This window comes from Leucoraja erinacea, chromosome 9, assembly GCF_028641065.1.
Source record: "Leucoraja erinacea ecotype New England chromosome 9, Leri_hhj_1, whole genome shotgun sequence".
Taxonomy (NCBI): Eukaryota; Metazoa; Chordata; class Chondrichthyes; order Rajiformes; family Rajidae; genus Leucoraja; species Leucoraja erinaceus.
Window position 1 is genome coordinate 7,167,181 of NC_073385.1, and position 144,179 is coordinate 7,311,359.

Genomic DNA, 144,179 nt, shown 5'->3' on the forward strand with positions numbered 1-144,179 from the left:
TGCTGACGGCCTTTCTGAGGCACCGTGTGTGGTAGATGCCCTCCAAGGCTGGTAGCTGTGTCCCAATGATCTGCAGTTCCTTCCTATACCTTAAATATTAATTTGCTTTCTTTGCTTTACTGCATTAAATCCAGAGTGTGTAACGTGCACAGTGAATAGGCCAGGACACGGCACTGGAATACTGTTGAAAATAGTAACAGGTAGAAATGACTGACTTACTCCAGCACTTTGTGCCTGTCCACAGTGTTTGGAGAAGTTAAGGCACAAAATGCTGGAGTATCTCAGTGGGACAGTGAGCATCTTTTGGAGAGAAGGAATGGGTGACAGAAAATAGGTGCAGGAGGAGGCCATTCGGCCCTTCGAGCCAGCACCGCCATTCATTGCGATCATGGCTGATCATCCCCAATCAATAGCCCGTGCCTGCCTTCTCCCCGTATTATAGAAACATATAGAAAATAGGTGCAGGAGTAGGCCATTCGGCCCTTCGAGCCTGCACCGCCATTCAATATGATCATGGCTGATCATCCAACTCAGTATCCCGTACCTGCCTTCTCTCCATACCCTCTGATCCCTTTAGCCACAAGGGCCACATCTAACTCCCTCTTAAATATAGCCAATGAACTGGCCTCAACTAATCTCTGTGGCAGAGAGTTCCACAGATTCGCCGCTCTCTGTGTGAAAAATGTTTTTCTCATCTCAGTCCAATGTGGTCCTCGGCGTGGGGGAGATTGACAGCGGCGGTTGGCCCCGCCCCTTGGTTACGTGTTGAGAAAGAGGTCTGTTCGGGGCCAATAGCAGGCGCTGTCACTGCGGCGAATGAGGAGCGCGGATGGTGGTTGGTTGTTGGGTGAGGGTCAGAGTCAGAGTCAGTGCGCGCGCCAAGTTTGGACCGAGTCGAGTGGAGGTGAGAGCGGCGGGGGGCGGGCACCGACCGGGCGGGCAACAGGCGGGGACCGAGCGGGCAACAGCGGCCCACAGGCGGGGACCGAGCGGGCAACAGCGGCCCACAGGCGGGGACCGAGCGGGCAACAGCGGCCCACAGGCGGGGACCGAGCGGGCAGTGGCGGCCCACAGGCGGGGACCGAGCGGGCAACAGCGGCCCACAGGCGGGGACCGAGCGGGCAACAGCGGCCCACAGGCGGGGACCGAGCGGGCAACAGCGGCCCACAGGCGGGGACCGAGCGGGCAACAGCGGCCCACAGGCGGGGACCGAGCGGGCAACAGCGGCCCACAGGCGGAGCAGGGAACGAGCTGGGCGGCCGGCCGGCAGGGAGGGAGGTGTCTCTGCGCCGCACACAGTAAACAACTTCGTCGCCGGCGCTCGGTGAGCGGGCAGCGGTTGTCAGACGGGTTCCCCGGGGTGGTGGGAGGGGCTGGACTGAATTGGGGCGAATTGGGGCGAGGGGGTTGGGTGGGGTGAGGGGGGGGGTGGTGTGTGAGGGGGGGGGGCGGAAGACTGGTGTTGGGTTTGGAGGGGTGGTGTGAGTGGGGTGTTGGAGTTTAAGGGGTGAGGTGGGGCGCGGGGGAGAACGGGGTTGTGAGGGTCGGGGGGGGGGTGGGGCAGGAGGGAGGACTGGTGTTGGGTTTGGAGGGTGTGTGGGGATAGGAGGGGTGGGGTGTTGAGTGGCTGAACAGTTAAGATAAGGCCAGGGGTGATATTGAGTTGATTGGAGGTGGCCAGGGCTGTGCAGCGGGATGGGTGTCATGGTGATTGAAGGGGCATGGACTGGCAGTAAAGTAAGATGTGGCTTTCATTGCAGGGTCTGGGGAGAATGCAGGGTACTGTCTGGCAGGAGGGGGTGAGGTGTTATGGATAGTTGTTGTGGAGGGTGTAGAGACACAACTAAGAGGGGTCGAGGGCTAATTTGGAGAGTGGCGATTGCATTGCTAGGGAAAAAGCATAATTTTGATGGATACATAGTTCTAGGGAGAAATGGGGGGTTTATATTGGAGGAATTGGGGCTTTTTATTGGGGACATGAAGGTTTATATTGGGGAAGTTTATATCTGGGAATAAACGCATAAGTAATAGGAGCAGAATTAGGCCATTCGGCCCCATCAAGTCTACTATGCCATTCAATCAGGACTTGGTTTCTTGGTCCTCCAAAATATTCCAATGGAATTTAAACTGGAGGTGGTGAAGGGAGGGCTTAAGCCAGAAAGGATTATTGGGGAGAAAGAGCTACATTAAATTTAGTTGCATCTGGTTGGATAACTATAGTTGGGTGGAGATTATTCCGTGCTTTAATTGTGCGGAGGAAGAACGAATTGCTGTATATATCTGTCTTTGTAGCTGGGATCACAAATTGGATCGAATGCCCTCGTCTGCTCCTAATTGGTTTGGGTTTGGTGTAGGTCTTGTAGTCAATGTCGAGCTGACCATTTAACGTTTTGTAAAAACAGGTCACGTCAGGACTGATCTATCTCTCCCTCCCAACTGCATTCTCCTGCCTTCAAGTTCAAGTGAGTTTATTGTCATGTGTCCCTGTATAGGCCAATGAAATTCTTGCTTTGCTTAAGCACTCAGAAAATAGTAGGCATTTACTACAAAACAGATAAATGTGTCCATATACCATGATATAAATATACACACACATGAATAAATAAACTGGTAAAGTGCAAATAACAGAAAGTGGTTATTAATAATCAGAGTTTTGTCCAAGCCAGGTTTAATAGCCTGATGGCTGTGGGGAAGTAGCTATTCCTGAACCTGGTTGTTGCAGTCTTCAGGCTCCTGTACCTTCTACCTGAAGGTAGCAGGGAGATGAGTGTGTGGCCAGGATGATGTGGGTCTTTGATGATACTGCCAGCCTTTTTGAGGCAGCGACTGCGATAAATCCCCTCGATGGAAGGAAGGTCAGAGGCGATGATGGACTGGGCAGTGTTTACTACTTTTTGTAGTCTGTTCCTCTCCAGGGCACTCAAATTGCCGAACCAAGCCACGATGCAACCGGTCAGTATGCTCTCGACTGTGCACCTGTAGAAGTTAGAGAGAGTCTTCCTTGACAATCCAACTCTCCGTAATCTTCTCAGGAAGTAGAGGCGCTGATGAGCTTTTTTGATAATTGCGTTAGTGTTCTCGGACCAGGAAAGATCTTCAGAGATGTGCACGCCCAGGAATTTGAAGTTCTTGACCCTTTCAACCATCGACCCGTTGATATAAATGGGGCTGTGGGTCCCCCTCCTACTCCTTCCAAAGTCCACAATCAGTTCCTTGGTTTGCTGGTGTTGAGGGCCAGGTTATTGCACTGGCACCATATGGGCAGTTGCTCGATCTCTCTTCTGTATTCTGACTCATCCCCATCAGTGATACGTCCCACAATAGTGGTGTCGTCAGCAAACTTGATGATGGAGTTCGCACTGTGGTTCGCTACGCAGTCATGGGTATAGAGTGAGTACAGCAGGGGGCTGAGCACGCAGCCTTGAGGTGCTCCCGTGCTGATTGTTATCGAGGCTGACACATTTCCACCAATACGAACAGACTGGTCTGTGGATGAGGAAGTCGAGGATCCAGTTGCAGAGGGATGCGCAGAGACGCAGTGCTGCGTGTTTGGTAACCAGTTTGGAGGGAATGATTGTGTTAAATGCCGAGCTGTAATCAATGAATAACAGCCTGACATATGAGTTTTGTTGTCCAAGTGGTCCAGTGCGGAGTGGAGGGCCAGTGAGATCGCATCCACCGTTGATCTGTTGTGGCGGTACGCGAACTACAGTGGGTCCAGGTTTTTGTCGAGGTAGGAGTTAATTTGCTTCATGATCAACCTCTCAAAGCACTTCATCACCACCGGCGTTAGTGCCACTGGTCGATAGTCATTGAGGCACGTCACCTTACTCTTCTTGGGCACCGGTATAATTGATGCCCTTTTAAAGCAGGTGGGGACCTCAGAAGTGAGAGGTTGAAAATGTCCATAAAAACCTCCGCCAGTTGGTCCGCACAGGTTTTTAGAACACGACCGGGTATACCATCAGGACCAGGTGCTTTTCGGGGGTTCACCCCTCTGAAGGATTTCCTGACATCGGCCTCTGTGACTGAGACTGAAATGCCATCTCAGCGAATGGGGGATCGGGAAGGCACATCAGCATTCTCCCTGTCAAAGCGTGCGTAAAACGCATTGAGCTCGTCAGGGAGTGATGTTACACCGATATTCGAGCTGCCTCCTGGTTTTGCCTTGTAGGAGGTGATTGCATTCAGGCCCTGCCACAGCTGCCGAACATGTGTCTCGTCCTCCAGTTTGGAGCAGAAGTCCCTTTTGGCCTTTTTGATGGCCTTACCAAGGTCGTATCTAGTCTTCATGTAGGCCACTGTATCATTGGAGGTGAATGCCCTGTGTCTGGACTTCAGGAGAGTGCGGATCTCAAAGTTCATCCAAAGTTTCTGATTGGGAAACACTCGGAAGGTTTTTGTAGGGATGCAGTCCACACATTTCTTTATGAAGTCTGTAACGACTGTGGCATATTCGTTCTCCTTCTCCCTTCTCCCCATAACCCCTGAAACATGTAATAATCAAGAATCTATCTATCTATCTCTGCTTTAAAAATATCCATTTAATTGACCTCCACAGCCTTCAGTGGCAAAGAATGCTACCCTCTGACTAAATAAATTCCTTCTCATCTTTCATAAAGGAATGTCCTTTAATTCTGAGGCTATGACCTCTAGTCCTAGACCCTCCCACTGGTGGAAACATCCTCTCCATATACACTCTATCCAAGCCTTTCACATTTCAATGAGGACCCCCCCCCATTCTTCTAAACTCCAGTGAGTACAGGCCCACTGCTGTCAAATGCTCATCATATGTTAACCGACTCATTCCTGTAACCCTCCTCTGAACCCTCTCCAGGGCCAGTACACCCTTACTCAGATATGGTACCAAAAATTGCTCTCAATACTCCAAATCCTGCCTGCCCAGTGCCTTATAGAGCCTCAGCATTACATCCCTGTTTTTGTAATCTAGCCCTCTTGAAATAAATGCTAGCATTGTGTTTGCTTTCTTCACTACTGATTCTACTTGCAAGAATATGTTGTTGGGAATCCTGCAGTCCCAGTCCTTTGATTTCTGATTTCTGGATTCTCTCCCCATTTAGAAAATAGTCTACGCCTTTATTCTTACTAACAAAATGCATGACTTCACACTTTGCTACACTATATTTTATCTGCCACTTCTCTGCCCACTCTCCCAACCTGTCCACGTCCTGCAGAGTCCCTGCTTTCTCTGCACTACCTGCTCTTCCAACTATTTTTGTATCATCTGCAAACTTGGCCACAAAGCCTTCACTCTCCTCATCCAAATCATATACTAGCAGCCCCGGCAGTAACCCCTGCGGAACTTCACTAGTCACTGGCAGCCAATCAGAAAAAGCCCCCTTTATTGCCAATCTTTGCCTTCTGCCATCCAGCTAACCTGCTATCCATGCTAGTATATGCCCATTAATATCATGGGCTCTCATCTCCCTTAGCAGCCTCACTTGTGGCACCTTATCAAAGGCTTTCTGAAAACATCAATAAAACAACACCCACTGACTCTGTCTGAAAAAAGGGTCTCGGACTGAAACGTCACCCATTCCTTCTCTCAAGAGATGTTGCCTGTCCCGCTGATTTACTCCAGCATTTTGTGTCTATCCACTGACTCTCCTTTGTCCTACTATTTTCGTCAGAATCGCTGTAAAGTAAAGAAGTTCTTCTGCAGTTATATAGGGCTCTGGTGAGACCACATCTGCAGTATTGTGTGCAGTTTTGGTCTCCTAATTTGAGGAAGGACATCCTTGTGATTGAGGCAGTGCAGCGTAGGTTCACGAGATTGATCCCTGGGATGGCGGGACTGTCATATGAGGAAAGATTGAAAAGACTGGGCTTGTATTCACTGGAGTTTAGAAGGATGAGGGGGATCTTATAGAAACTTATAAAAGGACTGGACAAGCTAGATGCAGGAATAATGTTCCCAATGTATATTGGGATGAGGATAGGTGATTGTGATATTTGTTATACTGATTGTATTGGGAAGGGTGATTATAGAGTGATGGGTTGTAAATATGACTAAGATACTGCATAGTATATGCGGGTTTTTTTTTTGTATGGCTTTGTAAATATTTGATTAGTGTTCAAATGTAAATAATTTGGTGTACATATAGTGGCTGGTGTACGTATAGCTGCTAAATTTGTATAAGATAATTACAAGCAGTTGAATAAAGGGTGGTAATCTTTGGCTTCTTCCTGCTCCTTTTCGGACACATATGATTCATTTATTTATAGATCATGTTTATGACACTTTATAAATATTTTTGTTTTGTTTTTTGTCTGCTGTTTCACGTTTGCTTTTTATTCTTTTATTCGGTTCGAAGTAAATAATAAAATAAATAAATAAATGTGGGGCAAGTCCAGAACCAGGGGCCACAGTCTTAGAATAAAGGGGCAGTCACTTAAGACTGAGGTGAGAAAAAACTTTTTCACCCAGAGAGTTGTGAATTTATGGAATTCCCTGCCACAGAGGGCAGTGGAGGCCAAGTCACTGGATGGATTTAAGAGAGAGTTAGATAGAGCTCTAGGGGCTAGTGGAGGCAAGGGATATGGGGAGAAGGCAGGCACGGGTTATTGATAGGGGTCGATCAGCCATGATCACAATGAATGGCGGTGCTGGCTCGAAGGGCCGAATGGCCTCCTCCTGCACCTATTTTCTATGTTTCTATGAAATAAAAACAGGTTGATGGAAACTCTTAATAAATGAGGCAGCTTCTGCCTAAAGAGAAACAAAGTAAATGACAATATTTAAAAGGCATTTGGGCAGGCACTTGGGAGAGAAAAGGAGCAGAGATGTACAGACTAATGGGATTCATGCAGATGGGCATGGTCAGCACAGAGGAATTGAGCCGAAGAGCATGTTTTTGTGCTTTTTCACCTGCCCTTTGACTCTTCTTCAGAGCTGGGAAAAGTTAGAAAAAACTCGTGTGCTGCAGAGAAAGTGCAGGGTTGGGCAGGCAAAATGGAAGTCCAGTGTTGGGCAGCTTGGTGCCATAGCTGTTAGAATTGCTGACTCGCAGTGCCAGAGACCTGTGTTCGATCCTGACCATGGGTGCTGACTGCGGAGTTTGCGCATTCTCCCTCTGACTGCGTCTGATTCCTCCCACATCCCAAAGATGTGTGGGTTTGTAAGTTACAAGGATTCTAAGATTCCCCTAACCTTTTCACCAACTTCTACTGATGAACTGTGGAAAGCATCACTGCTTGGTTTGGGAACAGCTCCATCCAAAACTGCAAGAAATTGCAGCGAATTGTGGACACAGCCTAGACCATTACACAAACAAACCTTCCTTCCATGAACTCAATTTATACCTCGCTCTGCCTCGGCAAGACCAGCAGCATAATCAAGGACGAGTCGGACCCTGGCCCTTCCCTCTTCTCCCATCGGGCCAAAGATATACATGTGTGAAAACACACACCTCCAGATTCAGGATCTGTTTCTTATCAGGCAACTAAACCATCTTTCCACAACTAGAGAATTGTCCTGAACAATTGTCTACTTCATTGGTGACTTTCGGACTATCTTTGATCGGACTTTATTGCCTTTAACTTGCACTAGACATTATTTCCGTATCATGTATCTGTACACTGTGAATGGCTCGATTGTAATCATGTATTGTCTTTCCACTGACTGGTTAGGATGCAACAAAAGCTTTTCACTGTACCTTGGTACACGTAGCACTAAATTAAACTAACTAAACTAAAAGTGTGAATGGGTGATTGATGGTAAATATGAAGGTAGTCAAAAATGCTGGAGAAACACAGTGGGTGAGGCAGCATCTAAGGAATGAAGGAATAGGTGACGTTTCAGGCCGAGACCCTTCTTCAGATGGTAAACATGAACTCGTTTGGCTGAAGGGCCTGTTTCAATGCTGTATTTCTAAACTAAACATGAAAGGCAAGATATTTAATGACAGCTAGACGCAAAATGCTGGAGTAACTCAGTGGGTGGCAGCATCTCTGGAGAAAAGGAATGGGCAACGTTTCGGGTCGAGACCCATCAGACTGATGTCAGGGGTGGGGGCAAGACAAAGATAGATTGTAGTGGGAGAACTGGGAAGGGGATGGAGAGAGAAAGCAAGGGCTATCTGGTTAGAGATGTCAATGTTCATACCACTGGGGTGTAAACTACCCAAGCAAAATATGAGGTGCTTATCCAATTTGCGCTGGGCCTCACTCTGACAATGGAGGAGGCCCAGGACAAAAAGGTCAGATTGGGAATGGGAGGGGGAGTTGAAGTGCTGAGCCATCGGGAGATCAGGTATGTTAAGACGGACTGAGCGGAGGTGTTCAGTGAAACGATCGCTGAGCCTGCGCCTGGTCTCGTAGATGTAGAGAGGTTGACACCTCGAACAGCAGATACAATAGATAAGGTTGGAGGAGGTGCAAGTGAACCTCTGCCTCGCCTGAAAGGACTGTTTGGATCGTTGGATGGAGTTGAGGGGGGAGGTAAAGGGACTTGTTGCATCTACTGTGGTTGCAGGGGAAATTACCTGGGGAAGGGGTGGGAAGTGACGAGTTGACCAGGGAGTTTTGGAAAGAACGGTCTCTACGGAAATCATAAAAGGGGTGGAGAAAGGGACGATGTGGCCAGTAATGGGATCCCGTTGTAGGTGGCGGAAATGTTGGAGGATTATATGCTGTATGCGATGGCTATGGGGTGGAATGTGAGGACAAGGGGAACTCTGTCCTTGTTACGAATGGGGGGAGGGTGAGTCAGAGCAGAGCTGTGGGATATCGAAGAGACCCTAGTGAGAGACTCATCTATAATGGAAGAGAGAAACCCCTGTTTCCTAAAGAATGAGCCCTGGTATGGAACACCTCATCCTGGGTGCAGGTAATAATAATACACTTTATTGTCATTGTAAATCATTCAACAAAATTTCAGGCACACTGCCCGAGTGGAGCTCCTACGTAACTGATAGATAATAACGACAATGGAAAATAAAAAACGATGTTGCATAGACGGAGGAATTGGGAGTAGGGGATAGTGTTTACAGGAAGCAGGGTGGGAAGAAGTGTCGTCAAGATAGTTATGGGAATCAGTAGGTTTGCAGTAGATGTCGGTCTGTTTCCTGTGATGGAGACGGTGAGATCTAGAAATGGTAGGGAGATGTCCAAGTGAATTTGAGTGTAGGATGGAAATCGGTGGTGAAGTTGATCAAGTCAGTGAGTTCTGCAGGTGTCCAAGAGGTGGCACCAATGCCGTCGTCAATGTAGCGGAGGTAGAGTTTGGGGATAGGGCCAGTGTATGCCTGGAACAGGGATTGTTCGACGTACCCTACAAATAGGCAAGCATAGCTAGGGCCCATGCGAGTGCCCATAGCTACGCCTTGGACTTGGAGGAAGTGAGAGTCAAAGGAGAGTTGTTGAGGGGAAGGACCAGCTCTGCTAGGCAGAGGAGAGTATTGATAGAGGGAAATTGGCTGGTTCTGCAGTTGAGGAAGAAACAGAGGGCTTTCAGACCCTATTGGTGGGGGATGGAGGTGTAGAGTGACTGGACATCCATAGTAAAGATGAGGGCGTGGGGGCCTGTTATGCAACACCTGTCCCTTTACCTCCTCCCCCCTCGATGCAGCACCTGTCCCTTTACCTCCCCCCTCAATTAAACACCTGTCCCTTTACCTCCCCCCTCGATGCAACACCTGTCTCTTTACCACCTCCCTCAAATGCAACACCTGTCCCTTTACCCCCCCCCCCCCCCCTCCCCCCCTCGACTCCATCCAAGGACACAAACAGTCTTTCCAGGTGAGGCAGAGGTTCACTTGCACCTCCTCCACCTCATCTACTGTATCCGCTGTTGCAGGTGTCAACTTCTCTACATCGGCGAGACCAAGCGCAGGCTCGGCGATCGATTCGCCGATTCCGGCTCAGTCCCTTTACCTACCTGATCTCCCAATGGCTCAGCACTTCAATTGCCCTTCCCATTCCCAATCTGACCTTTCTGTCCTGGGCCTCCCCCATTGTCAGAGTGAGGCCCAGCACAAATTGGAGGAACAGCACCTCATATTTAGCTTGGGTAGTTTACACCCCAGCGGCATGAACATTGACCTCTAACTTCAGATAGCCCTTGCTTTCTCTCTCTCTCTCTCTCCGCTTCCCAGTTCTCCCACTCGTCTTACTGTCTCCGACTGCATCTTTGTCCCGCCCTCTCCCATGACATCAGTCTGAAGAAGGGTCTCGACCCGAAATGTCGCCCATTCCTTCTCTCCAGAGATGCTGCCTCACCTGCTGAGTTACTCCAACATTTTGTGTCTACCTTCGATTTAATCTAGCAACTGCAGGTTCTTTTTTGGACATTTAATGACAATTGATGTCAAAGTGAATGACAAAAGTTCAGCGAATTAAAGTAACCGATAACTGGAACCTCTGGGTTATGCTTATGGACTGAATGGTGCTGTTCAAAGCAGATTCAGACTTCCAAAAAATAAGATTTGGAGAGCTGGCCAGGGAATTGGAAGAAAGCAGATACGTGGAAGAAATTGCATAACTCTCTCAGAGAGTAACAAAATAAGTTGAATGGTCTTGTATATGTGTTGAAAATTTTGATTCCAGAGTCGGCCTCTACGAGAGCTGAAATACCAATTGATCTAGATTACTGGTAAATATGGTATGTGCTTTCTTCCCATAATTCATTATAAAAAATCCACTTTAAAATTTTGGATTGTTTCTCCCAAGTTCATTGATTTTCCAGAATGAGCTTTGACTTTACCTCCGAGTTCATTGACTTTCCAGCAACAGCAAATTCTGTTAAAATGCTATTATAGCTGCAATTGCACCATTGGTGAAAAATTTGTGATTTTTGAAGACGTGTCACATCATAAACACTGCCATGTCATCACTTTTGTGATGTCATTACACAGCGGTGAGCTAGTCAAGGTGAAATTTGGCCCAAATATGTTGAACAAAGCTCTAATGCAATTGTTGGAGTTGTGATGACATTCAAAGCCGATGTAACTAGATGATTTCTGTTAATGATCTGTCTTCCTAGCTGGGGGTTACATGATATTACAAGGCTGAAGAAGAATTTTAATCTATGTAACTTCATGAATTATGACAGTTGAAGTAGTGATCTTGGTGCTCAGATTTTGAGTTTACTCATGTAACTTTGTTGTTCTTCTGTATATGCCATTGACCAATTTTCAAGGCAATGTCCCAAATTACTAAAAGGCAGGTGTTGTTGACATCCATTGTTAGGAGGTGAGCTGAAAGAAATAAGAATTTAGAGAGAAATAAGATCAAATGTGATCTTATTAAATGGTGAAGCAGATTTGAGGGACCAAGTGCCTGCTTCTGCTTCTCACTGAAATAATCTAGTTGATGTAATTCTTCTGTTATCATTCACCTTTTTTTAATGCTATCTGAGAACTGTTGTACGCATGCACTCTTGTCATTAACAAGAGAGAAACAAATATTTTGATAATGTGCAACTTAAAAACGACTTGCATTTTTCTGGTGCCATCTGTGTCTGATTTAGGATACCCTAAAGTCCCGTGTAACCCGTAAAATAATTTCAAGTGTTGTCAATGTTGCAATGTGAGATATTATTTGCGAACAAGCCATCACAAATAACGTTGTATTTACATGGTACATGTAACTCCCCCTGCATTTTGTTTTGGAGGAAGACTTGAACTCGCAACCTCCAATACCAAAATGAAAAATGCTGCCTCTGAGATGTGTCGTTCACTTGAGATGCAAATAGGAAGGTAGATGTAAACCTTTGAGAAATTGCGCAGGGAAAACTTGAGCTTCTGGAAGGATGAGATGTGCAAGGAATGATGAATTATTTATTTTGAATAGCTTATAAAATTCCAAAGGAATTCAGTTTGAAGTAGATTGTGTGCAGAATTTGCAGAAATGCATGGAATTTACTTAATATGCATACAATATATTATGTTCAGGAAAAGAGCAGCAATGGGAGACTTGTTGAAGAAATGGGGCTAAACATCAACATGTTTTTATTTTATCCTGTTTTAAATGAGATGAGAGTACACAGTGCAGATGTGGTCAAGCTGTATATAGATGGTGATAAAAATTAAACGTTATTTTCAGAAAATTTTGCAAGTGAAATAATAAGGTGGTAACAAATACTATAATATAGGATGCATAATATTAGTATACTAAATAGATAGTGTTGTTGTTTAGTTTAACTTATGATTGACTCCAAAACATTAATCTCGTAGATGTACAGGAAATGACTTGGATACTTCTTGATTCACAAATTTGGACAACATTCCAGAGAATTGGATGGAGGAAATTGAGTTATATCTTCATAAAAGTATGGATCTGAGGCTATTGTTTTGAATGTTGATCAAATATTTGGAAATAAGGCAATAAAAGTACACATCTTGACTGGCAAGTTAATTGTGTGTTTTGGGAGTGGGTAATGTTTGTTAAATGCATTGGTCTATAAGGAGCTGATGGTGTTTTTGGAGGATATGTAAAGTTGTCCAGTTTTGACTAAAACATGAGGTCCATGATTAGAAAAGTTAAGAGACAAAATGCTGGAGTAATTCAGCGGGTGAGATAGCATCTCTGGAGAGAAGGAATGGGTGACATTTTGGGTCCTCTTTCGACCCTTCTTCAAGTTAAATTGGATTGGAAAATGGTTGGTTGGAAGAGACAAACTTTGCAATATCCGGACAAGTATCTGTTTGACAGTTAGCTATGAGCTATGTGCCACGAGACTGTCAGAGTTGAGCTGCTTCTAAATGAATTAAAATCTTTGTAAATTAATCTGAATTCTGTCTAAAATCTTAGAATTTTAGACTTGTTGCAAAATGTTAATTCAAAAGGCCTTGATGATTTTAAGCTGTGTTTAGAAATGATTAATACTGAAACTAAAGGTTTTTCTTTTGGCATAATATATGTGGATCATCTAAAGGTACATAGTAATCTTGGCCATAATGTCTTTAGCCAAGAGTTAATGAAGAGGTATGGACATGTATTCCAGGCTATTACATTCCAGCAGTGGCATTTTGGATAAAATCCAGGAGGGGCTTACGGGGCAATGTTTATCCTACAATTTGTATGCCATAAATATATTTGGCGACATCAACGCGCAGAAACTTGGCATTAACGTTCCAAGTCTTCGATCTGAAATGTTAACTGTGCCTCTTTCCCCAGTTGTTGCCCGACCACCCACATTTTCTGTTTCATTTCAGATTTCCAGCATGTGCAGTTGTTTTTATTTTCTAACACCATAGGTTGCCTAGTCAATTTTCTTTTTGAGGTATTAGCGCGTGTAAATTGGTTTATATTTTAGCAGGGAGTATACCTCCAAGATAATTTTTGGTTGTGGGGTCCTCTGAAATGACAAAGCAACATAAATGCAAATTATTTCCTTGGTGTTTTATTGATGATGGATTCCCCTTACAGTGCCTTAAATGTATTTGTTTTTCTTTGGTTTGCATTAGGACGAAGTGGAGACCATCGGCTCTCAAGGTAGGCAAAATTGGCAAGAAATATGACCTGAGATGCTAATGTGGTACCTGTTAACAATCGACCTAACATTAAAGGAGGTGCTTTGGGCCCAGAAATAATTTGTAGTTAAGAAAAAAATCTGCAGAAACCCGTTTTACCATTCTTAAAATATATTGCTGAAAAACTTATGTTTGTGGATTTTTCAGTGATATCTCTTTGAATGGAGTCATAGTGGTACAGCATAGAGACAGGCTATATGGCCTAAGTTGCCCACACTGGCCAACATGTCCCAGCTACATGTCCCACCTGACTGCGTTTGACACATATCCCTCCAAACCTGTCCTATCACATGCACCTGCCTTAACTGTTTCTTAAACGTTGCGATGGTCCCTGCTTCATCTACCTCCTCTAGTAGCTTGTTCTATACACCCACCACCCTACGTGTGAAAATGTTGCCTCTCTGATTCGTGTTCCATTTTTCCCCCTTCACCTTAAACCTACGTCCTCTGGCCTTTGATTCACCTACTCTGGGAAGGAGACTGTGCCCCTCCCCGATCTATTCCTCATGATTTTAACTGGCATCTCCAATTATCCTATGAATTACAATATATCAATTATTTTCTGTGTTGAAGCTGTGGGAGAATGTGTCCATCCCAGATGGTGTATTTTTTAAACTTATAGATGGCTCCCAAACGTGTTGTAAATGTCCGGGTAAGAGCTGCACCCAAGCGGAAGATGGCAGAGGAACTCAAACCAGGAGAAGTGATGTCTGACACTGGAAAAAAGCAATGGAAAATTGGGAAGCCGATTGGGAAAGGTGGATTTGGCCTCTTGTATCTGGGTAAGTTCATGTGCAATGGTCTATAACGAATGATCCAATTACAGAAAATTACTGTTATGAGAGCATGAAAACTATAGAAGACCATGTTTGCCATTGATCAGGAGTAGCAGCTAAGGAATTATGGCTAAGTGACATTCCAAAAGACTAGGGTGAAATAATACATTTATATTTTTTAAAGCCGACTTTGTCCTGCATTTGGCTTAGTAGTAGATGCCAGGCAAGTCCTGGATTCAATTACTATGTAATTACTTAACCCATGGGTATGGGATGAATTTAGCATGTTAATATGGTGATTTGTGAATGTATACAATTGAGATTGGGGCATATTTTAAGAGGTGTAGTGAATGTTTCTTTTGTTCAATGTTGAGGTAAGGTTTCGTTTAGTTTATTGTCATGTGCACTGAGGTACAGTGAAAAGCTTTTGCATGCTAACCAGTCAATGGAAAGATGATACATGATTACAGTCGAGCCATCCACAGTGTACAAATACATGATAACTGAAATAATGTGAATAATGTTTAGTACAAGGTAAAGTCTGTTAAAAAATAATCGGAGGGTCTCCAATGAGGTAGATAATAGCTTAATAGACACAATGCTGATGTAACCTTTTGAAGAAGGGTCTCGACCTGAAACATCACCTATTCCTTCTATCCAGAGATGCTGCCTCTTCCGCTGAATTACTCCAGCATTTTGTGTCGATCTTCGGTGTAAACCAGCATCTACTGTTCCATCCTACAGATAATAGCTTGGCACTGCTCTGTAGTTGTTGGTAAGATGGCTCAGTTGCCTGATAACAACTTGGAAGAAACTGCCCTATGAATCTGGACGCGTGCGTTTTCACACTTCTGTACTGCTTGCCCGATGGGAGAGGGGAGAAGAGTGGGTGTCCAGGATGTGACTCGTCCTTGATTTTGCTGCTTGATTTTCTTCTCTTTTTTTTTTTTGCCTTGTTGGATGGAGCTTTTCCCAAACCATGCTGTGATGTACCCTGATTTAACATGGATTGACAATTGGGATTGTTAAAATTTCCAGTTGGCAAGTACATATTTTGTATGGGACACTAGAGAACTGTTGAAACTATAGCTCGAGTCTGCATCTTTGGAAATGAAAATACTATACATTGTATGTTGTCAAACCGATTCATGATAGGATTGATAAACCTGTTGGGAGCTCACGGGTCAATTTTTGTTTTTGGTAAGGTTTGCAAGACTTGAAACAATGTATATACGATATATTTAAATGTCAGTTTAGATTAAACATGATTAACCTGAGCCCTTCATAAACATCATTTGAATAGAATTTTGTTCACTTATAACGTGTCTGTAATATTAGGTGATAAAGGGTCCCAAACTGATATAACATATATCCATTTTCTCCAGAGATAGATACAGGATGCTGGAGTAACTCAGCGGGGCAGGCAGCATCTTTGGAAAGAAGGAATGGGTTCTCTACTGACTCCTGTTATTCAAATTAATTCAAATCAAATTCCAGAGATGCTATCTGAATCGCTGAGTTACTCCAACACTTTGTATTTTTTTTTATATTAATTTGAGCTGTGATTTGCGGGACAAATTTGAAGTGCAACCAGCTATACTGTAATGCATAAAGATGGACCACAATATCGCATTTTCTAAACTGTTACGTGTGTTTATATTTGTATTTTTATGAATTGCTTTCTGTATATTGCTTCCATGCAATTTCCAACGTTCATTGGCTAGCCAATTGCGATCATTGTTGTTACATTGATATTCTGAATGCATTCATTAATGGTTTGTGCTTTATATTTACACTTTTGTGCACACATTCTATTGTAAATTGCATAATATGTACTTGTATTAATTCAGTTCATTTGAATAACAGATGAGTCAGTATTATAGAGGGTGCTCTTTAGAGACAGCATGTTTAGAATAATTTATGTTGAATCATCAACATGTGACCAAATGTAAATTTCTGGCATAAATAAGAGTATTGTAGGTCAAAAGACCTGATAATCCACTCAGCAAAATTAGTTTATTTTTCCATAGAATTCCATTTGTGTTCCCTATGTGAACATGAGTATAAATAAGATGTATAATTGTGTCAAAAAGAGGAAGTGCTCTTTCTTTTCCAGCTGCTGTAGAGATATTCTAGTGTTGGTTTATTATTGTTATGTGTATCGAGATAGTGGAAAAGCTGTACAGCAAGTCATATACAAGTGCATAAGGTAGTGCAAAGAGGAAAATACCAGAATGCAGAATACAGTGTTAGTTTTAGACGGCCGGGACAAACTCCCCGGGGACAATGAGCGGAGCGCCATACCCTAATTCTGCCGAGGACGATGACAAATCCTTCTTCGGGGCAGTCTCCGAATTCCCAACAGGTCCCATGGCAACTCGCACATTCACTCGAGGGTGCCAGTGAGGTGAATCTTCAGGACGTCCTTCAGACGGCGATAGAACCGCTCCACCAGCCCATTCGACTGGGGATGGTATGCTGTCGAATGGTGCAGCTGCGTCCCCAGAAGTGAACTGGGCACTCCGGTCAGAAGTGATATCCAGTGGAACCCCAAAGCGGGCAATCTAATTAGCCACGAGGGCATGACTGGGCGGAAATGTCCATTAGCGGGATGCACTCCGGCCACCTCATGAAATGGTCCACCATTGTAAGCAGGGACGGTGATGTCCACATGCACGTGGTGGAACCGCCGTCGTGGCACTACGTAGGCCTCAAGGAGCTGCTGCTCCGGATCGTCGGGCCGAGCCGCATGGAGCGAGCGGCATGGGTCCTCGACATGCGCGGGCTCAGCGAACGGAAGCCCTCAGATGTCCCAAAGACAGCTATCATCACCCCGTTCGGGCCTTTTCGAGTTCCTACGGATGCCCTTTGGCCTTAAGAACGCCGCGCAGGCCTTCCAGTGCCTGATGGACACCGTGGGGCGCAGGCTCATTTCCTTTTCATCTATTTGGATGACATCCTTGTGGCGAGTCGCTCAAGGCAGGAGCATTGCGCCAACCTACGTTTATTGTGCCAGCGCCTCAGTGAGCACGGCCTGGTTATTAACCCTACCAAATGCCAGTTCGGCGTCCGGGCCATCGACTTTCTTGGCCACTGGGTGACACGGCACAGACCAGTGCCTCTACCGCACAGTGTTGAAGCAATCCACCAGTTTCCGCGGCCTTCCACAGTGCGGGGCCTCCAGCAATTCGTGGGTATTGTGACGTTCTACCACCGTTTCTTGCCGGCGGCAGCTAAAATAATGCGGCCACTCTTCCAGTTGTTGATTGGTAAGCGGCGGGAGGTACAATGGGACACTGCCGCGGCGTTTGAAGTGGTGGAGGAAGCCTTGGTTCGGGCGACAATGCTTGTACATCCTCGGGCCAACGCCCCCACAGCCTTTACCATGGATGGCTCGGTCTGCGGTGTTCTAGAATAGTCATTCAACGGCCAATGGCAGTCTCACCTTTTTTAGCTGCCAGCTGAAACCTGCTGAACAACGTTAGAGTGCTTTTGACCTGGAGTTGCTTGCCTTTCGCCTCGCGATGCGGCACTTGGAAGGCCCGGTCTTCGTACCATTCACGGACCATAAGCCCCTCACCTTTGCATTCCCCAAGGTCTTGGATTCTTGGTCCACCTGCCAGCAGCGCCAGCTGGCGGTTTGTCCTGGTAAGGCACGACCCGACCGGCCGTTTCCTGGTCACCACGTAGTGGTAACGGGTCTCGTTGACTTTTGCACTGCGGATGTGAAACTGACTCTGCCTGTTGGAACCATACCTGTGGGTGCTAGGTCCAGAACATAGGAAGCTTCAGGGAGACAGTGTTTTTTCTCCTCCAGAATTATACTTCTGCCAGGGTCACCAATGTAGCGGGGACTCGCAGGAGTCCAGCCAAGAATTAGACAGGACACATGGTTGCGTGATCAAATGGTATTTAATATGTTAACAGTGCTGCTCCCTACTCCTCTCTGAGCACAGATGTTGCCCGACCTTAAATACCCCCAAGGATAAACCCCTTGGCCTGCGCCTCCCGCACCGAGACACCTAACTCCTCCCTCCAGAGCCGAGGGTTCGCTCTGCCCGTGGCTTACAACCAGGAGCTGACGCACCTTTTTAATTTTGCTGAAACTGACGGAGATGTTATTGTCTTATCAAGTTCCTATGCTCGCTATCTCTACCAGTAGACTTGGATTTGCGAAATCCTATGCACCCTAATTATTATGGTCAGGCAAATGTCTTATTAACAGAAAATCACCGTGTATAGTGACCGGAAGTGGTGGCGCTGCCTTGCAGCTGCGGCTCGCCTGCAGTCCGTTTGTGTGTTCTTTTTTTGTTTTCTTTTGTCCCGTTGTTACAGTTTATTTTGGTTTATTTAGTTGTGGAGGGGGTGGGTGTAACATGTTTTTTTACTTTTCCTTCGGGGGGGGTGGGGAGGGGGATGCGACCTTTCTTGCCGTATCCCCCGTCTCCGTGTCTATCTGCGCTGAGGCCTATAGCCGAGCTGGCGGCCTCCAACTGGGAATGACCTCGAGGCTCCGGAGACAGAGCCAGGACTTGCCAACACGAGGCTCGTCAACAGGCGCTGTGGTTGCGGGGCAACCCAACTTCCGACCCGACTTTGGAGCCTCGGAGGCTCGGCCGCGGGCCAGTAGACAACATCGTCGGGAGCTCGCTGGTCACAGGTTGGTGACCTGTTTTTCCGGAGCTCCCGCAACCACAGCTGCGTCCGATGGACTGGAGAACGCAGCTTCGACAGCCCCGGGGGCCGCGGAGTTTGAACCGGCCCGTTAGCGGAGTTCGTATTCAGCCGCGGGACTGCTCACCATCACCCAGCGGGGTCACAACATCGGAGGTCTGGATTGCCTCAGCGCAGAGGGAGGAGAGCAAGGAGGGAAGAGACAAGGACTTTGGAACTTTAAACTGTGTTGAGTGTTTGTTTTGTTATTTATTCTATATTATGACTGCAGGCTAAACCATTTTGTTGCACTGAAAAGTGCAATGACAATAAAATTGAATCCAATCCAAAATAAGCATTTTGTTGCCATAGCATAGTTCTTGGGGATACATCCCAATTATCTGACATCAATTAACCTGGCCAGGAGGATGCTAAAGACAAAATGTTATGCACTTTTTCCCCAATGTCACCATGGTATCATGCTACTGGTGAACTTTGTGCAATAAAAGCTGCAAGCTATTTAATTTCCATAGTTGTCCTAGTTTAGAACTTCCAACCTCCAAGATTTTTGCTTGAATGTTAGATTCTCAAATCTACTGCAGAGGATTAATAATGCCAGTCCAATTTTAGGCATATGACCTTGAGCCAACTGGATCTAAATCGTAACACGAAACTACAAACGCTGGAATCTTGAGCAAAACACACAATTCTGCAAGAACTCGCTGAGTTCCTCCATATGCTGCCCGACTGACCCGCTAGGTTCCTCCAGCACTTTGTTTTGTTCAATCTATATCCTGTTTCATTTCCCCAAAAAATTGATCATTGTGGTCCTAATGATAAATGGCAGTTCTCTTGCTTGCTTTAATGGGTGTTGACAACTGTATAAAGCTGATACTGGAATTGACTGAAATTAGATTTGTATTTTGATTTTTGTCTTTTAGCTGATGAAAATTCAACCAAGGCAGTTGGGAATAATGCTTCATATGTCATTAAAGTGGTAAGTATAAGTAAATTTGGATCTTTTAATGTTAAATTATTTTATCTGAATTGAGTTGAAATGCATTGATAATGCTAATTTCTGGCACATTTCCTTGAGTGTTATAGTTGCTAACCAGTAGAATACAGCCTGTTTAAGTTATCTGGATGGCAAATGGTACTGGAAATTTTCATTAACTGACTACTTTCATATCTGTTTTGCGTTGGGTTGCCTGAAAATTGACTAAGTTGTAAATTATCCGTGGTGTACGGGGTGATTGCTAGTTGGCGGAGACTCTGCGGGCCAAAGGGCCTGTTTCCACACTCGAATGTCGAATGTCTAAAAGTAAATAATCCCAGAAAAGCTTCAATGTCTGCATTGAGGTAGTTGTCTCGGCAAGGGTAAAAATACCCTAATTGGAGTTATTTACAGGCCCCCAAACAGAAGCCAGGATATAGGGTACAAGTTACATCAGGAGATACAATCAGCATGTTAGAAAGACGATGTCACGGTGATCATAGGAGATTTCAATATGCAGGTAGACTGGGAAAATCAGGTTGGTACTGGATCCCAAGAAAGAGAATTTGTAGAGTACCTCTGAGATGGTTTCTTAGAGCAACTTATAGTGGAGCCCACCAGGGAAGAGGCAATTCTGGATTTAGTGTTGTGTAATGAACCTGATTTGATAAGGGAACTCGAGGTAAAGGAACCACTAAGATGTGGCGACCACAATATGATAAGATTTAACCTGCAATTTGAGAGGGATAAGATGAAATTGGGTATGTTGGTATTGCAGCTGTGCGAAGGGGACTACAGTGACATGAGGGAGGAGCTGGCCAAAGTTGATTGGAAAGGGTTCCGAGCAGGAATGACGGTGGAACAGCAACGGCAGGAATTTCTGGGAATAATTCAGAAGATGCAGGATCTTTTCATTTAAAAGAGGAAGAATGGTTCAATGGGGAGAATGAGGTGATCGTGGCTGAAAAGGAAAGCCAAGGACAGTATAAAACTAAAAGAAAAAGCATGTGACATGGCAAAGATTAATGGGAAGCCATACGATTAGGAAGCTTTTAAAGAACAGTAGAAGGTAATTAAAAAGGCAATACGAGAAAAAGGATGAAATACAAAGGTAAGCTAGCTAATAATATAAAAGTAGATAGCAAGAGTTTCTTTAGGACAAAGGACATTTATTGTCATGTACACCCATTGGTGTAGTGAAATTTGAGTTGCCATTTGCTGCACACCAATAAAAATAAGACGCAACATTAAAGAAGAATTTAACGCCAAACATAAAAACATCCCCCCACTATGGTCCCCACTGGGAGGGAAGGCACAAAGTCCAGTCCTCTTCGCCTTGTTCGCCCATGGTCGGGCCTGTTAAGGCCTCTGCAGTCGCCGCAACGGCGGCCCAATGTTACAAGCCCTCTCGCCGGTTGATGGAGCTCCGGCGTCGGAAGAACACTTCTCAGCGGCTTGGGAACAGCCGAGTGTACCCGAGACCGGGACTCCCGAAATTCACAGGCCGAAGCTCCGACACTGGCGATCTCGGCGAGAGATCCCAGCTCCTGGTGTTTGAAAGCCTGCGCCGCCGCGGTTGGACGCTCCGCAGACCCCACAGCTACGCGATGTTGGAGACGACGGTCGCAGCTTCAGTGCTGCGCCGCCGTCGGAGCTGAAGTTCTGGCCAGTCCCGGTAGGAAATGGCGCTCTAGTCCTGTTGGTAGGCCGCGAGGAAGGGGCGAAGATGCAGCTCGGAGGAAAAACCGCATCTCCGACCAGGTAGGGACTGAGAAAAAAAAGTTTTCCCCCCCCCCCCCCCCCCCCCCCCCCCACACCACACAAAAAAAGACTAGAAAACCTCCAAAATAACACTTTAACACATGCTAAAAATTAAAAAAGGGTGTAAAGTATTGACAGCTGCAGGCTGGGCAGCCATACTCAACGGCGCCCCCACGAGTTATATCAAGAGTAAGAAAGAGGCAGGAGTGGAAGTATAAGCATTGGAAAATGATGCAGGAGAAGTGATAGTGGGAATAAAGAAATGGCAGAGGACTTGAATAACTTTTTTGCATCAGTCTTCACAGTGGAAGACACCAGCAACGTGCCTGAAATTCAAGAGAGTAATGGGCCTGTCTCACGGTGCGAGTCCACCCACGGGTGATCCCGAGTTTAAAACAAATCAAACTCGTGGTAATCACGTGGAATTAACGTAGCGGGAACGTCGGAACTCGTAACGCTAACAGCAGGTACTCGGCAAACTTGTTAACTCATGGGGGAGGAAGGAAGACCAAATATATGAAACCCCAAAAACGGACAGCAGAGATGTCTTTGCTATACCGCTACAATAATCGGACTATTGGTACACTGCTGTTTCCTTGACTACGGTCATGAGAAACTACTCTTGTACATTTAATATACCGATTATGTCTGGCAGTGAATCTCACTCTGAAATCCGTCGACGAGACATGAAAAGCTGGAGTAGCTCAGCAGGTCAGACAGCATCTCTGGAGAAATGGACTAGGCGACTGCAGACTGCAGTCTGAAGAAGGTTCTCGACCCGAAATCTCGCCCATTCCTTTTCTCCAGAGATGCTGCCTGTCCCGCTCGGTTACGCCAGCTTTTTGAGCTTATCTTCGGTTTAAACCAGCATATGCAGTTCTTTCCTGCACCTCTCAAATCTGTGCCATTATTCAGTACTACAATTTTTGTTTTATGTTACTAATTCTGGGTAATATCGCCCCGTTCGTTGGTCATACTCCTCTATGCCACTCCTGGTGCTTTAAGTGCATTTGTTAATTCTTTTACCCCCGGGAGGAAAAAAATCAAATCCAGGAGTTCATCTGGAGCAGTTCTCGGATATAACAGCGAATGAAGAGAAATTGGCGGGTTATTTAGAAATTAATCCTTAAAGAGAGCGTAACTCGTTGGATAAATGAGATTGTCACTAGGCAGCATCTTCCCCGTCCCCCCCTCCCCGTCCCCGTCCCGTCCCGACCCTCTGGGAAACTGAAGGGAGCGACAAGCCACGGATACAAATAATGTCATACACAAGAAAGGACAGATGCTGGTTGACAAAAAGTGAACACACAGTGCTGGAGTAACACAAAGTCACAGCAGAATTTTTGAAACGTCATCCCGTCACCCATTCCTTCTCTCCAGAGATGCTGCCTATCCCGCTGAGTTAAAGAGTGCTCGCGGTAGACTCACGAGTCGCTACGGTTAACTCACTGGCTACTACGTTCTTACAACGAGTTTAAAAGCTTAAAAATTTTACTTCAAGAGTAAATTTGACTCGTGGAAATCTTTCATCAGGTTGAAAGATTTTCACGAGTTAACAAGTTTCCCGAGTACCTGCCGTTAGCGTTACGAGTTCCGACGTTCCCGCTACGTTAATTCTACATGATTACCACGAGTTTGATTTGTTTTAAACTCTGGATCACTCGTGGGTGGACTCTCACCGTGAGACAGGGGTTTTAGAGGGTAGAAGCTAGTGGAGTGGCTATGACTAAGGGAGAAGGTGCTTGGGAAGCTGAAAGGGCTGGATGTGACCTGCACCATAGGGTTCTGAAAGAGGTGGCTTTTGAGATTGTGAAGGCATTATTAGTGATATTTCAAGAATTACTGGAGTCAGGGATGGTTCCATACGATTGGAAAATTGCCAATATTACCCCACTGTACAAGAAGGGAGCATAGCAGAATATTGGAAACTATAGGCCGGTTAGTCTGACTTCAGTGATTGGTAAGATTTTAACATCCATTATGAAGGATGAGGTTACGGGGTACTTAGAGGTTCATGGTTTAAAAAAAAGGCCGATGTTAGCATAGTTTTGTGAAGGGGAAATCTTGCCTGACAAATCTACGGGAATTCTTTGAAGAAGTAGATAGCAGGACAGACAAAGGAGAGTGGATGCTGTTTACCTAGATTTTCAGAATGCATAGAAACATAGAAAATAGGTGCTTTGAGCCAGCACCACCATTCAATATGATCATGGCTGATCATCCAGAATCAGCATCCCATTGCTGCTTTCTCACAATATCCATTTATTCCATTAGCCATAAGAGCTATGTCAAGTCAAGTCAAGTTTATTTGTCACATACACATACGAGATGTGCAGTGAAATGAAAGTGGCAATGCTCGCGGACTTTTGTGCAAAAGACAAACAACAAAACAACCAAACAAATTATAAACACAATCATAACACACATATTCTTTTACATAATAAATAATGGAAGGAAAAACGTTCTGTAGAGTTAGTCCCTGGTGAGATAGGCGTTTACAGTCCGAATTGCCTCTGGGAAGAAACTCCTTCTCAACCTCTCCGTTCTCACCGCATGGCAACGGAAGCCTGACCGTAGCAGCTGGAACAGTCCGTTGCAGGGGTGGAAGGGGTCTCCCATGATTTTGTTTGCTCGGGAGTTGCACCTCCTGTTGTATAGTTCCTGCAGGGGGGTGAGTGAAGTTCCCATAGTGCGTTCGGCCGAACGCACTACTCTCTGCAGAGCCTTCTTGTCCTTGGCAGAGCAATTCCCAAACCAGATGGTAATGTTCCCGGACAAGATGCTTTCCACCGCCACTGCGTAGAAGCACTGGAGGATCCTTGGAGACACTCTGAATTTCCTCAATTGCCTGAGGTGGTAAAGGCGCTGCCTTGCCTTACTCACTAGTGCTGCGGCGTGTGATGCCCATGTCATATCCTCAGAGATGTGGACTCCCAGATATTTAAAACAGTTCACCCTATCCACAGGATCCCCATTTATCCTCAATGGAGTGTAGTCCATTATCCAACTCTCTTGACTATATCAAAGAGATAAAGCCTTTGATAAAGTGCCACGTGAGGCTGCTAAGGAAGATGAGAGCCCACGGTATCAAAGGGCAGATACCAGCATGAATGGCAGGTTGGCTATATGGCAGAAGGCAAATGTGGCAATATAGGAGGCCTTTTCTGGTTGGCTGCTAGTGACATGGAGTTCCTTAGAGGTCGGTGCTGGGGCCACTACTCTTCACGTTGTATATTAATGATATGGATGAGGGGATTGAAGGCTTTGGGCCCATGTTTGTAGATTATATAAAAATAGGTGGAGGGGCAGGTAGTGACATGTGACACGTGTTGTGAGGTGTACATGATGATGCGCAAATGACGCCCAAGTGGGACAGGCCCTTAAGGAAGGCAAACACAATGCTCGCATTTATTTCAAGAGGGCTAGAATACAAAAACAGGGATGTAATGCTGAGGCTATAAGGGTATAATATATGAATAGTTTTGGGCACCATATCTGACGAAGGATGCGCTGGCTCTGGATTGGGTCCAGAGGAGGTTTACAAGAATGATCCCAGGAATGAGTGGGTTAATATATGATGAGCGTTTGACAGTACTGGGCCTGTACTCGCTGGAGTTTAGAAGGATGAGGGTACACCACATTGAAACTTATCAAATAGTGAAGCTTGGATCGAGTGGATGTGGAGAGGATGTTTCCACTAGTGGGGGGTGTAGGACTAGAGGTCATAGCCTCTTTAGCCATTAAAAGCCAGTCCTTTAGGAAGTAGATGAGGAATTTCTTTAGTCAGAGGGTGGTGAATCTGTGGAATTATTTGCCGCAGAAGGCTGAGGCAGCTGATATTTTTAGGCAGAGATAGATAGATTCTTGATTGGTACAGGTATCCAGGGTTATGGGGAGAAAGCATGAGAATGGGGTTAGGAGGGGAGAGAGATCAGCCATGATTGAACGGCAGCGTAGACTTGATTGGCTGAATGGCCTAATTCTGCTCCTATCACTTATGACCTTATTATAATCTGAAACACTGACTGAAAAAGATTGTCCATTCCAGTTGTGGCCTGAGCAGCGATTTAATTGAGGCCCAGCTATGTGATATCTGCTCATCGATTTGATCATGTGATAGCCGAGCACACGCATAAATATGAGTTTTCAGCAGACCTTGTGTCCCCTGTAATTGACAATTTTACTGCAGATAGAATAGTTTGCCATTGGCTCTTCAACCATAAAAGTGAACATCAAGAACAGTGTGTTTACCTCTCAATCTTGCCAGCAGCCTCTGATCCTATTCTCCATGGAGAATGCAGACTTTAAAGTCAAAGCAGAGCCTGTTCGTTTAAATGCGCATTTGATCTCTTGAGGCAATCATTGGCACTGCTGGTGTCTCACTTTCTCAGCTTCAGTGGTTTATAGGAATTAGTTATGCCTTTAAGAATCTGATTAGGATTATTAATAGATTTAATAGTGGGTAGGAGAACTGAAGTGGTTATCTAAACAATTATAGTTGAGTGTTCTCCTGCATGTTAATATTACCTTTCACACTTTATATGCTGTAACTATTTTTCATTGGGGGAGAAAAAGGCAATTGCTAATTTGATTCAATTAAGCTTCTCTTGGGCATTACTGATAACATCTGGATTGATTTCTAACGTGCTGAAATAGCAGTTAAGACAGTTTTGATGAACAATGCTGCTTCATAACTTTGGCCTGTTTCATTAGTCGTGTCTGGAAAAGACAGTGAATAAAGATACTGAAAAGACAGTGAATAAAGGGGACCGAAGTGGCGGCGCTGCCTGGCAGCTGTGGCTCGCCTGCAGTCCGTCTCTTTTTTCTTTTTTGTTGTTTTCTTTTGTCTGTTTTAGTTAAAGTTAGTTAAATTTAGTTTATTAAGTTGTGTATGTGTGGGGGGATGGGAGAAACAGGGTTTTAGTCTCCTCCTTCGGGGGGGATGCGACTTTTTCTTGTTGTGTCCCCCGTCTCCATCTGCACTGAGGCCTAATGGCGGAGCTGGCGGCCTCGGGACAGGGACGGCGTTCCGGCAACGGCCCGACTTGGAGCTGTTTTGGCGTTCCGGCAGCGGACCCGACTTCGGAGGTTCGGCCGTGGGCCCAGTGGACGGTAGCATCTGGAGATCGCAGGTCACAGGTTGGTGACCTGTTTTTCCGGACCTCCTGCAACAACATCTTCGTCCGCTGGACTGGAGGTCGGCAGCTTCGACCACCCTAGGCCGCGGAGTTTGAACCGGCCCGTTCGCGGAGCACGGTTGAGCCGCGGGACTTACTTACCATCACCCGGTAGGCGCAGCGCAGAGGGAGAACAAGGAGGGAAGAGACAGAGACTTTAAGACTTTTGCCTTCCATCACAGTGAGGAGGTGCCTGGTGAACTCACTGTGGTGGATGTTAAATTTGTGTTTATTGTGTGTTTTTGTTATTTTTATTATATGTATGACTGCAAGGCAACAAAATTTCGTTCAGACAGAAAGGTCTGAATGACAATAAAGGATACTTTGACTTTGAAAAGTTATAATGGAGCATCTCACAGCTGATGTGTCAAATCATAACCAAAATATTTTGTAAAATGTTCTTGTTTAATTAAACCTGAAACCTTATGGGTTGGAAAACTGGTTGATCAAGGGCAATGACTAAATTAACACTTCAACGGAATATCAGTTTGCTAAGCTTTGTGCAACTTAACTGATTCTTTAACATCAAGCAAAGTGCTTTTTCTTCATTGTGAATATGTTACAGGAAATCTGCAGTACAGTTGTATTACAGGCTTGGAATTCACTTTTTCCTTTGTACATCTCCACTGAACAAGCTTGGGCATATATAAGCATTTAATGAGATCTCCTGCACTGAGTTGGTTCACTGTCCTTCCACCTTTTGGATCCAGAGTTAGAATTCATTCTGACACGAGGATGAGGTTGTTTCTAACACAGTAAAATGAGCTTGGCTCGTGTGATTCTGACCTTGGTAATTTTGAGTCCCCGACCTAAAAATGGACTTGAAGTAAAATATATACAGATGGGCTGCCAGGTGGATGGATGGTTGTTAATTTGGCAGTAACAGAGTAGAGATATTGGGATGGATCTTGATGTTTTGTGTTATATTATTTATTGCTCAAAACTTTAATATGTTGGTTACATGATTGATTAATTAATATATTGCATATATATCTTAAGCTAAATCTTTAATTCAATTATTTAGTTAATATCTGTTAAGTTCTGCCATCGTGTAAATGGATTTATTCTTTATAAATGTTTGTTCTATTCTATTGTAATGACATCGGAGCCATTTCAAAAGGAGTCGCGCATGGCTTCACCAGTTCAACCCCTTGTATTTCTTGAGTATTAAATCGTAATTAATACCTTGAATCTTGCCACCTCCATGAACCACTGATACTCACGTACTAGTCATTTTGTATTATCGTCCAGGCGAATTGCTGTATGTGGATTAACCTTGTAGAAAAATTTGGTGTCTCAATTAAAGAAGCCATCGCTTTTTTCTTTCTCTAGGAGCCCAGTGACAATGGACCATTGTTTTCAGAGCTCAAGTTCTACATGAGAGCAGCAAAACCAGAGCTAAGTGAGTTAATTACATGGTGTGTGTAAAATCAAAGATGGGATGCCTGCCATTTCTGAAATGTTTCTAAGCAAAATTTGACACCAAGCCAGGCAAGGAACAATTGATCAGTGATTGGTCAGAAGTAGATCTAAAGGACTGTCTTTAATAATGACAAATATGCAGAAGCACACAGTTTTAGAGAGGGCATTCCAGAACTTCAGCCCTTTGGCAGCTGAAGGCATAATCATAGTGTTGGAACGAATTAACTCTGGGACTTGAAGCTCAAATTTGAGGATTGCATAGACTTTGATGAATGGTGCAACTGAAGGTGTTTTCAGAATTGAACAAAGGCAAGGCCAAGCAATGACGTAAAAAGGATGAGAATTTAAAAATTGAGATGCTCTTTACCAAGTGCAACTGCAGATGGTCATGAGATGGTACAAAATATGTCACCAAGTTATGTCTGGAAAAAGGGTCCCGACCCGAAACATAGAAAATAGGTGCAGGAGTAGGCCATTCGAGCCTGCACCGCCATTCAATATGATCATGGTTGTTCATCCAACTCGGTATCCTGTACCTGCCTTCTCTCCATACCCCCGATCCCTTTTGGCACAAGGGCCACATCTACACTGCATTGAGAAAGTATTCAGACCCCTTCACTTTTTCCACATTTTGCTACATTACAGCCTTATTCTAAAATTGGTTACAGTCATTTTTTTTAAATCATCAATCTACGCACAATACCTCATAATATAAAAGCGAAAACAGGTGTTTAGTGATTATTGCAAAATAATTAAAAATAAATAACTGAAATATCACATTTACATAAGTATTCAGACCCTTTGCTGTGACTCTCAAAATTGCGCTTTGGTGCATCGTGTTTCCATTGATTATCCTTGAGATGTTTCTACCATTTGATAGGAGTCTACAAGTGGTAAATTAAATTGATTATACATGATCTGGAAAGGCACACACCTGTCTATATAAGGTCCCACAGTTGACAGTGCATGTCAGAGCAAAAAACAAGCCATGAAGACGAAGGAATTGTCTGTAGACCTCCGAGACAGGATTGTGTTGAGACACAGATCTGGGGAAGGGTATAAAACATTTTTTGGAGCATTGCAGGTCCCAAAGAGCACAGTGGCCTCCGTCATTCTTAAATAAAACTTTGAAACCACCAGGACTCTTCATAGAGCCTGGCCAAACTGAGCAATCGGGGGTGAAGGGCCTTAGAAACATAGAAATTAGGTGCAGGAGTAGGCCATTCGGCCCTTCGAGCCTGCACAAGGATAGAGACTTACTAACATATTCAGGGAGGTGACCAGAGTTCCTCTGTGGAGATGGGAGAAACTTCCAGAAGGACAACTATATCTACAGCACTCCACCAATCAGGCCTTTATTGTAGAGTGGCCAGACAGAAGCCACTCCTCAGTTAAAGGCACATGACAGCCCGCTTGGAGTTTGCCAAAAGGCACCTAAACAAAATTCCCTGGCCTGATGAAACCAAGTGTCACGTCTGGAGGAAAACAGGCACCGCTCATCACCTGGCCAATACCATATCTCTGGTGAAGCATGGTGGTGGCAGCATCATGCTGTAGGGATGTTTTTCAGTGGTAGGAACTGGGAGACCGGTCAGGATCGAGGTAAAGATGAACGGAGTAAAGTATAATAATAATAATAATAATTTTATTTATAGAGCACTTTAAAAACAAACATAGCTGCAACAAAGTGCTGTACATCACTAATCATTGACAAAAAAAAGTTAATACATGTGCACAACCTTTTATCCGGAGTTCCGGAAACCGAAAAACTCCGAAAACCGGCCATTTTTTCCAGGATGTCGTCTGCACACCAAAGCTCGCGTTTGGCACCAAACTTGACCTGAAACGACCCACGGTCAACCTAGGTATGTACTATTGTAGCGGCTGCCTCCTCCCCGGAGATCGGGGAGACACTTAAACATCAGTAATTATTGCTTAAATGTTAGTCAGTTAGTTTGGAGGGCTTTTATGTGAAAGGGGGGGGAGGGGGGTGGTGAAGGGGTAAACTTTAATTCTTAGTCCCCTACCTGGTCGGAGAGGCGGGGGAGCGGTCAATGCCTTACCGGGTCGCCGTGCAGTAAGCTCCGCAGCGCTGTGGCCGACAACTCGCAGCTGGGGCTGCGGGCGGGCGGTGCCGGTTGTAGCTCCGACCCTGGCAACTCTACCCCTGGCTGCGCGGCGCTCCAAATCCACCGCCGCCCGCGGCCAGACGCCCGCCCGCAGCCCCAGCTCCGCGAATGTTGGGAGTCGGCGGCGTCGCAGTGCTGGGATACCAGCGGGGAGCGGGCAATGCCTTACCGGATCGCCGTGCGGTAAGCTCCGGAGCGCTGTGGCCGCCGACTCCCAACATTCGCGGAGCTGGGGCTGCGGGCGTCCGGCCGCGGGCGGCGCAGGATTTGGAGCACCTTGCAGCCAGGGGTAGAGTTGCCGGGGTCGGAGCTCCAACCGGCGCTGCCCGCGGCCGGACGGAGCCCCCAGCTCCGCGATGTTGGGAGTCGGCGACCAGGTAGGGGACTAAGAATTAAAGTTTCCCCCTTCGCCCACCCCCCCCACATAAAATCCCTCCAAACTAACTGACTAACATTTATGCAATGATTTACAATGATTCCCCGGTCTCCGGGGAGGAGGCAGCCGCTCCAGACTTTTCAAGCCGCTCGTGCTACCTACCTAATTTACGCTAAAAATCTTCCATTCGGAAATCCGAAAAAGCCCGAAATCCGACAAGTGTCTGGTCCCAAGGCTTTCGGATAAAAGGTTGTGCACCTGTACACACCAAAAATAACAATCAAAAGAAATAGTAGGAAAAGACATGTAAAATAAAGAAACATCAAAAACACCAAAAACAGAAGCAAAGTCTCAGGCATGGTCAAAAGCCAGGGAGTACAAATGTGTTTTAACACTGGATTTGAAGATGGACAGTGAGGGGGCCTGTCTGATGTGCAACGGCAGGGTGTTCCAGAGTGCCGGAGCAGCAACAGAGAAGGCTCTATCCCCTCTGAGCCTCCGACTAGACCTCGGTACCTCCAGGAGCAGCTGACCTGAGGGACCGGGCAGGAGCGTATGGGTGGAGCAGCTCAGAGAGGTAAGGTGGGGCGAGCCCATTCAGAGGTTTAAAAACAAATAACAGTATCTTAAAATGAACTCGAAAGTGCACCGGGAGCCAGTGTAGGGAGGCCAGAATTGGCGATATGTGCTCCCTCTTTCGAGTCCCTGTTAAAAGGCGAGCAGCAGCATTCTGAACCAACTGGAGACGAGCCAGTGAAGAACGAGCAACTCCAAAATAGAGCGCGTTACAGCAATCCAACCTAGATGTAATAAAGGCATGGATTACTGTTTCAAAATGCTGCCGCTCGAGAATGGGCTTCACCTTCGCCAGCTTCCTTAGGTGAAATAAACTGAACCACCGCGCATATTTGGCGATCTAATTTAAAGTCACTGTCCATCCTAAAACCCAGGTTCACAACTGTTGGCTTCACGTACCTTGACAATGGACCTAAATCAACAAATGGAGGTTCACGGCAGCCATTGGGATCAAATAAAATCACCTCTGTCTTCTTTTCATTAAATCCATGAAAGTTTAGGGCCAACCAGGACTTAATGTCATCAAGACAAGACAGAAGGGATTTTACAGAAAAGGCGTCTTCCCCCCTCAGCGGCAAATAAAGCTGGGTATCATCTGCATAACAGTGGAAAGAGATGCCATGCTTTCTAAGGATGGAACCCAGAGGAAGTATGTACAGCGAGAAAAGGAGGGGCCCTAGAATCGAACCCTGTGGAACCCCATATGACAGGGGAGCGGAAGAGGACTCAAACCCAGCAAGGCTAACACATGGTTCTGCCCGCCAGATAGGACCTGAACCATCCCAGGGCACTGCCGCAGATGCCCACTAACTGCTGTAGCCGAGATAATAAGATATTATGGTCCACCGTATCAAAGACGGCAGACAAGTCCAGCAGGACAAGAACCACACAATCCCCAGAATCATTAGCCAGGAGGATGACGTTAAAAACCCTTAGCAATGCTGACTCCGTGCTGTGCATGGTTTTAAATCCAGCCTGGAAGATCTCCCGAATATCATGCTCCTCCAGGAATAGTTTCAGCTGAGCATAAACAACTCTCTCCAGTAATTTAGAAATAAAAGGCAATTTCGAGATGGGTCTAAAATTGGCCAGAACAGATTGATCCAGGCCAGGTTTCTTAAGTAGTGGTTGCACTACCGCATGTTTAAAACTCACGGGGACAACCCCAGAACACAAGCTGCTGTTAATAATGGTAAGAACCGACTGCCCTATACTAGGGAAAACCTCCTTAAAAAGATGTGGATGGACCGCATCACAAGGAGAACCCGATGGCTTAATATGGGAAACCACATCCTTTAAATACGATATAGTCACAGGCTCAAACTTGTCGAATACCACCAGGCAAGGGACCGAAACAGAAGGGTCAGGGGCAGGTGCTGAAATATTAGCCCTTAAGGAAACAACCTTATCATCAAAAAAGTGATGGAGAGATTCTTGATGAAAAACTGCTCCAGAGCGTTCAGGACCTCGGACTGGGGCAGACGTTCACCTTCCAACAGGACAATGACCTAAAGCTCACGTCCAAGACAACGCAGGAGTGACTTTGTGACAAGTCTGAGATTGTCCGTAAGTGGCCCGGCTAGAGCCTGGACTTGAACCCGATCGAACATCTCTGGAGGGACCTGAAAATAGCTGCGCATCAACACTCCCCATCCAACCTGACAGAGCTTGAGAGGATCTGCAGAGAAGAATGGGATAAATTACCCAAATACAGGTGTGCCAATCTTGTAGTGTGATACCCAAGAAGACTTGAGGTTGTAATCACTGCCAAAGGTGCCTCAATAAAGTACTGAGTAAAGGGTCTGAATACTTATGTAAATGTGATATTTCAGTTATTTATTTTTAATTATTTTGCAAAAATTTCTAAACACCTGTTTTCACTTATTTTATTGTGGGCTATTGTGTGTAGATTGCTGATAAAAAAAAAATGAATTTAATCCATTTTCGAATAAGGCTGTAACGTAACAATATGTGGAAAAAGTGAAGGGGTCTGAATACTTTCTGAATGCACTGTAACTCCCTCTTAAATATAGCCAATGAACTGGCCTCAACTACCTTCTGTGGCAGAGAGTTCCAGAGATTCACCACTCTCTGTGTAAAAAATGTTTTTCTCATCTCGGTCCTAGAGGATTTCCCCTTTATCCTTAAACTGTGACCCCTTGTCCTGGACTTTCCCAACATTGGGAACAATCTTCCTGCATCTAGCCTATCCAACCCTCTAGGAATTTTGTATGTTTCTACAAAATCCCCCCTCAATCTTCTAAATTCTAGCGAGTACAAGCCGAGTTTCTCCAGTCTTTCTTCAAATGAAAGTCCTGACATCCCAGGAATCAGTCTGGTGAACCTTCTCTGTACTCCCTCTATGGCAAGAATGTCTTTCCTCAGATTTGGAGATCAAAACTGTACACAATACTCCAGTTGTGGTCTCACCAATACTCTACAACTGCAGTAGAACCTCCCTGCTCCTATACTCAAATGTCGCCTATCCATGTCCTCCAGAGACTCCAGAGCCAGCATCTATAGTTCCTTCTTTCTTCACTAAGTGATCTTCCTTGCTCATTCAGACTTTGGACCTCAGTTCCTCATTTTTTCATAATTTCACCTCTATCCAGCTAGACCTCTTGTTTTAGCTGTGTACCGCCTTGCAGCTCTTTTCTAGTTTTTTGCTCATCATAACTCATTCACTGCATAATGATTGCAGCTCCTGTTTTGTTCAATCAAGCCACAGCACCCTGCTTTCATGTTAGTCTTCAATAAATCATTACTCTCACCTTGATCACTCCAACTGATCATCAGTTGCTTGAGTTCAAGCAATGTGAATTTGAATGGATATAGCAGGAACTGAGTTTGACCAGTTCTGGCTGTGCCGTTAAGCATTTTTGTGTGGGAAGAAGAATCTTTGATCAGAACCATTAGTTCTGTTTCTCTTCCCAGGAGTGTGGCCTGACCTGCTGAGTTCTCCAGCACTTTGTTATTATTTTAGATTTTCAGCCTATCTCCTTTCAGAAGGTACGTTGTCTTAATCTGAGGCTGTGCCCTCTGCTCCTCCATTCTCCCATTAGTGGAACCATCTTCTCCACATCCACTCTATCCAGACCTTTCAATATTTGCTACGTTTGAATGAGGCCCACCCCCCACCTCATCCTTCTAAACTCTAACAGATCTATTAAACACTCATCATATGTTAACCCAACCATCCCATGGGTAATTCTCACAAACCTCATCTGGACCATCTCCAACGCTGATACATTCCCACCCCCCCCCCCCCCCCCCCCCCCCCCACACCCCCCCCCCTTTTAGATAAAAGCACAACAGTATTCAGTATCCTCCAGTTTTCCTGTATCTATGTGATGGCAAATTAAATTATAAATCTCAGCCTACGTATTGGTCATCTCCTTACTTCCTCTAACATCCTAGGATGTACCTGGTCAGGCCCTGGAAATTCACCCCCTTTAAAACGCTTAAAGACCTCCAGCATTTCCTTTGTGATGTTGGTTATGCTCAAGGATATCACTGTTCTTTCTCCTCAGTTTGAGTTTTCACATCCTCCACGGGAAGTAGCATCGAAAAGTAGCATGTCAATTTCCACATACTTCACAACAGCAGGCTCCTGAACATGGCCTTTAATCCTTCAATACCCTTAAATTGTCAGATTGCTTGTCTGGATCAGCAGAAACTTGCTGCAAGTATTTTTTTTGATTCTTCTCACAAATGTCATATCATTACCACTGACACCATTTTGTCTTGCAACTGTAGGAGGCTGAACCGGATTATTTTGGACTACTTCACCAAGGCATCACTAATAATGCTTATTTCTACTTCAATATATTTGCTCATCCCCTTACTCTGTCAGGGCCCAAATGCTGCTGAAAGCCTTATCCACAGCCAAGGGTTTCGAACACTGTTAGGGACAGGCTCTCACATTCTGCCCTCAAACTAGTGTATCCAAAACTCTGGTGCCCAAGTCAGAAACCAATTAGTGAACAAATCTGTTTGATTATGGTCAATTGAATGATTAAAGCTATGGGCCAGATGATATTTGTTTGTAAATACACCCATCTCATACAGTTTAATACTTAACTATGTTTGTTGGGGGCATCGCTCATGTTCCGCACGAATAAATCAATTCCCCAAAATAATTATTTGAAACTTACAGTATGAGTCCTTTAGGAGGCAGCATAGAATGTGCAACAATTTTTCGTGATATGATAGTTAATTCTGCAGCAGTTAAGATTTTTTGACATGTGTCCTTGTGCCTGGATAATTGATATCAGACTGCTATTTTTTTTAATTTCTTCAGTGCAAAAGAGGGATTTTGAGTAAAATTCTACTTTTGCTCCCATTTATTCCATTTGTATTCATTTCCACGCAAATTAGTCTGAAAGTGACACTGACTGAAATTACACATTAAAATAGTGGGCAGAAAATGCTAAGAAACAAGAACAGAGTACGTCTTTAGACTGAGAAAAAGTAAATAGAAGGTGGAAACTGTATTCTTCACCATGGTTTTGTATAAATATTTTAGACATGTTTGATGTAGCTTGTGAACCGGAGTGCCCAATAATTAAATCAATTTGAATATGATTAAATAATCAATAGGGAATAATAAGTGCTTTCTGTGTGAAGTTTGCGTGTTCTTGCTGTGATCATGTGGGTTTCGTATGGGTGCTCCGGTTTCCTGCCGCATCACAAAGATGTGCAGGTTTGTTGGCTTAATTGACCCCTAAATCGCACTGTGTAAATGGGTGTGAAAATGGGATAACGCAGTACTAGTATGAATGAGTAATTGATGGTTGGCATGGGCTGCAGATCTTGTTTGCTGTGTGTCTTCCAATCAAAGTTTGGAGTAGCTTGACTTGTGAACCTGACCAAAAAAATGAGTGGCAATTAATTAAATCAATTTGTTTTTGATTAAGTAATCAATAGGAAACAACATGGGCTTTCACAAATTGTCATTTTTTCATGGGTTAGTTATAGATGAAGATTTGACTCTCACTGATGAAGTAGAAATTTGTCCATCTTGCGCATGACCTGCAGATAAAAAACATGAAATGCTTTGTCTGGGGAGGGGGTTATGTTTATTTATTAACTCAAAATTGGATGAAAAATAGCTACTTCAAAGATATTTTCAACTTCCAAAGTGATGGCAGCAAATTGTTTTATCCAAACGCACATGAAAGATGGAATTTCAATCAATGACATTGCAATGTAATATAAACAATGCTTGGAGTATGAGATCGGGAAGCTTCTATGAGAAACAATTAATGTCTTTGGTTGATCAAACTCAAACTGATGACCTTTTCTTAGAGCCAGGAGAAGTTAGAAATCACACGTTTTAACATAGAAAAGGGAGAGGGTAGAGAGGATGTCATTTCCCAGCACTCGCTCTTATCCTCTCATACCACCTAATACTTGCCTTCCACCATGCACGCTTTCGCATTCAATGAATAATGCGAAACTATTTTCCCTTTTTGTGTTATCATTCTGAAAGAACCACTCCCTTCATTACACACTGGTTTGATCTTCAGCACCCACTTCCCTCGCTCAGCTTCCAGTCATATGAAATTCTGCACCCTACTCTCACCCTGCCCTTTAACACGGGTCCGACTAATGCATAGGTAAGTACGTCTTATCTTCCTTCTAAGCACATTTACCGCTTTTTGGATTTGCTGCATCTTTTCATATCTTCCATAGTTCCAGCTTTGTTTATCTCTATTCTTTATACTATTTACTTCTATATATACATATACAGTGGCTTGCAAAAGTATTCATACCCCTTGAACTTTTCCACATTTTGTCACGTTACAACCGCAAACGTAAATGTATTTTATTGGGATTTTATGTGATAGACCAACACAAAGTAGCGCATAATTGTGGAATGGAAGGAAAACGATACATGGTTTTCAATTTTTTTTACAAATAAATAACTGAAAAGTGTGGCGTGCAAAAGTATTCAGACCCCTTTACTCTGATACCCCTAAATAAAGTCCACTTGTGTGTAATCTAATCTCAGTATAAATACAGCTGTTCTGTGAAGGCCTCAGAGGTTTGTTAGAGAACATTAGTGAACAAACAGCACCATGAAGCCCAAGGAACACACCAGACAGGTCAGGGATAAAGTTGTGGAAAAGTTTAAAGCAGGGTTAGGTTATAAAAAAATATCCCAAGCTTTGAACATCTCACGGAGCACTGCTCAATCCATCATCTGAAAATGGAAAGAGTATGGCACAACTGCAAACCTACAAAGACATGGCCGTCCACCTAAACTGACAGGCCGGGCAAGGAGAGCATTGATCAGAGAAGCAGCCAAGAGGCCCATGGTAACTCTGGAGGATCTGCAGAGATCCATGGCTCAGGTGGATCTGTCCACAGGACAACTATTAGTCGTGCACTCCACAAATCGGGCCTTTATGGAAGAGTGGCAAGAAGAAAGCCATTGTTGGAAAAAAAGCCATAAGACGTCCCGTTTGCAGTTTGCCACAAGCCATGTGGGGGACACAGCAAACATGTGGAGGAAGGTGCTCTGGTCAGATGAGACCAAAATTGAAGTTTTTAGCCTAAATGCAAAACGCTATGTTTGGCGGAAAACTAACACTGCACATCACCCTGAACACACCATCCCCACTGTGAAACATGGTGGTGGCAGCATCATGCGGTGGGGATGCTTTTCTTCAACAGGGACAGGGAAGCTGGTCAGAGTTGATGGGAAGATGGATGGAGCCAAATACAGGGCAATCTTGGAAGAAAACCTGTTAGAGTCTGCAAAAGACGAGACTGGGGCGGAGGTTCGCCTTCCAGCAGGACAACGACCCTAAACATACAGGCAGAGCTACAATGGAATGGTTTAGATCAAAGCGTATTCATGTGTTAGAATGGCCCAGTCAAAGTCCAGACCTAAATACAAATTGAGAATCTCTGGCAAGACTTGAAAATTGCTGTTCACAGACGCTCTCCATCCAATCTGACTGAGCTTGAGCTATTTTGCAAAGAAGGATGGGCAAAAATTTCAGTCTCTAGATGTGCAAAGCTGGTAGAGACATACCCCAAAATACTTGTAGCTGTAATTGCAGCAAAAGGTGGTTCTACAAAGTATTGACTCATGGGCTGAATACTTTTGCACGCCACACTTTTCAGTTTTTTATTTGTAAAAAAATTTGAAAACCATGTTTCGTTTTCCTTCCACTTCACAATTATTGCACCACTTTGTGTTGGTCTATCACATAAAATCCCAATAAAATACATTTACATTTGTGGTTGTAACGTGACAAAATGTGGAAATGTTCAAGGGGTATGAAAACTTTTGCAAGCCACTATACATCTCTTCCAGGCAGATCAGCTGCAGTTTACAAGACTCTCTTCCCCTTCTAAGCTGGCACTACAATCTGCTTCATCATTTAACCTTAGTGGTTCATTCCATCACTGACATTTTTTTTGTTCTCTCCATCCCTTTCCCTTCTTTGGAACTTCAAACTTGATTCTTTCTAACTTTTCACAATTTTGAGGAAGTTTTAATTATTACCTGAAATTTCATATGTCCATGGGTATTGTCTCTCACCTGGTCATCTTTTTGCTTAATAGATCTAAGTTTCTTTTTTTTCCTACAGTTCAAAGCTGGGTGACGTCACGGAGGTTGAATTATCTTGGTGTACCCAAGTATTGGGGGTCAGGACTATATGATAAAAGCGGCAAAAGGTATATCTGTTCATTATACATGTGAACATCATTCTAGTTTGAAGCCAGATGTGGAAATATATATTTATCTGCACGAAAGGCAAAAATATTTGAGCAGTATTGAGACTCCCAGCTCGTCATACGGGGGAAAGGAGGTCTGATTGGAATATCGGATTTTCTACAATCTTTTTTTTTTTTTTTTCAAAATCAAAACTGCATATGCAGAAATCCGAAACAAAAGCAAAACGTGCTGAAAATATTCAACCTGTGGAAAGGGAAATGGCCAACTTTTATGGTTGGAGATCCTTCGTCAGAACGGAAAAGGAGACCGAAGAGCTTGTAGATTTGCAGGAATGGTGGCGGTGGGATTTTGTTTCATTGGGTTTTTTAAATGGCTGCCCAAGGGGATAAGCTGTTCTGCAAAGTCCTGTGTTCAGATAATTTAATTTGATCCAACTTTAGTATAAACTCAGCTTGATTATCCATCAATTGATAGAACACAGGACTTTGCAGAACAGCTTATCCCCTTGGGCAGCCATTTAAAAAAACCCAATGAAACATCCCACTTCACCACCATTCCTGCAAATCTACAAACCTGAAACAATTGACTCGGTTTCTCTTCCCACTTGGTTCTTGGGTCCTCCAAAATATTCCAACTGGAATTTAAACTGGAGGTGGTGAAGGGAGGGATTAAGCCAGAAAGGGTATAAAGAACACACACTATAGAATTTAACATAAAACATCCCCACATAGCAGAATCAAAGTTTCCCACTGTGGGAAGGCACCAAAGTCAGTCTCTTCCTCCACTGTTCCTCGTGGTCAGGGCCTCCCCAAGCCCTCCGCAGTTGCAGCTATGGGCGGCCCGATGTCCAGGACCGCTCGCCGGGGTGTTGTAAGTCCGATGTCGGGGCTGCGGGACGTCCTCAGCGGCGTGGACACCAGAGTCGGCCCCCTCCTACCGGAGTCGGCGGCTTCCAAAGTCCGTAGGCCGCGCCGGTTGGAGACTGCTGCTGGCGGCCCTCTGCAAGTTGCCCCAGGACTCCACGATGTTGTTCAGCGCCGCCCGCGTTGGAAGCTCTCCGCACCAGAACTCCACGATGTTGGAGCAGCGGCCCAACGCTCCGGAGCTCCAAACGGCGACCCAGGTAGGCATCGCCCCCTCCTTGTTGACTCCAGCGCTGTGCCGCCGCTGTAGCAGCCCCGGTCCGGTTCCCGGTCCCCGGCAGGAAAGGCTGCACCGATCCAGCTGGTAGGCCGCGAGGTGGGAGGCGAGGACGCGACTCGGAGAAATAGTCGCGTCCCCGCCCGGAAGAGACTGGGAAACGGTTTCCCCCTTACCCTGCCCCCCCTCCCCCACATAGAAAAGTTAGTTTCCCCCAAAACAAACTTTAGACTAACTAAAAATTAAAAAAAGATTGAAGGGACAGACAGGCTGTAGGTAGAGGCTGCTGCAGTGCAGCGCCCCCTTTGAAGGACTGATGCAGCTTGCCCTGCTGAGTATTTCCAGCATTTTCTATTTCTGTTTTCGTGTGTTATTATTTTTCCCGCTATATGAATGTCAATGTTTAGTGCTGCTATTGTTTTTAAATGATGTATTTTTTAACAAACATTTCTGCAGAAAAGATCATGTCGGTCAATTTATTTACAGAGTGATTTTGATAACGTTCTACTTAAATGTATCAGATTAAGTGACTGAACTAAGATTTAAAACAAAATATCCTGAAGATATTGTAAATGTTTGTATTGAACTGGATACCTTACTAAAAGTTGACTGTCAGTCTGATTTGGGAATTAGTGCAAGCCATCAAATTCAGGTTGGTTGCAAAGCTACCCCTGTTAAATGGGCAAGACCAAATGGCCAAGTTCTGTATTGAGTGAGTATTGATGCTGGGGGGAAAAAAACACTGTTCTCAACCTGTTTCATCGTCCTTCTAAATTTGTTTATGACCTTTAAGTGAATTAATTCAAAAAATCCAAAGATTTCTATTCAAATGTTAGGTGAACCTGAGATGCATGAAAAAAAGCCCAGTATTTTTCTTATCGAGTCATTCATCGACACAACAGCATTAACATACAAAAATGTTATAGGTCATAATGGGTCTTTTGAGATATTAGTGTTTATAAGGGGTATTGTACTTGAAGAAACAAATATGTGGGGGGGGGGGGGGGGGGAGGAGAGTATGGAGCTTATTTTCTCACTCAACATTGTTTTTGTTCTTGTGTTTTTGTTCTTGCTGGCTGGATTGTACAGAGCAAAAGCATTAAAGTGCACATTGTCAGATTTTATTAAAGGGTATTTTTATACATTTTGGTTTCACCATGTAGAAATTACAGCTGTGTTTATACATACCCCCCCCCCCCCCCCCCCCCCCCCATTTCAGGGAACCATAATGTTTGGGACACATGGCTTCACAGGTGTTTGTAATTGCTCAGGTGTGTTAAAATTGCCTCAATGCAGGTGTAAGAGAGCTCTCAGCGCCTAGTCTTTCCTCAAGTCTTTCCATCACCCATGGAAACCTTTCCATCACCTTTGGAAACTTTTATTGCTGTCCAACAGATCAGAAACACTCGTCAGGAGTCAGGCGTGGAGTCAATGACCACTGTCTGCAGAAGACTTCATGAACAGAAATACAGAGGCTACACTGCAAGATGCAAACCACTGGTTAGCTGCAAAAGTAGGATGGCCAGGTTACAGTTAAGAAGTATATAAGAAGTACTTAAAAGAGCTACCATTGTTTTGGAAAAAGGTCTTGTGGACCCATGAGATGAAGATTAACTTATATCAGAGTGATGGCTAGAGCAAAGTATGGAGGAGAGAAGGAACTGCTAGATCCAAAGCATACCACCTCATCTGTGAAACACAGTGGTGGGGGTGTTATGGCCTGAGCATGTATGGCTGCTGAAGGTACTGGCTCACTTGTCTTCATTGATGATACAACTGCTGATGGTAGTAACGTAATGAATTCTGAAATGTATAGACACATCCTATCGGCTCAGGTTCAAACAAATGCCTCAAAACACATTCGCCGGCGGTTCATCCTACAGCAAGATAATGATCCTAAACATACTGCTAAAGCAACAAAGGAGTTTTTCAAAGCTAAAATTGGTCAATTCTTGTGGCCATGTCAATCACCTGATCTGAACCCAATTGAGCATGCCTTTTATATGCTGAAGAGAAAACTGAAGGGGACTAGCCCCCAAAACAAGCATAAACTAAAATGGCTGCAATACAGGCCTGGCAGAGCATCAGCAGAGAAGACACCCAGCAACTGGTGATGTCCATGAATCACAGACTTCAAGCAGTCATTGCATGCAAAGGATATGCAACAAAATACTAAACATGATTACTTTCATTTACATGACATTGCTGTCCCAAACATCATCATGGTGCCTTGAAATGGGGGGGGGGGGGACTTTGTGTAAACACAGCTGTAATTTCTACATGGTGAAACCAAAATGTATAAAAATGGCCTTTATTAAAATTTGTCAAAGTGTACTTTAACCACATATGATTTTTTTCTATTACAAATTTCAAATTGAGGATTGCAGAGACCAATAAATAAATGATGGGTCTTTGCCCAAACATTATGGAGGGCGCACTGTATTCAACATTGTGAATCTGTGTTTTTTTCTGATTCTCTTAGTTCGACCGGATTTTCAAATTTGACATACTAGTCAATCAGCTTATGCCTAATGTTGGATATGGTGCTGCTCCTAGATACCTTTATCTGTTCTTCAGATTTAGTTGCAGCATATTTGCAGTGTCCAATAAGTGAGCTCAGTTTATAGATTATCATTTTTGCAACTGGTAGCTCTGCACTGGACCTCCAAGTTTTAAATCCAAGTGTGGAAAACCTGCATGTAGACCTCAGGCAAATGTAGCAAATAGTATGACAGTGAGAATTTGTTATAATCTGACAATGAAAAGTAATTTATTTGTTAGATGTAATGCAACCATACCCTCACCATTCTGTGCGAATTGCTTTCATGGAATATCAAGGACAAGAAATGTTGAAGCACTAAATGTTTTTTTTCTACATTCTTCAGTTATAGGTTTATGGTTATGGATCGATTTGGATCTGACCTTCAGAAAATATTTGAACAAAATCATAAGATTTTCCCTCAGAAATTTGTGTTCCAGCTAGGTCTACGATTGGTAAGTTTCTGCCTTTATCTAGAAAATAACAATTTTGGTGACATGTTTTCACTACATCTTGTTATTTTTGCAACACGTTACAGCTGCCACATGGTTGCTGGAGAAGAGTATGAATTTCAGATCCCAGATCTCTGCCACTGTTTCTCAGAATTGCACGACTGACTTGGAGTGGAAAGAAATGCCTTCCTTAGGAAGCTGAGATCTCTTGCAACTTCTGTAGAGGCAAGGTCAAAAGATTAAGGAGGTTAAGAATGTGTTCTGATTTATTTCTGTAGCTATGCCGAGTTTCACCCTCCTGATTTAATACTATTTCATGCCTGCACTGTGCTGATCTGTACCTCTTCAGCAAAATGATGCTACAGTAGCATGTCCATTTCAAACTGGTATATAACACATCATACTCATTAGGAGTGTATACAGCATGTATTTCATCAATACGTTTAGAAAATGGTACATTGGTGTTTTATTTATCCATTGTAATTGTATGTTTCGTGCCGTTCGATTTTGGATGTTTTTAAACTATCCGTCTTTTGACTGGAGAGCTACTAAATAATGAAAACTGAGCATTCAAATCGTTCTGTCTGAGTTGAATGCTATGAAGCCTCTTGGCCACATATGAATCATTGCAATACCGAACATCAAACAACGTTCTAAATTAAAATCTAATTTGCTGTAATTAAATTTGCATAACAGCATTCCCTGCAAGCTAAGTTGCCGACGATAGTTTAAAATTAATTTTGTCTAATTAAAGACATCTTGTACTTTAATATGTGCAATGGCAAAAAAATAAACTTTTACTGGAGCTTCATGGGCTGGGTAGACAGGGTTCAAACACCACTTGTGGCTCCTGGGCTTTAGCTTGGATACCCCAGGCTTGGTGAATTGATTTGGATGAATTGTTATTCAGACTATTAATGGATTTGTAACAATCTAAATTATTATAAACTTGAATAGAGTAATTAGCCATTCATATCATTGTCTTTTCAGTCTGGTATTGTTTCTGATTCTCACTAACTAACCCCCTGGGGTTTAGCAGATTGAATGTGGATGAAGACAATGATGGGTGCTGAAATTGCTTTCAGTCTTTTTAAGAAAGTTGTTATAATTAATAAGATTTTAAATTTTCAATGTTGATGTTACGAATCTTGATCTACCTCATGTTTTGTTCTAAACAGGGTGATGACTTGTGCTGCAGCTTTGTGCTCAACGTTTTTAAAGTTGTCACTTGTGTATTTTCTGATGAAAGAAGAAAGGGTCTTGAGTTTTAGATTCTAAATTTTGGGTGTCAGTTCTTCTTTTGTGTCCTTATGCTATATAGTGGCTCGCCACTGCTGTACACATCGTTGTGCTATTGGAGTGTTAAGTGCAAGGTCTGCAGTAGTACATGGATTATCCAGCAATGGGCATTGCAGTAGGTGTTGCATTGTCTGGGTCTGTGTGCCACAGTCACAGGTTGTTGTACCCTCGATATAGCCCCATTTGTGCATTGTCACCCTTGACGGCCCGACCCCGGTTCGCAGTCGGTTGAGACATCTCCAGTTCAGCCAGTGTTCATCAGCAACTACTGCTGGGATGCCCATCTTGGTGGAAATAGGGACAGTGGCTAGTCTGTTATTCCACATCTGGAGGCGAGCTTCAGTTGGTGTTGTTTCTAACGGGTGACGCTGGATAGGAAGCTTTTACGGGATTTTAACCGCCTAGGAGGAGGCACATGGTTGTGTCTGTCGTCTGTCAGGTGTTTCGGAAGCTCTGTCCTACTTAGAAACATAGAAAATAGGTGCAGGAGTAGGCCATTCGGCCCTTCGAGCCTGCACCACCATTCGATATGATCATGGCTGATCATCCAACTCAGTATCCCATCCCTGCCTTCTCTCCATACCTCCTGATCCCTTTAGCCACAAGGGCCACATCTAACTCTTAAATATAGCCAATGAACTGGCCCTCAACTACCTTCTGTGGCAGCGAATTCCACAGATTCACCACTCTCTGTGTAAAAAATGATTGTCTCATCTCGGTTCTAAAAGACTTCCCTCTTATCCTTAAACTGTGACCCCTAGTTCTGGACTTTCCCAACATCGGGAATAATCTTCCTGCATCTAGCCTGTCCAACCCCTTAAGAATTTGGTAAGTTTCTATAAGATCCCCCCTCAATCTTCTGAATTCCAGCATGCACAAGCCGAGTCTATCCAGTCTTTCTTCATATGAAAGCCCTGCCATCCCAGGAATCAGTCTGGTGAACTTTCTCTGTACTCCCTCTATGGCAAGAATGTCTTTCCTCAGATTAGGAGACCAAAACTGAAGGCAACTGTACTTGCAACAGCTCTCCTGATGTCTGGGGGAGCGATGCCAGCTAGTAGGTAGACGTTATTTTTATCCTTAGATCGGAGACAACCAGTGATGCTACGGCAGCTAGCATTCAAGGATGAGTCGATCTACATTGCATGTGTAGATCTCTCCCAAGCAGGGCAGGTGTATTCTGCAGCAGAGAAGCAGAGTGCTGCAGTTGAAGTGAGGCAATGAAAGTTGGGTATTAATATTTTTTGACAAAAAGGGAAGCGGCGGGGAAAAAGAGAATAGCTCATTTAAATGGTTAATAGTTTGCAATCACTTGTTTGTAAAATAATATAGATAGAACTTGGGTCACTTTTCAGTGGAAATTTATTTTGTTGAATTGGAATAAATACTTGTGCATTGGCCGAGTCTTATTTTAACAGGTTCCATCTGGCATGCTTGGTTTATACTTTAAAAGTAACAATTTAAAATAATAAAGGCCTATCAAAATCAAATATAATTTTATCACCTAAAACATTAAAAAATATGTCGTTTTTGAGGAACTACTTGAGGGAATAGATGCTTTTGAAGAGGAAGGAAGATATTCAGTAGAACTGAATTCATTTTTGAAGTATTTGGAAGCCGCTAAAAAAAATGAACACTAGCTGATAATGACCCTCATAATTAAATATTTCTTTGAGTATTGCCTCAAGTGTATTCGGTTGTAGCTCAGATTTGATAAATAGGAAAATAATGTTTGCAAATCCCAGCTTCTTCCCAAGGTGAAAAGCTTATCTTGCAAGCAAAAGTGGAAGAGCTGGGCATTACAGCGATGTGATGAAAGCAAGACGGGGTCTATCACCAAAGTGTGGTTCTTGCCATTCTGATATTCTAATACTATTTATCTCTAATTTGTCGTGGTTTTCTTGGTATCCAGATGTCACAGATTCTTAGTTTTCTTTTAAAGCACTATTGCCTATTGATCAAATGTACATTGTTGACTCCAGTGTTTGGTGCTTTCATTGTGCAAATTTAAATTGTTACACATGGATAAAAGTGTCTTGAACCATATGCTTTTTGTCATCATTATTATGTTGAACCGGAATGTGCAGAGTACATAGGACACTGAAATGGAAACTTGGCCCGCCTGTATAATATTATTAACGCAATGCATGCATTTGGAATTAAAATTAGATGATGTTGAAATAGGAATTACATTTCTTTATTTGTGTATCTCTGCATTTGTGGGTTGTGCAAAAACATTTCACTGTGCTGTGCATACATGCCAATAAAGAGCCATTGAATCATATTGAGAATAACAATGGAGTTGGAGACATCTAATCTAATATGCACCTGAAAAGTAACTTGAATAAATCATATGGATCAGAATTCCTTCAGCCATAACCTTGTTGCTGATGAAATTAATGCTTGAGCAATATTCAATCAAAGTAAAATATACTTCATAATTCATCAGGAAAAAGTTGAAGGATATTAGCAGAGTGTTGCAGATGACCAATGGCACGGGGGGAGGTACATCATTTTGAAAGTAATAAAGTATAAAAATGAACTGGCCTGTTTGAGTGAATTCCCAACAGACAAATTGTTGTAAAATTCAAATGCCTGTTTTTAAAAGCCTTTTTATTGAAGGGGGAAGATTCTTTATCTGATGAGAAAGTTGGGAAAACTACTTAATTGTTCTCTGTTTTGAGGGTGTATTTTTCCTTGTCATGGTAACTATGCCACTTGGGGAAGGCAGAAATTTCGATCAACATGTTTTTTCAGAGAGCTTAAACATTAAATATCCTTTCCAGGGACAATATTCTACTGAGTATTAACACCAGTTGGCATAACTATGGTCATATCAGATTGTGAACTTGAGGGAATTAGGAAAAAAGATTTAGTATTTCAGTCTCTGTTCTGGTTTAGTTTATTTCGGCAAGTGGCAGGGAGTTTGAGCTGGGTGTAGTTTGTAGAGTCACCCAAATATAAATTAAATAATTTAGAACTGAGAGCCTTATTTACAGCCTTTTGAGCTTGTGTTCTGTTTTTATTGCAATTGTGTAATTTTTTAAAAAGCAAGATTTCATTTTTATAATTTGGAAGAAATGTTTTTTTTCATACATGCAATTGTTGGAGTTCATTAGAAAGTTAATTATAATAGATTAATTCAATAGGCAACCTGCCTTACAGCACCAGACACCTGGGTTTGATTCCGGCTACAGGTGCTGTCAGTGCAAAGTTCGTACGTTCTCCCCCTGACCTGTGTGGGTTTTCCCCAGGAGCTCCGGCTTTCTCCCACACTCCAAAGACGTACAGATTTGTAGGCTGATTGGCTTGGTACAATTGTAAATTGTCCCTTGTGTGTATAGTATTAGTGTGCAGGGGACCGCTGGTCGGTGCAGACTTGGTGGGGCCGAAGGACCAGTTTCCACGCTATCATTACGTTAAGTGTTTTACAGCTTGGAATAGTGCGTGAATTAAATTAAATATACATTCAGTGCCCTCCGTAATGTTTGGGATCAAGACCCATCATTCATTTATTTGCCTCTGTACTACACAATTTGAGATTTGTACTAGAAAAAAATCACATGTGGTTAAAGTGCACATTGTCAGATTTTATTAAGAGTTATTTTTATACATTTTGGTTCCACCATATAGGAATTACAGCTGTGTTTATACATAGTCCTCCCATTTCAGGGCCATACTGTTTGGGACACATGGATTCATAGGTGTTTTTAATTGCTCAGGTGTGTTTAAATGCCTCCTTAATGCAAGTGTAAGAGCGCTCTCAGCACATAGTCTTTCCATCACCTATGGAAACTCTGTTTATCAGCATGAAGACCAAAGTTGTGCCAATGAAAGTCAAGGAAGCCATTATGAGACTGAGAAACAAGAATAAAACTGTTAGCGACATCAGCCAAACCTTAGGCTTACCAAAATCAACTGTTTGGAACATCATTAAGAAGAAAGAGAGCACTGGTGAGTTTGCTAATCTCAAAGGACTGGCAGGCCAAGGAAGACCTCTACAGCTGATGATAGAAGAACTCTCTCTGTAATAAAGAAAAATCCCCAAACACCTGTCTGACAGATCAGAAACGCTCTTCAGGAGGAGTCGGGTGTGGATTTGTCAATGACCACTGTCCCCAGAAGACTTCATGAACAGAAATGCAGAAGCTACACTGCAAGGTGCAAACCACTGGTTAGCCGCAAAAATAGGATGGCCAGGTTACAGTTTGCCAAGAAGTACTTAAAAGAGCAACCACAGTTCTGGAAAAAGATCTTGTGGACAGATGAGACGAAGATTAAATTATATCAGAGTGATGACAAGAGCAAAGTATGGAGGAGAGAAGGGACTGCCCAAGATCCAAAGCATACCACCTCATCTGTGAAACACGGTGGTGGGGGTGTTATGGCGTGTTCATGTATGACTCCTGAAGGTACTGGCTCACTTATCTTCATTGAAGATACAACTGCTGATGGTAGTAGCATAATGAATTCTGAAGTGTATAGACACATCCTGTCTGCTCAAGTTCCATCAAATACCTCAAAACGTAATGGCAGGCGGTTCATTCTACAACAAGATAATAATAATAATAATAATAATAAGCCTTTATTATCATTGTACTTAGAAATACAACGGAATTAGGAGATACTCCTGTCAGTGCAATCAAAACAAGTCCAAACAAGACGAAAACACATTCATTCACATTCACAAGCGTTATTTAACTGATAACTGATAATAGTAGATAAATTATTATTATCACACCTTGGTAGAACATTGCACTGTGACAATATTACATTTAAAATTTAATAAATACTTTAAGAATTAAAAAATGATCCCAAACATACTGCTAAAGCAACAAAGGAGTTTTCAATGCTAGAAAATTGTCAATTCTTGATTGGCCTTGTCAATCACCCGACCTGAACCTAATTGAGCATGCCTTTTATAAGCGAAAGAGAAAACTGAAGGGGACTAGCCCCCAAAACAAGCATAAGCTAAAGATGGCTGCAATACAGGCCTGGCAGAGCACCACCAGAGAAGACACCCAGCAACTGGTGATGTCCATGCATCACAGACTTCAAGCAGTCATTGCAAGCAAAGGATATGCAACAAAATACTAAACATAACTACTTTCATTTACATAACATTACTGTGTCCCAAACATTACGCTGCCCTGAAATGGGGGGACTATATAAATACTGCTGTGATTTCTACATGGTGAAACCAAAATGGCCTTTATTAAAATCTGACAATGTGGCACTTTAACCACATGTGAATTTTTTTTTTGTTTTTCTTTTCTTTTTTTTTCCTATTACAAATCTCAAATTGTGTAGTACAGAGGTAAATAAATAAATGATGGGTCTGTGTCCCAAACATTATGGAGGGCACTGTATATGTTGATGAATGCCGTTTCATTAATGAAACTATGTTGCGTTGGAACACTTGTTGCAAAATGATCCAAATCTTGACCCCTTATCAAATTAGCTTAACTTGCAATTGATTTATTTTGATAGATTGATATTCTAGAATACATCCATGAACACGAGTATGTGCACGGAGACATCAAAGCTTCCAATCTGCTCCTCAGTTACAAGAATCCTAACGAGGTTATTTTACTTTTACATTTTAATTGAAGCAATCGTAAATATCTTGTACATAACTCAAAGATGCTGGTATAGATCAATAAGCTTGTTTCTTCAACTTGTAGTCAATCACTAATGTCCTGTCTGTTTTCACTTTTTGTCACTTGATTGCAATTGTTCAGAAAACATGGATCTCCGCATTGTAAAACACCCAGAGAATAGTAACATCCTCCTTGCATAATTCCAAAGATTTTCAGACTTTGGAAAGAAGAAATCTCTGCTAATCTCAGCCTTACATTTTGTAACCAAAGTGGCTTTCCTCTGTTGCTTTTTCTTTTCTATCTGCAAAGGGCCACGTGTTGAAACTAAGTGCATTGAACTTTAATCAAATGGATTCATGTTTATGTGCGAAAGTGGATCCTAACCATTGGATACCTTGCCCATTAATCTCAAGTGACTTTTTTTTTTACTAATGCCGCACAAAATAGACCTCCCTTGTTATTAAGGGCAGCTGGTCTCCACTCTAATTCATTTAAAATCGGTCATTCTTGCATCTTGGACAGAAGTGTTACACTCTGTAGAAGCCAAGTGAGTGCAAGCTTTTTTCTTTATTGTTCACAGCAAAGTTCTAATTGGGTATGGCTTCTAAAAGCGCACCAACTGGAAATACTGCTGTGTTTTTAGACAATAGACAATAGGTGCAGGAGTAGGCCATTCGGCCCTTCGATCCATTCAATGTTAATTTTGACGTGGTGTGGTTTGGAATGTACTGAGTGCATTCAAAAGGGAATTGAACAATTAATAGGAGGAATATTTAGATCCATGGGGTGAGGATGGAGAGTTTGCTCTTGCAGCTAAATTGCTAGCCCAGGCTCATCAAATTGAAGTATTTCTTTTGTATTCATGTTGAATCAGTCCATTGTTTTCTCCAGAGCATGGTGGAGCTGTGACATACAGGAAGGCGGGCATTAAGGGCATGTTATCCATTAAATTATATATTTGCTAATATAATAGATTAATTTGTTATGAGCCTAGTTGAATTTTACATTATATTTTTACATTTTTTAATTTCCTAGGTATATTTGGTAGATTATGGCCTTGCTTATAGATATTGTCCAGAAGGAGTACATAAAGAATACAAGGAAGACCCAAAACGTTGCCATGATGGTACACTTGAGTTTACCAGTATTGATGCACATAAAGGTGCAGGTAAGTGGGGACAAGTGCAGATTTAATTCATCTCGGTGGCTTTTCATTCTCTTTTCTGCTAAGTTCTGTTTTACGCACAAATCATTTAAGTTGTTTAAGTATGGAAGTTGTTGACCATCTTCCACATCCAAACCTTCTCACAAAGACTATTTCATTCTTGACATTAGTGACAGTTTCCTGAAAGTAAAGGGCCAATTTTAACATCCTGATTTTCCTGTGGCTTTTGATTCTGTGGCACTTTCAGCTTGAATTATCTGCAGTAATTTGAATCCAAAATTGAAGGCTGAGTATTCATTATAGAATGTGAAAAATAATGAGTAATAATTAATACATATCAGTTGAGCAAAGATGCCTTCCATGGTACCTGTACTACAATTTGTACTTTGGGCGGAAAGCAGGGTGTGACATTATTCATCTTCAGTTTGGCTGCTAGAGGCAGGTATGAAACCGTTGCACTCCTGATGCCCACCTTCAATGCCATCCTTGCTTAGTCTATCTTGACTATCATGTAGTTGCTGTTGCTAGTTCCCCTTTTGCAGCGCATGCAGATCCCAACGGATTCTAATTATGGAAAGCCGGGTGACTGTCAGCTGCCTGGACAATTGTTCTTAAATCTGTTCTGTCAAATATTAATGATCCTCTGCTTCTAGCTACAGTGTAATCAAAGATTGATTACTTTTTTTAAATTCATGCATGATTTGACACACTAGCAGTGTCTTATAATCTATTCTGCTATGCAGCATGCTTTTAATATAAAATTTCAGCAAAATAGGTAAGTTAGCAAATAAGTGACGTGCCATATCTTACCATTTTGTTCTACCGCTTGGCAGACTCTGGCATGATCTTTCCATGTCTCCATACAGTACTTTGGATCTTGTATTTCTTTGGACTGCCCACACAACTCCCAAGAATGGCAACTGTGCCAATTGGAGATCAGGATGCCTCTCAAAGTGAGGTGTCATTCAATTTCATTCCAATGATAGTTATTTTTTGACACGTGAAATTTCTAAAGAGCATCATAGAACATAGTACAGAACAAGAACAGGCCTTTCGACCCACAATGTCTGTGCCGAACATGATCTCGAGACCGACTTATCTGCCAGCACATATCTATATGCCTACCTAAAAGTCTCTTAAATGCCATTATCCTATCTGCCTCCAGCACCACCAGTGGTGCATTCCAGCCACTCACCGCCCTCTATAAAAACAACCTGTCCCTTGCATCTCCATTAGACCTCCCAAAGTGCAACACCTCACACTTGCTCAGATTAAACTCCATCCTACATTACTCCACCCATTTTTGTATCGAAATCCTGTTGCAGACTTTGATATCCTTTGTCGCAGTCTGACCTAAGCAATCTTGGTTTCATCTGCAAACTTGCTAACCAATCAATATATGTTTACATGCTCGTCATTTATATATATTACAAACGGGTCCCAGCACAGATTTCTGCATAATTCCACTGGTCACTGACCGCCTGCCTGAATATTGTCCGTCCACTATAAGCCTGTCGTCTATCAGTCAGCCACTTCTGAATTCATATGAGCTAATCACTTAATTTTTAATCTTCTGGATCAGTGTAGAAACAGGCCCTTCAGCCCAACTTGCCCACACCGGCCACATGCCCAATCTACACTTGTCCCACCTGCCTTTGTTTTGCCCATATCCCTCTCAACCAGTTCTGTCCATGTACCTGTCTAAATGTTTCTTAAACTTTGCTGTAGTCCCTGCCTCAACTACCTCGTTCCACCCACCCACCACCCTTTGTGTGCAAAAGTTACCCCTCTGGTTCCTATTAAATCTTTCCCCCTCTCCTTAAACCTATGTCCTTTGGTTCATGATTCCCCTACTCTGGGCAAGAGACTCTGCATCTACCTGATCCATTCCTCTAATGATTTTTTACATGTCTATAAGATTGCCCCTCATCCTTCCAAGCTCCAAGTAAGAGTCCTAGCCTGCTCAGCCTCCCTATAGCTCAGTCCCTCTAGTCCTGGCAAAATCCTCAAATTGTCTCTGCACCCTTTCTAGTGACAGTTCCAGTTGGAGCAGCAAAGTTTAGAGGAGATGTGTGAGACAAGTTTTTTTGTACAGATGATGGTGAGTTCCTGAAATGTGCTGCCAGGAGTGGTGGTGGAGGCAGATACGATGGCGGCATTTATGAGACCTTTGGATAGGCACATGGATATGCTGGAGGTAGAGGGATGTGTATTGTGTTCAGGCAAATTAGAGTTGTTTGTGGCATCATAATTGGCACGGACATTGGGTCGAAGGACATGTTCTTGTGCTGTACTGTTCTATGTTCAATGCTTCCATACTGCTCTGGGTAGAGAATTCCAGATTTACAGACTTCTGAGAAGAAATTCCTAAAGGAAAGCTTGGCTGGAATTGGGAAAAGAGAGCTTAACAAGGTCATCACAGCTTGTGGAAATAGGACCACTGTGATCCACAGGTAGACAAAAATGCTGGAGAAACTCAGCGGGTGAGGCAGCATCTATGGAGCGAAGGAATAGGTGACGTTTCGGGTCGAGACTCTTCCACGGAATAAGGGAACCCACTAAGATGAACAGAGGCGTTACAGTGGGGGACCATGGATTAGGATGAGTGAAGATTGTGAAGGAGGGTTAGAGGGAAAGGACCCTGGCACGATAGTGTGTCTTTATAATCAGAAATGCACATGACCATGTGTGGTTTGAAGTCCATGCAATAGATCCTGGGCATCATTGTAATTGGGCCAAATCATTGTGGTGTCAAGCTGATAGCTGGTGTGCAGCAGCCTCCATTGCTACAATAATTTGTGCCCTTCTCCAGAATTAGTGTGAAAGCAAGTTGTTCATGATCGTGCAGATCTATCAAAAGAGTATTAAAAAGTGTACATAGATGACTGCATATTGCTCAGTAAAATTGAGATTTTAAAGAGCTCATGTATTTCTGAAAGTTGGCCAGGTGCTGCTCCCAACAAGTGTGGTGACTGACCATAATTATTTTTATTCTCTTGCACTAATTCTCATAAACTTTAATCAGCAGTCCTCATCCTGACACGGGTATGGAAACAATGTCCAAGTTTCTGGGTTTTGATCTTTATTATAATAGGAACCATCTCTGAATTGTGATGTCACATAACAGCACCACCACATTGGTAATGTGATTGGCATTTGGTGTGTACTTGAGATATTATTTTACAAGGCACACAAGTTGCATGAATCTAATGCTACATTCACCAAAGCGCACACATTTTCACATGATTAAATTAATCAAAAGAGTAATTTTCCAGTCCATACAAAGACATGATTAATTTGTTCTGTTTTAGTATAAACTAAAAGTTACACTTTAATGTTAAGGACTTCAGTAATGATGCCACCCCATGGTCAAATGAAATGGTGACGATCATTGTCTGGGCATGCATAGGAAAAATAGTAGAGGTCCGTGTACCTGTTACCTTTTTGCAGTCAATGTCTTTAGCTGTAGAAAAGTGACAACACATGATGTAGGGGAGGAAGATACCCTTGTAATTGGAATAAATTTATGAAGTTTGTAGATGATTCAAAGTGCCGATGCATTTGTTCTTTTTGATTTACGCGAGTTAGGTTATTAATCTTTCTCACCTTTCCATTCAACGCACTGAATGATTTAAATATTTGTGCACTCTTTAGTTATGAACCTTCGTCCCTTTCTTAAAGCTGGATTTGCAACAGCCATAAAGCAGCTTCATCAAAATTGATTCAATCTTTAAGGTTTGAAAGCAGAAATCGAGGGATCATATTTGAGAACACTAAATGATGCATTCCATGATAACCTTGGAAGTATTTGTCATTCTGTTGAGGTCTATATCTAATTTATCTGGCACTTTGATAAATTATTTAGTCTAGTTGCAAAGCCACACCAGAAAGTAGGGCAGATCTTTATTTACTTGACAAACTTAGTAAAATATTTTATTTTCATCTAGCATTCCCTCTTGCTGAATTATTTTCAATTTAGTGGCATTTTTCTTTAAGTGTGCAAATGACTCTTTTTGCTTTTGGAGACTTGTCTAGCTGTGAACATGATGAAAAGTGTTAGGAAAGAGTCCTAACTGCAACATCCTGTTAATTCCAAAAATGGCTGCAATCTGTTCTCTAGTTTTGACTTATTCTGGTCTGGACAAGACTTTTTTTGGCAGCTTCTCCTGGACAAAACACAAATGTAATAGCCACATTGCTCTTTATACACCAGCTTCAGATTCACTGAAGATGGTAGAGGCGTTTACTTTATATGGGTTTGTTTAATAATTTTGTCCTTGATATCTGACCCCTTCAAATTTACCATTTTCACCCCTTCAAATTTACCAACATGACACATTCTTTTCAATATAATATGTTTTTTTCTTTTTTTTACTTCATGAAAATATGTGTATTATTTTTGGTGAGCAAGATTGAATATTGATATATCTTTAGAACTATTTTTTATGGATTACATGTATACTAAGAATGAATAGGAAATATTAAAATTGATTGCTTGGACCAGGTGTGCATTTATTTAGAGTTGACTACGAGAATAATTTGTAACATGCAGAATGAATTTTATACTGAGACTAAATGTCACGAATGAATATAGTCAGCTGCTAGAACGACCTTGTACCAGAGGCTGAGTGACCCTTAACTAACGTAATTTATTTCTCGATAAACTCATTCACATGATATTCTGCTTATTAATAATTGGCCCATTGCTACAGTGTGGTTTCAGTTTTAACATTATCATGCAAGGTTTGATTCCAGTCATTAGTGAGCAAGTTAACTAAACACTTTATCACATTAAACTATAACCTTTAGTTTATGCGGAAAAGGAACAAATTACCCATGTCTTTATATGGACTGGAAAATTACTCTTTTGGCCATTTTAATCATGTGAAGATGTGTGTGCTTTGGTTAATGCTACATTAGATTCATGCAACTTGTGTGTCTTGTAAAATAATATTTCAAGTAGACTCAAAATCCTAATCACATTACTAATAAGTGTTGCTAAGTGTTATTATTTTTAGAATTGTATCTATTCAAAATTTAGTCTGATTTCCTATTCGGTTAGAAGTGCCACTGCATTCTTCCAAAGAGTTAAAACTTCTGTATCTCCAGTTATCTACTGATTAATTTAAAGGACAATTTCATACTTTTAAATTGACCCATTGGCCTTTTGGGTATTGAAGCTGATTATGAAGTACTATAGATTACTATAATAGAAATTTAAATCACTTTTAGAAGAAAAATGATCGTGGTGAAATTGATTTCAGTCGTTTAGATTATTTCTAAAATGGTCTTCAGTAAGGATCTCGGCTGTGATAAAACTTAAAAAAATCCCATTCCTTTAATTTGAACTTTCCATCAGACTAGTTTTATGGCAACCAAGTGAACTCCTCAAGTAGTTAACCTCTTTCTTCCCAGCTGGTTAGCTTGGACTGAGCATTTTTACCCAGAGTCGTAGATCCACTGATAGAAAAGATTGGGAGGGATGTGGGCCCAACGTGGACAAATGGGACGAGCTTAGATGGGGCATCTTGTTTGGCATGGACAAGATGAGCTGAAGGGCCTGTTTCTGTGCTGTATGACTCGGAGTGCATAGTATTAATTTTAGTAGGTCCACCACTTGCTCAACTGGAAAGTAGCCCTCGCTATTTAATTCACATTGTCTTCTACAACATAATCTCTGGAATTATTTGTCCCAGGGAGTTGAGAAGGTCAAATTATTTGAACACCAAGTCCAAACAGAGGGATGTAAGGATCCAATCAGACATGGTCGTCTTAATTGGCAGAGCAAGTTACATGCAGTATTCTTCCTTTTTTAATGTTCTAAATTGTGCACAAGTTGGCTGGTTACATTTGTGATTGATTCAAAATTTGTACAAAGTCAAAGTTGGTTCTTGCACATCAAAAGTTCAAGGAACTGCAGGTACTGGAAATCTGAAATAAAAACGGAATAGTCCGTGGGCCAGAGGGGCCTACCATACACCTCCCCTATGATCCTATTTCTTGGGTTGTCATTTTGTTCATTGGTATTTCTTCTGTCAGAAAAATGATGTTCCCACCAAAACTCATTTGGACTATGTTTGTTAACCCCTTATTTCAATCTATGTCAAAATTGTGTTTTTTTCACACTTTGCCCTCTTTCTTGTGGCCCTCTTCCATCATCCTATGTCAACCGGAAAGCAAATCCAGATTTCCGTGTGCAGCACTGGAAGCATGATGATGATGATGGGGATGAAGCATTCAAACAGTGTACAAGAAAATATTTGGCATGGGTGCTTTCCCGGAGAGCGAGTAAACATAGAAACCAGGTGCAGGAGGAGGCCATTCGGACCTTCGAGCCAGCTCCGCCATTCATTGTGATCATGGCTGATCGTCCCCAATCAATAACCCGTGCCTGCCTTCTCCCCATATCCCTTGATTCCACTGGCCCCTCGAGCTCTATCGAGGGGCTAATGATTTGGCCTCCACTGCCCTCTGTGGCAGGGAATTCCACAAATTTACAACTCTCTGGGGGAAATTTTTTTTCTCACCTCAGTCCTAAATGGCCTCCCCTTTATTCTCAGACTGTGGCCCCTGGTTCTGCACTCGCCCCAACATTGGGAACATTTTTCCTGCATCTAGCTTGTCCGGTCCTTATAGAATTTTATATGTCTCTATAAGATACCCCCTCATCCTTCTAAACTCCAGTGAATACAAGCCTAGTCTTTTCAATCTTTCCTCATATGACAGTCCCGCCACCCCAGGGATCAATCCCATGAACCTACGCTGCACTGCCTCAATCACAAGGATGTCCTTCCTCAAATTAGGAGACCAAAACTGTACACAATACTCCAGATGTGGTCTCACCAGAGCCCTATACAACTGCAGAAGAACCTCTTTACTCCGATACTGAAATCCTTGTTATGAAGGGCAACATTCCATTAGCTTTCTTCACTGCCTGTTTTACCTGTTGTAAAGAAGTCTCAACAACACATTGTCTTAACTGTAGCTTTTACCTAACCTAAACCCATAATTGCTATAATAGCTGTACGTTGTCTGCCACCAAAGTGGATACCCTAGAGATATTAGACCCCAGGCAACGAGGGAACATGCAATTCCAGGTCACCCCTAATCCTAACAGTCTTCACAGGTGGTGAGGCCACCATGTTAAAGTCATCCGCAACTAGCTAGTGTTGCTCCTTCCCTCTTCCAAATCATTATAACAGTGACAGTTGCGACCACGTCTCATGCGCTACTTGCGGCACTCTACAATGCCATTCCAGAGCTAAACAAAATCCCCGTTCACTCAGGCTCTTGACTTCCTGCCTGACCAATTTGCTATCCACGTCAACACTCTACCCCCAATGCCATGTGCTCTAATTTTAGTCACCAGTCTCCTGTGAGGGACCTTATCAAAGGTTTTCTGAAAGTCTAGATACAATACATCCACTGGCTCCCCTTTGTTCATATTACTTGTCACATCCTCAAAAAATTCCAGAACATTAGTCAAGCATGATTTTGCTTTCATAAATCCATGCTGACTTGGACTAATCCTTTTGCTGCTATCCAAATGCCCCATTATTACCTATTTAACAATTGACTCCAGCATCTGAACAGCGAGGTCAGGCTACTGCTGAAAGCACGGGACACCGCTTTCAGGTCAGGCCCGTCAAACGGGCCCATCAGCGACTGCACTTCCTGAGGAAACTAAAACAGGCCTCACTCCCCACCAACATCCTCAGGACTTTCTACAGGGGCACGGTGGAGTCTGTACTCACGTGGGAGCGCTTCTGCGAGTCATGCTTTGGTGGTACTGCACCTGGCAGTAGCAGGCTCGAGAACAGAGGGAAGGGATTGCAGCAAGGGTAGGGGGGGGAGCAGAGAGGATTATTGGCGTTGTGCCCTCGAACCAGGGCAGGGTCGCGGGAGCCGCTGTCTGAGATTAAGTAGGGCCACAGGAAGTTGACTTGGACAAACTGCAAACCCCCTCCACGCACACCTGGATCTCTTGCTGCACGCTTGCAGGCACTCAGGAGCTGCTGGTAAAAGTTTCAAAGCCACTGACTACGAGGCTGCTAAACAGCTTCCTACCACAGGCTGCCGGCTCGGATTGGAGGCGAGCAGGGGAGCCTCACGTGTCACTTGACGACGCTGCGGCTGGCACGGACACTTTAGGAACTGGCACTGGCCACTTTGGTCGGCCCCAAACATTTTTGGAATGAGTCGTTTAGGACCAACATTGTGTTTTCCCACCTGATTCGAAACTATTTATTCTGTTCCATCCGTCCAGGGGAGATTTTTTTTAGTGTTATTATGTGTGAAGTGGCTAAATTTGTTGTGTGGGCTCCGCTATTCACTGGCAAACGTCTTTTCATTTTGCACTGTACTTGTTGCTTGGCCATGACTGGGCCAGTTGATTGCCCTGATTGATTGATGCAGAGTGGCCTACGGCCCCAGGCTAACCTGAAGAGGGGCAGACTGAAATAAGCACCTCCATGACTCAGGATTGAGGAGCACTTCTTAACAACACGCCGTCCAGGACGAGCTCATCGCGACGCAGGAAGTATGGGATCCACTGGCCATCAAGGAGGAGCGGCCCTCAACACCACCCACCACATGATGATGTCCTCCAGTTGAGCAGGGTAATCATCTTCTTGGCCGTCGTGGGGACGAGGGACTGCATCAAGGCTGTGCTACCTGCCGAGCACAACCCCTCATTAAGCACCCCATTACAACGTACGACGTGGTACTGAGTGGCGGGCAGAGGCGTAAAGCTGCTCAGCCTGACGGCAGCGTGTAGAGCGCATCCAGAGACCTGTTCTGCGCATTCTGACTGACATCTTCTCTCTGTTGGTTGCCGGAGCAATTGTCCCAAGGATATCACGAGTCACCTGCTCGGGGTGTCAGGGCAAAACAAGGCGGCAGCGCCGAGCCCAGGTGCCTCAACGCGCCCAGTTGTAGTTAGTGACGGACTCGTCAGCGCTTCGAGAGGCCAAACATTTGGCACACGCTCAAAAAAGCTGCCTACCCCCCACACTGGATCCCTATCAGTTTGCCTACCGCAAGAACAGGAGTACGGAGGATGCCATCTCAACAGCAGCATTCACAAACGACTCGGACCGTTCCTCGACAACAGGGACACTTACGTAAGAAGTTGAGCTGTTCATCGATGCACGCGTCTCAGCAGTGGCACACCATGGGCGACCATCACAAATGCTGATCACCACGTCGGAGTACATCCCTGGGCATCGACCCCCCCCAAATACAAGCGGGTACGGGCTTTTCTAACGGCAACGAGACCCCATGTCTGTGAGGAAGACAAGCACAGGGTCTTCAAAACTAAAAGAACACCGGCGTTCAAACAGGGAGGCGCTGGGTCCCACCTCTACTCCCTCTTCACCTATGAGTCTCACACCAACACATGGTCTAACTGTAGCTTTTCATCAAGTGTTCAGATGATACAACGGTGATTGGCTGTACATGGTCAACAATGATGCTAGAGAGAGGCCTACAGGGAGGAGGTCCAGCACTTAGCAGCATGGTGCGCTGACAACAACCTGGCCCTTAACTCCAAGAAGACCAAGGAGCTCATTGTAGACTTCAGGAAGTAAAGAGCACGGCACGCACAGCTATCTCCACATGTAACGGGACGGAGGTGGAACGGTGTTTCTACACTTCAGGTTCCTGGGAGTCAACATCTCCGATGACCTCTACCCTTGGATAATAATCTACCTCTGTTTTTGATCAACCAAAGGCTCATACCCTCCCATCTATCTTATGAGGAGACTGCAGAAGGTGCAATGCATCTCCCAGATCACTCAAACTGTCCACCGCTGCACCTGCAAGAGCATCCTTACCAATTGCATCACAGTATGGTATCCGCAAACTGCTAGTGTCTCCGATTCCCTCTCCAAGGCATTGCAGATATATGGTGAAAAAGTTGCCCCCAACATCCTGGTTCCTTGCTCCATTGAGTCTGTCCACTGCTGCCTTCTGCGGAGGGCGCTCAGCATCACCAAGGACTGCTCTGTCCCCAACCATGGACTTTTTACCCTCCTACCATCCGGGAGGCGCTACAGGTCTCTCCGTTGCCGAACCAGCAGTCAACAGTCTCCTTCCGGGCGGCTATCAAGGTTTACTGAAACAACTAGTACCTCGGTGACTGCCAATCACCTCCCCTTTGACACTTTTACTTTATTTCCTCAAAAATTTGCTATGAACGCTTTCCAGGGAGATGCTAATTGCTTTCATTGTCTCCATGCTGACACTGACAATGACAATTAAAATTGAATCCAAATCTGAATCTGAATCTGATCTGAATCTGAATCTGATCTTCCCACCACCGAAGTCGGGCTAACTGGTCTGTAATCCCCTGTTTTCTCTCTCGCTCCTTTCTTGAAAAGTGGGATAACATTATCTATCCTCCAATCCACAGGAACTAATCCTGAATCTATTGAACATTGGAAAATGATCACCAATGCGTCCACTATTTCTAGAGCCACCTCTCTGAGGACCCTGGGATGCAGTCCATCAGGTCCATGGGATTTATCATCCTTCAGTCCCAATTAGACTACCCAATATTATTTCTCGCCTAATAAAAATTTATTTCAGTTCCTCTACCCCCTTAGATCCTCTGTCCTCCAGTACTTCTGGGAGATTGTTTGTGTCTTCCTTAGTGAAGACAGATCCGAAGTACCTGTTCAATTCTACTGCCATTTCCTTGTTCCCCATAATAATTTCACCCGTGTCTGCCTTCAAGGGACCCACATTTGTCTTTGCTATTCTTTTTCCCTTAACATATCTAAGAAGCTTTTACTGTCCTTCTTTATATTCCTGGCCAGCTTCTCCTCGTACTTCATCTTTTCAGCTCGTCTTGCCCGTTTTGTTTCCTTCTGTTGTCCTGTGAAAGTTTCCCAATCCTCTGGCTTCCAGCTACTCTTTGCTGTGTTATACATCTTTTATATTAGTTTTATTCTATCCCTAACTTCTCTTGTCAGCCACAGTTGTCCCCCTTAGAATCTTTCTTTTTGGAATGAAATGATCCTGCGTCTTCTGGATTATGCCCAGAAATTCCTGCCATTGCTGTTCCACCGTCAATCCTGCTAGGATCCCTTTCCAATCTACCTTGGCCAGATCCTCCCTCATGCCTTTATAGTCCCCTTTGTTCAACTGCATCGCTGACATTTCCGCAGCGGTTCCTTTACCTCTAGTTCTCTTATCAAATCTGGTTTATTGGACAACACTAAATCCAGAATTGCCTTTTCTCTGGTCAGCTCTATTATAAGCTGCTCTAAGAATCCATCTCGGAGGCACTCTACAAACGCTTTCTTGGGGTCCTGAACCAACCTGATTTTCCCAGTCTACCAGCATATTGAAATCCCCCATCACCACAGTGGCATTACCTTTATTACATGCCAATTTTAACTCCTGTTGCAACTTACACCCTACATCTGGGCTATTATTTGGGGGTCTGTAGATAACACTAATTAGTGTCTTCTTGCCTTTGAAATTCCTCAACTCAAACCACATTGACTCTACCTCGTCAGTCCCTATGTTTTCCCTCGCGATGGACTGAATTCCATCCCTCCCCTCCTCTGCCCACCTGCCTGTCCTTTCTATAGGATGTATAACCCTGAATATTAAGCTCTCAGGCCCGATCCTCCTGCAGCCACGTCTCAGTAATCCCCACAATGTCATATCTACCAACCTCTAACAGCCTCAAGGTAGTGAGTAGTGAGAAAGGTCAAGAGCTTCCAGCTTGGGCTGGATTTGTCTCAGCAACAGGTGAGGTGCCTTCAAAGGGTGACCACAATTGACTACTATCCTGTGATCAATCATCCAATCATGGAATTTAGTACAGTTCAAGAGTGTTTACGAGCTTCTGAAGAAGCAAGTCATGAGGTTGGCCAAGAATATGTCATTACAACATTCGACTTGGTTGTCTGCATGAAGGCATCCTCTCGTGTGGAGTCATCCTGCAAAGTACAAGAAGCACATTGTGTTGATTGGCACATTTCATGTCATTTGTGCAAACTTCAAAATGCTTGGAAAGAAAATGGAAGGATCCGGACTTCAGGATGTTCTCCTGGAATCGGGACTCATGTCTACTGGTTCTATGGAAGGTGTTATGACAGGAAAGAACTACGACAGACGTCTGCACTGCCACAAGATTTGGAGAGGCTCCTTCTTGATGTATTCCTGTCAATGGCTAGAAAAGATGCAGTGCTGTCCGGTATACCAGAGGAATCAAAGGGCATCTTTCAAGAGCTAATCCGATCGTCAACAAAGCAAGCACTTGCTCAATTCATGGCCAATGCAGATCCCAACACATTGATGCAGTCGTATGAGAACTTCAAAGCTGATGTTTGAAAAGGATCTCTCGGGAAGACTGCACAATTTTGGTTGTTGAACATGGATTCTGTGTGGATTGCTCTCTCATTGATTAGGCATGTGAAAGAGAACAACTTTCCCTTGTACTTGCACTGCCTGTTTCTTATGCCCGATCTCTTCTTCACCTTTGGTGGTCACAATTACTCCCACTATCTGACCTACCTTGCTGTGTTCTTGGCAAACATCGAAGAATCACATCCCGGTGCCCTGGCTTTCCTCGAAAGAGGTGGCATCAGTGTCGCTAGGTCGTCCATACCAGTAAACCAATGTGCTGTTGACAAATCTATTGAGGAGACGATCATGAAGCATGGCAAATCTCGAGGTGGTAGCAGTAGTGTTGGGCTCTTTGGCATCTTGCAGAATCACAGTACTTATCAGAGATGGGTTCGAATTTCAACAGAAAGGGCACACTTTCTGCAACTCTCAGCCTCGCAGACATGACTTCTGCTACCAATCACGGAAGCAAACACAGAGATCAACAACCAACTGAGATAAAGGAAAAGTGAAGCATGTGTAACGAAAGCCCTTGATGCTGTAAAGAGCTTCCTGAATCCTTTTGACCTGGGTTGTATGTCATTCTTTCTGGTGCACGTGTTCCGGCTGAAGTCGAGAAAGATGTCATACAGGTATTTACCACAGGGAAAGAACAGAAAGAAAAGCTCATCAGAGAGCGACGAGAAAAATACAGCATTCTCTGAACCCATCAAGAATCTGAAACTCAAAACCATGGCAGAAACAAAGAAAAGAGTGAAGTTGAAAACATCTGAACGAGGAGATATTGCTTTTCAACTGATGGTCAAAGCACAAAGTTCTGGCAGTCAACTCAATCTATGGGAGATTATGAAGTACTCTCTGACCCCTGTACCCTACTCCATTGGTACATCGGACAACTTATTTGCAAAGACTGATCAATCCAAAGGCCTACACTACCTATTGAAAGATGTAGACAACTCACAACTCCTGCCAGTAACAAGACATTGATAGTGGAAGATGGAAATGCTGCATTCTACTATCTCAAAGAGATTCCTGCAAACTTCAAAGAGATTGGCATCAAAATCTTCAATGCATTGTCATCTAATGATGTAGTCTTCAGTACCGATATGTACAAACCAGATTCAGTGAAGACAAGTGAACGGACACGACGTGGGTGTGCGGAGAAGAGAATAATCGAAGGAGGAAAGACAAAAAAACCAAGAGATTGGAAGCAGTTCTTGACCAATGATGAGAACAAGAAACAGCTCATTGAACTTCTTCTTAATGTGTGGAGAGAGCATGACATGGCAAAGAGGCTACATGGATGGAAGGTGGTCTTCATTAAGGAAGGAGAGACCGCACTTCTTACTTCTCAGAATGGGAAAGAGACACTGCAGTCTGAGATTCAGTCCCTGAAGTCAAACAAAGAAGAAACAGACTCGCGAGTCATCCTATAGAGCAACTATGGCAAAGAGCAAGTATATGACCACGTACAAGTCAAAAGCCCAGACAGCGATATCTTTTTCATATTGCTTCACAATGCAAACAGCATTCAAGACACCACAGTTCTTTGACACAGGGAGAGGCAACAGGCAAAGGCTAATAGATGTCACTCATTTTGCAAAGCAGTCCTCAGAATACTGCTCAGCATTACTTGGACTGCACGCGGTCTCAGGCTTTGACTCAACAAGTGCCTTCAAAGGAATCGGCAAAGTCAAGCCAATCAAACTGATGCAACAGCGTAACAAATTTGTGAAACCACTGAGAGCTTGGTGATTTTCATAGAGTTGAAAATGATATGGTCCTAATTTAGTGGATTTTTTAAATGTATCTTTAATAAGAAACACTCAATTGCAAGTACCAAATTCACAGACCCCAAGAAAGAGGGCAAATTGTGAAAAAAAACAGTTTTGACATATATTGAAATAAGGGTTAAAAAAAACATAGTCCAAATGTTTTTTTCTAGGGAACATCATTTTTCAAACAGAAGAAATACCAATGAACAAAATGACACCCAAGAAGCAGGATCATAGGGGAGGTGCACGGTAGGCCCCTCTGGCCCACGGACTATAATGCTAGAAACACAAGGAACTACAGATTTTGGAATTGTGTGTAGAAGCAGTGCTAGAGTAACTAAGCAGGCTAGGCGTCATCTATAGAACATGGATAAGCAAAATTTCATGGAAGACATGGATAGCCCAGAAAAGTCCTGACCTGAAACCTCAATAATCCATGTCTTATCAATGATGCTGCGTGACCTGCTGAGTTTCTACAGCACTTTGTGCCTAATGCCCGAAATAATCGGGAAGCCAAATTGTGTTGTGGAACAAGAAACACTTAACATTTTGCATTGAAAATCCCTGGGTTTTAGGCTGTGCCTCTGTTCAATATCCTTGATTCGTGCATGTGGTTTCATTTAATGGTCTCTCCAACAAGGTAATATCAAAGCTTTTAATGGTAATATGTTTTTTTTTTAAAGGCATAATTATCAAGATCAATAGTTTGGGAAAAATATGTAGGCTTTAAGGAACATGCAATAGGCAGAGTTTTGATTAGGCAGTTAGTTTAGAGCCAAGCTATCTTTGTAATCCAGTACTCCGATGGGAGGAATACTAGTTTGAATCTGCATATTTTGAACCAAATTTAAATGTTAGTTTATTATAGTCTAAGTTCTAGGACTATTTAAAAAAAAAAGAAATCATCGTCCTGAATTCTGAGTACACCTTGAGCTGTGTGGACTCATCCAGATTGCAAACTCAATGTGCCTGCTGCCTTTTCACATGTGGTAAAATAACACGGTGCCTGTGGGAGGCGGTCCTGGGTGTTATATGAATTTCTATGTTCGGCCACAGATGTATTGAAACTTACCCCATTCATTTAGTAGCAGCTCTTGGTAGCCCTGCAAAAACCCAGTTCTCTCTTGGCATCATGTTTTAATCATATTTCAACTTTTAATTTGTATCATTGGCCCCTGGTGGCATGGAGGTAAAATCAGAAGCATTTTGTGAGTTCTGTGTTTCACAAAATAGACTTTGTTATTGAATTAATTGTCATTAGATGTGTTGGTTTTTATTAATTGAAGTTCCTGTCTGGAACATTTAGTGCAGCGCAGCACATAGTTACCATTTTTTTAATACTTTGAAATTATATATGTGACATTAAAATATAAAATTATATGTAACAGACCTTGAAACACCTTGTTTGTTTGGCACCCTGCATCTTTCTGCCCAAATTTGATCGTCTTTCAAGAAATATAAGTTACCGTAGTTTACCCTTCCACCCTATCTTTTATACCTGACCTCCAATTAACATAGTGACACAATTTAAGCTAATAATGTACCATCATTGATGTGACTGATTTATAGAAGTCAGTTACTGGTCTGCATCATGTTTTGGCCAAAGACATTCCACACATTCTTTAGGAGTTGATCGTTTTGTAAATTGATTGTTTTAATTGAATTATTTGGCTTCTTTATATTTGAAGAAATGCCACTGTCATTGTAATAAATGAAATAACATTTGGCAATTTTGAAGTTGCCTGTATTTCTTGTATCTGGGTTTTTACCCTATTACTTCAGTTATAAACTATATTTTAATCCAATTAAAATTGTCCCTCCCCTCAGCTCCTTCCCGACGCGGTGACCTGGAAATCCTGGGATATTGCATGTTACAGTGGCTTAGTGGGCGATTGCCCTGGGACGACAATCTAAAGGATGCAAACTATGTCAGAGATGAAAAACTGAAGTAAGAAAATGGATACATGCCATCTTAAGCTTCATTGCATAGTCTGGCTGAAACTCTGCCCTGTCCCTCACCTTTTCAATGCTAATGGAACTGCTGTCTACTAACTGGCCTGAATCAAGCTATCTGATCATTGTTATGGTCTGTTTACCCATGTCTCATTTTGAATAATGCCAGGCCATTAGTGGGTAAATTTGATGTTTTAACATTTTCAATATATTTCACATCTAACAGACAACCTTGCCCTCTATTGAAAGAGCATTAGCCTAAATAATGTACTCGAGTTCCTTATGTGACAAATTTACATATTCCTGATTTAGAAATGAAATTCAGATTCAGACCCAAGTCGGGTAAGCATGCTAGTCATATTGTTTTAATGTAAAATATTCTAGCAAAATAGTATATATGCAGTTTTGCTGCCTCCTTGAAGCAGTTCATAAATTCACATGCTAGCGAGGATACGAATTGGAAGGATAGATCGTAAATACATGGTTAAAGGAATGATACAAACGAGGGGGATTTAGATTTTCTTGATAATTTGAGTTATTTGTGTGGAATATGTGACCTGTACATGTTGAACGCACTGCACCTGAACCAGAACTGATTCAATATCCTTGGGTTTTTTGGAGCCAAAGTGTCCATGACAACAAGTGGAGATCTTCATATGAAGCCAAGTGGATTAATTAAAAGACAAACAAAAGTAGATAGCAGCCAAAAATTGTGGAGCCGGCATGTGTAATATTTGCAAAAAATACTTTTACACTGCAGTTGTATGTGTAACAAAGCATCCTTGAACCATTGGAGTCTACTTAAACTCCAAAATGCCAGTGGGAGATGAGGAACTATCCATGCACGATAACACGACTGAGCCATGCATAGGGTAGATAGCTGGAGTAACTCAGCAGGATAGGCAGCATCCCCGGAGAGAAGGAATGGGTGATGTTTCAGGTTGAGACCGTTCTTCACGTCACCCATTCCTTCTCTCCAAAGGTGAAACCAGCATCTGCAGTTCTTTACACATTTCTCCTGTTAGATGTCGATGACCAGAAGGCACACATTTAAGGCAATGGGTCAGAGTTTTGAATGTAATCTGAGGAAGGTTTTTTTCACCCAAAGGTCTAAATAATGAATACTTTGCCTGAGGGGGTGATGGAGGAAAAGATCCTCACAGCATTTAAATGATCACTTTAATTGCCATGGCACCCAAAGCTGTTGTGTTAACACTCTAGAATGTAATGGGAGAAATGAGGACCAGCATTTGCACAAATGGGCCAACTGTTCCGTTTTGCACTACTTTTCTCTTAGTTTGAAAATGGAGACATTTTATGTTTGTGTGATTCTGGATCCAAATGTTTGGAAGGGAATGTTTGCTCAGTTATTGATTGCAAGGAGCCATTGTTATTGTGGTTGAGACTGAAAATGTATTAGGGTACAGAAGGTTGCTCCTTGAAATAAAAATGCAAGACTTGGTGATGGATTGGGAAAGTGCTCTTGATTTTGGTTTATAAAATCCCAGATATTGCCCGAGTATGGTTTGACAAATGTTGCAGGTGTAACGACTTGGGTTTCTTGCGAGACTGAGATAGAAGGTGGAAAGTACATGAGTTGCACCTCACCTCAATATGACCATTATTGTTGCAGGTTGGGGAAGATTTAAACTGGCTTGACTAGTTAAGGAAGTAGAGTATACGTTCATTATGGAGAAGAGTACAGATAGAAATGAAAGATGGACGATTAGAGAGTTTGGAAGACTAAGCTGCCAAAAGTTTGGAAAATAGACACGTATGAGTCATTCTGCTTCATGGTATGTACCTAAATGCAAGAAGGTTGAGGTGGAAGCATTGTTTATGAAGGGTCAGGATCAGTAACTTAGCATTACTATTGTATTGTATTGTATATCTTTATTGTCATTTCAGGGATCACGAACAAGAAAGATGGAATAAGAAATACAGCTGTGTAAAGGGGTGATGTTAGAAGGATCATCCACCAATGAAACCATATGGCTTTAACTAAATAACATAAACAGGCCATCTCATTGTTCATGGATAGATGTGAACCAGTCAGTGTCATGAATCTGGGCTTTCACTAGACTTCAAGTACTTGCGCAAGAGGTTATTTTTATGCAATTAAAATGTAATGAAGGCTATAACATGAGATGGAAGTAGCATGCAGTCACAGAGAGCACTGGCTGGAAAGCAGGAAACTGCCAAATGTTTACACCCTTTTTGTTTTTGATTTCAGATTTCCAACATTGCAATATTTTTCATTTGTCACCACCCACCAAATTTGTTTACTGAACATGAATGGCAAGACATATGGAAAATATCCTACATCTAAATGGTGTATATGCTTTCAGAAATATTATTTAAAATAGAGATCTTCCATGTATTTGAGTTCCCAAATTGATACTTTGCATTTGACCTTTGTTCTCTGCAGAATGACAGCAATTTTAAATCTTTCTGGATCTGTTTTATGTGTTGCAGATTCAGACAAAACCTTCCAAGCTTGATGGAGCAATGTTTCCCTAGCAAAAGTAAATCAGGTGGGTAATTCTAAATTACAACGTGTGATTTCCTATTTGTTTCTTGCAAACAGATAAAAAAAGATTGGGGAAATGGATAAGGAGATGATGATTGGCTCAATTTAATTAAACTCCCAATTTAATTTATGTCTTAAAGTTGATTCCAGAACTATCTTTTTGCAATTTAGCAAATTGTTGCATTTGGGTAAGGGTTGATGCTCAATGTAAATAGTAAAAACTTTTTAGGAGTGGTGCAGCTGATAGTGCTGCTGCATTACCGCCAGAGACCTGGGTTCGATCCCCACCTTGGGAGCTGTCTGTTTGGAGTATCCTCGGATGCTCCAGTTTCCTCCTGTAGGGAGTGGATGAGAAAGTGGTACAACATAGAACTAATATGACCAGGTAATCAATGGTTAATGTGGATCTGGTCGGCTGAGAAGGCTGTATCTCCAAATTAAACTCGAGTGCTATATATATTGTAGTTACTGAACATCTTTATCACTTTTTCTACATATTAGAATACAACTATATCTTAGTTTTCCACATTGTGTTGGGCCAAGGGAATGAAAAACAACACACTTTCATATCTTGATCTAGGTTGAATTGTGACCTTTGTTGTTGCACTTGTGTTACATCTATCTCTCGCTCTCTCCCTCTCTTGGTTCTATACGTTGCTATTTTTGTACCTATATTTGCGCAAAAACGCTACACGATAGCGTTACAATTTTTTGGCCCACCTCACCATTGTCCTGTGATGTAAATGAATCGAGTTTCCTTCGCATTGATGGTATATATTACAAGTCATTGACATTTTAAACTTTACAAAAAACACTTTTTTAAAAAAAAACAAAAAAAAAAAAAAAACCTCTCTTCCACTTGCCCTATCTGTCAACATTCCACCTCACAATGACGTCACAATGGAATTCCAAATTTCATTTACATTAAAAAAACATTTGCGATTTTCATTGTGGGGAGTTGGGATAGGGGGCAGGTTTCATTTAAAACAAAACATCGCAATTTTCATTGTGGGGAGGGTGGGATAGGGTTGAGGTTTAATAAAAAAAAAAAACACAATTTTCATTGTGGGGGGTGGGATAGCGGGGAGGTGAGTAGGGGGATAGAGGGAGAGGAAGGGTGTAGGGAGGGAGGGGTAAGTGGGGGAGATGAGTCGGGGGGGGGAATAGAGGGGGGATTGGTGAAGGTAGGGAGTGGGGGATAGAGGGAGAGGAGGGCAGTGGGAGGTGAGGAGGGAGAGAGTATGGGATAGAGAGGGAGGAGGGCAGTGTGGAGGAGGTGAGGAGGGAGGGAGAGGTGAGATAGGGGCTGGGGAGGAGGAGGATTGAGGGAGAGAACGAATTATGGAGGGAGGGAGTGATTGAGGGTAGGGGGGAGAGGGGATAGAAGAGGGAGGGTGAAGAGGAAGGGAGGGAGTGCTGGGGATAAGGGGGAATGGAGGAGGATAGGGGTAGGAAGAGGGATGGCAGGGAAATGGAGGAGGGGAGGGAGGGGGTGACGGGAGGAAGCAGAGGAGGGTTGGAGAGTAGGAAGAGGGAGGATAATGGAGGAGGGGAATAGGGGACTGAAGAGGGAGAGTGAGATGCGTTCACATTGATCGTATATTTTACGTTATTGCCATTTTAAACTTTAAAACGTCTGGGCATTTAGTGGTTAAGGGTGAGTGGTGGAATATTGCATTGGAGGAACGGATCCAATGGGTCCGCTCTTGGTCTAGTTTAACTATAAATCTCGGAAGGCTTAATATTTCTGATAATTTTCAATGGCTGCCCTGCAGTAGCAGGTTAGATGGCACTGCATCCACTCAGTCATTGGTATCTTTGCACGTGCCATATGGAAGCGGCCTACAGAAGGGAAAAAAATTAATTTAGTATTCATATATTCAGATTGCATAATTGTTTCTGTTATAAAATGGACTACAGTGACTGGTGGAGGGCAAGTTTGAGAGGAGACCTTCACTGGTTTCCATTAATACAGACTGAGGGGGAAAGATACATTCTCCGAATCCATTTTTTTTTGTCTTTGACCACTGTTGCCAGGAAACTTTTGTACATAGAAAATGCTGGATGGTACGAAAGAAACAAAGTTGGCACAGCAGCCCAATGATTTTTTAATCACAACTGACATTTTTCTGGCATTTCTTTATTACAGTTGAGTTAACAAAATATTTTGAAGATGTCATATCGCTTGGTTACAAAGATAGACCTCGGTATCAGAGGCTAAGAGAAATCTTCAAGCAAGCACTTAAATCGATTGGCTGTGTAGATGATGGTATTCTGGTTTTGGGACCATCATTCAATGGTGACGCTCCAACAACATCCAAGGCACAGGTACAATTTAATTTCTCGCCCTAACTTCCATTTCCCAACCTGATATAGGAAAGAAATATGTAAAGAATGATTGCGGGAAATCAGATTTTTTTTTTTGTAATGTAGATTATGGGAAGCAATAATAGAAGCTTTTTAAAATGATGAAAGTAAAGGAAAGGGGAGATGAGATTGTTTCCAGCAGTGGTGAGGTTAGGATTATAGCACCATGTACAAGAATGTAAAAGGTATATCCAGTATTTTAATTAATTCCCTCTGTTTGTTATTGAAGAAAAAAACTTTCTCAGCAAATGAGTGAGTGGGGTGATTTAGTAGAAACAACGAGCTGCAGTAGCTGGTTAATACACAAATGAACATAGTGCTGGGGAAACTTAACCGGTCAGGCAGCATTTAAAGGTGGATCTTGACCAGAAACGTTACCTGTTCATGTTCTTCAGAAAACTGCGTGACCTGAGCTACTCCAGCACTTTGTGTACTTTTAGGATCTTTTAGTGGTTTTTCTAACTTTTTGACTGTTTGTAATTGTCTTCCATTTATCCATAGTGTTTTTGAAACCATTTTATTTTCTCCCATTTTGCAATACTGAGATATTGTTTGGCTTTAAGTTGATCCAATCCATTGAAAACAATTTGAAGGCAACATGGAATGGTGGCCTCTGATTACTTTGCTTTTGGAGTTCACCTGTAATGACAACTAATTCTCCAACTGGGATTTCCAGAATAAATACCTCATCAAAAGACCAAGTTCCAGCTTTTTACAGTGGAAATGAATCAAATTGATCCTTCTGTTATCTTGGCGAAAGAGCTCTTCTTTTGGCCATTGTAAACAAATTAGACATTGTATACTAAAAGAGAAGTAAAACTGTCAGCAAAAAGCAGTGTATTTTTTTTTTATCAACTTGTTAGTGATTTGAAATCTTGTATTATTGTTCAGCCAGGTCACTTTCAGTGACACCACAGATGGTGTGTTGATGTTAAACGGGGCATTGTCAGTTGCAGAAATGATACAGTTAAAGTGCATGTTGAAGAAGAATTTCTCGTATATCTTTATGGCCCTTGTCCACACAGGTCTATATGGTCGTTCCACTTCCCCATTCTTTTCCCATACACCTGAAAATTATTTACCTGCAGAAAAAAATAGCCTCGGTTGACTGTTTCCACCATCCTTGTAAATAAAAAAATGATAAAGTTGTATTTTATTTATAAAGATTATAACAATTCACTGCAAATTCAGAAGAGTATTTCCTCACGTTCTGTTTATATATATTCCGTGTAAACTCTTCTAAATAGTAAAATGTCAAGATGAGTCATCAGTTCTAAAGACCTGTGAACCTTTCCATCAATATTAAAATCAGCCAGCCCAATTTTGTCTGCCTGTGAAATGGACATTAAAAACTCCCATCACATTATTTCGGAAAGAAGCCCTGTTAAAAAGATTATCTGGTCATTATCACTTTGATGTTTCTGGAAAACTTACCACTTTTGACTATTCTCAAGTGGAGTTAACAATCTGCAACCTGTTTTATAAACATCTGAAGTCTCCTTTATCAGCCAATTTAAAAAAAAAAAATGGTTTTAGTCCCACACAACTAGTGCAAAAGAAAATCAACTTAAGTGTCTTTTTCTGAAATATTTCCAGTGACTTCTGCTGAAACGTACATTGGATGGTGTGTCATTGGTATGTTTGACCTGTCTTCTGCTTATAACTAATCTGTCAACACTCACTATCTTGGATCAAACTGATAGATGACCATTTGGGTGAGGTGCAGAGAGCTGTTGACACTTCACAACAATGTCACTGGTTTCAGGAGAATGAAGGGAGCATAACTGAAGAAAACTATTAAGATAAAATGAGACTTTTCAAAGTGGTGTGAAATCCTGATTAAAGGTTTACCTCTTGAGATTGTAGTTTTGAATCCAGGACTGGATTATGACAGTAATTGTTCTGAAGTAGAACAGAGCGATCGATTAAATAGTGCTTTGAAATTTTTATAACTCTGACCTGCTACCTCATGATTTAGACATATGATAATGTCAGCACTTGAATGCTACTCATCAGTGCTGCAGACAGGCAGGGGAGGGTGTATCTCATGCACTTAATCAGTGTAGTTTACATATGGAACTTGCCGCTTAGGATCTGCCCTGTGCCAGCTGAGGGTTATGTGCCCACTGCAGTTATTGTGTGTAATTATCAAACCAATCTGTTCAGCGCAGCAGGGTTTAGATGGTAATGATGAAGGAAAAAGATGCACACTACTCATTGGTAGCTGAGAATTGTAGCTGTTGATTTATTACTGTGCATCCAAAAGAAAACTCTTAGCAACCTGCTGTTACGTTTTCAATGTAAAACAAGCCATTGCTGCGATGAGCCATTGTGGCCTGTTGATTACATCTAGCAGCTATTGGCCAAGGTGGTTGTGTACAAAGCAGTGCCATAAGCCTTCAGGGTGGTGGGGGTGGGGGGGGGGGGGGGGGGGGGGGGGGGGGGGATAGGCCAGGTTTCACTAATGGCCGCACATCTTATTTTTCCCCAGAGCACTTGGAAAGTGTGTTGCGTCATTAGAAATGAAACGTGGTATTAAGCAGCAATCAGCATGCAAAAATAAATGCGGTGATTAGACCCTAAGCCAATTGTTGCTAATCATTTTCAAAAAATTGTTCCGAGTTATTATGAAATAAAATATACAGCATGCCCTGAAGAGTATCCAAGGTTTCAAATGAGAACTGAGAAATCTCAAAAATTGGTTGAAACAAGGAGGAAAATTAGCAGTATCCTTGTCTTGGGCCAGATAATACCAACGGTGTTCTGCATTGATTCCTTGACTAAGCTTGCCATTTGGCTATGACAAAACAATTAGCTCAACAAAGATCTGCCATAGGATTTCACTAACTGCAGTTTAAATCTCAATTTTATCCCCTCTATTGTCTGCTTATCTAGGCTGCTGTCCAAAGCTGTTAAAGTAAATATGTTTAAAGTCGTGGATTTGTACTTGTATCTGCTTCTATAGTGCAATTATTCTAATGCCTAAGAAGATTTTATTCGTGGAAACATTTCGAATGTGCATTCGTATGTTTATTATTTTATAATAAGGGTTTGTCAGCAAATTAAACTCTAGTCTGGGCTGTTTCTACAAGCATTGACGTAGCTTTACATGTGAATTTTGCATATTATGGTTCCTATGGTATTTATCTTTTAAAATGAGCTGTAATTATTATCTTGTAGGCAGTTACTAAATATTTGTTGATTACTTGGACTTCATTGCTGAACATTTTGGCTTGAAGTAAATTATAAAAGCTGTATGAATTTAGATTTTATATAAATTATATTCTGTATCTCCGAGACGCATTCATTATGTTAGTTTTCCAGCAGTGGTGATTAAATCACATTTTGATGATATACTTGAGGCTGGATTATTCTGAATGTAGTACCATTAAATATACAAAATAGCATGAAGTGTTTCACAGAGGTGCATTACATAAAAATTGACATTGAATGAGTTGAAAAAAAGGCAAGACTAGGCAGTGGCTTGGTTGATTTGATGTTCTAAGGTTTGTATTGGGTGGGAAAGGGTGCAGAAAAGATTCACCAGGAAAGGTTGGCTGGACATGTGGACTTGAGTGATAGGGATAGGCTGGGTGTTTTTCATTTGGAACGTAAAAAGCTGAGGGGCAAATTTATTGAAGTACACAAAATCATGAGGTCATTGATAATGTGAATGTTCCTCGGGGTTTATTTTCCCTCCCTAGATTAAAAGATTCTAAGACTTGAGGGACAAGTTTACGGTGAGAGGCGAGAGATTAGGAGGGACCTTTTCACTCTAAGGATAGTCTAGATCTGGAATGAGCTGCCAATGGAAGCTACAGAAGTGGATACAATTACAACTTTTAAAAGACATGTGGTTTTGAAGAGTTCAGCGAGCTACGGGCCAAATGCAGGCAAATGGGATCATCTCAGAATGACAACTTGGTCGGCATTGATAAATTGGGCTGTAGGGCCTGTTTCCATGCTGTGTAACTAACTGTCGAATATTTCGAATTGCCCTTGTGAAGAAGGAAATGCAGAAGCCAATTTGTTTTTTTTTGTCTCAAAACACCAAAAATGAGTCCATGATCTTACTAAAACAAAGTAACTGGTTTTATAAATCTAAAATCAAGAATTTACTGGAAAGAGACATCGGGTCATACGGATTAAGGCTTTATTTGGTATTCTTTCATCAGATTGTTTATCAGAATACAAGTAGACAATTCAAGTTCTTGAAAGTGCCTGTTGCTGTTTAAGGCTTTGGGCTGTGTTTTATCCTTAGTTTCCACTGCTTCAAGGAGATTCCAGCACCAGTAACATCATCACCTCCCCTTTCAGCTACTCAGAGACAATTCCTTGTGATTCCCTGAGGTGCTCTGCTATATTCAGACTCTTGAACAAACCTCTCATACTAGGGATAAATTCCTAATCTTCTAATCTACCCATTGTGATTTGCAGTTTCTCTGAGGTGCTAACCTGCACTTTGTGTATTTTTTCTTTTATGTACTTGTATGGCATAACTCTGGGTAGCACATAAAACAAACCTGTATTTCAGTACACACAATACCTAGGGATGAACTGCAATGACAAACAAACATATATGTTGCTGGATCAGTGCACAACCTTTTATCCGACAGCCTTCTTCGTAATTTGGAATTTGTCGGTCTTCGGACGGAACGGAAATTTTTTAGCGTATCTACCTCATTGCCTTGATCCCGGCAGTTCCTCGGTCGCGAGTTTCAGTCTTAAATGGAGTTTTTTTGCAGAATAAATGTGTATGAAATGCAGTGTGTGTTGAATGAATTCCTTTGCACTCATGTCACCCTAGCGGGGCTACATGCCCTAAGGCGGCCTAAGGCGACATTTTCACACTCTTATATCCGTGAGCGCAGCTCTCTGGTTTTTCTTTCATTTGCAGTTTCTCTGTAGCTGCACCACCATAACCTGCACTTTGTGTATTTTTTCTTTTGCATCACCTGATGTACTTGTAGCGGGCATAATTTGCATCCGGGTAGCACATATAAAACAAAGTTTTTCCAGGACCGACCCGAGGTTCCGCTGTCACCTCTGCGGGCCACCCTCGGTGAACACACAATAATGGGATTCCTATCTAGCAATGTACCCTCACTTTTTATGAATAGGGATTTAGTTCCCCTCGTCGAGGACCGAGAGGTTCCGCTGTCACCTCTGCGGGCCGCCCTCGGTGACGTCCTGTCTCCCTGTCCCTGGGATAGCAGGGGGCGATCAAACAGCACAATACCCCCCTCCCCCACCCCCAACGCCAGACGAATCCGCTCCCCGATGGGCCGCTACGGAGACAAGTGGCAGTTCGCCCTCAGCCCGAGCTGCGTCACCCCAAGAACAAGACGCACCTTGCACACCAGCAGCAGCTTTTCCTCTGGAGTTGGAACGGGGCTGGGCTGGAGTTGCTGATCTGGGATCTCCGTGCTTGCAGTGGGCCTGGGGGGTCCCGATGAGAGGGCGCAGCTCGGGCTGTGGGCGAACTGCCACTTGTCGCCGTAGTGGCCCATCGGGGAGATGGTGGTCCCGATGTCTCCCGCTAGTTTGCAGTTTTCCTCTGGAGTTGGAAGGCTGGCTGTGGGTCTCTGGGATCTCCAACTTGCAAAGGTGGGCGTCGGTGTCCCCCTGAACCTGGCATTGCCGACGTGAAGAAGTGTCAGTTATCAATGGGCGGGGTTCTGGAGAGGGGAGGGAAGGGGTCACACACATGGCCGGGGAGCAGAGGGGTGTAGGTGGAAACTACCTGACCTGCTGAGTAATTCCGGCACGTTCCCTCTGTCCTCGTTTTCGACCGTGGGAACTTTTAAACTCCGGGCAGACAGCAGCATATTGTCAATTATTAACTTCTCTTTTATGTCAATACCACCGGATACTTCGGTGAACGTTTTCAAGGACCTTTTTTCAAGGACTGAAAAAATGTCGCTATTCGGAGGTTTTCGTTATTTGGATCTTCGGATAAAAGGTTGTGCACCTGTAGAACATAGATAGGTCATGTTTTGGTTTGAAGGAGGGTCTGGAGATCCAACGAAAGGTCCCAACCTGAAATGTCAGTTATCAATGTTCTCCAGGGACTACCTGACCTGCTGAGTAATTCCAGCACTGTCCTTTTTAATAATAAACCTATAATAAGTCAATACCAATACTTGTAATATTGGCTCAGTTTTACTGCCTTTATTAGCACAATTGGGCCTGAATTACAGTTCTGCATCTTGAAATCTGTACGTTCCTTTGTGTTTTCACTCTGTTGGTGATATGTTCAGATTCTCTTTCATCAACGGTGATCTAATGCTTTTCCAATAGTCAAGTGTTTATTTGTCATATGTACCAGCAATGGAACAATGAAATTCTTGAAGTAGCATAACAGGCCTGCAAACATAATACACATGGATGTTACATAAATAAAAATTCAATAAATGAATGACCCCAATACTAATGCAAACTCTCCCCCCCCCCCCAATGTGTTTTGTGAAACTAAAGTCAGTCTCATAGTTCATAGTTGAGGTTGGTGTTGTGGAATGTTCCTTGCAGAAGCCTGGCTTTGTCCTATCCACCCTCTGCAATTTAAATCTAAATTATTTTCTCTTTTTCAGTTCTGACCAAGGATAATTGGTCAGAAAAGTTATCATTGTTTCTCTTTTCACATATGTTACCTGACCTGAGTGTTTCCATTTTTTTGTTTTTCTTCCTGGTTTCCAGCATTTTTTGTTTAGGCTACCCAATCATAAATATTCAGTTCATTCCTGCTGTTTATGCATTTTGGTGCTAAGAATATTTAGATTTTCTAACGGCATATTCATTTTGTTTTCTTTTTACTCTTTTCACTGCAATTTCTTTTGCTGGTATATCAAAATTCATCAAAACTGTCACCGCAGGCAGACATTTGTTTTAAGTTGACAAGCATTTAATAAAAAGCCATAATGTAGCTGATTGCAATTAAATCATATTACTGTGAGGATTTTTTTTAATTTTATAGTCGTTCATCTTAGGAGGCTATGGTATGCGTCTAAAGCTCTTAAACTGGTGCAACTTTATGACCCAGATTTTGATGATGCCGGCATTGCTGTTGGTGTTCACTGTTGAACAGTCTTTTCCACTGAAAGAAAAAAATAATTAGTTCAATTGATGAAACGCGTGTGGTAATTACAAATCAGTTGCTGTAAAATACCCTGAAAATGCTATGTACTGTTATATAAGGGCTGAGAGTTTTTGAAATGATGAACAAAGCCTTGGTTACTATATGGTAAACTCCCTGGCCCTAATGTTTTAAATATATGGATATAAGGTACTTCAAAACAGAAAATTCTTGAAATGCTCAGCAGAATAACGCATGGAGAGCAGAAGAGTTAGTGCCTCAATGACCTTTCACACAAACTCACATCAAAATGTAATTTTAAAATTTTTCATTTCTGCCTTTATCTTAATTGAGTAAATGCACATCTTCATTTTGCATTTGGTTTTATATTTTAAAAGTCAACTCTAAATTTTAAATCAGAATATTATTTTAAATAAAAATGTGATTGAGGCTGTTGGCTCAGGAAAGCCAACATAAAAAATGTTGGGCCTTGCTTGCCTTTGTGCTCCTGGGGCACAGGTCTGGCTTGGTTCCCCTGAGTGCCTGGTGACACTTTCTTGCTGACAATTTTTTAACATCATTGCTCTTCCTGTCCTTGTCAGCTATATGGTTGGAAAGTCAGCATGTGGTATGTTAATGAAGCATAGCCAATGAAGATTGGCCAAGCCTGCTGCTTCTGAGTGGGCATGTGGTTGAGTTAATATGTTCCCACTTAGGTGTTGAAAATGAGCTCATGACATCCAAGTAGATAGGAACGAGTAAGGCCAGTGAGACTAAATACTCCAACCTTTCCAACTAACTTCGTGCAATTAGAAATATGCAACATGGAAGCATGCCCACAGTCCCAATCTGTCTGTACCAACCAAGGTGCCTTCCTGAGCTGGTCCCATTTTTTTACATTTGGCCCATGTCTCTCAAAACCTCTTCCTATCTCTGAACCTCTGCTAGCTCATTCAATGTATCCACAACCCTCGACACGGAAAACACGGAAAATGTTTTTTTGGGTTTTTTTTCCGCATCCTTTTTAGTTTAATCACATCCTACCTCTAATGTGGTGGCCAGAACTGCGCCGTTTGCCAGGTGTGGTTCCATTGACATTTTGTACAGCTATGATGTTGTCCTAACTCTGGTGCTTCGTGCCCTTTCCAGTGAAAGCAAACGTGCCAAACACTGCCTTCACCTTGTCTACCTGTGTGCCACTTTCAGGGAACAATCTGCATGTGGCTCAGATGTTTCTTTCTGAGACATTCTCCAGGACCCTGCCATTCATTCACTTTATAAATTCTCCCCTGGTTTAACTTGGCAAAATTTAGCACTAGTCCGAGTTAATCTGCCAATCCTTGGCTCACTTCCCCAGTTAATCCAGATCCTGTTGTAATCTTAGATGGCTTTCTTTGTTGGTATAAAATTAACTATTTCAATATTGCTGTCATTTGCAAACTTATTGAGCACCCGAACAATGTAATCCAAATAGTTAAATAGATGCCAAACAACGGACCCAACACCAATCCCTGCAGCATCCTGCTGTTTACAGGCCTCCAATCTGAATAACAACATACATTACCAACCTTGGAATCCCATCCAATTCTGTATCCAGTTGGCTAGCTCATACTTGAACCAATGTGATATACAGTGTCCTCCATAATGTTTGGGACAAAGACCCATCATTTATTTATTTGCTTCTGTACTCCACAATTTGAGATTTGTCATTAAAAAAAATTGCATGTGGTTAAAGTGCACATTAAAGAGAGCACTGGTGAGCTTACTAATCGCAAAGGGACTGGCAGGCCAAAGAAGACCACCACAGCTGATGACAGAAGAATTCTCTCTTTAATAAAGAAAACCCCCCAAACCATCAAGTCCAACAGATCAGAAACACTTCAAGAGTTGGGTGTGGATTTGTCAATGACCACTGTCCATAGAAGACTTCATGAACAGAAATACAGAGGCTACACTGCAAGATGCAAACCAGAGTGATGGCTAGAGCAGGAGGAGAGCAGGAACTGCTAGATCCAAAGCATACCACCTCATCTGTGAAACACAGTGGTGGGGGTGTTATGGCCTGAGCATGTATGGCTGCTGAAGGTACTGGCTCGCATATCTTTGTTGATGATACAACTGCTGATGGTAGTAGCATAATGAATTCTGAAGTGTATCTACACATCCTATCTGCTCAAGTTCAAACAAATGCCTCAAAACTCATTGGCCGGAAGGTTCATTCTACAGCAAGATATTGATCCTAAACATACTGCTAAAGCAACAAAGGAGTTTTTCCAAAGCTAAAAATTGGTCAATTCTTGATGGCTAAGTCAGTCACCCGATCTGAACACAATTGAGCATGCCTTTTATATGCTGAAGAGAAAACTGAAGGGGACTAGCCCCCAAAACAAGCATAAGCTAAAGATGGCTGCAATACAGGCCTGGCAGAGCATCACCTGAGAAGACACCCAGTAACTGGTGATGTCCATGAATCGCAGACTTCAAGCAGTCCATTGCATGCAAAGGATATGCAACAAAATACTAAACATGATTACTTTCATTTGCATGACATTACTGTGTCCGAAACATTATGGTGCCCTGAAATGGGGGGCGGGGGGGGGGGGGGGGGGGGGGGGGGGCTATGTATAAACACTGCTGTAATTTCTACATGGTGAAACCAAAATGTATAAAAATGACCTTTATTAAAATCTGACAACGTGCACTTTAACTACATGTGATTTTTTTTTTTTTCTATTACAAATCTCAAATTGTGCAGTACAGAGGCAAATAAATAAGTGATGGGTCTTTGTCCCAAACATTATGGTGGGCACTAACATCTGGACCATCCTACCATGCAGTACCTCATCAAATGTATATTGCTAAAGTCGATGCAGGCAATGTCTTCTGCCATGTCCTTGTCAATACTCTTGTCATCTTTTCAAACATAATCAAATTAGCAAGAAACTATTTCCCACATACAGCCGCGTTGATTATCTTGCACTCAGGGGAACCAAGCCAAACCTGTGTCCCAGGAGCACAAAGGCCAGAAAGGCCTGACATTTTTTATGTTGGCTTTCCTGGGCCAAATGCCTTAATCACATTTTTATTTAAAATAATATTTTTATTTACATTTAGAGTTGACTTTAAAATAGGAAACAAAATGTAAAATGAGAACTAGTGCATTTACTCAATATAGATAAAGGCCAAAATGAAAATGTTTAAAATTACATTTTGATAAGAGTTCAGATGAAAGTTAATTGAGGCACTAACTCTTCTGCGCTCCGTGTGTTATTGTGCTGACTATTGCTAATCAGTTTGGACTGTCGTTCCTTTCTTGTGCCATCAAAATTAACCTTTAACGTGGGCCAGTACTATCTTTTCCCGTAACTATTTAAAGCTATAGAATTGTGGTCACTGGTCCCAAAATGTTTTCCCTCTGAAACTTCAGCCACTTGCCCTGCATCATTTCTCTTGTCGCCTCCATTTTGTTGTTACTTTGAATAGTTCTGGAATAATTCTAAAAATCAGCATTCAAAAAAGCACTCTTCAAAACTTAGATTAAATAGTGGTATCCTCCATATCTTTGTTAGTATAAGGCAAGGATAAATCCTGTTCTAATCCACCTATTATGGCACCTCTTTATCACTTAATATTTTCGGGTGGAAATTTGCTGTGGTATGCTCCTTCATGGGTTGTTGAGTTGAACTGTCAAATCAGTGTGCTGTGGAAATTTTGCACTTGGAATTTTTAACAAATTTATACCATTTCATCTTTCTGCACTATCCAAAACTTGTGTTATCTACTCAATGCTTTTAAAATCCAGGTTTGTACATTAACTAATCCTGAAAGTTGTGTGACCTATCCATTGCATGGTTGATTTTAAGGATGACGACCAAAATATTCTCGAATTCAATTGATTCAATCAGTGCTTTCCCCTTTTCTTTAAAGAAACGGCGTTGTTCAAAGCCAAATGATGAACCTGAGGGGAAGGACTCGGATTCAGAGTTAAAGGGTGGAAAGAGGCTAAAAAGAACACCAAAAGGTAAGATATAGTCAGGAAAATACTTGCATATCAAAATCAAGTGAAAGACTACAAGAGCGCACCTTTAAGTTGAACTGCCTGCTAGACATTTTGTGTCGGGACCCTTCAGTCTGAAAAATGGTCCCAATCCAAAATGTCGCCAATCCTTGTCCTCCAGAGATACTGCATGACCCGCTGAGTTACCCCAACACTTTGACTTATTGTAAACCAGCATCTGCAGTACTTTGTGTCTGCTTGCTTGCACATTTCAGTTAATCTCGTGTGCTCAGATTCCGACTGTTTTAGGAGTGGTCGATGTCTCGTACGAATAAAGTATAAACTATATTTTACAAAGCTGGTGCTCTTTATAATTGTAAAGCCACATTCCTCTAGACGTGTTTTTACTTATTAAAGTGTGATGTCTTTTTGTTTTAAGGCAAGAAGCCAACAGCAAGAAAGAATTTGAAGAAAGTAGTGACAGTTGAAATAGGCACTCAGACTTCTCCGTGTGTTGTGACAGCTAGCAAAAAAAAACCCATCTAAATAAATGGTAACTTGTAGAAAAAGAAACTATCTTGATTATTCCTTGCTTCTTTGCATTTTGTTTGAGTCTGATAATTTTGAACAAAGTTATTCTGAGCATCGTTCTCATGTTTAATACCTATCATTTTTATTCTGGATTTTTTGTGTTGTGCTTTTTTTTGTTTTCAAAATTTAAAAGTTGCACACTGAACAATGCAGACATTGCTATTTTTTCTGCCACTTTAGTAAATGAGCTGAGCAGTATCATAAAGTTGCAACATGTAAAATGGCAGGAAGCTAGGTGAAATGTTATGCCCCCTTTTTGAGGGGGGCGGGAGAAAAAACAAAGCAAGTCTTGTTAATCTTGGCAAATAGTGTTGAGCTTGTTAATTTTAAAGATGCATTGTAATTGTAATATTGAAAACCTTAACAAATTTCAGTGACATATTTCTAAGCATTTTGTTTCTGACCACTTGAAAGGACAGCATAATTTTAAAGCTTTGGTAAAACTGCTGGCTAAATGTTCTCAGCAAAATAAAGACTTTTCCATTAAAATCGTTTTCATCTCAGACTGTTGTGTACTTTATTTACTTATTATTATTATTATTATGTATACTTTGGTGTTTTTAAATCTTATTTGTTTGCATTGCACATCATCTGGTGCAGGCTCCTAAACCCTGAGTTACACAGCCCTGCTGTCAACATTGATTGCACGGTAATTAGTTGAGTTATGTATTCTGCTATACCTAAAATAAAAAGAGTTACTGAGCAAAAAGTGGAAAGAAATGCAGTTTATTGTCAATTTTTACAGCAGTTAAAAACTCCAGTTGTCTATTCCAGTGACAGAAAGTTACAATGCAATTTTCATTCTTTGCTGATGTCAAGTAAGCCTAGGTGTTAAAGGTATCCTTCTATAACATTGATACAGATTGCTATCAGCAGCTGACAAGTTGATTTTTGAAATCGCTAAAATCTTTAAAGCACTACTGTTTTATATCTGGAGATTCATTGGTTGTGATGGTTTCCAATTTATTTTGACTGTTCCACTTTGTGGCCATACTAACCTTGAGATACTTATTACTGCCTCTTCTCTGCCTTGACAATTGGGAAGTGTATTATTCGGAGACAGAAGTATGAATGATGAGTTATTTCTGAATGGAGCCGAGGATGTGGAATCTTGACTGGAAGTAGAGGAAATTCTGCATCGGTTGGAATTTTAGTCAGCAGATGGTGAATCTGGAATTCATTGCGATAGAAGGCTGTGGAGGTCCAGTCAGTACGGGTGTCAGGGGTTATGGGCGAACATAGGAAATTGGGGTTGAGACAAAGAGATCAGCCATGATTGAATGGCAGAGTTGACTTGATGGGCCGAATGGCCTAATTCTACTAAAACTTGTGAACTTATGAATGTGGATGCCATTTGTGCAGGTTCTGTTGTGTGCATAGGTGTGAAAATTAGTAGTCGCATTTATTTTTACTGTAGGCATGTTCTTAACAAATGTTGATCACCATCTGCACCTGGATCTACAAATATTCAGATTTTGATGACAACATATTGTGATAGTCACAAATTCATAGTTATGAAATTATTTGTTCAGCAGGAAAGTGGGCCTTTCAGCCCAACTCATCCATGCAACCAAGATCCCCCATCTAGGCTAGTCCCTGCATCCTGCATTTAGCCCACATCCCTCTAAACCTTTCATATCCATGAACCTGTCCAAATGTTGTTTAAGTACCTGCCTCAGCTACTTCCTCTGGCAGCTTGTTCCAACTGTCTGTGTGGAAAATGGTGCCCCTCAAATTCCTATTAAATCTTCCCCTCTCACCTTAAAACTGGGGAGAAGGCAGGCACGAGTTATTGATTGGGGACGATCAGCCATGATCACAATGAATGGCGGTGCTGGCTTGAAGGGCCGAATGGCCTCCTCCTGCACCTATTTTCTATGTTTCTATGTGCCATCTGGTTATCAAATCCCTTACCCTAGGAAAAAGACTATGTGCATTCACCCTACCTATTCCTCTCATGATTTCATTTACTTCTGTGAAATCATCACTCAGCCTCTTGTGCTCCATGAAACAGACCTAGCTTGCCCAACCTCTCTCTATGCATAGGCTGTCAAGCCCTGACAACATTCTTGTAATTTTCTCTGCTCTCTTAACCTTTCTTACAGTAGGGTGACCAAAGCTGAGCACCAGACACCAAGTGTGGCCTCGCCAACATCTTGCACAACTGTGACATAACATCCCAGCTTCACTCAATTAAAACACAGTGCAGGATTTTATTCAAGATTCCAGCATCCACTGACTCTTTACTTGGTTCCCTGACAGCTGAAGGTCAGCATGCCAAAAACCACCTTTGCCACCCTTTCTACCAGCGACACCTCTTTTGGGGAACTATGCACTTGTACTCCTGGATCCTTCTGCTCCACAGGATATACTCAGGATGTAGAGCAAACAATTCTGCAAATACAAATACTGAATGACATAGCGCCATGCTTTTTTTTTTTGCCTAAATGATTCTTCATAGATCATTGGAACAAATTAAACATTACAATAATTTCTTGTGAATTAAGCTGGAGGAAATGGCTGAGGTCTTAAATGAACTCCTTCGCTCCATAGATGCTGCCTCACCCGCTGAGTTTCTCCAGCGTTTTTGTCTACCGTAGAATAGTTAACGTTGTTCTGTTTAGGAAGGGCAGTGGAGAAATACTGAGAAAAATTACTGGCTGATGAGCTTTACGTCAGTGGGAGGGAAATTATTGGAGAGGATTCTTGGGGATGGGATCAAGTTGCATCTGGCAACACTTTAGATTTTTTTTTGCGGGGCGAGGGAGCAGCATGATTTTGTGCAAGGGAGGTCATCTTCCAAATTGAGTTTTTTGGGATGACAACAAAGATGATTGGCAGGGGCACGGATTTTGCATACATGTATTTTAAAGCTTTTGACATGGTAGGTGGATCAGAAGTTGGAGCCACATGAGATCCATGGAGTCTTGATAGATTAGGTTCAAAATTGGCTTGGTTGGAGAAAACGGAGGATACAAGTATGTTACAATTGAAATCTGTGACCGACGGTCTGAAGAAGGGTTCCGATCCAAAACCCCACCTTTTTGTTTGTCTCTAGAGATGCTGCCCGACCCACTGTTACTCCAGCATTTTGTGTACCTTCGGTATAAACCAACATCTGCAGTTCTTTCCTACACATTCTGTAACCAATGGCGTTCTGCAAGTATTACTGCTGGAACCTTGTTTGTGATGAACATAAATAACTTGAACAAAAATGTAGGTGGGCTGATTAAGTCTGGCACCATGTTGGACACAGGCATTATGGATCGAAGGGCCTGTCTCTGTGTTGCATTGTTCTAAATTCAATGAATTCCTTGGTAAGGAAAGGAAGTTTCATTAGTGGAATATTTGTTTGCTCCTTAAGTCATCAGCATTCAGTCTCTGCTTCCCTCTGAGGGCTCTGCCATCGCAGATACCAATCTAGAACCAATTTGATTCCCTTTTGTGTTACTAAGAAATAGCTGAGAACACTGGGTAGTGCAAAAGCTGGAGGAAGAGATATCAGGACAGCTTCTCCAATCAAGCCGTTCCAGAACAGTTACAACACTGACACTACCTGACATTGGATAATTGTCCCGGTATGTTCACTAATAGAAGGACAAATCCTTTCTTAATTAACTCAATGTCTGTCTACTCTCAATCGTCAGTAAAGAGGGGTGGGTTGTCGACAGTGCGGTCAAGCAGTGATCACAAATCCATAATTTGTTCCCACTGATACATAGATTTGATTTCACCGGGACCACATGGCTACTGATGCACGATGAGAATGACGCCTTGACATCAATGCAGCATTTGACAGCATAAACCAGCCTCGGAAATAGAGCTCCCACCCTCTTAGGTTGGAATCATTCCCTCCCATAAGAGATTTTAGTTGCAACTATTGATTAATCATTCCAGCCCTGAGATGTCATGGAATTCTTCGCAGAAGTATTAGTGTTGTGCAACACAGAAGCAAACCTTTTGGCCCCAAGAGTTAGTGACAAAAATCAGGCACCTTGTTACATTAATCCTGCAGTTATATTTTATCCCCTCTCATTTGCAGCAACTCCTCCAAGTTTCTGCTACTTACCTACACATTAGGGGCAATTTGCAGTGCCCAATAAACTTACCAACCTGCATATCGGTGGGAGAAAACCTGGAAGAAATGCATGAGGCCAAGGAGAATGCAAACTCAACAGTGGCAGAGGTGAGGAGTGCACCTGTGTCAGAACTGAGGCAGTAACTTTATCGGATGTACTATTTGCTTTTGTCCTTGGTACAGACATCATATTAACTTTAAAAGAGGACCCATCAGTCTGAAGAAGGGTCTCGACCCGAAACGTCGCCTATTCCTTCGCTCCCTAGATGCTGCCTCACCCGCTGAATTTCTCCAGCATTTCTGTCTGTCAAAGATTATCAGGAAGTATCCCATCGTTCGCTTCCATTTGGAATTCCTCAGAGAGCAATAGACATCCTTTGCCAGATGCGAGTAGATCGTGACCTTCACATTCAGCTGTGGGCTGATGTTGGTGACTGCTTAAATGTGGCAGGTGTGGATTTGGTGGGTAACAGAAGGTGGGGTTGGAGGGAGGAAGAGAATGATGATGCAGGAAGCAAGGAATTTGTGGGGACTTCTGGACATGAAGGTAGGTTTGCGGAAATTGTGGGGGAGAAGGAGGCAGAAGGAGGTTAAGGGAGCAGATCAAGAAGGGTGGGGATAGAAGGGTAATGGTAGATGACGTGTTTATGGTGCCGTTGAACACTGAGTAATGGTTGTTTCCTGAATGGAGTGTTTGAAGGTACTGCAGATGCAAGTTTATAATTGCGTACAGTTTTGGTCTCCAAATCTGAGGAAGGACATTATTGCCATAGAGGGAGTGCAGAGAAGGTTCACCAGACTGATTCCTGGGATGTCAGGACTGTCTTATGAAGAAAGACTGGATAGACTTGGTTTATACTCTCTAGAATTTAGGAGATTGAGAGGGGATCTTATAGAAACTTACAAAATTCTTAAGGGTAGATGCAGGAAGATTGTTCCCGATGTTGGGGAAGTCCAGGACAAGGGGTCACAGCTTAAGGATAAGGGGAAAATCCTTTAAAACCGAGATGAGAAGAACCTTTTTCACACAGAGAGTGGTGAATCTCTGGAACTCTCTGCCGCAGAGGGTAGTCGAGGCCAGTTCATTGGCTATATTTAAGAGGGAGTTAGATGTGGCCCTTGTGGGTAAGGGGATCACAGGGTATGGAGAGAAGGCAGGTACGGGATACTGAGTTGGATGATCAGCCATGATCATATTGAATGGCGGTGCAGGCTCGAAGGGCCGAATGGCCTACTACTGCACCTAATTTCTATGTTTCTATACCGAAGATAGACACAAAAAGCTGGAGTAACTCAGACCTGAAGAAGGGTCTCGACCTGAAAAGTCACCCGTTCCTTCTATCCAGAGACGCTGCCTGTCCTGCTGAGTTACTCCAGCTTATTGTGTCTTTATCTTCAGTTTCCTGGATGTAGATGGTTACTGCCTGACACCGAAGTGGAACGAGACGGAAGCATGATGGAATACTTTCCAATTGGCGAGAGGATTACAGCTCTAATCACGGTCAATAGATACAGCACTATTCAGAGCATCTGGGCTTGTTTATTTGCCAGCCTTTCTGCTAGACTGAACATTCAATCCTTGTACCACTGGTTCACAGTGGCTTGTAGTGCATACCGTCTACAAAATGCACTGCTGTTAATTGCCAAGCCTGACATGATGTACCCTTCCAAGCCTTGAGCTCCATTACCCTGAAGGGCAATGGGAGTGCAATCCTCTTTTGCTTTGGAAGTATACTACTATTCCTTCATCATTGCATATAATTCTTGGAAATCTTTACGCAGAGCACTGACAATAGACAATAGGTGCAGGAGTAGGCCATTCGGCCCTTCGAGCCAGCACTGCCATTCAATGTGATCATAGCTGATCATCCCCAATCAGTAACCCGTTCCTGCCTTCTCCCCATATCCCCTGACTCCGTTATTTTTAAGAGCCCTATCTAGCTCTCTCTTGAAAGCATCCAGCGAACCTGCCTCCACCACCTTCTGAGGCAGAGAATTCCACACTCGCCACTCTCTGTGAGAAAATGTGTTTCCTCGTCTCCGTTCTAAATGGCTTAATGTTTATACTAGATTGGTGGGGCGGGATGATGGGGGGTGAGAGGCTGAAAGTCAGCATAGAAGGCGATTGAAAGTGATTCAGTGGACAGGATAGGCAGGAACCATAGAAAATGGGTGCAGGAGTAGGTCATTCGTCTCTATGAGCCAGCACCACCATTCAATATGATCATGCCTCATCATCCAAAATTGGTACCCCATTCCTGCTTTCTCCCTATATCCCTTGATTCCGTTAGCCCGATGAGCTATATCTAACTTTCTCTTGAAAACATCCAGTGAATTGGCCTCCACTGCCTTCTGTGGCAGAGAATTCCACAGATTCACAGCTCTCTGGTTGAAAATGCTTTTCCTCATCTCAGTCCTAAATGGCCTATCCCTTATTCTTACACTGTGAGACCTGGTTCTGGACTCCCCCAACATCGGGACCATTTTTCCTGCATCTAGCCTGTTCAATCCCTTAAGAATTTTATGATTCTATGAGATTTCCTCTCATCTAAATCCCACTGAAAATAAGCCCAGGGGCATAGCAGGGAACGAGGAATGACTGTTGGATTGAATTGCATTTATTTTAATGTGAGAGGCCTGACGGGTAAGGCATCTAAACCTGGCATGGATAGTTATGTGCGACTGTGATGTTATAACCCCTACGGAAACTACGCTAAGAGAGAGACTGGGCTGGCACCTTAATGCTCCAGGGTACTGGTTCTAAATAAGAGGCGTTCAAGAAGGAACTGCAGATGCTGGAAAATCGAAGGTACACAAAATTGCTGGAGAAACTCAGCGGGTGCAGCAGCATCTATGGAGCGAAGGAAATAGGCGATGTTTTGGGCCAAAACCCTTCTTCAGACTGAGGTAATAAGAGGTAATGGTGCGGGTAAAAGAGGAGTGAGTTGGTGCTTTATTGATTAAAGAGAATGTCACGGTTGCAGTCCAAGATAACAGTGCTAATGGTTCATCTAGTGAGGCTGTATGAGTGAAGCTGACACACAAAAAGGGGACAATCACCTTGTTGGGAGTGTATTATAGGCCCCCAGTTACTGAACGGAAATTGGAAGATGCCAGGAGATTGTAGGCAGCTGCAAGACTAATAAGGTTGTCATAGTAGAGGATTTTAACTTTCCCAATATAGACTGGGACTGTCAGGCTGCCAAGAGCTTAAACGGCGTGCGATTTGTCAAATCTGTTCAGGAAAGTTTCCTCGGGCAAGTTGTAGAAGACCATCCAATGGAGGGGGCAAAGCTTGATCTAATCTTAGGGCATTGGGAAGGGCAAGTAATGGAAGTATCTGTGGGCAAGCATTTTGAGACCAGTGACTACTACATTAGCTTTAAAATAGTTATGGATGCTGAAGAAGGGTCTCGACCCGAAACATCACCCATTCCTTCTCTCCAGCGATGTTGCCAGTCCCGCTGAGTTACTCCAGCTTATTGTGCCTTATGAATGAATAAAGCCAGGGTGGCTCACAAGTTAAAATTCTCTGTCGGGGCAAGACCAAGATTGATGGTATTAGGCAGGAACTTGCTGAAGTTAATTTGAATAGGTTGTTTGCGGTCAAAGGAACATCTGGAAAGTGGGAATCTTTTAAAAATGATAACAAGACTTCAAGTGAAGGCCAAGGCCTGGGGGGGAATAAGGAAGCGTTGATGACGAGAAATTGAGGCTCTGGTCGAGATAAAGGGGGCGTGGGACAGGTATAGGCAGCAAAGATTAAGTGTATCCCTAAGAAGGAAATCAGGAGGTCAAAAAGGAGGATATGGGAAAGCTCTGGCAGATAAAATTGAGGGAAATCCATAGAGAATTCATAAGTACAATAAGGAAAATGAGATAACTAGAGAGAGAATAGGGTTCCTCAGAAACCAAAGTGGTCATCTCTGTGAGGAGCTGCAGAAGGTGGACAGGGCTACAATGAGTATATCTCCATTTTTTACCACGGAGTAGGACATGAGAACTGGGATCTTGGGAGAGTTATTGAAAATGACTTGAGGTCAGTCAGTATTATGGTCATTGGATGTCCTAAGGTGTATGAAGGTAGGTTAATCTCCTGGGCCTGATTAGATGTATCCGAGAACATTGAGTGAAGCTAGAGAGGAAATTGCAGGAGCTCTAGCCGAGATATATGAATCGTTAGACATGGGGAGGTGCCGCAAGACTGGAGAGTAGCAAATGTGCCTCTACTTTAAAAGGGCTGCAAGGAAAAGCCTGGGAACTATAGACCAGTGAGCCTGTTGTAGGCAAGTTACTGGTGAAGATTCTGAGGAATAAGATGTATATGCATTAGGATAGACAGGCTGATTAGGAATCATTAGAGTAGTTTTTGCACTTGGGAGATTGTATCTTACGAACTTGCGTTTTTTTTAAGAATTAACCAAAAAGGTTGATGAGGGCAAAGACATAAACGTCTAAATGGACTTTAAGGCATTTGATAAGGTTCTCTCCGTGATAGGATGCTATGGACAATGGGATCGCATGGAATCCAGGGAGAGCTAGCTGACTGAATAGAGAATTACCTTCATGGAAGGAAGCAGAGGGTGATGCTGGAAGGTTGTTTTTCAGACTGGAGGCCTGTGACTAGTGGTGTGCCTCAGGAATCGATGCTGGACCCACTACAGTTTGTGGTTTATAGTGCTTTGGATGAGAATGTACAAAGCATGATCATAAGTTTGCAGATGATAAGAGATTGAATGGTTATCAAAAATTACGGCAGCTCTGGAAGTGGCAGCGCTGCCCTAGCAGCAGCATCTCGCCTGCAGTCCGTCTGTCTTTTTGTTTTTTGTTTTTTTTTTACTTGTTGGACGTATGTTTTAGTTTATTTTTAGTTGTGTATGTGTGGGGGCCGGGGGAAAGTATTTTTCCTCGGGGGGATGCGACCTTTTCTTTGTCATATCGCCGTCTCCGTCTCCGTCTGCGCTGAGGCCTAATCGCGGAACTGGTAGCCTCCAACTAGAATTGATCTCGAGGCTCCGGAGGCAGAGCCAGGACTCACCATCGCGAAGCTGGCCGACTTCGGGTTGTGCTGGCGCTGCGGTGGTGGCCCGACTTCGGAGCCTCGGAGGCTTCGGCCGAGGGCCCAGTGGATGACAACGTTGGGAGATCGCAGGTCCCAGGTTGGTGACCAATTCTCTGGAGCTCCCGCAGCAACAGCTTCGTCCGCTGGACTGGAGGGTGGCAGAGCTCGGATTCGGCCGTGGGACTTACCATCACCCGGCGGGGGGCCCAACATCGAAAGTCTGGATCGCCTCAACGCAGACGGAGAACAAGGAAGGAAGAGACAAGGTCTTCCATCACAGTGAGGAGGTGCCTGGTAGACTCACTGTGGCGGATGTTAAACTGTGGTCATTGTGTGTTCTGTTATTTTATTCTGTTATGACTGCAAGGTATTTCATTCAAACTAACAAGTATGAATGACAATAAAGGATACTTTATACTTTATACCTTTATCAGTTGGCCAAGTAGGCTGAAGAATTATTGAGTTGCAGACAAGAGTGAAGCGTTGTATTTTTGGAAGTTAAACCAGGGCAGGACCTTCACAGAGAATGGCATGTGCTTAGGGAGTGTTGTAGAGAAGAGGGATCTAGGAGTGCAGCTACATAGTTTCCTGAAAGTGTAAATAAGCTCTTCTAAGCTTCCCCCAGTCTAGTTTAGTCAATAAAACACTAATTCAAGCACTGGAACAACTAAACTTTATTTTTCGATAGAACAACAAATTCCCCTATACGATACCTAAACAACCGCGGGTTCGATCCTTGTACCTGCCTGACCAAGCCCTTCAGCCTCGTGCAAGCAGACACACTCCAAAAGGTCACGCAGTCCCAAGCGCTCTTCCAGAAGATCGACAAAGGACCTCGTGGGGGCTGCCTTTTATAGGTCCCCGAACCTTGAGGGGCCGAACTACAGAGGGGTGGTCTGTTTACAATCCAATCAAACATAACAAATTACAACAATACATTATTGACAGTTACACAGACCAATAACAGAATTCCCCTTACATTGTTGCCAGGAGAAGCTTCCAGAGGAAGCTAACAGATCTTGAATAATGCAACATTTACCCTGAAATCCAAACAAACCGGCAAGGGGCTTAACACTTTAACCAATCAACACACAGCAGGGTAACTGTCTAATAACATTATTTACAATATGTACACTTAGTTTGCATTGATCCAATTAACCTCATGCATTTTACATTTCCTTGGATGTCCTCTGCAGAAATCCCATCCATCAGTCAATTGAATATGCAACACTGATCAGGGCCCGAGACTTACTGGCACCATTTAGAAACGTGTCTTATTTCTGCAGAGCACACCAGACTTGACCAAAATGGCCAAGCAATGCATGGGTCATTACTCGGTTTTAGCCAGGATTAACAAAAGTAGCATCATAGATAGATAAGGTATTGAGTATAGACGTTGAGACGTTATGTTACAATTGTACAAGATGATGGTGAGGCTGCATTTGGAGTATTGTGTTCAGTTTTGGTCACCATGCAATAGGAAAGATGTCATTAGGCTGGAAAGAGTGCAGGGAAGAATGTTGCCAGGACTTGAGGATCGGAGTTTTAGGGACAGGTTGGGCAGGCCAGGCCATTATTCCCCTGGTGCACAAGAGGCTGAGGGGTGATCTTCTAGAGATGTGAAAGATAATGAGTGGAATAGGTAGAGTCAATGCACAGCCTTTTACCCATAGAGGAATCAAGAACCAGAGGACATGGGTTTAAGATGAGAGGGAAAAGATTTACTAGGAACCTGAGGGACAAGAGAAGGTTGTGGATATATGGAACGAGCCATCAGACATAGTTGAGGCAGGTACTATCACAACATTTCAAAGACATTTGGACAGGTACAGATAGGAAAGGTTCAGAGGGATAAGGGTCAAAGGCAGGCAGGCAGGTGGGACTATCATAAATGGGGCATCTTGGTTGGCATGGGCAAGTTGGGCAGAAGGGCCTGTTTCCCTGCTGCATCAACAGCTTTTCGCTGTACCTCGGTACATGTGATACATAAACTAAACTCAAACTATGACTAATGCAGGGAGTAGATAAGAAAGTGGGAGAGCATAGAACTAGTGTGAATGAGTGATCAATGGTCGGCATATGCTGAAGGGCCCGTTTACATACTGTGTCTCTAAACTAAACTACACATCAACAAGATTACTATTTAACTTGCATTGTATCTCTTGCTAGTTTCTTCCCCTCCTTGCCAGTTCTTTCACCATCTCCAAAGCCGCACTGTTAAACTCACCACCAAGATTGTTGTCTTTGTTATTGAATCTGCCAGATAAGACTACTCAACTTTACAAATGGCTTGGTCACATTTGATGGGCTGTATGATCAACAACATTTTATTTTCCTGCAGGATCCACACTTTTTGTAGCAACAATTTTATTACATCACAATTAATTTTTAAACCGGTAAAAAGGACGGCCTCTTTCTCGTAATCAAACCTCTCTCGTCTCCCCTCTCCCGTCAGTTTCAGTTTCAGGCAAGAGGCACAGAAGTTTAAAAACAAACTTCCAGATTCAGGGATAGTTTCCTCCCTGCTGTTGTCGGGCAACTGAATGGTCCACTCACCAGCTAGAGTGTGGTCGTGACCCCCCTTCCCCTCCATCTAACTCATTGGAGACCTTTGAACTATCTTTAATTGGACTTAATCTGTGGAATTCTTTGCCACAGAAGGCTGCAGAGGCCAAGTTAGTGGGTATTTTTACGGCAGGGATAGATAGATTTTTTATTTGTACAGGTGTCAGAGGTTATGGGGAGAAGGGGTTGGGAGGGAGAGATAGATCAGCCACGACTGAATGGTGGAGTAGACATGATGGGCCGAATGGCCTCATTCTACTACTATCCCTTATGACCTTATGGCTTATAACCATATAACCATATAACAATTACAGCACGGAAACAGGCCATCTCGACCCTTCGAGTCCGTGCTGAACACGTATTCTCCCCTAGTCCCATATACTTTATTGGACTTCAGTGTAATATCTTTCACTACATGTTGTGCCCTTCATCTGTGCACTGTGGATGGCTGATCGTATTCATATCTATCTATATCTATATATCTTCTATATAATATTAAAACTCTGTGGCTGCTGGTTGGCTGTGTGTGTGTGTGTGTTTCTGCCTGTCTTGTGGGTGCCAGCCTTTGATTCGTTGCTATGCCAACACCAGACCCACAAACGCCCAGATTTTTTCAATTTCGGTAGAGATTTCACTTTTCATTCCAAGTATCCACTCCTCATTAAATTTTGTTGTGTTTATGTACACATTTTTAATAAAATCCTTCTCCCCCCCCCCCACTCACTCATTTTGTTGCTTCCTGCTGGCTAGCGACCATAACGGTTGCTGGAGCCCGCCTCTCTCCTCAAAGACGCCACTTAAAAACAGCCGCACTGCTGAGTGCTCGAATCTTCAGTTGGAGGACCACGTCTCCCGTGGGCGCTACGGGTAGGGAACGGTTGCGTTGGGGGAGCAGAGCCAACGGGTCTGCACTAGGTCTAGTATATATATGTGTGTGTGTGTGTGTGTGTGTGTGTATAGAGTGGCTTGAAAAAGTATTCATGCCCCTTGAACTTTTCCACATTTTGTCACGTTACAACCACAAACGTAAATGTATTTTATTGGGATTTTATGTGATAGACCAACACAAAGCAGCGCATAATTGTGAAGTGGAAGGAAAATGATACATGGTTTTCAATTTTTTTTTACAAATAAAAAACTGAAAAGTGTGGCGTGCAAAAGTATTCAGCCCCCTTTACTCTGCTACCCCTAAATATAATCCAGTGCAACCAATTGCCTTCAGAAGTAACTTCAGTGTGTAACCTAATCTCAGTATAATTACAGCTGTTCTGTGAAGGCCCCAGAGGTTTGTTAGAGAACATTAGTGAACAAACAGCATCATGAAGCCGAAGGAACACACCAGACAGGTCGGGGATAAAGTTGTGGAGAAGTTTAAAGCAGGATGAGAGGAAATCTTATAGAAACTTACAAAATTCTTAAGGGGTTGGACAGGCTAGATGCAGGAAGATTGTTCCCGATGTTGGGGAAGTCCAGGACAAGGGGACGGCTTAAGGATAAGGGGGAAATCCTTTAAAACCGAGATGAGAAGAACCTTTTTCACACAGAGAGTGGTGAATCTCTGGAACTCTCTGCCGCAGAGGGTAGTCGAGGCCAGTTCATTGGCGATATTTAAGAGGGAGTTAGATGTGGCCCTTGTGGCTAAGGGGATCAGAGGGTATGGAGAGAAGGCAGGTACGGGATACTGAGTTGGATGATCAGCCATGATCATATTGAATGGCGGTGCAGGCTCGAAGGGTCGAATGGCCTACTCCTGCACCTAATTTCTATGTTTCTATGTCTATGTTTCTAGGATTAGGTTATAAAAAAATATCCCAAGCTTTGAACATCTCACGGGGCACTGTTCAATCCATCATCCAAAAATGGAAAGAGTATGGCACAACTGCAAACCTACCAAGACATGGCCGTCCACCTAAACTGACAGGCCGGGCAAGGAGAGCATTGATCAGAGAAGCAGCCAAGAGGCCCATGGTAACTCTGGAGGATCTGCAGAGATCCACAGCTCAGGTGGGAGAATCTGTCCACAGGACAACTATTAGTCGTGCACTCCACAAATTGGGCCTTTATGGAAGAGTGGCAAGAAGAAAGCCATTGTTGAAAAAAAGCCATAAGAAGTCCCGTTTGCAGTTTGCCACAAGCCATGTGGGGGACACAGCAAACATGTGGAGGAAGGTGCTCTGGTCAGATGAGACCAAAATTGAAGTTTTTGGCCTAAATGCAAAACGCTATGTGTGGCGGAAAACTAACACTGCACATCACCCTGAACACACCATCCCCACTGTGAAACATGGTGGTGGCAGCATCATGCTGTGGGGATGCTTTTCTTCAACAGGGACAGGGAAGCTGGTCAGAGTTGATGGAAGATGGATGGAGCCAAATACAGGGCAATCTTGGAAGAAAACCTGTTTGAGTCTGCAAAAGACTTGAGACTGGGGCGGAGGTTCACCTTCCAGCAGGACAACGCCCCTAAACATACAGCCAGAGCTACAATGGAATGGTTTAGGTCAAAGCATATTCATGTGTTAGAATGGCTCAGTCAAAGTCCAGATCTAAATCCAATTGAGAATCTCTGGCAAGACTTGAAAATTGCTGTTCACAGCTGCTCTCCATCCAATCTGACTGAGCTTGAGCTATTTTGCAAAGAAGAATGGGCAAACATTTCAGTCTCTAGATGTGCAAAGCTGGTAGAGACATACCCCAAAAGACTTGCAGCTGTAATTGCAGCGAAAAGTGGTTCTACAAAGTATTGACTCGTGGGCTGAATACTTTTGCACGCCACACTTTTCAGTTTTTTATTTGTAAAAAAATTTGAAAACCATGTATCATTTTCCTTCCACTTCACAATTATTGCACCACTTTGTGTTGGTCTATCACATAAAATCCCAATAAAATCCATTTACGTCTGTGGTTGTAACGTGACAAAATGTGGAAAAGTTCAAGGGGTATGAAAACTTTTGCAAGCCACTGTATATAGTCTTTTTTGATTGGATACCATGCAGAAGACAAAGCTTTTCATTGTTCACTGCAGGTGACAATAACAAAATATTAATGTGTTTGAAGTGGACAAATTACGATTTGAAACAATGCTGGAAATGTCATTCACACTGACATGTTAGGGGTAGCAATGCTGGTTTAATTGGGGGTACAAAAGAAAAGAAAGTGTCATAATATTCTATGGAGAGAAGTTATCTGAGGTTGTGATACTAGCAAAATGGCATGTCTGAACAGATGCAAAGATGAAACGGTACTATTGTAAACCATTTGGCCTGAGTTAAAGATGGTGTGATGAGTATCCCATTATCCGTCTTGACTGACCAGATTGTGCTGAGAGAGGGGAATGGAATAGCAGCCTGCCATCTGCTAGATAGGTATCAAATAACAGGCTTCCGAGTCCCTAATTAAACAAAATTGCTGTCTCCCTACCAACTCTGACCACACAGTATTACATTTGGCCTGAGAGAGCTTACAGTGGAGCAGCCAATGGCAGATGGTGGGTTGTTATGCTTTGGGAGAATGTCAAGTAAAAGTCCAATATCAGGTATAAAAAGTCAAGTATAACTGCTGATGAAAACAGCAAATCCCCAAGAGATAATACTGCAAGCGAGCAACAAAGTGTTTGGGTTTTACACCCCACAACTCATTGTTATTTATTAGTTTAGTTTAGAGATACAGCGCAGAAACGGGCCGCTTCGGCTCAAAGTGTTCACACCGACCGGCGATCCCAGCACACCAGCATGATCCAACGCACAAGGGGCAATTTCCAATGTTTACCGAAGCCAATTAACCTACAAACCTGTTTTGTTTCTCCGTCTCTGGAATATGGCGGGGAAACAAAGCACCCGGAGAAAACACACGCAGACACAGGGTGAACGGACGAGGCAGCAACTCTACCGCTGCGCCATGTCTTTGGACAGTGGTGATTGGGCAGGAGAGTGGATGAGGCATAGAACAGAGTGGAGAAGAAACATAGAAAATAGGTGCAGGAGGAGGCCATTCGGCCATTCGAGCCGGCACCACCATTCATTGTGATCATGGCTGATCGCCCCCTATCAATAACCCGTGCCTGCCTTCTCCCCATATCCCTTGACTCCACTAGCTCCTAGAGCTCTATCTAACTCTCTCTTAAATCTATCCAGTGACTTGGCCTCCACTGCCCTCTGTGGCAGGGAATTCCATAAATTCACACCTCCCTGGGTGAAAAAGTTTTTTCTCACCTCAGTCTTAAATGACCTCCCCTTTATTCTAAGACTGTGGCCCCTGGTTCTGGACTCGCCCAACATTGGGAACATTTTTCCTGCAAATAGCTTGTCCAGTCCTTTTATAATTTGATATGTTTCTATAAGATTCCCCCTCATCCTTCTAAACTCCAGTGAATACAAGCCTAGCCTTTTCAATCTTTCCTCATATGACAGTCCCGCCATCCCAGGGATCAATCTCGTGAACCTACGCTGCACTGCCTCAATCACAAGGATGTCCTTCCTCAAATTAGGAGACCAAAACTGTACACAATACTCCAGATGTGGTCTCGCCAGAGCCCTATACAACTGCAGAAGAAGGCTTTGGTACCATGTGATTTGCTGCTGCATCAGTCCCCTGCACGCATCAGCTTTCAGACGCTTAGTGTATATATTTTATGAACAGATACAGCTTAAACTATGGAGGTATGATGGAAAAATTACACAGGAAAAGTGCACGACTTTAAACTATAAATTTTTAGTCGGGAGTATATTCAGTCACATGATAAAATAATAAAGCGTACTTTTGTGGGCTATAACTTGCTGTCAGAATAATGGAGTAGCTAATGGTGCTTGCAATAATTTATTAGCAGGTTTTACAGCAGCTCTTCAGGCAAGTGGTAGACGTGTGGTTAAATGCAGTTGGTCAGAAGTTGCAATCCTGGGATGTGCCGCTCCACAGCTAAATTGGGGGAAATATTATATCTAGGACTAGAGATTGTAGCCTCAGAATTAAAGGACGTTCTTTTCGGATGGAGATGAGGAGGAATTTTTTTTAGTCAGAGGGTGGTGAATCTTATGGTCTTATCATGTCAATGGTCTTATGATGTCATAGGCCGGTTAGCTCAGTTGGTTAGAGCGTCTGCTAGTAGATACAAACTGAACTCAGCATAAAGTTAAGCCTTGTCCATTTATAATTCCCAGTTGTAATTCTGAGGGGGATGAGGGGGACATGAGGGGGAACTTCTTTACTCAGAGAGTGGTAGCTGTGTGGAATGAGCTTCCAGTGAAGGTGGTGGACGCAGGTTCGTTTTTATCATTTAAAAATAAATTGGATAGTTATATGGATGGGAAGGGAATGGAGGGTTATGGTCTGAGCGCAGGTATATGGGACTAGGGGAGATTATGTGTTCGGCACGGACTAGAAGGGTCGAGATGGCCTGTTTCCGTGCTGTAATTGTTATATGGTTATATGTTGTTTGTCTTACTGTTTAGTTGAGATATACAGGCACACCGAGTCCACTCTGACCAAAGACTGCCACTATCCTACACACTAGGGACAATTTTATTGAAGTCTATTAACCTACAAACCTGTACGTCTTTGGAGTGAGGGTGGAAATCGGAGCACCCGGAGAAAACCCTCGCAGGTCACGGGGAGACCGTACAAACTCCATACCGCAAACACCTGTAGTCAGGATCGAACCTGGGTCTCTGGCACTGTAAGGCAGCAAATCTACCGCTGCACCACCTGCACCACCATTTCTTATCTAAGTTATTTCTTGCCCTTAGCTTTCCAATGAATGTAAGTTTTATTAGGGTCAGTCTTTCCCTTGGGTATTTGAGGCATTAAACATTGCACACCCAGAGTCTTGCTTCAACTGGGTTTGATTTTTTGGTGCTAAAAATTTATTCGTCTTTTCACTCAATCCATTTTATTTCTCTCCATTTCTATATCTGGGTTGACATTGAATTTTAACTTGTACTTATTTTTCAGTTTTTATTTGGTAGTTATTTGACAAACTTTCAGCCTAAATAGTTAAGGGAGGTGCACAGCTAACTTCTTCCATGTACACACGTGGCTTGGACATTTCCACCCATTGGGAAGAAGGTTCTGAGTGTCTCTCATAATTGTATATACTGCTATCACGTCTCCCCTCAACCTCCGAAATTCCAGAGAAAACAATCCAAGTCTATCCTGTCACAGTCTGCCCTCTCCTCATTCTCATCCACTTCACCTCCCAGTACTTTTCCACCGGTCCCTCCTTCTCCTCACCTGCCTGCCTGCCACTCCCCTCTCATCAGCCCAACTATCCTCACCTGTTGCACTCAGTTGCCTCTGATCACCAATTAACCCGGTATATAGACTCTCCTCACCATTCACACAGTGCCAGATTGTTCTCAGCATTCATGCAAGACTCTCCAGCGATTTCCCGACTGCCTACGGATTCGAACCTGCCTGCCCCTGACCATTCCGTCCTTTCGTCTGTCCCTCGCTGGTATACCCTTTACATATCCAACCTCTTGGGCAGCATGGTGGTGTAGCGGTAGAGCTATTGCCTTACAGCGTCAGTGACTTGGGTATGATGCTGATGAAGGGTGCTACTCTGTACAGAATTTGCATGTTCTTCCTGTGGCCTTGGTGGGTTTTCTCCGAGATGTTCAGTTTCCTCCCACACTCCAAACACGTACGGGTTTGTAAGTTAATTGGCTCGGTATAATGTAAAATTGTCCCTAATGTGTGTAGGATGGTGTAAGTGTGCGGGGACTGCTGGTCGGCGCAGACTCAGTGGGCTGAAGAGCCTGTTTCTGCCCTGTATTTCTCAACTAATAAACTCTCCCTGTAGCTGAAACAGGGCTCTAATCCAGGCTCTAGATGAGCTCCAATGCAGGCAGCATTCTGGAAAACCTCCACTGTACACTTTCCAAAACAACTACATCTTTTCTCGAATGGGGCAAAGTATTTTTCTGCAGCATTGGGCATTAACATGTTGGACTTGAGGAACCCGTTTGACAAAACTTTAGGAGCTCGCTCCTGAAAGGCCATTTTGTACGGGCGATACCATTGGATGCCAAGGCAAAATTGATCAATCTCCCAAAACCAATCAATCCCTCCTTGGTTCGAACGGGTGTCAAGGGTTATGGGGAGAAGGCAGGAAAATGGGAATAGGAGACAGCGATCAGCCATGATTGAATGGCAGAGTAGAACCGATGGGCCGAATGGCCTAATTCTACTCCTATAGCTTGCGAACTTGTGAACAAAGGCAGGCAGTTACGGGTAACATTTACAGCACATTACTGCAGTCCAACCAATTTGACACGAGTCAATATATCTTTTGTGAATAGATTTCAGTCCATTGTTGGATGAGTCCCTGATTGAAGTTTAGTTTTGCCACTGATTTTTTATTTTTTTTGTAATTAATTTGTGGAGGGAGATGAGCAGAGAGCACTGGTATTAAACTGCACTTCAGAGGTAAATAATGGCCGAAATCCCATGATGTAAGCAGCTGAATCCCACATTATATATGGGGTATGCCTATTCTGCCACCATTAGGCAATACCTTTGTTATTGTCTTGATGTCAGGTATAGCAGCACAACAATTTGCTCCATTTGTTTTTCAGCTAGTCTATTTGGCTCTAAAGTTGCTTTAGGTCCACTGTCTTTTGTACACAAGGAGTGACTTCCTGTGTCGTGTTTAGCTCTGATCGTCCGTGGGCGGTTTAATAGAATTCTCTTTTCATTGATTGAATGCATGCTTATCAGCCGCGGGTTCCCATTTATTATCGCCCGAATGACATGTTGACTGAATCATCTATTTTTTTTTTTTTTTTTTTTTTCTACTGTCAGAAGTCTAGCCATGTGTTGTGCACAGGCCATTTGGTAGGGATTGAAGACTTGGAAAAGCAGTTATGTAGTGTTCTGTCGGCAGAGGTAATTTACTGGGAAGAATATTGATGAAATTACATCTTGATAGTGCAATTCGAAAGCAGGGTGAAAAATTATGTGACCTTGAGTCTGATAACATTGAGTACATTCTCATACGCTGGAATCCCGGCTCTCTCTTGTCAGGTACATCACTTTATTTTGTTTTATCTCTTGATGGCGGAGAGTGGAGGATAAATGGAGCTCCAAGGTTCACTCACTCTTTACTCTTTTAACAGAAATGGACTGTGCTGAGTGACCTTTTCGGTTCAATCGAATTGGACTGACTGAGGAGTTTCAATAATTAAATCCTCTGGGGACTGTGTGAACATTTTGTCGACCATGTCCAAAAATGACAGGCTCAATTTTTTTCCAGTTTATTCAAGAAGCAGCTATTAAGCGAGAAGTATCCCTTTTACACAGCCTGGCTTTTTTTTTTTTTTTCTTTTTTTTTTTTAAGGTCGTACAGCGCTCACTTTGATTCGAGATTACATCTTATTTGTAATACCTCAGACATCATTTGTTAACCAATATGGTAGTTTCACCGTTTAAACTTGTAATTCAAATGTCCTGATTCTGTTGCCCAAGCTGCGTTTTCCCGCAAATGTGGAAAATATTCCAAACATTTGTCGTTATCGTTGACCGGATATTTTTCAAGGAGTTTGATTTTTGCTCTGCCATTGTCAAGTGACATTTAAGATATACATAAGGAAGACTATAACAGAAAAGTCTATGTTTTTTATTTCCCCTCTATTAAGTGGACAAGCTTTTTTTCCCTTTGAGAATAGGGAAGATTCAAACAAGAGGACATGACTTCAGAATTAAGGGACAGAAGTTTAGGGGTAACATGAGGGGGGACTTCTTTACTCAGAGAGTGGTAGCGGTGTGGAATGAGCTCCCAGTGGAAGTGGTGGGGGCAGGTTCATTGGTATCATTTAAAAATAAATTGGATAGGCATATGGATGAGAAGGGAATGGAGGGTTATGGTATGAGTGCAGGCAGGTGGGACTAAGGGGGAAAAAAAGTTGTTCGGCACGGACTTTTAGGGCCGAGATGGCCTGTTTCCGTGCTGTAATTGTTATATGGTTATTACCTTCTGGTAACTCCTCCTTGCCATTTCTTTCCTGAAGGTTCAATAACTCTTTATTATCATGTGTACCAAGGTACAATGGAATTCTATTTTTTTTCCTCACACAGATCAGTAAGATTATGAGTTAATCATAAATAATTATATCATGGAATTCACTGCCACAGAAGGGAGTAGAGGCCAATTCACTGGACGTATTCAAGAGAGAGTTAGATATAGCTCTTAGGGCTAACAGAATCAAGGGATATGGGGGAGAAAGCAGGAACGGGGTACTGATTTTGTTTGATCAGCCATGATCATATTGAATGGCGGTGCTGGCTCAAAGGGCCGAATGGCCTACTCCTGCACCTATTTTCTATGTTTCTAGGTTTCTATTATTGCCAAATGCAAGTATAATCTCAGTTATGTACAGAATGCATGGAAACAGCCCACTGGTCTATATGCAAGATTCATCTGGTGTTAGTCACATTTTCACTGCCCCAGTCCTGCCCTCCATCTGATCGTCCCGTGACCTGTCGTGCCTTCACTGCACTGGTCCAAAGCTCCACCAACAAGCTGCCTTTATGTACCTTCCTGGAGGAACGGTCATGCTCTCTCACTCGTATCTCCAGCTTATTCGGTTATTTTGTAATTGCACGTCGGGTTTTTGCACCATTCCTTTGTTTGGCATTTGTCGCTGTACTGACTATTGTGTCTTTCATTATCATGTGCACTATGTAGTCTACGAGCTTCATGCGAACATTGCACATTGGTGCAGTGGTAGAGTTGCTGTCTTACAGGACCAGAGACCCGTGTTCAACCTTGGCTACGGGTGCATGTCTGTACGGAGTTTGTACGTTCTCCCCATGACTTGCGTGGGTTTCCTCCAAGAACTTCGGTTTTCTCCCACACTCCAAAGACGTACAGTGTAGGTTAATCGGCTTGCTATAAATGTAAAGACTGTCCCTAATGCAGGATAATGTTAATGTGCGGGGATCGCTGGTCGGTACGGACTCGGTGGGCCAAAGGGCCTCTTTCTGCACTGTATCTCTAAACTAAACTAAACGAGGAATTTCATTGCACCTTGGTGTAAATGTTAAAGAAATGTTAAATCTTAAAGATGCGTAGTCAGGGGATATGGGGAGAAGGCAGGAACGGGGTACTGATTGGGGATGATCACCCATGTGATCACATTAAATGGCAGTGCTGGCTCGAAGGGCCGAATGGCCTACTCCTGCACTCTATTGTCTATTGTCTAAATGACGACAAAACTAACCTGAATCAAAATAAGACCAGAATGATCAAAATATTAAGTGAAGAGTAGGTTTTTCTGGAGCCTCTAAATGGGGAAGTACCAATTGAAATGATTAGTTACAGAATCTCATGATGCAGCTCTATAGGATTTTGTTTAGGCTGCAATTAGAGTATTTCCTGGTCTCATCATTACAGGAAATATGTGCAGGTTCTGGAAAGGTTGGAGATGAGGTTTACCAGAATGCTGCCTAGATTAGAGGGTTTCAGCTACAGGGAGAGGTTGTATAGACTTGGATGGTTTTCTCTGGAATGTCGGAGGTTGAGGGGAGACTTGATAGAAGTATCCAAAAATTATGAGAGGCAGAGATAAGGTAGACAGTCAAAACCTTGTTCCCTAGCGGTGAAATGTCCAGCACTAGAGGGTATGGCTAGAAGATGAGGGGGGGGGGGGGGGGGTTTGTTTAATGGAGATGTATGGGACAAGTTTTTTTTTTTTTTACTCAGTGGTGGCAAATATGATCTTGTTGTTTAAGAAACTTTTAGATCTGAACATCGAAGTCCAACGAAAAGAGCAACATGAATCAATTACATGCAGATGAGATCAACTTCATAATCCATGATTCCTTGATCCTCAAAATTTATCTGTCACCTCAAGTATATCGAAGTTAGACACAAAAAGTTGGAGTAACTCAGCGGGTCAGACAGCATTGCTGGAGAAAAGGAATGGGTGACGTTTCGGGTCTAGACACTTCTTCGTAAATCATAGCAAAAGGATTTGAGTATAAGAGCAGGGAGGTTCTACTGCAGTTGTACAGGGTCTTGGTGAGACCACACCTGGAGTATTGCATACAGTCTTGGTCTCCTAATCTGAAAAAAAGACATTCTTGCTATAGAGGGAGTACAGAGAAGGTTCACCAGACTGATTCCTGGGATGTCAGGACTTTCATATGAAGAAAGACTGGATAGACTTGGTTTGTACTTGCTGGAATTTAGAAGATTGAGGGGGGGATCTTATAGAAATGTACAACATTCTTAAGGGGTTGGACAGGCTAGATGCAGGAAATTGTTCCCGATATTGGGGAAGTCCAGAACAAGGGATCACAGTTTAAGGATAAGGGGGAAATCTTTTAGGACCGAGATGAGAAAAATATTTTTTACACAGAGAGTGGTGAATCTGTGGAATTTGCTGCCACAGAAGGTAGTTGAGGCCAGTTCATTGGCTATATTTAAGAGGGAGTTAGATGTGGCCCTTGTGGCTAAAAGGGATCAGGGGGTATGGAGCGAAGGCAGGTACAGGGTACTGAGTTGGATGATCAGCCATGATCATATTGAATGGTGAATGGTCTACTCCTGCACCTATTTTCTATGTTTCTATGTTAAGACTGAGAATCAGGGGAAAGGAACATGAGAGATATAAATGGTGATATAGAGAGATATAGAACAAACAAATGAATGAAAAATATGCAAAGAAGTAATGAGGATAAAGGATATAGGCCACTGTTAGCTGTGGGGCAGGTGAAAATGAGTTGCAGACAATGAGTCTCAACAAGACGACTTTGAAGCTTGTACAATGACTTGGGTGGGGGAGGGATGGAGAGAGAGGGGGTGCAAGGGTTACTTGAAGTTAGAGAAATCAAATATATCGATTGGTTGAGTCTCCAGACCCTCCATGGCAGTGAATTCCAAAGATATACTGATTGCTGCTATATTTTTGAATATTGGCAAGCATCCATTGTGTGAAAGTTGACCACTATGCTTGAACTCGTGAAGCATAAAACAAAATGACACCTGCCATCAATTTAATGCCATTACAAATCTTCAGCCTCGTGAGACAAAATCCAAAGACGGCATTTGGCGAGTTAAAATGGAAGATTATCGTATTATATCCTAGACTATGTGATCACAGCTCTGTTTCCCCAATAGTGTTATAAAATTTATTTCTATTAACATTTTGTCTGAGCTATTAGTTGGGGAAATACACTGATCTTGTAAGTGTGCTATATCTTTTCATGAAGCTCAATAAAAATGTTATTAATTTAGCTTATCAAATTTATGTCCTGAATGAACTGTTATTCATTCCTAAATGGGTGAAGGAACCATTCTTCCTTATAAAACGTTTGGAGATTTAGTTTGGTTTAGTTCAGTTTTTTTAGTTTGGTTTAGAGATACAATGTGGAAATAGGTCCTTTGGCACACCGGGTCCGTGCCGACCAGCAATCCACGCACATTAACACTACACTACACACACTGGGGACAATTTTTACATTTACACTTATACCAAGCCAACTAATCTACAAACTTGTATGGCTTTGGAAACGTGGAGAATGTACAAGCTCCGTATAGGCAGCACCCGTAGTCGGGATCGAACCCGGGTCTCCGGTGCTGCATTCAACCGCTGTGCCATTGTGCCATCCCATCTTAGAAACATAGAAATAGAAATTAGGTGCAGGAGTAGGCCATTCGGCCCTTCGAGCCTGTGCCGCCATTCAATATGATCATGGCTGATCATCCAACTCAGTATCCCGTACCTGCCTTCTCTCCATACCCTCTGATCCCCTTAGCCACAAGGGCCACATCTAACTCCCTCTTAAATATAGCCAATGAACTGGCCTCGACTACCCTCTGTGGCAGAGAGTTCCAGAGATTCACCACTCTCTGTGTGAAAAAAGATATTCTCATCTCGGTTTTAAAGGATTTCCCCCTTATCCTTAATCTGTGACCCCTTGTCCTGGACATCCCAAACATCGGGAGCAATCTTCCTGCATCTAGCCTGTCCAACCCCTTAAGAATTTTGTAAGTTTCTATAAGATCCCCTCTCAATCTCCTAAATTCTAGAGAGTATAAACCAAGTCTATCCAGTCTTTCTTCATAAGACAGTCCTGACATCCCAGGAATCAGTCTGGTGAACCTTCTCTGCACTCCCTTTATGGCAATAATGTCCTTCCTCAGATCTTCTTATCTCATCAATTGTTTCTCCTATTTTGTTTCTCCCCTGGGACAAAAATATCTAACCTCTTCCATTCCTGAAGCTGATCATCATTTGAAACGGGTAGAGAAACCAAAGAATTCAAACTGCCGATCATTAAATCCATCGCCTCTTTTTATAAGCGTTCCGTTCAGAATTAGTATTTTCCAGATTGGAAGACATGCCACCTTTGGCTGGTTTGGATGCTTGTTCTGTCATGTGAGATGTAAGTCAGTGCGTTATCTGCAAGGTTTATTCGACAAAGCCGAATAAAGTGGCATCATAAGCATAGACAATTCAGCATTGTTTGCAAATGAGAATTATACTACTTGAAAAAGGACCAGGGCTGTAAAGACTTCAGTAAAGCATTTGGTGCCAATATGTTTCATTTGTGAATATAGATCCTACATCAAACCAAATGAGCAGCACAGTGGTGTAGCGGTAGAATCACTGCCTTACAGAACCGGGGACCCTCTAGAACCAGGGACCCTGGTTCAATCCTGACTACGGGTGTTGTCTGTACGTAGTTTGTACGTTCTACCAGCGACCATGTGGGTTTTCTCCGGGAGCTCCGGTTTCCTCCTATGCTCCAAACACATATACATGTTTGTAGGTTAAATGGTTTTGGTAAAATTGTAAATGATGTCTAGTCTGCAGAATAGTGCTGGTCGGCATGGGTTTGGTGGGCTGCAGGGCCTGTTTCTGCGCTGTATCTCTAAACAAAACTAAAAAAAAACAATAAATAGCTAGATTTGTTCCAGTGTCTTGGAAGTTGTATTAGTTCATTCTGGTCTCAACTAGAAAAGCTCTTGGACCACGTTAGCTAGATGTTAAAAATACTTTCATTTGCACGTCTTGAAAATATGTCGGTAAAATCCTAAAGTTTAATGCCACTTCAAAGTTTAATATTGTAACATTCATTACTTTTCCCTTTCTAGGCATTGTCTTCAAGGAATTCTTCCCTGACCCTGTTTTAGTACTGTGACTTTGTATGAGGATGCACTGCATACTTTAGTTTAGTTTAGAGAGTCAGCACGGAAACAGGCCCTTTGGCCCATGGAGACCGCGCCGGCTAGCGATCCCCGTACACGAGCACTATCCTACACAATAGGGGCAAGTTTAAAATTTTACCAAAGCCAATTAATCTACAAACCTGTACGTCTTTGGAATGTGGGAGGAAACCGGAGCACCCGGAGAAAACCCACGTGGTCACAAGGAGAATATACAAACTCTGTACAGACAGCAGCAATAGTCAGGATCGATGCCAGGTCTCTGGTGCTGTAAGTCATCAGCTCTGTCATTGTGCTGCCACTGAGCTTGAACTATTATGGCCCGATTAACAAGTATAACTAATAATTTACTCTAGAATTGCTTATATCTATATCTATATATATATATATTAATTTTGTTGTTGCGTTAATGTGCCTACAGAGCAGCAGCAAATAAGAATTTAATTGTTCTGGTTCCAGTACATATGACGATTAAACGCTCATATACTTAGAGGCCTAATCATGTGCTGAGGTCCTAATGCAGGCTGATTGCTTGCAAATGGACAGGGTGAAGTCCCTGGCAAGTGTCAAAGGACCAAATTGCATCGGGGGATTATTTTACAGGAAGTTTTTTTTTGTGTAAGTGTGGTTTCTACCCAATCGGTTCTACTATGGGCATCTTGTCCAATTATCAGATTTCAAAAGATATCTCAACCAAGGATGAATTACACAAGATGCAATAGCCATGATTGATGAGGGAGTCGGGCAAAAGAGGCACTACCAGTCACCTCAGGTTATCAAGCCTACATTCACAGTTAATGTCTACAGTGTATCGCAAGGTTAAATAAAGTCAGCACAGAACTTGCTTAATCTAAGATGTTGGACTAGTGAATGTTAAAATATACAATGGGCCAGTAAATCTGAAAGTGCACTCCTAAAATATGTTTCACAGTTTTATCACCAAGCACCACATTTCTTCCTCTCTCCAGATGAATGTTGAAGGTTTTGCATTTTACGCAAGGGCAGGATATTTCTTAAGTCAAAGTACATATTGAATAACAAAAGTGTCAGTGTCAACTTGCATTTCTCCTGTGAAGCAGCGGTTTTATCGGAGCACTGGAGATCTCGAAGAGCTAGTGGAGTGATGCTTTTGTTGCTAACACAACGTGCATTTTCGAGAGAACTAAACACAGACTGAAATTCGAGCAAAAGGATGGATGAGCTAAGGATTGATGCATTCAGACCCCTGGGGAACTCGCTGATACTCGTCTGAAACAGCAGATAAGAAACACAAGCATGTGTCATCCGTAAAGCATTGCAAGCAGCGAGTTTAACCTTTTCAAAACGGCAGAATCATTTCTCCAGCAAAAAAATAAAAAATAATAAAATAAAATAGTTTGCAATTTTTGGTTTATCCAAAACATAAATTGTCGAATAAGAAATATACTACTACCCTATGGATTTACTAATCTTTGTAACATTTAGTAAAGGCAGCACAAAGAAAATCCAGTTGGTCGCAGTCTTAATAGAAAACATGTATACTTCGAAAGCTGCAAAGGAAATTAACTACATAGAGGATTAATGGACTCGATGAGCAGATTGCTAGCCAAAAAATGATATGCAGAAAGTGATTCTTCAAGGTCAGCATGCATAGGGTATTTCAGGCATTAGTTTGCATTAAATAAATCAGCTGTTGATCCTTAAAGAGATTTTTCTTTGCGCATGTGTGCTCAGTGAAGTAAGGGACATTGATACTGGGAGATAGCATTTTTCCTTAAACACATTTCAGCCAGTGATAGCATTGCGCACACACACATTTAGATCAGGGATGACTTTCAATTATCTGCAATATCATATCCGTTCGCACAACTGTCCAATTATTCCAAACTCAAGTAGAATCGTTTCCATTCAGAACATGGTTATACTATACATATGATGTGACCATTTGTAGATCTCCCTGCCTTTGTGGTATCTTGGAGAAAATAGGCATTTACAGTACATTCAGAAAGTATTCAGACCCCTTCATTTTTTCCACATTTTGTTACATTACAGCCTTATTTTAAAATCTTTTTTCTTAATCATCAATCTACACACAATACCCCATAATAAAGAAGTGAAAAAAGGTGTTTAGAAATGTTTGCAAAGTAATTAAAATAAATAATTGACATATCACATTTACATAAGTAGTCAGACTCTTTGCTATGACACTCAAAATTGAGCACTGGTTCATCTTGTTTCTATTGATTATCCTTGAGGTGTTTCTACAACTTGATTGGAGTCCACCAGTGGTAAATTAAATTAATTGGACATGATTTGAAAAGGCACACATCTGTCTATATAAGGTCCCACAGTTGACAGTGCATGTCAGAGCAAAACTCAAGCCATGAAGATGAAGGAATTGTCTGTAGACCTCTGAGCACGATTCTGTTGAGACACAGATCTGGGGAAGGGTATAAAGCACTTTCTGCAGCATTGCATGTCCCAAAGAGCACAGTGGCCTCCGTCATTCTTAAATGGAAGAACTTTGGAACCACCAGGACTCTTCATGCAGCTGGCCACCCGGCCAAACTGAGCAATCGGGGGAGAAGGGCCTTGGTCAGGGAGCTGATCAAGAACCCAATGGTCACTCTGACAGAACTCCAGAGTTCCTCTGTGGAGAAACTTCCAGAAGAACAACTATATCTGCAGCACTCCACCAATCAGACCTTTATAGTAGAGTGGCCAGACGGAAGCCACTCCTCAGTAAAAGGCACATGACCGCCCGCTTGGAGTTTGCCAAAAAGCACCAAAACAAGATGGTCTGGTCTGATGAACCAAGATTCTCTGGTCTGCAGGAAACCAGGCACCGCTCATCGCTTGGCTAATACCATGCCTACGGTGAAGCATAATGGTGGCAGCATCATGCTGTGGGGATATTTTACAGCAGCAGCAACTGGGAGACTAGTCAGGATCGAGGGAAAGATGAACGGAGCAAAGTACAGAGAGAGATCCTTGCTCCAGCATGTTCTGGACCTCAGACTGGGGCAGTGGTTCACCTCCCAACATGACAACAACCCTAAGCACACAGCCAAAACAACGCAGAAGTGGCTTTGTGACAAGTTTGTGAATGTCCTTGAGTGGCCCAGCCAAAGCCCAAACTTGAACCCGATCGAATATCTTTGGAGGGACCTGACAATAGCTGTGCATCGATGCCCCCCATCCAACCTGACAGAGCTTGAGAGGATCTGCAGAGAAGAATGGGAGAAATTACCCAAATACAGGTGTGCCAAGCTTGTAGTGTCATACCCAAGAAGACTTGAGGCTGTAATCGCTGCCAAAAGTACCTCAACAAAGTACTGAGTAAAGGATCTGAATACTTATGTAAATGTGATATTTCAGTTATTTCTTTTTAATTACTTTGCAAAATTTTATAAACACCTGTTTTCACTTTTTTATTTGGGGTATTGTGTGTAGATTGATGATCACAAATTTTTAAAAATCCATTTTAGAGTAAGGCTGTAACGTAACAAAATGTGGAAAACCCACGCAGGTCATGGAGAGAACGTACAAACTCCATATAGTCAAGCACCCGTAGTCAGGATAGAACCCAGGACTCGGGCGCCACAGTGTTGCCCCCCTATTTGTTGATTGATTACAGTCTTTAGTGCAAATATTCTGATGAAAAGTCACTGGCTTGAAATATTTCCTTTCCCAGGATGACACATTTCCACCAATACGGACATACTGTGGTCTGTGAATGAGGAAGTCGAGGATCCAATTGCAGAGGGATGCTGTGAAGTGGACTGTACCAAAAGTTCATTTATCCACAGCACCTGTGGAAAAAATGGGTCAAATGGCATCTTTCTGTCCAATACAATCTATCTTCTTCTTATCGAGTCCACCTGGAGTTTTTATGGACATTTTCAACCTCTCACTTCTGAGGTCTGAGGTTCCCACCTGCTTTAAAAGGGCATTAATAACACCAGTGCCCAAGAAGAGCAAGGTGACGTGACTATCGTCCAGTGGCACTAACGTCTGTGGGGATGAAGTGCTTTGAGAGGCTGATCATGGCGCAAAAAAAACCTCATACCTCGACAGAAACCTGGACCCACTGCAGTTTGCCTACCGCCACAACAGATCAACGGTGGATGCGATCACACTGGCTGTCCACTCCGCTCAGGACCACTTGGACAACAAAAACTCATGTGTCAGGCTGTTATTCATTGATTACAGCTCGGCATTTAACACAATCATCCCCTCCAAGCTGGTTACCAAACTTTAAGATCTGGGTCTCTGCACATCCCTCTGCAATTGGATCCTCGACTTCCTCATTCACAGACCACAGTCTGTCCGTATTGGTGGAAATGTGTCATCTTCGATAACAATCATCACGGGAGCACCTCAAGGCTGCGTGCTCAGCCCCCTGCTGTACTCCCTCTGTACTCATGACTGCATAGCCGGACATAGTACAAACTCCATCATCAAGTTCGCCGATGACACCATTGTTGTGGGGCGTATCACTGATGGGGACAAGTCAGAGTATAGAAGTGAGATCGACCAATTGACCAAATGGTGCCAGCACAATAACCTGGCTCTCAACACCAGCAAAACCAAGGAACTGATTGTGGACTTTGGAAGGGGTAGGATGGGGACCCACACTGCCATTTATATCAACGGGTCGATGGTGGAAAGGGTCAAGAACTTCAAATTCCTGGGCGTGCATATTTCCGAAGATCTCTCCTGGTCACAGAACACTGATGCAGTTATAAAGAAAGCATATCAGCGCCTCTACTTCCTGAGATGATTACAGAGAGTCAGTTTGTCAAGGAGGACTCTCTCGAACATCTACAGGTGCACAGTAGAGAGCACGCTGACCGGTTGCATCGTGGCTTGGTTCGGCAACTTGAGCGTCCAGGAGCGGAAAAGACTGCAAAATGTTGTCAACACTGCCCAGTCCATCGTCGTCTCTGACCTCCCTACCATCGAGGGGATCTATCGCAGGCGCTGCCTCAAAAAGACTGCCAGCATCATCAAGGACCCACACCATCCTGGCCACACACTCATATCTCCGCTGCCTTCAGGTAGAAGGTACAGGAACCTGAAATCTACAACATCCAGGTTCAGGAACAGCTATTTCCCCACAGCCATCAGACTATTAAACACAACTTCAAACATACTATGAACTATAAGAGCTTATTGCACTTATCTGTGAATTTATGTGTGTGTGTGTATATATATATATCTATATTACTAAAGGTCTGTTCTTGACTGGCTTTCTGTGCTGCGATTTCCGAGAGCACGCCGCCACCTACGGCCATCATTTTTGGCCACCTCGCTCAGAGCCCCCCTCCGCCGCATGTGTGCCGAGGATTTTTCCCGTCGATGAAAATTGACAGAGATATTAATGTTTTTACAAAATTCCCCATTCTCTCTGCTGCCCCTGCTGGAGTGAGAGGGAGGGACTATAAAACCAGGAAGTGGTGTGCCTCATTCAGTCTCTGCAACTGGTGTGACTCAATCAGTCTCTGCAAGTGGTGTGCCTCAATCAGAGCTCTGAATGATACTGGCAAATGTCTACAGCACTGTGAGTACCCTTAATTTGGTTTGAAAATGAAAATATGGTTAGAGGTAAAAAAGCACTGCATGCAAATGGTTGTTTGTGTTTGGGTTGAAGTAAAAAGGTACTCTTCTCTCCCCCCCCCCCCCCCCCTCCTCCTCTCCTCCCCCCCCCTCATCCTCTACCCCCCTCTCCTCTCCCTCCCCTCTCCTCTCCCTCCCCCTCCTCTCCTCTCCCCTCCTCCCCTCTCATCTCCCCCCCTCTCCTCTCCCCCCCTCTCCTCCCTCCTCTCCTCTCCCCCCATCTCCTCCCCTCTCCCTCTCCCCCCCTCTCCTCTCCCCCCCTCTCCTCTCCCCCCCTCTCCTCTCCCCCCCCTCCTCTCCCCCCCCCTCTCCCCCCCTCTCCTCCCTCCCCTCTCCTCCCCTCTCCCCCCCCTCTCCTCTATTTTCCTCTCCTCTCCCCCCCTCCCCCCCCTCTCCTCCCCCCCTCTCCTCCTCTCCCCCCCTCTCCTCTCCCCCCCTCTCCTCTCCCCCCCTCTCCCTCTCCCCCCCCTCTCCTCTCCCCCCCCCTCCCTCCCCCCCCTCTCCTCTCCCCCCCTCTCCTCCCCTCTCCTCCCCACCTCTCCTTCCCTCCCCTCTGCTCCCCTCTCCTCCCCCCCCCTCTCCTCCCCCCCCCTCTCCTCCCCCCCCCCCTCTCCTCTCCCCCCCCCTCTCCTCCCCCCCCCCTCTCCTCTCCCCCCCCCTCTCCTCTCCCCCCCCCCCTCTCCTCTCCCCCCCCCTCTCCTCTCCCCCCCCTCCTCCCCCCCCCCTCTCCTCTCCCCCCCTCTCCCTCTCCCCCCCCTCTCCTCTCCCCCCCCTCTCCTCTCCCCCCCCTCTCCTCTCCCCCCTCCCCCCCCCTCTCTCCTCTCTCCCCCCCCCCCCTCTTTGCCTCCCCTCCATTAGCGTGAGTGTGGGGGGGGGGGGGGGTAGTTGGTGTGTAACGCTGCATGCCGCCTCCCTCCCCCCCACAACTGCATGTTGGGGGAACAGACCCAACGGGTCTGCTCTTGGTCTAGTATATATCTATATTACTAAAACACTGTTCTTGACTGCTTTTGGCGATCTGTGCTGCGATTTCCGAGAGAACGCCGCCACCTACGGCCGCCATTTTTGTCCACCTCGCCCAGAGCCCCCCTCCGTCGTATGTGTGCCGAGGATTTTTCCTGTCAATGAAATATGACAGATATATTAATGATTTTACAAAATTGTCCATTCTCTCTGCTGCCCCCGCTGGCAGCAGGGGGAGGGACTATAAAACCAGGAAGTGGTGTGCCTCAATCAGTCTCTGCAAGTGGCGCTCAATCAGAGCTCGTGAGTGCGGGAGTGGGGGGGGGGGGGGGTAGTTAGTGTGTGACGCTGCATGCCGCCCCCCCCCCCCCCCCCCCCCCCCCCACAACCGCACTTTGGAGGAACAGACCCAACGGGTCTGCACTTGGTTTAGTATATATATATATGTATATATATTCTATGGTATATGGTCACACTGATCTGATCTGTATTTATGCCTACTATATTCTGTTGTGCTGCAGCAAGCAAGAATTTCATTGTCCTTTCTGGGATACATGACAATGAACTCTCTTGACTTGACATACTAGATTAGAAGTTGTTCAGCCACTGTACACATTTCTCGGCATCTGCATACAATGGTGTCTGCCTTGTGCTTCTTGTGCTGGGTGGTGGAAACAGGGTCGCGAGGTGAACGCTCTTTCCTTGACCCCAATACGTTCTATTATTGCATGTGATAACTTGCTTCGCTAACTGGGGAAGATAAAAATAAAGACGTGTAGAATCACGGAACTGCAGACATTAGTTCATAAAGAAGGACACAATGTGCTGGAGTGACTCAGCTGGTCAGGCAGCATCCCAGGAGATGGGATGTTGCCTGACCTGTTGCGTTACTCCAACAGCTCTACAGACAGATGTGCATTGGCCATGTCCACACAAAATATTGCTGTGCAAAAACAATCTGCATTCGGCGTTGAAATCTGGCTACTTAATAATAATAATAATAATAATAATATATTTTATTGTCATTGCACAAGTGCAACGAGATTTGGGTATGCAGCTTCCATCTGACATCATAACTTAAGTAACTACTAAAATTTAGGTTTAGATACCCTGAGAACATGGTTTGTACAAAGAACATTTCAACAGTAAAATAGTAAAAACAGATTAAAGTGCAGATGTGTCTGTGCGACGTGACCATCCTAGGGAGACAGTCCATGGGGGGTGGGGGACACTCAGCCAGGCCGGTTCAGAGCTGCTATAGCTCTGGGGATGAAGCTTTTCCTGAATCTGGAGGTTCGGGCATAGAAGGCCTTGTAACGTCTGCCAGAGGGAAGTAGTTCGAACAGTCCATTACAAGGGTGTGAGGAATCTTTGTGGATGCTGACGGCCTTCCCGAGCGGTGTATAGTAGATGCCCTCCAAGGCTGGTAGCTGTGTCCCAATAATCCTCTGCGCTCTGTGGACGACACGCTGAAGAGCTCTCCTTTCCGCCTCCGTGCAGCTGAGATACCACACAGAGATGCCATGTGTTAGTATGCTCTCTGTGGTGCAGCGGTAGAAGGTTGTCAGCAGCTGTTGGGGCATACCAGTCCTTTTCAATGTTCTCAGAAAGAAGAGTTGTTGCTGTGCGTTTTTGACCAGCGCAGCGGTGTTGGTGGACCATGTGAGGTCCTCTGAAATGTGAGTGCCCAGAAACTTAAAGCTGGACACTCTCTCCACACTGTCCCCGTAGATGGAGATTGGGGCGTATTCTCCATTATGTGACCTCCTGAAGTCAATAATCAGCTCCTTGGTCTTGGAGGTGTTTAGTGACAAGTTGTTACGTGCGCACCAGTCCGCCAGGTTCTGCACCCCCGCTCTGTATTTAGTTTCATCACCGTTGGTGATCAGCCCAATCACTGTTGTGTCTTCTGCAAACTTCAAGATGGTGTTGGTGTCGAATGCAGGAACACAGTCGTGTGTGAAGAGGGAGTAGAGCATGGGGCTTAGTACACAGCCCTGTGGTGTGCCGGTGCTCAGGGTGATAGTGGAGGACAGGTGCGGTGGAGGAAGGAGAAAGAACATTATTATCATCTCCTACACTATTAATCTCCTGTTGCTTTTCCTTTTCTTAACTCAAAGAATAAATTCAGATTTTCGTGTGCAAAGTGATTTAGAAGAATTACTGGGCCTTCTATGTAAGATCCTGAATGAATCATTAGAAGCAAATAAGTTTTTTCAGAAAAGATCGGAGGATTACAATCATATCTGTCATTTAACAAGAAGGATGCGTTGCATTATCAAAACCATTTTTCTTCACATTTTTAAATGCTTTAGTAAGTGAAGCTCCAGAAATATCAGGTAATTAAATTCCATTATTGTGAATGACCTATCAAAATAAATCATCAGCACTCTTTGTGAAGTTACATTTACCTTAAAATAAATGGGTTAATGAGTGGATTCAAATGCCATGAAGAGGAATTTAGGCTGGTTTTGCTAATTATTGTTTTGAAAATAAGTGAGGAAGAAGTTTTTTTTTAAAGTTTTTTTTATTTTTATTTTTATTAACAGTACAGTAAATCACATTAATACATCGCATATATCTTATTACATTTTGTTGTACCACTTCATTTTTTGAGCTTTAAAAAAGATAGAAATAAAAGAAGTAAGGAAAGTAAGCAAGAATCGTGAAGGTGCAGGAAAGTGTTGGGAGAAGAGAACCCCTTAGGGAAGGAATTAGAGAAGGAAGCAAAGAAAAGAAATAAGACCCTAGAAAGAAAAGAAAAAAAAAGAAGAAAGGAAAATCAATCGCTCTATTGTAACACAAAACTCTGCAAAAAAGGATGTACCAACCGTGTTTTTATTAAAAATTTATTTTATACCCCCCGTTTCCAGGTCTTGGTAGCCTTTATGTTGTAACTTATTATTGCACCTTATGCTTGTAATAGTTCCATAAATGCAGACCACGTCTTTTGGAAGTGATCTGCTTTGCCTGCTAGGAGGAGTCTCATCTCTTCCAAGTGTAATGTTTCGAACATGTTTGAAATCCACATTTTTGTTGTTGGTATTGGAGAAAGAAGTTAAGCCATCTACGATGCTACAAGCTTTTGAATGGAGTTCAGAATTGTTTATGAGGATGGAAGACTATCATGTTGCCAGTGAATTAGTATCGTAAAAGTACGTACTTGCAACAGCAACCGATCGAAATGGCAACTGCTGGTAAGTTTATCCTCGATATATCCATACAAGATGTATTTCACTGTGGAAACAATGAAAAGAAAAAGCCAACAATGATTTATCTGAGGGAATGTTGACTGCATGGTTTTCAATCGAGGGGGGACTGCTGTTTGCGAAGGGGAGTGTGGGGGGGGGGAGTGGGGAGAATAAAGGTTGACCAGGCGAGGGATACTTTGTAACTTTGTCGGTGCCCTTTGCATGGCGACTATTTGCATACCTTGTGAATGCAGACAAAGAATTTCATTGTATCATGTGACAATAAAGTATTCATTCATTCAATCAATCATTCGTTGGATCATGCATTCATTCATACATGCATTCATTCATTCATCATTCATTCATTCAATTATGCAGTTGTCTACTGATTATTACAACATATGAAAGCCATATGAGACTAGCTGAATGTAAGGACATCAGACATGGTCAGGGGTAAAGGATAATGCAGACAATTCAGGTTCCTTCATGGACCAACAACCTTCTGAACTGACCAAATTGGTAACAGTCTCACTGCCAGTTTGATTTTAAGCTCAAAATGTAGGCTGCCAATTTGATGGATCATTAAGGGCGTTGTGTACTGTCAGGGTGGCATCTTTTGAATTTGATATTTAGCTAGCCAATCTTATATTAAAGCTAAACAATCCCATATGTCACCCATTTGAAGAAGATCAGAAAGGGTATTCCCGGCCTATAAGATTGCAAGAAATAGTATTAAGCCATTCGGCCCATCGATCCCACCCCACTATTCGATCATGGCTGATCCATTTTCCCCGCTCAACCCCATTCTCCTGTCTTCTCCCCGTAGCCTTTGACACCTTTGCTATTCAGGAACCTGTCAATATCAATTAGGTTACGAAAGAAATTAAAATTGCAAGTATTCTCTTTTAACAAGCTGCAGTCTAGATGGTAATAGAAACATAGAAATTAGGTCCAGGAGTAGGCCATTCGGCCCTTCGAGCCTGCACCGCCATTCAATATGATCATGGCTGATCATCCAACTCAGTATCCCGTACCTGCCTTCTCTCCACACCCCCTGATCCCCTTAGCTACAAGGGTCACATCTAACTCCCTCTTAAATATAGCCAATGAACTGGCCTCAACTACCCTCTGTGGCAGAGAGTTCCAGAGATTCACCACTCTCTGTGTGAAAAAAGTTCTTCTCATCTCGGTTTTAAAGGATTTCCCCCTTATCCTTAAGCTGTGACCCCTTGTCCTGGACTTCCCCAACATCGGGAACAACCTTCCTGCATCTAGCCTGTCCAACCCCTTAAGAATTTTGTAAGTTTCTATAAGAAATGTTTTGTTACAACGCATAATAATTGTCTGTAAACCCCACACTCCCGTTGTTACCTTGGGTGGACCCGGAATCTTGTCCTCTCTTTTCCAGGGCCAAGTGATGAGGGCCTAATGTGCAGGAGGGCTACAAATGTGTAAATGGCTGGTGTGGGCAGAATAGAACAGCTCTGATCGTAAAACTCCTTTGAAGTCTTCAACTGCTATCAAAGGCCCACTGCCAGTTTTGCTTACTGTCAAAGACCTCAACGGTTTTAAATGTTTCTGAATGCTTCCAGTGACAGTTTGATTTTTATTTACTTATTTTGTTGGAACAGTTCCTTCAGGAGGTTGTGTGGTTCTAAATCATCAGACCACCTCAATACAATCTGTTTACACACTGGAATAATTACCAGAGTGGCGTAGCTTACAACTTCCAAAGAGCATAAAATGGCCTTCTCTGTAAAACCGCGCACTTAACTGCTGTTGATATAATGTGCTTATTAATCCTGTTCACAGGCACAACCATCTGAACCATCATCGTGCGTGCACTGTTCTATGTTTTCTGTCCATTTGTGAACTCTGAACACAATAAATCAGGGAGTAAATTGTTAAATCACCTTTAAGGAGCAGAGTTGCTTCCTCAGGTGTGAAGACTGTAAGTGCAGGTAATAAATCCCAAGCGGGGCATGATTTATTTTGCATTACATTTTTTCGATGTTCGCAGCAATTTTGGGGGGAGCAGGGGAAGAGGGACATTTGATACAAAGGCAGCAAAATAATGGCCTCGTGTCAATGCGGTTTTCTGCGGTCACAAATCAGTCGCTGCTTGCTGTAACATTGTCATTCTTCCCTGCTGAGAGGTCTTAGCGCTGTTTGGACCGTGCATTGTAGTCAACTGCGTATAGTAAGAAAAAAACACATTGTTTCTGTCTCGGTGTACACTTACACGAAGGCGGCACGGTGGCGCAGCAGTAGAGTCACTGCCTCACAGCTCTTGCAGTGACGGAGACCCAGGTTCGATCCCAACTACGGGGGCTTGTCTGTAGGGAGTTTGTACGTTCTACCGTGGGGTTTCTCCGAGATCTTTGGTTTCCTCCCACACTCCAAAGATATACAGGTTTGTAAGTTAATTGGCTTGGTGTAAGTGTGAAATGTGTGTAGGATAGTGTTAGTGTGCGGGGATCACTGGTCGATGGGCCTAAGGACCTGTTTCTGTGCTAATTCTCTAAACTAAACTAAATTAAACTAAACTAAGGGAAGAAATATTAGCATCAACCTTAATGCCTTTGTCTGTGACCCATAATGAAGGCCATACCCTGTTGGGTCTACAAAACAGTCTGACTCTCACTGCAGCTGGTCTGCTGCATGCTTTCATTATGCTCCTGCACATAAAATGGCCAGACATCACCACAGCTCATTGAAACAAAGAACTGGAGATGCTGGTTTACACCAGAGGGCACAAAGTGTTGCAGTAACTCAGCGAGTCAGGCAGCATGGATAGTGAACATGGATAGGTGACTTTTTGGATGCAAATAATCCATCAGAAACTGGAGGTAGTAATCACACTTACCAACAATGTGAAGAAGCACACTGCTCCTAAGTTCCCCAATGTGCGATTACTACCTCGAGTTTCTGATGGATTATTTGCCTCTGAACTGAGTCTCCTTCCCCCACCATCACATCTCATAGTAGCTATCACCTCCAAGCTCGACTCAACTCAAATTCCAATGCACCCCGGACCAGTCGACCATCGGCCAACTCACTGCAAACCTGTTCCTATGTCCTGTCATGGGTCAGGTTGTTCTCTCCCATTACTTTTTTCACACAGAGAGTGGTGAATCTCTGGAACTCTCTGCCACAGAGGGTAGTTGAGGCCAGTTCATTGGCTATATTTAAGAGGGAGTTAGATGTGGCCCTTGTGGCTAAGGGGATCAGGGGGTATGGAGAGAAGGCAGGTACGGGATACTTAGTTGGATGATCAGCCATGATCATATTGAATGGCGGTGCAGGCTCGAAGGGCCGAATGGCCTACTCCTGCATCTAATTTCTATGTTTCTATGTTTCTATTACCAATTACCTGTATTCACATTTGCTTCCCCCATTGATTCCAATTCCGAATTTTCATTCTCGAGTTTGAAATCTCTTCCTTGCCTCAGCCGCAACTTTTCTCGACCCTAGACTTGGTTTTGACTTCTGAACTTTGCCACTCAGAGGCAGAAGCTGTTGATATAAAGTCTTTATTCGTCAGGAGGACTTCTATAATGATATGTAAATAAATACTGCAACAACATTTAATAGACAATTGGACAGGTACATGGATTAGTTTAGCTTAGTTTGAGCCCACCAAGTCCATGCCAACCAGCGATCACCTCATGCACTAATCCTATCCTACATACTAGGGACAAATCTTTTTACCAAACCCAATTAATCTATAAACCTGTAACTTTTTGGAGTTCGGGTGGAAACTGGAGCACCTGGGGAAAATCTATACGGTCACAGGAAGAATGTACAAACTCAGTACAGACAGCACCAGTAGTCAGGATTGATCTGGATCTCTGACACTGTAAGACAGTGACTCTACTGCTGTGCCACCGTGCCACCCCAAAAGATACGTTTGGGGAGAAGAAAAGTTTAGAGAGTTATGGACCAAATGCAGGCAGGTGGGTCAAGTTTGGATGGGGCATTTTGGTCGGCATGGACAAGTTGGGCCGAAAGGTCTGTTTCCATGCTGTTCGGCTGTGACTCGAGGGAAAGCAAACATTCTCCTGGAGACTCGCAGTAGAATCTCCAAACTGAAAGTATATTGAGTTTATATATGTTTCAAACACACGTATAACAATAAACAATTAACTACAGTTTCAATGGCTATAATTATCTGCTTAACTTTAACATTTTGATTGTAGAAAAGTAATTTTGCTAAATTTATGGGTGGCGTGGTGGCGCAGTGGTTGAGTTGCTGCCTTACATCGCTTGCAGCACCGGAGACTTAGGTTCGATCCCGACTACGGGTCCTTGTGCGTACAGGGTTTTACGTTCTCCCCGTGACCGCGTGGGTTTTCTCCGAGACCTTCAGTTTCCTCCCGCACTCCAAAGACGTACATGTTTGTAGGTTAATTGGCTTGGTATAAGTGTAAATTGTCCCTAGTGTATGTGTTGTTATGCAGGGATCAATGGTCAGTGAGACTCCGTGGGCCGAAGGGCCTGTTTCCGCGCTGTATCTCTAAACTAAACTACTGCTCGAGGAGGTAGTTGAGGCAGGTACTATCGCAACGTTTTAGAAACATTTAGACAGGTACATGGATAGGACGGGTTTAGAGGGATATGGACCAACACAGGCAGGTGGGACTAGTGTAGAAGGGACGTGTTGGCCGGTCTGGGCAAGTTGGGTTGAAGGGCCTGTCTCTTTGACTATATAATCCCCTCTCCATCCCCCCTTTGCCCTGTGCTCCACTTGGACCAGCATCTATTTCTCCCCTCCTCCTGCTCCTCCTCCCCTTCCACCTACCTTCTTTCCTCTAGCTTCACAATTCGCAACTCTTCAATCCTTTTGTCTCCCACCTTCTGCCTTTTCATCTCTGGTTTTCTGTCCAACCATTTGCCGATCAAATAACCCTCCTCCCCAGTGCCAGCCTACTACCTGCCAGGCTTTGTCCTGCCCCTCCTCTCTTCCACCTTTCGTCTTGCCCCCTCCCCCCTCCCCCCACCCACTCCCAATAATAAGTTAGTAGGTCTGTGACGCGAAACGTCACCTATCCATATTCTCCTGACATGCTGCCTGACACACTGAGCTACTCCAGCACTGTGCCTTCCTTCAGAAATCACCTACTCATTTAATAGTCTCCTCTCTGACCCAGCCTGTGGTTTCCCCTTTGGTCCACTTCATTTGCCATTTGACATCTCTGCAAAGTCCCTAGGTCTTGTATCCAGAATTTGAAGGTGTTATAAATGTAAATTATTGTTGAAATGGATTTATTTAAATCACGTCTGAAGTTACTCCCTGATCATTTTTTAGCAACAGTGACTCCAATCTTAATCTTTTCAAAACACATCAAGCCAACCATATAAAACTCATGTTTTTAATCACTATTCTGTTATCTAGCTTTCTCACACATAACTTTTCTGGTCCAGTAACATATCTGTATTATTCATGTTAATACAAATATTTAAGTTTTTGTACATTATAGCAACACGGGTTCCTGTTTATTAATATTATTTCTTCGATTTTTAACTCATCGTCTCTCTTGTTCCCGGTCATGTTTCCTCTGAGTGTTTCATCAATTCCTTATTTCATGCTTCCCTTGAGCTCTCTGGCTTGGATTTCCATATAAATATTTCCCAAAGGGGCAGAGTTTTGCACCTCGCCTTTATCCACCGCAGGTTTGTCACCGAGTCCTTGGCAAAGTCCACCCAGATTGTAAACTTTTCTTTTTATTTTTTTATTTTTGGAGAAACAGCGCGGGAACGGGCCCTTTCGTCCACCGACGAAGCACTTATCACCAGCACCATCCTATGTACTAGGGGGCAATTTACAATTTTGCCCGAAGCCAATTAACCTACAAACCTCTATGTCTTTGAAGTGCAAGAAGAAACTGGGGCACTCGGGGAAAACATTCCACAGAAGGCTGTGGAGGCCAAGTCAACGGATAATTAAGGCAGAGATAAAAATATTCTTAATTGGTATGGTTGTCAGGGTTATGGGGAGAAGGGGTTTGGAGGGAGAGTTAGATCAGCCATGATTGAAAGGAGTGGACCTGATGGGCCGAACGGCCTAGTTCTACCTCGATCACTTATAAAGTTATGTAAACATAGAAAATTGGTGCAGGAGGAGGCCATTCGGCCCTTCGAGCCAGCACCGCCATTCATTGTGATCATGACTGATCATCCTCTATCAATGACCCGTGCCTGCCTTCTCCCCATATCCCTTGACTCCACTAGCCCCCTAGAGCTCAATCTAACTCTCTCTTAAATCCATCCAGTGACTTGGCCTCCACTGCCCTCTGTGGCAGGGAATTCCATAAATTCACAACTCTCTGGGTGAAAAAGTTTTTTCTCACCTCTGTCTTAAACGACCTCCCCTTTATTCTAAGCCAGGCAGCCACGGGGAGAACGCAGAATTCCATACAGACAGCATCCATAGTTAGGATCGAAACTGGGATGGAATGAAGGCAGCTGCTCTGCCTCTATTCCGCCATGCTACACCCATGCTGCGCAATTTGTTCAATTTGATTTGCACTCACCCGTTGTCAAGACCGTGTTGTTACATGCAGTCACATGATTTGCAAATCCATTCCCTATCCTGATTTACATCGGAACCAATTTCACATTTTCCACTGTGTCGGAAGGAACTGCAGGTGCTGGTTTAAACCGAAGATAGACGCACCAAGCTGCGCGACAGGCAGCATCTCTGGAGCGAAGGAATGGGTGATGTTTTGGGTCGAGAGCCTTCTTCAGAACCCGAAACGTCGCCCATTCCTTCTCTCCAGAGATGCTGCCTGTCCCGCTGAGTTAGTCAAGCTTTTTGTGTCTATCTTCACATTTTCCTCTGCCCCTCGTGATGTGTTCTGCGCATATACACACAAACAAAATAATCCTCTGCTTGGTTAAAAAGTTGACAGTCAAACCCCATCTAAAAGCAGATTTATCACTATTTGTACTTTGTTTCACCAATTCTCATTCAGGTGGGATGCTCAAGATACACTTGCTTGATTTTGCTTCTCAACTCTTTTGCTGGTGTTCCTTAAACATAAGGGACTTAACAAGTTCTTGGCAGCTTGAAGCCATGCAATATTTGACCAGACATAATAGATATCAGGTTTTAAATATTTTATTTGGCTCATCTCATGGATTACATGGATAGGACAGATTTGGAGGGATATGGACTAAGCGCAGGCAGGTGGGACTAGTGTAGCTGGGACATGTTGGCCAGTGTGGGCAAGTTTCCACACCGTATCACTATATCACTCAAAGACCCTCGGTGTGGGTGGAGGTGGCTCGGGGACTGCAGTGGAACATGTCAGAACAGTTCACCGTCAGTTTTGATTAGGATCATATTTTAGTTGTTGTATATTTATTCTGTGGGATTGAATATTTTCACTGTGAGGCATAGAAACATAGAAACATAGAAATTAGGTTAAAATATAGCCAATGAACTGGCCTCGACGACCCTCTGCGGCAGAGAGTTCCAGAGATTCACCACTCTCTGTGTGAAAAAAGTTCTTCTCACCTCGGTTTTAAAGGATTTCCCCCTTATCCTTAAGCTGTGACCCCTTGTCCTGGACTTCCCTAACATCGGGAACAATCTTCCTGCATCTAGCCTGTCCAACCCCTTAAGTATTTTGTAAGTTTCTATGAGAGCCCCTCTCAATCTCCTAAATTCTAGAGAGTATAAACCAAGGCAACGCTACGATTCATTGCAGCGCTTCACCATTTTAACCTTTTGACCCAGTGGGTCTGCAGTCAAAAAGTTAAAGGGCTATTCTTCCCTTTTAAACATGTTATTAATTTACCGCATTGATGGGGAAACAATATTATGAGCTCTCCACTCCCTCTCTCTCACCTCAATTTATGACAAGGTCCTAAAGTAAGAGATGTGTAGGAAAGAACTGCAGATGCTGGTTTAAATCAAAGGTAGGCACAAAATGCTGGAGTAACTCAGTGGGACAGGCAGCATCTCTGGAGAGAAGGAATGGGTGACGTTTCGGGTCGAGACCCTTCTTCAGACTGGGAGTAAGAGAGGTGGTTCGGTAGAGTGTGGTGGATTGCAGCGTTTAGTTTAGTTTGGAGATACAGTGTAGAAGCAGGCCCTTCGTCCCACCGTGTCTGTGCCGACCAGCGACCCCGCACACTCCACATTCTAGGGACAATTTAACATTTTACACAGAGAGTGGCGAATCTGTGGAACTCTCTGCCACAGAAGGTAGTTGAGGCCACAGTTCATTGGCTATATTTAAGAGGGAGTTAGATGTGGCCCTTGTGGCTAAAGGGATCAGAGGGTACAGAGAGAAGGCAGAGACGGGATACTGAGTTGGATGATCAGCCATGATCATATTGAATGGTGGTGCAGGCTCGAAGGGCCGAATGGCCTACTCCTGCACCTATTTTCTATGTTTCTATGTTTCTATATATACCAGGGTAATTAACCTACAAACTTGTACATCTTTGGAGTGTGGGGTGAAACCGAAGATCTCAGAGACAACTCGAGCAGATCAGTGGGAGAACGTACACACTCCGGGCAGACAGCACCTGTGGTTAGGATCAAACCCAGGTCTCTGGCGCTGTAATGCAGCAACTCTGCCGGTGCGTCACCGTTCCGCCCAAATGATTACGTTTGTGGTGGCAAAATCAGACAATACATTAACCTCTGTTCCTCTATGTACCTCCAGTGGCCATTTAGGAAATAGTCAATTATATGGGAGAGTTATCTTGTTCATCAACAAGTCCTTTGGGGCAGTGTTTGTAAAAACCTCATAAGAGCGCAAGTTCGAGGAGCAGAATTAAGCCATTCAGCCCATCAAGTCTACTCTGCCATTCAATCGTAGCTGATCTATCTCTCCCTCCTAACCCCAGACAAGAAGAGAACATGCTTGGAATAAATCCTTTGAAGCCAGAGGAAGGGATATGGCTGCAAGATGAAGGAGGGTGGGGGGGGGGGGGGGGGGCAGAGGAGGGGGGGGGGCGGAAGGGAAAGCAGAGGTGCATTAGTGGTAGAAATGGGTGTTAAGGTGGGACATGGGGAAGAGAGGGCAGAAAAAACAAGCGGTAGGGTGGGGGGGGTTGGTGTTGAGTAGTTTAACTTGGCATCATATCCAACACAGACATCGTGGGCCAAAGGGCCTGTTTCTAGGCTATGTTCTATGTTCTGAAACGTTAGCCTTCATCTAGGTATGTTACAAAACCTACCTGAATCGTCATTGGGAATCTGCCCTCAGCCATGTCGGCGATTTTGGCGCTGTTTGGAGGGGGCGGGTTTAAAACGCGATTTTTACTAGGCTGTACTAATCGCACATGTTCAGCCTAGTAAATCATTAACGAAAAATCGCTGCAAGACCCGGTCGCAAAAGATATTATTAGTTTTATAGGCCTCGATAATATAGTTCTAATAGTTTTAAAATTACTGTCGGATTCCGCAACCTCTCGCAGCCCCAGGGTTTTATAGAGCAAACAATTAAAGGTATGTACCTTATTTTTACATTAAATGGGGCATATATATAACCCTGTATATCAAGTTATCTATAGCGAGTAGCTCATTTTGGGCTTTTTATATCCCGCAGTATTTTTCTCGGCATTTGAGGGCACTAATCCAGCGCTATGTCAACGTTCTAAACCAGCGCGTTCCACATGAACCCACTAGAAAGCCGATTTAAATGGGCATTTATTTACAGCAATTGAACACTAAATTCCTTCCATTTTGCCTATAAATTAATGTAAATTAGATATAAAAATCATGTTATATTGTGAATTATTTGTGAATAATCTTTGGACACTTAGGCTATTTAAAAATGTTAATCTTTCCTTAAGAAATGGGCCTTTGACAATCCAAGATCACAGCTTTTTTGTAATGTCCATTGAAAATCAATAGGGAACAAGATGCTAATTTCCGAGTATGAAAATGGTCATAACTTTTTTAATACTTGAGATATGAATGTGAATTTGGTGTCAAATTAAACTTATTGTTATGCTTTATCTGATGGGATAAATTGCAGACTTGATTTTTAAAATCTCAAAATTTTGTAACATTGCTACTTCATCTTCATCCCTCATTTCACCCCTACAGCCATTCGGCTGTTAAACACAACAACCTCAAATAAGCTCTAAACAACATAGACCATTATTGTTATTATTGCATTATTATTGTTTGTTTGCTTTTTATGTGAACGTATGTGTGCGCGTGTGTGTACATAGAGTGATACAGTGTGGAAACAGGCCCTTCGGCACAACTTGCCCACACTGGCCAACGTCCCAGCTACACTAGTCCCGCCTGCGTTTGGTTCATACCCCTCTAAACCTGTCCTATCCATGTACCTGTTTAACTACTTCTTAAATGTTGGGATATTCCCAGCGTCAACTACCTCCTCTGGCAGCTTGTTCCATATATACAGATTATATATTTAATATAAATACATAGTATATATGAAGTATATATATATATATATACACACATACACATACAAATACACACATATATATATGTGTGTGTATGTATATATATATATATTATATATATAATATATATATATATATATTATGTGTATGTATATATCTGTGTGTACATGTGTGTGTATATATATATATATATATATATATATACATACACACACACACACACACACACACACACACACACACACACACACACACACACACACACACACACACATATATATATAATCTGTATGCATGTGAGTATGTGTACATATAGACACTGAACGTTTTATATCTCATATACATTGTATTGTCTCCAGTGTACTATGTTTACATATACTGTTGTGCTGCTGCATGTAAGAATGTTATTGTTCTACCTGGGACACATGACAATAAAGCACTTTTGACTCTCGACTTATTGAATGTCGAATCAGACCTGAGGGGATACTCGGCCTACTTCCACTACTTGCGTTCTAGTGACTATAGAACTGGTACCCGCTCTTTTCCCCCCCCCCCCCCACCCACTGGTAAATTAGCGGCAGGATGTGACATTTTGCCCTGTGAGCATTTCTGCAGGTGCAGCGTCGGGTACGTCCCCAAACAAAGTATTTTCTCTATTTTAAATTTGACAGAATGCTTATTGCAATAGACGTAACAGCGTTAGTATTGTCCTTCACAAGTTGACTCTCCCGCTGTTCTCTCATCTACCTGTTCCACGTATTTCAACTGAAATAATGTTGCTCAGCGGAGGGGCAGAGTTGATTAAATTTACAGCACAAATGGCTGAAAACCATATTAATGATTTTTTTCCTTTTGCAAACTGTGCTTCTCAACAGCATAAGAGTGTCATCCATCGCACTGGCACTCCTGAACACAATGACTTGCCTGCAACCTCATCATGCTTTTCACCCACCAGTGCTTGTAATGACACTCTTATCCTAGTATTAACATACAGAATATCACCCATTACCATGCATTACTGACTTCAGTCAGGCAAAGGACTCATTACTCTCTGTGGTTGCTGGGGTTTTTTTTTATATGTATTCATGAAAAGTCTTCCATTGTAGCTGTCTGAGTACATTATATTTTTTCTGTAGCCGTAATGACCAATCCAACTGCAGCATCCTAACTCATTCTGACTTTTTATAGTTTGACCACGTCTTGATTGACGTCTATATCGGTTGAAGATAGACACAAAATGCTGGTGTGACTCCGAGGGACAGGCACATCTCTGGAGGGAATGAATGGGACCCTTCCTCAGACCCGTCTCGCCCTGAAACGTCACCCATTCCTTCTCTCCAGAGATGCTGCCTGTCCCGCCGAGCTACTCCAGCAATTTGTTTCTATCTTCAACCAATCATAGATAGGGACAGACAACATCTCTGGAGAGAAGAAATAGGTGATGTTTCAGGCCGAGACCCTTCTTCAGACCCGTTTCGACCCACAACATCATCCGTTCCTTCTCTCCAGAGATGCTGCCTGTCTCGCTGAGTTACTCCAGCATTTTGTATCTATATTTGGTGTAAACTGGCATCTGCAGTTCCTTCCTACACATCTATATTGGTTGCCTTGACTCGGGTCTCCACAGGTTCTTGATGCAACCTTTTTTCAGTGGTGTATTTACGTTTGTCGCTTGCAAAACAACATTCTGATGAGAGGTGACCCACTTTTGTGTGTCTCCATGAGATATCTGAGGCTCTTAGAAACATAGAAACATAGAAAATAGGTGCAGGTGTAGTCCATTCAGCCCTTCGAGCCTGCACCGCCATTCAATATGATCATAGCTGATCATCCAACTCAGTATCCCGTACCTGACTTCTCTCCATACCCCCTGATCCCTTTAGCCACAAGGGCCACATCTAACTCCCTCTTAAATATAACCAATGAACTGGCCTCAACTACCTCAACGATCGGGAGGAGGAGCCATCTTGGGGAGCGGCCGCTAACCAGCAGCCGTCCGTTTAATCCATTTTTTTCCCCGTTTTTTAGTAAGTCTTGTTTTTCGTTTGTCGGAGAAATGGACCTTAATGTGGGGAGGAAGGAGGTAACCTTACCTGATCGGACCTAATAGGTCCCTACCTGATCGGTGAGGCAGCTTTTTCTCTGGGCTGCCCGTCGACCCGTCCTCGTGGCCTATCAGCGGGCGTGGAGCACCGTTTCCTGGCGGGGACCGCCCAGCACCTTGGCTTTGTTGGCGGCACAGCGCTGGAGCTCCGGTGAGCTGGACCGCCGAGAGCAACACCTCCGGGCTGCGGGTCTGCGGAGCGGAGCGGGCGGCGCCGACTTTAACATCGGGAGCCTGGGAGCTCCAACCCGGTGCGTCCTTGTCGGCTTCGGAAGCCGACAATCCCCTGCTAGGAAGCGGCCGTTCCAGGTAGCCCAGCCGCTGTGAGGATTCTCCCGACACCGGGGCAAGACCACCCGGCCAGAACGGCCAGGAACATCGGGCCTCCGTTGAGGCAATAGCGGTGGCCTCAATAGGCCTGACTTTTGGGAGAACTGGGGTTGGGGACTAGACTCTGTGCCTTCCCCCACAGTGGTATCCACTGTGAGGGGGATGATTTTTTTGTATGTAGTTACTATGTTAGTCTGTGTCCAAGATGGCTGTCGGAAGGGATTGTGGACGCTGGCGCGCTTTAGCAGCCGCTGCTATCTCTTCACATTGTGTTTTTTTGATTTTGTGTCTGTGGAGCGATTTCTATCTTTAATTTGTGTATTGATGATGTCCTTATTATTTATTTTTCTCTGACTATATGTTTTTTTCTCTTCTGTTGATCTTCGTAAGGTGACCTTGAGATTTGAAAGGCGCCCGAAAATAAAATGTATTCTTATTACCTTCTGTGGCAGAGAATTCCACAGATTCACCATTCTCAGTGTGAACGATGTTTTTCACATCTCAATCCTAAAAGATTTCCCCCTTTATCTTTAAACTGTGACCTCTTCTTTTACCCAGTTTCACTCTATGGCCCAAGGTGCTGGAGTTCACTTCTTCCCACTTCTTTCTAATACTGTTCTCAAATTGCCATTTTTTTTTATCATCAAGGGCAGTCACAGTGCCATGGCTAGTTGAGCTGATGCCTCGTATGCTGCTACTTCCAGTGGCCAGGGTTCAATCAGTTCCAACATGACACTCAAGATCCTTTCCTCCATTTCTCTGACCGATGGAGGCAAACATGCACATGCCATCTTCACCACCCATTGGAAAGGAACTCCAGCTGCTGGTTCAAACTGAAGATAGGCACAAGACGCTGCACTAACTCAGAGGGTCAGGCAGCATCCCTGGAGGAAAGGAATAGGTGCTGTTTTTGGGTCACCCTTTGGGTGAGACACTTCTTCAGACTGAGAATCAGGGGAAAGGGAAACGAGAGATATAGATGGTGATGTAAGATATAGAACAAATGAATGAAAGATATGCAAAACATTAATGATGATAAGGGAAACAGGCCTTGTTGGCTGTGTGTTAGGCTAAAACAAGCTACAGACAATGAGACCAAACAAGACGACTTTGAAGCTGGTAATACTTGGGTGAGGGAAGGATGGAGAGAAAGGGAATGCAAGGGTTACTTGGTTAGAGAAATCGATATGCATATATGCACTGGCTTACAAACTGTCCAAGCGGAATATGAAGTGTTGATCCTCCAATTTGGTTTGGCCACACTCTGACAACGGAGTGTGGGAATGGGAAAAAGGAATGGGAAGGGGAATGAAAGTTGTTGGCAATTGGAGGATCAGGTAGGTCCAGGCAGTCTGAGTGAAGGTGTTCAGCACTCTGTCTGTCTTTGTAGCTCCTTTCAGTCCTCTGTTATAGGGAGCGGATGTGTACGTGGGATAATATGGAACTAGAAACAAATGATTGGCAGAAGGTGGTTTACGTAAAAAGGAAACTAAGTGCTGGAGTAACTCTACGGTTCAGGCATCTCCGGAGGTGACGTTTTGGGTCGAGACCCTTCTTCAGAATGATTTAAGGGGGGAGGGGGGAGAATACAGCAGGAAAAGGGGAGAGGCTGGACAATATGTGGCAGGTAACAGGCTGACATAGGTGAGGGAGTGGGGGGTGGTTTTGATGGGTAGATAGTCAGAACAAAGACCAGAGAGATAAGAAAACAAGGAAGGTATGAGACAGGTTTGTAAATTGCGGATTGTTTAATGAGGGGGGGGGGGGGGGGGTTGGGGTGAATGGAGTGTAGAAATAGGTGGGAGTCGAGGTGAGGCACAGGGGACAGAACGGGTTGGGTGGGTGGAGGGATGGGGGAGAAAGGGTTTTGTAAAAGGTCACCTAACATTGGAGAATTCAAAGTTCACACCATTGGGTTGCAAGCTACCCTAGCGGGGTATGAGGTGCTGTTCCTCCAGTTTGTGTGCGGCTTCACTTTGGCAATGGAAGAGACTGAGGACATGAAGGTCAGTGTGGGAATGGGAAGAGGAGTTAAGACGATTAGTAGGCCTTTGGTGGACCATGTGCGAGTGTTCAGAGAAATGGCCGCTGAGTTCATGCTTGGCCTCTTCGATGTACAGGAGGCCATATTGGGAACACCAGATGCTGTAGATGAGGTTAGAGGCACATGTCCCCAGGGCCTGTGAGAGGGGGGTGCAGGGTGTACATCGTACCCAGGCCCGGGGTCTGAAAGGGGGCCCGGGTGCCAAAGGAGGGGGGGCCGGGAATTTCCTGAAATCTCAGAAAATGTTTGCATATATTTTGTGAAGACTAGCATTCACATTTTGTGTGAGCCTTAATAGTTTTATATAATCGTAATTCGTAGAAATTATGATCCATAATAAAGCAGGGAATTTTAACTAGCGTGTGTGTGGTCGGTTTAACCTTTTATTTTATTTATATTTATTTATTTTATCATGGAACATAAGGCCTCAAATGCAGAAAATCAGCAGAGCGCTCCATTCCACTCCTCTCTCATCTTCCATACCCTTTTTGGCCTTACAGGCTACAGCTCATGAAACCGTAATGGATAAAAAAAAGGATGACTAATGGAGAAGGGAAGATCCCGCAATAAACTTTGTACCCACTGATAAAATTGCTCTCAGAGACCCCGCATGTCCCTCTGTCATACCTGGAAAATGTGCTGGGGCCTATTAGGGTGTTGTCCCGATCTCCCAATGTACCATATTGTGGGCATTACACTTTTTTTTTACATGCACTTTCTTTGTAGTTATTACTCTATATTTCACAATCTTTTATTTTTTTCTCTCTGTGTATGATTGCACTCACAAATGGGTGATATGCCTAGATAGCATGCAAAACAAAGCTTTGTGTGGTATCTTTGAACACATGTTGAGGGAGGATCTTATAGAAAATTACAAAATTCTTAAGGGGTTGGACAGGCTAGATGCAGGAAGATTATTCCCGATGTTGGGGAAGTCCAGAACTAGGGGTCACAGTTTAAGGATAAGAGGGAAGTCTTTTAGGACCGAGATGAGAAAATCATTTTTTACACAGAGAGTGGTGAATCTGTGGATTTCTCTGCCACAGAAGGTAGTTGAGGCCAGTTCATTGGCTACATTTAAGAGGGAGTTAGATGTGGCTCTTGTGGCTAAAGGGATCAGGGGGTATGGAGAGAAGGCAGGTATGGGATACTGAGTTGGATGATCAGCCATGATCATATCGAATGGTGGTGCAGGCTCGAAGGGCCGAATGGCCTACACCTGCACCTATTTTCTATGTTTCTATGTTTCTATGACAATAATAAACTGATACCAACATGTTAGGAGTGCCTTCACTCCATGTAATGGTTCCCAGACCAGGCCCACCATCACATCTTGAAGCTTCAACGATGTACAGTTGGACAAGTAGGAAGGCACAGTGGCCCAGCGGTAGGGCTACTGCCCTCCAGCGCCAGAGATCCGGGTTCGATCGTGACTATGCATGCTGTCTGTACGGAGTTTGCACGTTCTCCCCGTGACCTGTGTGGGTTTTCTCCGGATGCCCCGGTTTCCTCCCTCATTCCAAAGATGAGCAAGTTTGTTGGCTATTTAGCTTGTTGTGAATGTAAAGTTGTGTGTAGGGTAATATTAATGTGAGGGGATCGCTGGTCGGTGCGGACTCGGTGGGTCGAAGGGCCTGTTTCTGCGCTGAATCTCAAAACTAAACAATTGGCAATATATATACAACACTGCCCAATTTTTGGAAATAAATACTTGGGAGCTAAATATTTCAATTCAAATGGATGCAAAGTACTGGAGTAACTCAGCAGGTCAGGCAGCATATCTAGAGAACAATGATGTTTTGGGTCGAGACCCTCCTTCAGGCTGATTTTGGGGGGTGGAGGGGGAGAAGAAAGCTGGGAAAGGTTAGAGTGAATACAAAGCTTAGTTAGCTTAGTTTATTGTTACCTATACTGAGGTACAGTGAAAAGCTTTTAGTTGCGTGCTATCCAGTCAGTGGAAAGACAATACATGTTAACAATCGAGCCGTTTACAGTGTATAGATACATGATAAGGGAATAACATTTAGTGCAAAGTAAAGCCAGCAAAGTCCGATCAAGGGTGGTCCGAGGGTCCCTAAAGAGGTAGATAGTGGTTCAGGACTGCTCACTGTCATCCGACCACAACCAGCATGGCTGGTAATGGGTTTTTTTTTCGACAGATAGTGATAGTTGGAACAAAGGTCAGAGATAAGAACAGTAGGTGGGAGACATGTTTGTTCATATTCTGGGAGCAGAGTTAGGCCATTTGGCTCTTCAAGTCTACTCTCTGCCATTCAGTCATGGCTGATCCATTATTCTCGCTCGACCCCATTCTCCTGCCTTCTCTCCATGGCTCCCGGACGCCTTTAAGGGTCTGTCCCACTTGGCAGTCATTTGCGTGTCACGCAGATGGCGCGCAAAGATTTTGAACATCGTGCGTCGTGACACGTAAATGATGTTGCGTATATATTGCGCAAATGACGCTCAAGTGGAACAGGCCCTTTACTAATCATTGTTCGAAACATTCAAACAGTTGTACCTGGCTACTGGGGCAAAAGAGGTCCCAATACTTTGCACTTGCAGGCTGAATGCCTAAAGGGAGCATGTTAAATGAAAAAGAAAGTTCCTTAGCAGAAGGCATTGTTCCAGTTCGCTGTTGTAGGCACATTAGTCAGGATAATGTAAGAGATCTATATTGTGTCTGCCTTACTGCTTAATACTGTGGCCGGCTGGTGTCTTTCCATTCACTTCACCCACCGGTGCTTGTAATGACACTTTATCCCAGTAAGAAATGGTTTCCACATCCATTAACATATAGAATGTATTAACATTTTGTATTCTTACTAACATTGCTCCTCACTCGATGATCAAAAAATGGGAAAAAATATTAAAAAACACATCCAAACTGATGCAGTTTTTCATATAGTGAATTCCATTTATAATATCAATTTGATTATCTGGAATGATTGATGCTAATCTGTGAAAAATATATATTTCAGCTTATAATTTTCGAATGAGATATTCCAGTCATATGTGAATAAGAATATTATTTAACAGTGTTGTGGGTGCAGACTTGAATTAGTCTGGTGGAAAAAAAAATAAGTCTGTGGAACTACCCATTATCCTTTACTTTTTCTATTAGTTTAGTTTAGAGATACAGCGCAGAAACAGGCCCTTCAGCCCGCTGAGTCCATACCGACCAGGGACCACTAACACAATCCTACATACACTAGTCACAATTTACAATTATACCAGGCCAATTAACCTGCAAACCTGTACGTCTTTGGAGTGTGGGAGTAAACTGAAGATCTCGGAGAAAACCCACGCAGGTTACAGGGAGAACGGACAAACCCGGTAAAGACGACACCCGTAGTCAGGATCGAACCTGGGTCCCTGCCACTGTAAGTCATTAACTCTACCGCTGTCCCACCATGCTACCTTTAATACTATTCAAACTTTGGAAAGTGAGGGGATCCAAAACTCATTGCTAGGAAATAATAAAATTCCTAACGTTGTTCCATAGGAATTTTGACCATAGTGATCTTGGAACAGCCAAGAATTTCATTGTCCTATCTGGGACACTTGACAATAAAACTCTCTTGAACTTGAACTTGAACATTTCATAATAGGCATTCAAACAGAAACATTTTTTGGAAAAAAAACCCCTACATTTTTCTGTGGGAAGATTGGCATGAAGAGATGGCAGCAATTCAAACTTCTCACCACTTGGAGAAACTCTGGAAACACAGATAAATGCATTTGTTTAGTTTAGTTTAGAGATACAGCACTTAAACCAGCCCTTCGACCCCACTGAGCCCGCACCGACCAGCGATCCCTGCACACCAACTCTATCTTACACACACTATGAAACAAGTTTATTCATGGATAACCCCTTGAGATGGACAGTCATCTCGTTTTTGAGGGGGTCCAACATAGAACATACAGCACAAGACATAACATACATAAAGGCTCTCATTGACCCACCTACCCACACACCAATCCCATAACCCCTCCATCCCCACTTGTTATAGTTTATAACAATTGTTAATTGACTTTACATATCCAATAATAACAAGTTATATGTTACAGCGCAAATTATCACACACAGAGCAAGCTAGATAAAGGAGCTTGAAGACTCTAATACTAGAAACAGGTACATGGTTTTATAAGGAAGGGTAAAAGTGTATTTTTAAATAGACGAAATGAGCTAATAGTTCTTATGGTACTAGGCAAAGTGTTCCAGTCAGAAGGAGCTTTAAATTTAAATGCACGTCTCGCAATTTCTTTGTTAGTTCTTGGAATGAAAAAGAAGGGTTGCTGAATATGTCTTAGTGAGTATGAGGGTGTGTATGGTAATAGGTCTTGTTTTAGATAAGAAGAGTAATTGAGGTGGATGCATTTAAAGATGAACTGGAACCAGTGGCAGTATCTTCGAGCGTGGGGGGATAACCAGTTTAGAGTTTCGTACATAGAACAGTGGTGAGTTATATATGGACACCTTAAAATAAATCTGCAAAGACTATTATAAACTACATTGGATAGTTTACAATTATATCAAGCCAATTAATCTACAAACCTGTATGTCTTTGGAGTGTGGGAGGAAACCGAAGATCTCGAGAGAACTCAGGCAGGTCACGGGCATAACGTGCAAACTCTGTACAGACAGCACCTGCAGTCAGGATTGAACCCAGCTCTCTGGCGCTGTAAGGCAGTATCGCTGCACCACCGCACCACCCTTACTCAAACCGCCCCCACATTAATTGTTTGTGACATGTAATAGTGGAGAATGTGTCGGCAGTATTTTCAGGAAGTATATCACACAAACTGGGTCAATTTCTTTGGTTATGGAATCTTCTGCCATTGTAAATCACAAAGTTGAAATCCTACAAGGAACTGAAGTGTCAGGAACCACCTCATATTTTGCTTGAGCAGCTTACACCCACGTCGTATGAATATTGACTTATCTAACCAAGTAACCCTTGCTTTCCCTCTCTCTCAGTCCCTCCCCCTTTCTAGTTCTCCAACCAGTCTGACTGTCTCCCTGATTACATCTTATCTGTGTTTGCTTTGTGGTCACCTCCTAGCTAACAACGATCTATTCTACATTTTCCTTGATCTGCATCCTCTTTTGATGTCTCGATTTCACACCTTGCACTTCTACACCTCTGTGTCTCCCTCCCCCTGACTCTCAGTCTGAAGAAGGGTCTCGACCCAAAGCGTCACCCATTCCTTCCCTCCAGAGATGCTGCCTGTCCCGCTGAGTTACTCCAGCATTTTGTGTCTATCATCAGGAAACATCTGTTCCTGTAGAATGAGATAAAGCTTTGAATTTTATCGGTGTACTGCACACTAATAGTAAAGTAGAATCTGATGAAATTAAGTGAACAGTTTTGACTAAGCACCACTGTACCATAAAACATCCAAAATGCTGAATATGTATTTTCCGACTGAAAATTGTGCATTTCCAATTCAAAAATGATGTAAATTTCTGAAATTCATAGAAGGAAACAAATATAAAAATAGCCAATACGATAAATCAATATTTGAAACTCATGAATCTCACAAGGCACAGGCAGAATTTGAAAAGTCAAAGTCCCAAGCAAAGGTATTGAATATCTGTAGTCTTCAGTGACAAAGCTTCTCAAGATCTGCTTTAGTTCTTGAAGCAGATGCGAAATGTAAGTAATTCTCGACTTTCAAATAGTGGAGTGAAATGATTCTTTCAAATTCCTCCATAAAGGTTTAATAGTTCAAATATGTATTTGTTATGGTGCGTTAAAAAGAGTGTACACAAAATTACTTAAAAGTGTAACACTGGGTAATACAGTGGCGCAACTGGTAGAACTCCTGCGCCAGAGACCCGGGTTCGATCCTGATTTTGGGTACTGTCTGTGTGGAGTTTGCATGTTCTTCATCTGACTGTGCAAGTTTCCTCCGGGTGCTCTGGGTTCCTCCCACATCCCAAAGACATGCAGGTTTGTAGGTTAATTGGCCACTGCAAATTATTCGAGGATGCAAATTTTTTGAGGATGTAACTAGAATTTTTTGAGGATGTAACTAGTAGAGTGGATAGGGGAGAACCAGTGGATGTGTTATATCTGGACTTTCAGAAGGCTTTCGAAATGGTCCCACATAAGAGATTAGTATACAAACTTAAAACACAAGGTATTGCGGGGTTCAGTATTGATGTGGATAGAGAACTGGCTGGCAGACAGGAAGCAAAGAGTAGTAAACGGGTCCTTTTCACAATGGCAGGCAGTGACTAGTGGGGTACTACAAGGCTCAGTACTGGGACCCCAGCTATTTACAGGACAAGGGGTCACAGCTTAAGGATAAGGGGGAAATCCTTTAAAACCGAGATGAGAAGAACTTTTTTCACACAGAGAGTGATGAATCTCTGGAACTCTCTGCCACAGAGGGTAGTTGAGGCCAGTTCATGGGCTATATTTAAGAGGGAGTTAGATGTGGCCCTTGTGGCTAAGGGGATCAGGGGGTATGGAGAGAAGGCAGGTACGGGATACTGAGTTGGATGATCAGCCATGATCATATTGAATGGCGGTGGAGGCTCGAAGGGCTGAATGGTCTTCTCCTGCACCTAATTTCTATGTTTCAATGTTTCTAATATATATTAATGATTTGGACGAGGGAATTGAATGCAACATCTCCAAGTTTGCGGATGACACGAAGCTGGGGAGCAGTGTTAGCTGTGAGGAGGATGCTAGGACGCTGCAGGGTGATTTGGATAGGCTGGGTGAATGGGTAAATGCATGGCAGATGCAGTATACTGTTGATAAATGTGAGATTATCCATTTTGGTGGCATAAACAGGGAAGTAGACTATTATCTAAATGATGGCCGATTAGGAAAAGGGAAGATGCAACGAGACCTGGGTGTCATGGTACACCTGTCATTGAAAGTAGGCATGCAGGTGCAGCAGGCAGTGAAGAAAGCAAATGGTATGTTAGCATTCATAGCAAAAGGATTTGAGTATAGGAGCAGGGAGGTTCTACTGCAGTTGTACAGGGTTTTGGTGAGATCACACCTGGAGTATTGCATACAGTTTTGGTCTCCAAATCTGAGGAAAGACATTCTTGCCATAGAGGAAGTACAGAGAAGGTTCACCAGACTGATTCCTGAGATCAGGACTTTCATATGAAGAAAGACTGGATAGACCCGGCTTGTACTCGCTAGAATTTAGAAGATTGAGGGGGGATCTCATAGAAACTTACAAAATTCTTAAGGGGTTGGACAGGCTAGATGCAGGAAGATTGTTCCCGATGTTGGGGAAGTCCAGGCCAAGGGGTCATAGTTTAAGGATAAAGGGGAAATCCTTTAGGACCGAGATGAGAAAAAACATTTTTCACACAGAGAGGGGTGAATCTCTGGAACTCTCTGCCACAGAACGTAGTTGAGGCCAGTTCATTGGCTATGTTTAAGAGGGAGTTAGATGTGGCCCTTATGGCTAAAGGGATCAGGGGGTATGGAGAGAAGGCAGGTACAGGATACTGAGTTGGATGATCAGCCATGATCATATTGAATGGCGATGCAGGCTCGAAGGGCCGAATGGCCTACTCCTGCACCTATTTTCTATGTTTCTATGTCCCTAGTTTGTGGGGAGTGAATGAGAAAGTGGGATAGCATAGAGCTAGTGTGAACAGGTAAACAATGGTCGGCGTGGGCTCGGTGGGCCGAAGGGCCTGTTTCCATGCCAAGTCTCCAAACTAAACTAAAATTAAAATTTAGGAATAGACACAAAATGCTGGAGTAACTCAACGGGACAGGCAGCATCTCTGGAGAGATGGAATGGGTGACGTTTCAGAACGAGACCCTTCTTCAGACTGATGTCAGGGGAGTGGGCGTTACAGAGATAAAATGTAGTTGGAGAGAGCAAGACTGGCAGGAGAACCGGGGAGGGGGAGGGGATGGAGAGAGAGGGAAAGCAAGGGCTACTTGAAGTTAGAAATTTGTGAGTTGTCCACATGAACAGAAGTCACGTTCCCATGTGGAAACAAAGAACTGCAGATGCTGGTTGATTCACAAAAGGACAAGTGCTGAAGTAACTCAGGCACCGTCCCTGGGAGGGTCTGACGATGGGTCTCGACCTGTAACGTCACCTATCCTTGTTTTCCACAGGTTCTCCCTGACCTGCTGAGTTACCCCTGCACTTTGTGTCCTCACCTGACCACCTGTGTTTAACCAGTTTAGATATCTATTTATTTAACCAGCTAAAGGCTTAGGTGTCATCTTGGGTCACTGGTGTGCTCGGCCATTTCACAATCCCTTTTAAGGCCTTCATAACACCTTGATCATGTTGGTGTAAAACCTCATCATTTCTAACAAACACAGCGTTTTGTTATATTTATGTCCTTGTCCCTGCTCTGTGTGAGTGGCTCCTCAAATGCATCGTCATCAAGGTCTTGGTCTGGGCCTTGAAATAGAACAGAAGGCCCCTTAAAAGAGAATTTTTCAAATCTGTATTCGGAGATGTAGATCTATCCGCGTCATGAACTGAAATCAGCAATCCTTACGGTACCGCTGCATCACATGATTCCAAAAAGTCGATGAAAGGAGACCAACTCCTTAAGAATTGGTCATATTTATCTATTAGTCGGAGTCTCATTTCTTCAAGGCGTGCTATGTCCATCATATTCCTAATCCACATTTTAACAGTTGGTGTGGTTGTATTTTTCCAAAATTTAAGTATCAATTTCTTTCCAATTATTAACCCATAATTAAAAAAAACATTTTGATCTTTATTTAAATTGGTATCCTCTCCTATTATTCGTGTTTAACCAGTTTGGATATCTGTGTATTTAACCAGCTAAAGGCTTAGGTGTCTTCTTGGGTCACTGGTGTGCTCGGCCATTTCACAATCCCTTTTAAGGCCTTCATAACATCTTGATCATGTTGGTGTAAAACCTCATCATTTCTAACAAACACAGCGTTTTGTTATATTTATGTGTCCTTGTCCCTGCTCTGTTTGAGTGGCTCCTCAAATGCTTCATCATCAAGGTCTTGGTCTGGGCCTTGGCCTGAACTGAGATATGCTTAAAGAAATGTCCAGTTTCTCATTTTATTTTGAGTATCGCCTCAAACCCATTCTTGCATCTTCTCTACATTTACAGATTTTAAAATGTGTTGCTAATCAAGCCTATAATCACAAGTTATAGGAGTAGGATGAGGGCCTTCGGCCCATCAAGTCCACTCCGCCACTCAATCATGGCTGATCCCTGCCTCCTCATCCCATTTTCCTGCCTTCTCCCCATAAACCGTTCTAATCAAGAATTTGTAAATCTCTGCCTTAAAAATAATCCACTGACTTGGCCCACTCAGCCCTCTGTGGCAATGAGTTCCACAGATTAACTACCCTCTGACTGAAGAAGCTCCTTTCTAAAAGATCGCCTATTAACTCTGAGGCTGTGACTTCTGGTTCTCCCACCAGTGGAAACATCCTTTCCACATTCTCTCTATCTGTGCCTTTCATTATTCTGTAAGTTTAAACGAGGTTCCCCCTCAACCTTCTAAACTCCAGCCAGTAGAGTCCCAGTGCTGTCAAACGCTCATCATATGCTAACTCACTCATTCATGGAATCATTATATATTATGTTCTTCAACATTAGTTTACTTTTAATTTTTTTGTAGAGCTGTGAAAATTATTCTTTATTTATTTGGAGATAAATATTTAAGATGAAAAATATATGCTAATATTTTTCATCCACAATTTTAATAGAATGGATTGAATTATTATGACTTGAATCTTAAATGTCCCCTCATCTGTACAGCCTTTAATATTATGTAATAGAATTTAAAA

At 43.2% G+C, this 144,179-nt stretch overlaps 1 protein-coding gene across 3 annotated transcripts; it reads left to right on the top strand.

The window, feature by feature from the left end:
• The first annotated feature begins 786 nt into the window (after window positions 1-786).
• Window positions 787-84,393, top strand: vrk1 (VRK serine/threonine kinase 1). 3 transcript variants are annotated; one of them, XM_055640094.1, is made up of 16 exons: window positions 807-904; window positions 2,403-2,462; window positions 3,639-3,733; window positions 13,428-13,455; window positions 14,116-14,275; window positions 19,864-19,919; window positions 28,187-28,256; window positions 38,962-39,049; window positions 43,076-43,184; window positions 49,971-50,063; window positions 51,116-51,248; window positions 67,208-67,328; window positions 69,809-69,867; window positions 72,013-72,191; window positions 83,230-83,323; window positions 83,739-84,393. In XM_055640094.1, exons 1-16 carry the CDS (start codon window positions 830-832, stop codon window positions 83,843-83,845), a joined length of 1,527 nt encoding a protein of 508 aa, XP_055496069.1. In that variant the 5' UTR covers window positions 807-829; the 3' UTR covers window positions 83,846-84,393. The 3 variants fall into 3 exon arrangements, with proteins under 3 accessions (XP_055496071.1, XP_055496069.1, XP_055496070.1); XM_055640095.1 differs by lacking the exon at window positions 3,639-3,733 and having other exon boundaries at window positions 838-904; XM_055640096.1 differs by lacking the exons at window positions 2,403-2,462; window positions 3,639-3,733 and having other exon boundaries at window positions 787-904.
• The last annotated feature ends 59,786 nt before the right edge of the window (window positions 84,394-144,179 follow it).

Coding starts and splice junctions, on each gene's coding strand:
- vrk1 (XM_055640094.1), top strand. CDS start 830: ATGGTGGTTGGTTGTTGGGTGAGGGTCAGAGTCAGAGTCAGTGCGCGC. Junction 19,920..28,186: donor CTTCATATGTCATTAAAGTG/GTAAGTATAAGT, acceptor TTCTTTCTCTAG/GAGCCCAGTGACAATGGACC. Junction 69,868..72,012: donor CCCTAGCAAAAGTAAATCAG/GTGGGTAATTCT, acceptor TCTTTATTACAG/TTGAGTTAACAAAATATTTT.